General features: G+C 45.7%; 9 protein-coding genes across 18 annotated transcripts in view; 4 read left to right on the top strand and 5 right to left on the bottom strand.

Moving 5' to 3' along the window:
* f2rl1.1 (coagulation factor II (thrombin) receptor-like 1, tandem duplicate 1) overlaps positions 1–3320 on the top strand; it is a 4650-nt gene extending 1330 nt beyond the window's left edge. Inside the window, exon 2 of the mRNA XM_086186628.1 lies at positions 859–3320. Coding sequence (XP_086042754.1) covers positions 859–1925 — 1067 coding nt within the window. The 3' untranslated portion in view covers positions 1926–3320. The remainder of the gene's footprint in view (positions 1–858) is intronic.
* A 1456-nt stretch (positions 3321–4776) lies between these two features.
* Positions 4777–8309, top strand: f2rl1.2 (coagulation factor II (thrombin) receptor-like 1, tandem duplicate 2). Its single transcript, XM_086186627.1, has 2 exons — positions 4777–4973; positions 6127–8309. The coding sequence occupies exons 1-2, from the start codon at positions 4907–4909 to the stop codon at positions 7218–7220; spliced, it is 1161 nt and encodes a 386-aa protein (XP_086042753.1). The 5' UTR covers positions 4777–4906; the 3' UTR covers positions 7221–8309.
* s100z (S100 calcium binding protein Z) lies at positions 4837–24601 on the top strand. 2 transcript variants are annotated; one of them, XM_086186629.1, is made up of 4 exons: positions 4837–4973; positions 8993–9064; positions 20191–20356; positions 22765–24601. In XM_086186629.1, exons 2-4 carry the CDS (start codon positions 9027–9029, stop codon positions 22918–22920), a joined length of 360 nt encoding a protein of 119 aa, XP_086042755.1. In that variant the 5' UTR covers positions 4837–4973; positions 8993–9026; the 3' UTR covers positions 22921–24601. The 2 variants fall into 2 exon arrangements, with proteins under 2 accessions (XP_086042755.1, XP_086042756.1); XM_086186630.1 differs by lacking the exon at positions 4837–4973 and adding an exon at positions 6342–6455.
* ch25hl2 (cholesterol 25-hydroxylase like 2) lies at positions 12308–13895 on the bottom strand. The gene has a single exon (XM_086187316.1). The coding sequence runs from the start codon at positions 13780–13782 to the stop codon at positions 12883–12885; it is 900 nt and encodes a 299-aa protein (XP_086043442.1). The 5' UTR covers positions 13783–13895; the 3' UTR covers positions 12308–12882.
* Positions 24602–29459: 4858 nt separating the features above from the next.
* On the bottom strand, positions 29460–34926 carry crhbp (corticotropin releasing hormone binding protein). 2 transcript variants are annotated; one of them, XM_086186803.1, is made up of 7 exons: positions 34774–34926; positions 34555–34648; positions 33929–34086; positions 32436–32646; positions 31771–31922; positions 30185–30317; positions 29460–30101 (listed from the first exon to the last, which is right to left on the bottom strand). In XM_086186803.1, the coding sequence occupies exons 1-7, from the start codon at positions 34861–34863 to the stop codon at positions 29947–29949; spliced, it is 993 nt and encodes a 330-aa protein (XP_086042929.1). In that variant the 5' UTR covers positions 34864–34926; the 3' UTR covers positions 29460–29946. The 2 variants fall into 2 exon arrangements, with proteins under 2 accessions (XP_086042929.1, XP_086042930.1); XM_086186804.1 differs by having other exon boundaries at positions 29462–30101; positions 30185–30302.
* A 10233-nt stretch (positions 34927–45159) lies between these two features.
* Positions 45160–86439, top strand: pde8b (phosphodiesterase 8B). Of its 4 annotated transcripts, XM_086188544.1 has the most exons (23): positions 45160–45363; positions 48616–49020; positions 57815–57871; positions 63904–64094; positions 66428–66487; positions 67294–67351; positions 67650–67738; positions 68165–68243; positions 68413–68553; positions 68631–68719; positions 68799–68853; positions 71252–71303; positions 71453–71530; positions 72508–72584; positions 73349–73513; positions 73910–73955; positions 75018–75147; positions 78809–79007; positions 80009–80226; positions 80297–80435; positions 80657–80824; positions 80923–81052; positions 83350–86439. In XM_086188544.1, exons 2-23 carry the CDS (start codon positions 48739–48741, stop codon positions 83457–83459), a joined length of 2613 nt encoding a protein of 870 aa, XP_086044670.1. In that variant the 5' UTR covers positions 45160–45363; positions 48616–48738; the 3' UTR covers positions 83460–86439. The 4 variants fall into 4 exon arrangements, with proteins under 4 accessions (XP_086044670.1, XP_086044672.1, XP_086044671.1 ...); XM_086188546.1 differs by lacking the exon at positions 48616–49020 and having other exon boundaries at positions 45163–45363; XM_086188545.1 differs by lacking the exon at positions 45160–45363 and having other exon boundaries at positions 48559–49020.
* wdr41 (WD repeat domain 41) lies at positions 86338–94911 on the bottom strand. 4 transcript variants are annotated; one of them, XM_086188549.1, is made up of 15 exons: positions 94825–94901; positions 94681–94751; positions 94485–94560; positions 93055–93170; positions 91547–91595; positions 91343–91471; positions 91213–91275; positions 90514–90625; positions 90340–90402; positions 89526–89630; positions 89160–89440; positions 88932–89053; positions 88113–88198; positions 87896–88029; positions 86338–87815 (listed from the first exon to the last, which is right to left on the bottom strand). In XM_086188549.1, the coding sequence occupies exons 3-15, from the start codon at positions 94530–94532 to the stop codon at positions 87675–87677; spliced, it is 1449 nt and encodes a 482-aa protein (XP_086044675.1). In that variant the 5' UTR covers positions 94533–94560; positions 94681–94751; positions 94825–94901; the 3' UTR covers positions 86338–87674. The 4 variants fall into 4 exon arrangements, with proteins under 4 accessions (XP_086044675.1, XP_086044676.1, XP_086044674.1 ...); XM_086188550.1 differs by having other exon boundaries at positions 94851–94885; XM_086188548.1 differs by having other exon boundaries at positions 94681–94911.
* Positions 94912–102842: 7931 nt separating this feature from the next.
* Positions 102843–111410, bottom strand: otpa (orthopedia homeobox a). 2 transcript variants are annotated; one of them, XM_086187168.1, is made up of 3 exons: positions 110010–111410; positions 106644–107062; positions 102843–104160 (listed from the first exon to the last, which is right to left on the bottom strand). In XM_086187168.1, exons 1-3 carry the CDS (start codon positions 110026–110028, stop codon positions 103639–103641), a joined length of 960 nt encoding a protein of 319 aa, XP_086043294.1. In that variant the 5' UTR covers positions 110029–111410; the 3' UTR covers positions 102843–103638. The 2 variants fall into 2 exon arrangements, with proteins under 2 accessions (XP_086043294.1, XP_086043293.1); XM_086187167.1 differs by lacking the exon at positions 110010–111410 and adding an exon at positions 107593–107761.
* Positions 111411–113287: 1877 nt separating this feature from the next.
* Positions 113288–126560, bottom strand: tbca (tubulin cofactor a). Its single transcript, XM_086187972.1, has 4 exons — positions 126365–126560; positions 119653–119758; positions 116096–116182; positions 113288–114138 (listed from the first exon to the last, which is right to left on the bottom strand). Exons 1-4 carry the CDS (start codon positions 126415–126417, stop codon positions 114058–114060), a joined length of 327 nt encoding a protein of 108 aa, XP_086044098.1. The 5' UTR covers positions 126418–126560; the 3' UTR covers positions 113288–114057.
* Between the last annotated feature and the right edge of the window lie 3245 nt (positions 126561–129805).

Genomic DNA, 129805 nt, shown 5'->3' with positions numbered 1-129805 from the left:
ATGCCTTCACGCGCTGCTCTTACCTTCATCTTTGGAACCGGTCTTTCATAACTGAATGAGTCGGCATTGTACGCCTCCTTGTTTACTGACCCCTTGTTTTTCTGAGAGTTGCTACATGCAGGACAACGATGTCGTGCCTCCGCGCCGTCCGACAGATTCGCAGCGATGTAACTCATTTGAAATGGAAGCAATGACTTTTTGGAAATACGCCTGTCCTTCGTCCCAAGAGCCAGTCGAGACAACAGGTGCCCGTCTCTCCTTTGGGCTGCATTAGAGACTCCAGACCCACAGAAACTAGCTGACCGCTACTTAGCATAGCAAAATGAATGGTATTGGGTGGGAAGTGTTAGCATCAGATTCTAAAGCCTGGAGTTTCTCTTCCGTGTGTTCGGGGGCACCTGGATCAAGTTCAGGATGTTGGTGTGTGTGTGTGTGTGTGTGTGTGTGTGTGTGTGTGTGTGTGTGAGTGCGTTTGCATGCGTGTGTGTGTATGCGTGTGTGTGTGCATGCGTGTGTGTGTGTGTGTGTGTTGGTAGCACATCAGGTGGTTTTGTTGAGATGTAGGTATGCTAACACTTCCCATGCATTGTGCTAAACTAACTAGCAGTCAGCCAGTTAATGTGCATCTTAGCTCCCTGCTGCAGCACAGGGGAGAGAAGGGTATCCATCTTCAAGCTCCGCGCAGGACAGACAATAAACACATCATCCAAATAAAAATGGCGAGTTTATTTTTAAGATTTACGGATGTTGGCAGGTATACGCACGTTCTTACGTTCTCAATTGTCTTCAGAGTCTGAAACAGATGAAAGCACTGGAATCAAGAAGGAGAATCTAATCAATAATCCTGTGATTCCACAGAGGAAACGAGAGGCTTCACGGGTACGGAGACCAGCGATGGCGCCGTACGGGTCGGCTCCCAAGCCCAGCAAGTCCTCAGCAGCCGTCTAACAACGGTCTTCCTTCCCGTCATCTACATCATCGTGTTCGCTGTGGGCCTGCCAACCAACGCCATGGCGATATGGGTTTTCCTCTTCAGGACCAAGAAAAAGCACCCATCTTCCATCTACATGGCAAACTTGGCTCTGGCTGACCTGCTCTTTGTCGTCTGGGTCCCGCTGAAAATAGCCTACCACCTCAACAACAACAACTGGATCTACGGCGAGGGGCTGTGCAAAGTGCTGGTGGCGTTTTTCTATGGCAACATGTACTGCTCCATCTCCTTCATCGCTTGCATCAGTGTTCAGCGCTACTGGGCGGTGGTTCACCCTCTGTCCCAGCAGCGGAAGGACACCTGGGTAACCGTTGCCATCTCCGTGACGGTGTGGGTGGCGGTCTGGCTCATCACCATCCCGCTCTACCTGTACGACCAAGAGGTTAAAATAATTAACCTCAACATTGTCACCTGCCATGACGTCACCAGGCCCAGTCAGAGGGAAACTGCTGCGGGCTACTTCCTGACGATGGGAACTGTGGGATTTGTAGTCCCTACTGTTGTGTGTGTCGTATCCTATGTGCTCATGCTCAAAGCGCTCAGGACCAGCATGACAGACGCCACCATCGCCAAGAAGCGGCGGAAGGCGGTGGTCTTGGTTGTCACCATTCTGGTTATGTTCCTGGTGTGTTTCACGCCCAGTAACCTCATGCTGCTGGTGCACTACATCCTCCTGCTCCGCGAGGCCGAAAACAACCTGTACGGCTTCTACATCACCACCTTGTGCTTGGCGAGCCTCAACAGCTGCTTCGACCCCTTTATTTACTACTTCATCTCGGAGGACTTCAGGGATCACGTGAAGAACACGTTCCTCTGCAGGAGCGAGAGAACGGTGGAGAGGATGAGGGTCTCCTTCAGCGCGTTGAAATACTCGAAGAAGAGCAGCTCGTACGTCTCGGACTCGGGGAACACGAGTAGCAGCCAGTGCCAGTGAGGGAGCCCTCGTTCAGTCCAGATGTGAACATTGATTTAATGGCATCATGGCGACCTCCCACCTCATGTTGACTTGAGCACAAGGAAATTAAGACACTGGCTCAGCCTCAGGCACTGCTTATTTTGTTTCAGTGGATGTTTCCTCTTGTTATTCCTTTCATTATGCAACTGTTTGTTTGTTTGTTTGTTTTTACAATTAAGAGTAAGTGAGGCTATTTTTGGTCCATGCTGTAATTTAAGACCGTATCCAGGCAGTGGCCACGTCCCTCCGGCTCAGGATGGGAAGCTAGAATCCTCAATGACGTCACACTGCTGTGCTTCAGGCCACCGGCTCCTATGAATGTGGGGAAACTGGCAAATTACAGGAAATAGATTACTTCCCTGGCCGACAGGCAACTGTTGAAAAACAAAACAAACAAAAAAAACCACACTGTGCAACGCTCTAGCTCCCCACCTCCGCGTGAATGTGGTCTTTAGCGGATTTAGATTTAGATTTAGCATTTTGTTACAGTACTGGTGTGTGTGTGTGTGTGTGTGTGTGTGTTTAGTTTTGAACTGCATTTTACATAATCAATAAAAGTAACTGTCCTACTAGGTGTTCCCTCCTGACTGTATATCGACTCTCCCACGCTGTAATATTTTCCTTCACCTCACCCAGGAATTTGTAGCCAAAACTGAACCAAGAATAGCAGAGCTGGCTGATGAAGATGTATTCATTTCCTTTTTCTTTTCTTTTCTTTTTTTTTTTTTAAATTTCATATCAAACAACAGAAATCTGCAACTTTAGCCGAAAGCTACAAAGGAACTGAATGCTCGCGTCCTGGTGGACACCAGCGATCCACCAATCGGGATCGACTTTAATGTTTACATCGATTTCTGTTTTCTGCCAGAAGGGCTTTGGTTTCCTTCGCCATCGAAACACCACGACTCGCTAGATTAGATACGTTTAGGGTAGATTAGGTTAGGTTAGGTTGGATTAGGTTAGGTTGGATTAGGTTAGGTTGGATTAGGTTAGATTAGGTAAAGTTATATTAGGTAAAGTTAGGTTAGGTTAGGTTAGATTAGGTAAAGTTAGGTTAGGTTGGATTAGGTTAGATTAGGTAAAGTTAGATTAGGTTAGGTTGGATTAGGTTCGGTTGGATTAGGTTTGGTTGGATTAGATTAGGGAAGGTTAGAACTTTTTTTTATTATCATCACATTTTATTCACACATTGTACATATATTTGCAGTCTACTGTGTTTAAAAATTTACAAGTTTATTTTGTTGACATAATGTGATTACCACCCTGTGATATGTTGGACCAATCAATACAAAAAAAAACAAGACCTAGATAACTACTAGGAATGCTAACATTTCATTTCCATGTACTACAAATCAATCTATAACAGTAAGAATAAAAAAACAGAAAACAACTACAGCGTTGATTCTTTTCCCACCAAAGGAAATCTAATTAAAGGCTCTCATCCGTCTCAATATTAACAAAAAACAAACACACAAGAAAGAGAAAGAAGAAGAGACAAAAACGAAGCCCTGCACAAGGCGAGGCACGTACGGAGCTCCCCGTCAGCCCCAATAAGAACCAGGACCAGGACTCGTTACTGCAGTACTCGACCGTATTGTAATACAGCAACCACTTAGACCATCTTTTTATCAAGTAATTTCCAGCTACCCCTCAGTTAAATACTCCATATTGTATGTTTGCTGAACCGCATCTCTCCATTCATCAGTCACAGGTTCTTTTTGAAGCCATTTTTTTTTTTTTGTCTGTTTCAGTGCAGTTACAAGCAGAACCCTGAAGAAATGGCTGCCATTTTCTTTTTGGGTTTTAGCAACTGTCTCACCCAGCAGCACCAAGCCTGTGTTCAGATGAGTGCCAACCCTCGGAAATTATATTGATGTCATTCTGTATATCGCTCCAAAAGATACGACTTAACGATAGAACCCGACTGATGCAGAGCCCTCGGGAAACTCAGGTTCCAGTAAGCGGCAGACAAGGACCCCCCCCACCCCCGGGAAATACAAAAAAAGTAGTGCAACAGCACAACTGCCAGAAAAACTATATATAACTATCAAATAAAGAACAAAGTTAACACAGTTGTGAACAAAAAAACAAAAATGCACTTGTAAAATGTGTATTTGTACAGGTTGCTATGTTGCAGCGAAGTGATGAGGTGATGAGGTGACGCCACTTCTGTCAGCCGGCCCCTGAGCGCTGCCACGCAGAGGAAGGTTAAAAACTTCCTCTTCTTGCGACGGTGAATTCAGATTTGCGACACGATTGTTCTGCTCTTTTTTCCCCCCCAGGTTAGGGTCCACTTTCACAGGTCAGAGGTCACAACGTCCAGAGACGGTTGCGTCACTCGGTTGCATATTTTCTGCCGAGGTCATTTACTCGTTTCCAGAGGTTTATGATTGCTACTTTTGGCCTCAGGTGTCCCTGATTACTGGCTAACATGGGTTCTTACCAGGATGTGAGGAGCCTCCACGACCACCTCGCAGATGCTAAATATTTGCCTGTGGAGGTGGAGAGAAGCCCCTTGGGGCCGAAACCCTCTGGGATAACTCCTCCTCCGGCTCAGTTCTGGCTGACCTCCCCCAGCGTCGGCTGACAGCCGGCCGGGTCGTCTCTGTATGTGCAGCTGTTCGTGGACCAACAGCGGCTCCTTCAATTTTGATCAAATTATCCCAAGTGTTTCCTGGGTTAATTTTGCTATCTGGTTAGAGTTTACACGTCGTTGACTGATTTTCATGAAACTAGAGGCGGAGCATGGGCGTAACACCTCCATGGAAACCTCTTGTCAGTTACCGAATTTAGAGAGCAGGCGGGAATGGGCGGGGCTTTTTTGGTGACGTAGAGCAGTCTCTGGGTGCGTCTGCGAGGGCGAGGGGGTTCATTCGACGATTAACAAATTGTTGGGTGCAGGCTTTTTAAAATTTTTGTTTTGATCAAGTGAAGCAGGGAAACCTGAGAAGCGCTCCAACATGGATTTAGCTCTTTTTCTGTCGCTGCTGTTGGTTTCCGGCTGCCTTCCTCTCCCAGGTGGAGCAGGTAAGTTCCCACATTCCTGAGTGTGGCTCCAGGAGAGACGATCGTCTTTAGATCCCGCAGCGAGATAAGCAGCGGCCTCCCCCCGGGGAGACGGTTCGCTCTGGCCTGGATCGGGATTTACACACAAATAAACGACTAAATAAAACATTTCAAACCTTTTTTTTTTTTTTTTTTGACGATATTAACCTTCAACTTCCTGCCTGGCAGGCGCGTCGTGAAATGTAAGCGCATTTGTTAATAGCAGAGGCTCCAAACGGAGAGGGAAAAACCGGGTGACTTAATTTGCTGCTGCAGTAATTAATAAATTAATTGATTGATTGATTGATGAAATGACAGAGAGCGGATCGATGAACGTTTACACGTAAATACTGTATTTCCACCTGCAGTCCCCCTGCAGGTCGAAGTTCTCAAAGTGTCAGGTTTGACTGATTTTTCCCAAAAATATGTTCGTGAATTTTTCTTCGCTGAGATGGAACAAACCATTCGACAGCACAGCCGTGAGATCTTGGAGGCAAGCAGTTTTTATGTCATATTTTATTGGCTCAAGAATTAAAAGTCCGAAAGTGAATAAACTCCTGCTCCATGTTGGGAAAGCAGCTGTTGAAGATCTTGGGTTTCAAATTTCAGAGTAACACATTAAATATTGTTTTTGGGATTTATAAGAATTTTTTAAAAAAATATTTTAAACACAAAGTGCAAAGCAGCTGCATTTTTTTTAAATAAATCATTTGACAAATAACAGAGATGAAATTGTAAGAGAACATAAATGTTTTATCAGCGATCAGACTTTAGAGGAAAAAAAAGATGATGAAAGTCTTAAAAACTGTTGCCATTTTCGTGAAGGAAGCTATGGCAACGCAGTTAACCTGAGGAAACACCTGGTTGGATGCAACACGCGTGTGTTTATGGCAACACTTGCTTGAGGGCTCAAAGACTGGTTCCGTTTTAGGGAAGAATGGAACGATGCGTAGTGAAGAACAGCACATTTTCACATCTGGGTTTGTGCCCTCTAGTTTATCATTTTAGCAGCTGGATCGGCGGCGGTGCTGACAAATATTTTAAATTTAAATGCGATCGGCACCCAGCGCCACTTCCTCTGCATCATGGAGGTCTGCAGCCTGTCATTAAGCACTGAACTGCTTTTGTATTCCAGTTCAAGGACGTGGGTTCATCGGGGTGGCGGACCCTGAAAACTCAGGACAAGTGGTCGTGGACCAGGCCACACATGACACACTGAAGAGCGGTCTCACCACCGTCTTCCTCCCCATCATCTACATCGTTGTCTTCGCCGTGGGTTTGCCCGCCAACGGCATGGCCATCTGGGTATTTCTCTTCCGGACAAAGAAGAAGCACCCCTCCTCCATCTACATGGCGAACTTGGCTCTGGCTGACCTGCTCTTCGTCATTTGGATACCGCTAAAGATTGAGTACCACATCAGTGGCAACAACTGGAGCTACGGCGAGCCGCTGTGCAAAGTCCTGGTGAGCTTCTTCTACGGTAACATGTACTGTTCCATTCTGTTCATCGCCTGCCTCAGCGTCCAGCGGTACTGGGTCGTGGCCTACCCTCTGTCCCAGCTGAGGAAGAACAACAAAGTGGCTGTTGGTGTGTGCGTGGCCATCTGGGCGTTCATCTGGCTCACCACCACGCCTCTGTACCTGTACGACCACACCGCCAAGCTCAAAGACCCCAACATCACCACCTGCCACGATGTCAGCATCATTGCTGACGCCCAAAATCCGTTCCCCTCCGTCCAGCTCCCCTACTACTACTTCATCTTCATGGGGATGGTGGTGTTCCTGGTGCCGTGTGTGGTCATCATCGTGGCTTATATCCTGCTGCTCAGGGTGCTGGGGGAAAACATGGAGGACAGTACAGCGTCCAAGAACCGCCAGAAAGCGGTGGTGTTGATCGTGACCGTCCTGGTCACGTTCCTGGTGTGTTTCATCCCCAGTAACATCATGCTGGTGGTGCATTACTCCCTGCTCAAAGATGGAGAGACCAATAACGGCTACAGCTTCTACGTCACCACGCTGTGCCTGGCCAGCCTCAACAGCATCCTGGACCCGTTCATCTATTACTTCGTGTCAGAGGACTTTAGGAACCACGTCAAGAACACGCTGCTGTGCCGCAGCAGCCGGACTGTGGAGAGGATGAGGGTTTCATTCAGCTCTATGAAATACTCCAGGAAGAGCAAGTCGTATGTGTCCGACTCGGGGAACACGCAGAGCAGCACATGCGAGTAGCGCGAGGACGCGACAAACTTTCAACCTGGTTACCTCAAAGCATCAGATAACAAAAGAACCGTCCTGAGGAGCGTTTCATGTGGAGGCAACTCTCCCGGGATGAGTTCGTTTTGACGGGACTGCATAGCCATGTAGAGGAGACCTTTGGCCTCTTTGGTGCACACGAGTGACACTGCAAAACACAAAGTCGCAGCAGGTTCATTTGTTTAATTTCATGACAAAAAACAAACCTTACACTTAACAAATATCACAGTGAGATAAAGGCCAAAGGTTGCACAATAAAAAAAATGTTTAGAGACTGGTATGAAACAGGATCCATCAGCTGCTCCGTCTTTCAGTGGCAAAGTCTTCCATTTGTCTTACTGCAGTGCCCACTGTTTGCCCTCCGCCTCATCCTCAGGCATCCCGACTGTCATCCCAGGCATCCCGACTGTCATCCCAGGCATCCCGACTGTCATCCCAGGCATCCCGACTGTCATCTCAGTCATCCTTTCACCACCAAACTGTCACCTGTCTCTCCTCGCCGGCTCTGGTGGTCGCCCTACCTGACCAGCTTCTCCAGACTTCAGATGGTCGGGTGGTTTGTCGCTCCTCCCCTCAGCTACATCGCGCCGAGCCAGCGGTTGTCTGAGGATGGGTTGGTCACATGGATGTGGAAACAAACCATTTTACCGTCTTTAAGATTTTATGAGATTTTTGGGGGGGTGGGGGGGTGTTTGAGTAATCACACACTTTATCTCCCCCCCTGTAATTTACCCCTGCAAGACTTTGTATTTTGTACTGCATTGTTACAGCCTGATTAATGTGTGTTTCCCCACAAACCGCCATAATAAAACAAGCTGAACATGGAACAATGTCCTCAGGGAAGTGGAAGAAGAGTTTATATGTTTTGTTAGTTTGATGTCATCTGATCAACCGAGTCCTGGATTATTCTCTTTCAGGTTTTATCTTGCCTGCTCAGTGCATCCCTGATGCTGAAAAGTTTTATTTTATTTTATTTTTTATTCTTGCTGTAGTCTTGTGTTGAATTTGACGTGACGAGACGACGTGTTATCGTTGCATAGTTTCTTAAATAAATGCTAAAACTGCCGCAGTAGTTTGTGTTTCTGTCAAACTCTTGACTGCTGCGCAGCGGGTTCGTTGGTGTTTGTGACGCTTTGACAGGGTTGATGGTTCTGATACCGGGATGTTCCACTTGTTTCTATCATGTTGAAATCGAAAATTAAATGAAAGGGCAAACGATTACATATACATTTTCAGTAAAGGTACACTGTATCTAAACACTAAGATGTGTTTTAATGTGATCGGTACTTTCCTAACATAATTTGGTGCCTGGTTATGTTGGCGTTTTGTTAGCAGGATGTCACGTGAAGATGTTTGTTTCATAAACCGATGACGGTGTAAGAAGGCAGTTTCAGTGAAACTATTCTGCGATTGCGCAACCGCTTAAATTTAACTTGAGTGAGTCACGGGAACCATTTTTGTGTTGCTGGTAGTCCCTCATCCTGGAGTCGTTCTCCTCACCCTCATGGAAACGTCAGGAATTCATGGAATGCGTTGTGCTGGTTTGTGTCAGCGGACCAGCTGACGTCATATTCGCTCAGCCACGAAGACGGTTTGACACCAAGATTTGACCCCAGCTTTTAAACAATACATATTCACCTTGACGAGACAATAAACAGAGGACAATGGGTCCCAGAGAACTCTTACCTGGAGATAAGAAGTGTTTCAGGCCATAACCCCACCCATAGTATCTCCCTCTCCTCCCCCAGGTGCATAAACAGACAGCGAATAGCTTCCTGTTTGATGACTGGTCCAGGCGGAGCTGTGGGTGTTTTCGACAGGTAAATGATTGTTGTGGAGTGTCAAGTTACCTGTTGTTCGCACTTTTTCGCCTTGTTGTTGAGCCACTCCCCGCTAGCCCTGTTACACTTAGCCAGCTTCATACAGACAGGACACTGTGAGACCTGAGCAAAGAAAACGTGTCTGTATCGTTCACTTCTCCTCAATAAAATAATAGCTGCCGTCACGAGACTGCAGGGACGTTTCCACAGTTGTTTGAAGCGGATGGAATAATTGACATGACACAAAATCGAAAAGGGAACGACGACTGAATACACTTAAAGTAGTTCCTCAAAAGAAACAAGATATTTACTGTGATATGTGAGAATGGGAAATCACCTCTAGCTTAGAGTTTGATCAAATAGGTGCTGGTTTAGGACATGAAGGATTTATGTTGTGCTTCCAACTTATAGAAGTTTAAGTGTTGACAAGTTTCTGCCCCAAATATGTCTCAAAATGTCTCTGCACAGGTACAAAGGAGAAGAAGTGCTGCATGCTATCCTTGTTTTTCAAACTTTGTCCTACATCATATACTTCTTTTAGTATACTTAAAGTATTATCCCAAATCACAAGCTTCCATCTTGCGCTTAACAGATGTAGTCATTTTTTTTTAATCATCCAAAATATATCCCATACATATCAAACTCATACCACAATTTTAATGTTTGCTAAAAATGTTCAGTGGTAGCTAGTAGCACGTTAGCTCGCTACCAGATGCTAAGGTTACTTGGCACGCTAATGGCACGGAATTATAACAGAGCCAATGGACATTACTGATGGTGGCTGCCTGAAAATAGTTTATACGCAGTGGTAATTAAAGCAAAAAAATTCATAACTTACACAAGTTCAACACAAAGACATTTAGCCACGTCGTCACCTTACGACTCCTAAATACTTAAAAAAACAACAACAACAACAACAACAACAACAAATGCTAAATTCACTGTTGTAACGCAGCATGTCAAAAGCTCCATTTTAACTTCGGACAACAAAACCAATGACCAGAAGCGCGACTGCTTGTCCCAAACCGTATATACTAGAGGACTTTTGACAGCAGTACGTTAGCTTGTCCAAGCTAAGTTGGCTGCTGTATAGCTTCATCTCTTAAGTAAAAACAAAAGTGGTAATTATTGTCCTCTAACTTGCTCATATTTCTAAACATGAAATGGTTCTTTTTTTAAATCTTTGAATCTAATTTAGCCTGAGTATTGTCATTTAATGCTCTTTTTTTTTTTAAATGTTACATTTACTTTAAAAAGGTTAAAAAGAGAGAGAGAGAGAGAGAGAGAGAGAGAGAGAGAGAGAGAACACTGTGGTTACCTTTGCAGTTGCACATACATGTGCCAGTTTGGGTATGTTTCCGTACTGTAACATTACTGTTACGTTTAAGGTTCTCGTAAACTGCAACAATCCTTTAACCACAGGATGAACATGTGACATTCACGCGGGGTTACATATAAGGAAAAATAACAGATAATCTATGCGGGTGTTGCATCGATAGGGCCTGATGTGAGTTGTATTTATCAGTTTGACAAGTTTAACTAAATAAAATCCCACTACTTCCATATGGGGCTGGTAGATTTATGCAACCTACCCACTCTGTAATCTAATCCCTCAGCGTCTCATGTATAGGTTTAAAGACGGTTACTATGAGACCATCCAGATTGGATATCAGCGCTGCAACCAGATGTTACGATGAAACTCCAGCACCAGACCAATTGTGGTGAAGACAGATACGCCTGAGGGGTCTGAAGGCAGGAGACTTCTAAAATAAGCTCAACCTGTTGCAAAAGCCAACAACCCTCATGAAGCAGAAACAAGCCAAACCAGTTCTGACTGTTTATCTTTTCCTCTGGGCGAATACCAACAAAGACAGGAGAACACGGGGTCGGCGGCGGCGATCAGGACCCAGCACGACTGTGCCTTCATACGCTACATTTCCTCCGTCTTGTTATCAAACATGATTCTATGCAACTAAATTTTTATCTTAAATGTTTTAGGTGCTGCAGTTGCTCACAAGGTTTGAAGCTCTGCTGCTTTCTGGTCCTTTCCGTGTCTAAAAGTGACCTCTGCTGGTCAGTGGGCGGAAGTGTGAGTGACCTACGTAGCCAGTGATGGGCCCCATTTGCTCTTTGTGTTCGTTTGCGAGACAGGACTTTTATCAGCAATCGCTCTGATTATATAGCACCAGTCAAACCAGCAAAATGCAGTGAAAAGTGTTTTATAAATGAAAGGTAGGGTGTTAAAAATTCACTATTGCACACTCAGTCGTAAAATGCAAAAACAAGAGTATGTTATATTGTAATGAAAGAGTAATAATCTTAAAACAAATAACTACGATCTGCAGAAAATGTCGCGAAAAATCGAGGACTAAAAAGATCTGAATTCTTATGAATAGAAATAGTGAGAAAACAACAAAATGAAAGAACACTGATAAAAAGATGTTGTTTTTATAAAGATTTATCAGTGATTTCTGCTTCTTAGGTCACGGCACCATGTTAAGTAAAGCCCGGTGGGTGTTTGTATCTCCTTGCTACTGACTCCGATTGTGTAGTAACAAAGTATCTACAACGCTGGGGGACTGGCAGTAAGTAAGAGGCACAGGATACAAGAGCAGGACTCACAAAAAGCCTCCAGGCTTAGTTTCTTGTCTGTAAGACTAAACTGAGGGTTGCAAAATCCCATTGTGTGTAAGACAACTAATTAGTTTGTAAGGAGAAAAAAAAAAACACACAATGAATGAGGCCAATTGGCGAAGCGCTGAATCAGAGTTTTATCGGAATGATCCAAGATGTTTGAACCTTAATGTCACTCAACGTGATCCTGAGTCGACATACTTTTTTTTTTTTTTTTTTTTTAAAAGATCAGTGGAGTCTCGCTAAAATTGGAAGACATGATTAAAACATTTGATTTGTATTTTGTGTTAAAGCTGAATATTTATTCTCCTCTTTTTTTTAAATGAGGAATTCCTCCAGGAAGAGCGTCCATTCTCCGGCAGAGTTTGATTCGAGGGATTAGTATTGCGCCCACGCGTCATACTGGGATGCAGCTAAAAGACTGCTATTCATGCATGGGAGGGAGAGGGTCTGCGCTGGGGAGGGAGGGAGGATGTGGATGCTAAGGTGTTCAAAAATCACACAGCTCCGTCGTCTTTACCCCAGTAGGATCCGTTTTTAACGTAATAAAGCGAGCTTTCAAGTGGGAGGATTTGTTATTTTTCCTTTATTTTTTCAAGGCACCTCAGGTCACGTGTGGAACCTGGAGACGAGATATCAATACATCAATGAATTAACATGCGTGAGGAACCTCTATGAATGTAAATGACCAGTCTAACGGTGGGGGACCTACTGGAATAACGTATCCAATTCCTCTCAGCAACTAACCGGAGTCAACAAAGAGTTAGAATCAGCTCCAAAACTGTAAAGAACACACACGTTCTGTTAGAGAGCGATGGAAGCAGGACTACCATGTCAGCAAACTGACCGGAGAAGAAGAAGAGAGATTAGAGCTGCGACAATTAATTGATTACAACAAAATTAATCAGCAACCTTTTTGATAAGCGATTCATGGTTAAACATTTGCTGCTTCCAGACTCTAAAATCTCAGGATGTGCTGCTCTTGTGTCATTCATCATAGCAACCAGGAGTCTTTGAGTTTTGGAGTGTTTGATGGACAAGAGAAACAATTAGAACTCGTCGTTTTGGACTTTTTTTTCTGGATTTGAAGAATAATCAGCAGATGATGAAAATTATAGTTAGTTGCGGTTCTATTTGAGATGAAAGGAGGAAATTTGAGTTAATAAGAGGCGGATTTCAGTGATTTAGTCTCTTCTCCGCTTCATCTCGTCTGGTTCCCCCATGGTGGCGTGGCTGGAGGGGGGTGGTACAGTGTGGGTGCCTCCTAGCCAGTCCCAGTGAGAGAAGAAGGGAGCATAGTTGGTGGCGGGCCGTTGATGGTGGGCATCATGCTTGGGAGCACCCCCCCAGAGGCCAAAGGGCACCAGGTTGTGCATGGACCAGGGGAAGTCGTAGCCGCAGTGGTCCTCTGTGGAAACATAGACATTGAAGACCATGAAGCCCCAGGTGGTGAGGCAGTGGCACTGGAGGAGGATGGGGTCCACCGTGGCCCAGAATCCCACGCTGAATAACTCCCAGCCAGACAGGTACTGGGTGACCAGGCTGAAAGGCTGGTTGTACTGGTGGTGCACGGCGTGGAAGGTGCGATACAACCAGGGAACTCGGTGATGTAGCAGGTGCCAGAGGTAATACTGGAAGTCAAAAACCACCATGCAGCCCAGGATACCCAGGAAAAAGGCCCAGAGGGTGGGTGCTTCACGGGGCAGAGGGGTGGGCGGCCTCCACAGCCACTGGGCGACTGCAGCGGGGAAGATGTAGAGCAGGTGGTTGTAGATGGTGACGCTCAAGGTGGTCCAGATGTTGGGCCAGGTGATGGGTCTGTCAGGGTGGAGCCTGTAGCGGTTGATGCGGGGCCAGGTGGGGGCCAGCAGGTCCAGCAAGGTGTAAAGACCAACCAGGAAGAAGTAGGTGGAAATGGAGAGGACCACGGGGAACAGGGGGCTCCTCAGGAGGTCATGGTGGCTGTGGCGGAGGTAGTCCCAGGCAGGCTGCAGGACCAAGCACTGAGACAGGCCCCCGGTTATGTTGCTGACATCCGACATCCAGGATAAAGCCTCAGTTCTGAGCAACCTGCCTGAGCTCATCCCTGCCGCGGCGTCTCTCTGTGAGCCGAGGACGATGACTCTCCGGCAGACCTGGGAGAAGATGAAGTGGACGTAACGATCCAATCAGCTTCCTCATCGAAGCAAATTGTCCGGTGATGTTGTGCCAAATTAGACTGCCGGACTGTCTTAGCCTCTTATGTATGTTCAAGCCCCACCTCCCCACCCCCACCCCCTGCGCTTTAAAAGAAGGCGCTCTCTAAAGACCCTTTTTCATGGGCACAAGGACGCCAGCCAGGACTCAGGAGCCGGGCCACAACAGCGCTCATTTTTGACCCAAATCATGGAGAGAAGGCTTCCGTTTACCAGGGAATTTACCACAAAAAAAACCAAGAATCTTTTAAAAGAATGAAAACATGAATTGCGTTGCGGCGAAACTTTGCATTCACTGGTCCTTCTTCCATCCTATTTTATCAATATTTTAAAGTAACTCCCATGACGTAACACACACACACACACACACACACACACACACACACACACACAAACACACGCCGCATGGATCCAAGAGGGTAATTAATCACAGAAAAGCTGTCAAATGAGACTTGAATTCAGAAGCACTTCCCGTCTGATGATGGATAACAGTCTTACAGTTTCCTTTACTGTTTCTATGGTGACGGTTCTTGTAATTCTGTAGATGGCGCAGACTTCTACGTGTCATGTGACGGTCATTCTGAAAATATCTGAAGAGATCATTGCAAAAAACTGATCAAAAACATGAATGTAAAATAAGAATTGCTGAACCAATTTTTCTAAACCTAACCCGATGATAATGATGGTTTTATTAACCCGATGAACTAGAAAAGGTAAATATGTGGAATCAAGTCAGTTTTTTTTATTCAAATTCATAAATTGAGAATTAAAAAAAAAAGAGCAGGAATGATCAAATAAGAACAAACAATTAAGGTTGAATGGAAAAAAATGTAAGACGGAGCATTCATTTTAAAAGAAGCACATGATGAATGAAATGTGTGTGGATGTGTACGGCTGCAGTCGGTGTGTCGTCCCTGCATGACAGCAGGATGTGAGACGCTCTTGGAGGACAGACAGCAAGCGGCATCCTGTCTCCGCTAGGACAGCATGACCTCACTCGTCTCCTGACTCTGTGGTGAGCAGGTCATGTGATGTAACTCCTCATACGGTCTTGCCACTTGATTCAGGACGCTGGCGAGTGGCGAGCCCATCTTCCAATACCTCTAATCAGCCAACAGAGGGCAGTAGAGGTCAAGTTTTTCCTCTTAAAAAAAAAAAGCCGGTGTTAGAATCCCTGCTGTTCTCTGAGAAAGGGGCGGTTGGGCGTGATGTGTGAGGTGTTCTGGAGAGGTGAAGGGTTCAGTAGAAGACAGTTCCCACTACGTGAGTGAGCAGGAAGTCTCGCGTCAACAATGCAGCTGGTGGAACCTTTCCTGAGTGTTCTGTGCCACTCCTGCAATACATCAATAAAAGGGATGGGTCAATCTGCAGCCTGCATCCTTCCAGAAGCCAGTCATTCCTGAACAGAGTGAAATCTGCAGGAGATTCTTTTTGCAACAGTTTTCAGGACCAGTGTGAAGGGCCTAGCAACCTTTCACCTCAGCAAACTCCTGACAACGTGTAATAATTCAGTGCACTCTTGTACTGGCGTTTGTAAGTTTTGTCCTACAACTGAACAGCAAGACAAACCTCAGTCAACATCCCGGAATATTCCCTCTTACTCTCAGAAAACTGGGATTCTTAAGGTTAGTTGTGACCAGGCTGTGTTTAAGGTCCGGTTAGGTTTAGACACAAAAACACTTCCACGACACTCCCAGGAAAGAAAGCAGTTTTGGTTGGTTAAAAACAACAACAACAACAAAAAAAAACCTAAAGATTTCAAGACTTCTCCTCCAATTAAATGATTTGTGTGCAAATTTAGCTTTTTTCATAGGTATAATTATGAAGAGTTAATTGGAACAGCCTATAGGTGAAAGGCCCAGTGTGTGGGATGTAGGGACATCTAGTGGTGAAGCTCTAGATTGCAACCTTTCGCCTCACCACCCCCCAGGAGGACCTACAGTAACCTGCAGAGTGACTGCATGTTAAAAATTTGTCTTTTCGTGCTTTTCAAAACCCGCAATTATTAGCAAGCTCCTTTTGCGCAAGATCCCTGGTGTCGGTTGCCTTGAAACTCGTGAACACACACAGTTGTAAACTTGTAGTCACTCACATACGACAGATCCAAACTAAATCCTACATTCTGGACCCTCAGTGGTTTGTGTGGCACCAAAAATGTGTCAGACACTCAAATATAACGATTAGCTCCAGGGGAACGGCGATATTAATCTAGTCTGTTTGCCGCCATGTTGCCAAACACAGCGATGAAACGTTGCCTCGGTGCCACGACGATCAGCTTTTTTCAGAGGAGAAACACAATCACAAACCGTCTTTTGCTTCCGTGTGACGTTTATTTTACCGCCCATCAGACAAGTTGAATGAAATAAGTGGAAATCCACCCTCACACGTGCGCATCTGTAGGTGTGTGAGGAAACGATGACGCAGTGCGAGACTCCCTTCACACACACACACACACACACACACACACACACACACACACACACACACAGATCAGTGACTTTTATGAGGGTGGTTTCGTCCCGCGGGCGCTGGTTACAACACGGAAATGATTCAACGATGAACGTCCGTCGACATAAACGTTGTTGTTTTTCTTAAACCGGAGTGAAACAACGAGTCCTGCTGAGCTGGTGGCGAGGCCCCCGATGGAGAAAAAACTCTGGAGTGGACCAGTGGGCATTTAGCTGTAGAACAAGAAACCGTAGTAAATAAATCAGATCTTTTTAAACAGAATCATATTGCTTTTCTATTTGTTGCTTATTTGTTTTAAGAATGCCTTTCAACTATTTTTTTTTGACGAATGAGCTTATCACCACCTTCATAAATGTTTAAAATCCGATTTTTTTTTCAACCAAGTGTCAAATACACACAACCAGCAGATGCAGAAGAAGCAGATATGTCATCGTTTACCCCCCCCCCATCAGTTTTTCTTCGTCTCCGTGGTGTTGTCGTAGCGGGTTATGCTAAGCTAATGTAGTCTGCTAGAGGGGTGCAGGGGGTGTAGCGGAGGTCAGATCGTTTCCAAACTTCGCGTTCGACGAGTGAATGACTGCTCTAGTAGCTGGATTTGAGTCATAGTGACACCTAGTGGTGACAGGACGGAAGCCTGCTGCAACGCATCATTTGATTCACATCAAAATGGCCCTGAGTTGCCCTCACTTTATATATAGCAATATCACTTATAGCAAGTGTTTGTTGTCTTGCGCCGCCCAGTGGTTTTAAACATGACGATGGTCAAAAACAAGCCGAGATCCGACAGTCAGACAAAGGCGCGAAAACAGCATTTACCCTCCTCAGCCTCTTCCTCCTGACAGCATCTCCTCCCCCGCTTGTTTGAGGATTTGTGACAAGGTGCGACAGTTATGAAGGTATGAAAGTAACACTCCCTCGGGGTGAGAGTCAAGTCAGGGCTCATCCTCAACAGGTGGTCTGCACCAGAGTGCGCGGATCCTCCAGTCAGCCCTGAGCAGAGGGCAAAGCTACCATATCAAGTCCAGGAGAAGAGCATGTTTGCGAATGCAGGAATTATTTATTTTGGCTTTGCTGGCTTTGGAAGCAGAGTGGGCATGTAGTTCCTCCTCTGGTTCAGCTGGATATGGTTCAGGATCTCGGTTTGTTCGAAAATAACCCACCCCATCCTCTCTTACAAGGTTGTCAACGTTATGCTTTTTGTTGGCTGAAGCTGTCACATGGAGCGTCTGATGGGCTGCGTGAAATCACCACGCCCATGGGTTCGGTCAGGAAGGTCGCTCCAGCTGTGGAGCCAAGATGAAAAAGTCTCATAAATTCAGAACACATGTGATGCAGGGAAGGACAGCGTAGGAGAAAAGTGTATTTGATGGCTTTTAGAGAGGTACGCTAACACTTCCCTTCCACTACCATTCATTGTGCTAAGCTAGTTAACCCCGAATGCAGCACAGGGGAGAGAAGGGTCTCTATCTTTGTGTCTTGGACAACAAGAGTATTTCCCAAATATGCGGTGGGTTCCTTTAAACAACAATGCAAGTGTTTCCAGTGGGCTCTTCAATGTGGGGAACCCCGCGAATGTTCTTCCAGACGGCGTACATGCTGACATTCGCCCACCACATTTGTTCGTAGCAGCGATTAGATCGATGGGAGAGGCTGAAAATGACGCGTTCAAGGACATCAACGTATCTAACCTCCTCTTAATGTTTACAGAGCGCCCCGCCAGCCTATAGGTGCCAGCCTGGGGGGGGGGGGGGGGGGGGGGATGCATCACCTCTGCTGCGACCTTGAAGACGCTTGCGAGAAGCTCAGGAGGTGACATCAAAATGACTCATTGTCTGTCGGGAGGCGAAGTAGCAGAGGAACCTTTAAAGGCTTGAGCGCCGGGCTGAGGATGTCAGACACAAGCAGCATCAGGAACACATCCTGGATTTTACCGTAGGAATATTCAGCTTCTTCTATATGGAAGGACTGACGACTGTCTTTCCTTGAAAATTGATCTTAGACACAATAATGACTGTATTTTTTTTTTAAATTTGAGAATTTGACCACACTTGGTTGTCATGCGGTTCCTTTAGCAGGGATTCACATTTATTTTGGAAGTGAAGACACTGCTCCTTGCGCTGCAGCTGTTTTTGACGACATCGAGATGTGATGTCAGGTTGCCTGAAAGGTTTCGTGGGTCAACCTCTCGCACAGCCGCGGGGTTTCATCACCCTAATAAACGGAAACTTATTTTCGCAGCAGAGTGGAAGAAAAGTTGGCACACCTGACAATTAACCTCCCTCAGGTGTTGTCTTTGGGGGCCGAGGGCCAAATAGACTGTTATTCTCCTCCGTCAGTTATGACACCGTGACGGAGGAGCGACTGACGTGTTTGAGGGCGATGCTCGGACAGAAAAATGACAAAAGATGAAACGGGCCATCGCTGAAAATAAATCCCACGGCGAAAGCACGATAGCTGTGAATCACGCCAAGACACATTCATCAGGTGTGTGCGTTTAAGTGCTGTCCTTGGCCTTTTCTCCTACGTGACAATCGATGATGGATTTTAAATGTGAAGAATATGGAACAGTTTGTCCCAAATTCCTAGTTGGGTACGAACGTCTGAGTCTCTGGGTCACATGATAGAGAAGGCGATGGAAAAAAAGACGAAAGTGCTGAATCTGAAAAAGAATGAATTTCGCAGCAAGATATTCCTATAAAATGTTGCAGAGCATTAAAAAAAAGAGGCGTGTTCCACATTTCCAATCCAGGACGAAGACCTGGTGCTCATTTGGAGTTGCAAGGTCATGTGACATGGAAGGTATCGAAAAAACTTCAGCTGGTCGTTCTGCAGTGTATGAAAGAAAGCAATGAACTTGGCACTAAAATATTATGATGAAATTTGAATTAAATATGGGCGTGTCCAATGCTTGACCCTGGTGCTGGATACCTGGTCCTGATGTGGAGTCCACGGGTCACATGACAAGATAGCGTTTGGAAACAGAGGTAGCTGGCTACAGCAGTACATGAATGGAAAGAATTTTGCACTATAATATTTTTTGAAAAATTACAAAATGTGTGTTTTGTATAATCTTACATCTCACGTACTTTGTTGTGCATATTTTGTAAAAAATATACGCCAAACTGAATTATACAGAGAAATTAAAATATTTACGGAACATTTTCAAACCTGGGGAAGCTGGATGTTCTGAGATAGTTTTGTTTTCTGGACACGGAGGCTGTGACTGAAAAAGGCCAGGAGGAGGACAGGAGTGGACACCCGTGGGGCGATGAAAACAAAGATCGTGACCCCCGAATCGAATGATGTCATCAGTGTGATGAAGTAAGATTGGCGTCGTGTTTCCACGCAAAGATATGAGAGGTGGCATGAGGGATTATAAAAGACAGGAGTATGAGACAGGGTTTTTGGGAGAGAATTCAGTTTCCTTGCTTCATTCAGAAGAACACGAGTCAGACGTGTGTGACAGCTCTTCACCCCCCCACCCCCCGATGAGGGACGCGAATGTGTGGACGCCCCTGCACAGCTCAGGGTTGGCTGAGTCCCTGCGGGGCCGCAGGGTTACACCGGTACATGTTTTGTTTTTCAATTAACAGCCCTGATTAAAACCTGGAAAGGAAGACAGTTACCATGGGGCGTCTCACCTTTGGAATTAATTATCTCCACAAAGATGGAGGATCGCCCACTTAGCATCTCCTCGCCTGCCTAATAAACAAGCTGCGCTGCAGCGCCCGTCATCACATTCGTGCAGGACTCGAAGCAGGTAGGAGCCAAACGACCCTCCTCTAATTAACGGCTGTGTTCATTTAAACGTGCCAATCCTCTCCTCAGGAAGCTGCACCACCCTTCCAGCAGGATGCCGAGCCAACTCGAGGGAGCGATGGACGCGCTGATAACGGTCTTCTACAACTACTCCGGACACGACGGAGACAAATACAAGCTCAACAAGGGCGAGCTGAAGCAGCTCTTGAACAGCGAGCTCACCGACTTCCTCACGGTAACGTTGACATTTCAGCCTGGTTTTCTTTACCGGATCGATGCGCTCTTCCCACGCATGGGAGCAGGTTCAGCTTAATTATTTCGCTTGTTAATCCTGCGCGACCTTTACGTCTCCTCAGCTGATCTGTAGCAACAGTTTCCGAGTGATGTTGACTCCCGCGTTCTCACATCGTTTAAGGAAGAGTCTTTTGACCTTGTGTGACCTTTCCTCATTGATTGCTCTGACATCATAGTTATGAGGGATATAAAGGACCCAGAGAAGGCCATCCACTGATCTGAGATAAGCCCCCGTGCAGCCTCTGACTCACTGCGATAACAGTGTGTGCATGCCTCCACCGAGTCCATACATCAACCGAACGGCCCGGAGTCAAACCTGCGACGCCGTCAGAGAGATGGATAGATAGATAGATTTTTCTTTTCACCTCTCGTCCTCAGTCTCTTGTGGATGGGAAGCCTCAGGTGCTCACACACATCATCATCGTCATCATCATCAGTGGCCCATATCGCCTCCAAATATAGACACCCCCCCCCCCCATGATGTCATCACATCCCCGTGGGCTGCAGACACGTCTGACAATAGACGACCCAAGCGAGACTCCAGCAGGAAACTTTGACGCCCGACAACAGAGACGGGACGCGTGAGAGTAGCAGAGGAGTTCAGGAGTCGTTGCTGATGAAGGTTCGTCTGCATTGAGACAGATTTGGTTTAATTTGGGCTGCGTTCACGTCTCTCCCTTCAGACCCGACGTGATATCATTTTATTGGGTTTTTTTTTTTGTCTCAAAGGAACAGCAGGACTAAGACAAGTCTTTCTGCACTGAAGGAAAAGGCCCACGTTTCTATCTCTAACAAAAGTGGAGAAAATAAGGTGTGAGTGGGTTTTAATGATTGTTTTTCAGGAAAAAACTCAGGTTTGGAAGGTTGTTAAACATCAAAAATGGGCTTTACAGGTGTCTACATGTTTATATCTATCTATCTATCTATCTATCTATCTATCTATATCTATATATATCTATATATATCTATCTATCTATATATATATATATATATATATATATATATATATATATCCTCTATACTGTTTTTTATCTGTTCCTTTTCCTATTTTGCATTTCTTTTACTGTCTTTTCTTTATCTATCTGTTTCCCCCCTGACAGACAGAAGATAGTTTAATGGAAAATTCTATAAAGTTTCAAATTTTGGTTGACTTACATACAAAAGTTTCAAACCCACTGAGCGAGTGATTGAGTCCTCGTATGATAAAAATTCTGCAACAGACCGATTTTACTGGCGTTCCGCATGTGGCGTTGCATGCGTGTGACAAGAATTCCGCCCTGACCGTCATTTTAGGAACAGCTGGACAAAAGAAGATGAACTGTAAAGACTCTAAACCAGCAATGCTTCGTCACGTCTCCACGCTGCAGTCCCCTGGAAACGGGACTAAAGAGCGATGTCGTGAAATGTCTGACGTTTTTGTCCGACGTCACAGCTGCACAGGGGTTTTCTCATTCCTAATTCCCCCCATGAACTTCCTGCGTTTTCTCTTGTCAGAATTCCTCCTCCACTGTCGATTTAATCAATCGAGATCAAATGAATCGCCGGCTATCCTGTTAATCGATTCCTCACCTCAGACTTACACCCCCCCCCCCCCCCCAAGCAAAAACATGTAGAGGTTTTAGTTTGTATGTTTTGGACCGTTGGACAGGCAGAAGAAGCTTTTGAACTTTTGGCTTTCAATCGCGCAAAACTGAGTTGTTTTTCCTGGCGATGAATCAGAATGAACGATCAGCCTGAGCCGCTAGAAACTGAAAACCCAGACGTGTCCTGATGTGCTAAATGACCGGAGAGTGAGCCTGGTGTTCGTGCAGAAATATTTACTCACGAGGCTGAAAACCAGGCTGCATTTCTTCATTTCTAAGTTGTAAAACGTTCGGTTTCTGCGGTTCATTGAGGGACAAAACACCGTGAATGCGTTCGCTTTAGCTCTGGAAATCAAAGTTAAAAAGAAAAAAACGGACAACATGGGAAACATGACAAACTTATCTCGCTGCCAACTTGTTCATGATCTTCAGCCACATCCTTACTTCCGTCTCAGTTGGAGGGGGTTCAGAATTTTAACCTTTGCTAAAATGTTGACATCACGGAGTGCCGCTACGTAAAGATCAGCGCGTCCTCCGAGGATGGAGGGCGGAAGAGGAAAGCCATGTTTTCTGTCTCGATCTTGGAGGAAACAAGCAAAGCGGCGAATGTGATCGCCTGCAGCTCGCGGGTCATTTGGCAGCAACATCCCTCTGCTCCCCGCTGGACGGGAGGCAACGGCAGCTTTGCGTAGCTGTCAGAGGACGGCGGGAGGATGCTGGTCGCCAGGTGTGTTTGGCGGATGACAATGTTCCTCTTCTGTTTCAGTCTCAGAAGGATCCGATGCTGGTGGAGAAGATCATGAACGACCTGGACTCAAACAAAGACAACGAGGTGGACTTCAACGAGTTCGTTGTGTTGGTGGCCGCCCTCACTGTCGCCTGCAACGACTTCTTCCAGGAACAGAAGAAGAAAACCAAGTAGACGTCTGTAGAAATGCACCCCGGAAAAAAACAAAAACAAAACTCAACTGTTTTTAAAAGTCTGAAACTGTAATTGTCCTTAAAACAATCCTACGGGAGCTGAGACAGTCCAAACTTGTAATTAAGTTTCTCATGTTGTGAGGAGACAGCAAATCTCTTCACCTCATCATCCCGGGTAGATTTATCTTGTTACCCCAAGTTAATGGCATTAAAAGTGAATCACGGACACGGCCAATAGAAATTAGCTCATTTCTGACAAGTTGAATAAATTGTATCAGCGTCCCCGAGCTGTGAATTTCTATCGCCAGAGATATGAAATAGATCAAATTTGAAAATTCGGATTTGCAAATTTGAGTTCGGAGCTGTCAATCAGCAACTGTGATGAGAGAATCTAGTAGTTTTTGTTCGATAGTGATGTTAAAAAAACGGAAAGAACGACATGCGTGACGTCAGTGTTCCTACGTTGCCACTGTCACCTCTTTACTTGGAACCTTTTCAATGTCTAATTTCCAAGCAGGAACACAAATTCTCTCTCCCAGCGATCTGTACGGGGGATGTAGTGGCTGTCAGTGGCATTTCCCCTTCGCCAGTCTCTTTGTCATCACTACTTATTTTTGTCGAGGAGACGTCCCAGCAGAGATTCCCGCTCCCGCTTGAAAGGTCGGCTGTTAGATATTTTCCTGCCTGCCGAGGCTTTAAGTAGGAAACCTATTTGTCGCTGGTCCCAGAGGACAAATGTCTTTTTCCGGACGCGGCTGCAAACCTCCAGTCATGGAAACATGCACAGCTTCACACTCCGCAAGCCGGCGTCTCACTTCACGTGGCACCGATGACGAGTTCTACTGTAAAATTCAATGCTTTTATTGTGTGTTGCATTAGAAAATCTGGATGGGGGCGGGGTTAAAATGTTTTAAATTTGGTACGTTTTTGACAATTATTTGACTTGGAGCCTAATCTAATGTCATGGATGACAACTTGTGCAGTCAAATGAACTGCAAATTGGGTCCAGCGAATAAAAAGTACCACATTTTCAGGAAACTAGGCTGAGGTTTAGGCAGCCGTGGGTAAGAAGCCTTGAGTATATTCATTTAGAAACACCGGCGACAGGAAGAAGAGCGCACAGCCGAGCCCCTCTGGAGCCTAATGGATGAATCACTGGTATTTCAGCTGGTGGGGTCCTCAGAGGAGACCCCGCTCCGGATGCTGCACATCACCTTTTCAGGCCTTGAAAACGCCGTTAGATGGACGACTTTGAAAAGTTTGAACGGGAAGAAGCTGCTTTTGTAGAACTGATAATGATAACAAAGACATCTCTGGTTTCTCAAGGAGCCTGAAAAGCTTGTCGTGTTTACTGCATCAAAGGTTCCCGGCTCTCAGGTACATTCAGCAGACTAAAGAAAGTCCCGAGCTCTAACGTGCTTTGCAGTATTTGAGTGGGCCGTGTGAGAGAAGGACACAGCGCGCGTCTGAGCCTGCAGCCGTCTTGCAAGTCTTCATCCAGATTTCACACGCCGGGCGACTCACCAGGCGCTTTTGGGAAATGACTCTGTGTACGTTGCCTCGGTGACGCACGGCGATCCCACCACATGCGGAACACCTGGGTCCAGCAGCATCAACCAATCACGCAGTCGTGTTCTCCCCTCGAGCAGAAACGCTGATCGTCTCACCTCAGGGGGGAGGGGTGGAGTGTGTGTGTGTGTGTGTGGGGGGGGGGGGGGGGGCAAACACGGAGCTGTATTCGGGTTTTCCTCTGTTGGTCGCTGCTCCCAAAATACCAGAGCAGGCATGTTAATTTGAAATGACATTTTCAGCCGTGGCGTGGAGGAAAATTACTGAAAAAAACAAACAAAACCAAAACAGAGCGGGGCTTTTATTCCTGCAGATGGTGTTTGCACAAACCTGCCTCGCTACAAAGCGAACTGTCTGTGATTGGATGTAATCAAGCAAGGTGATCAGCATGTCTCCTCTGGGAAGATGACTAATTAGGTTTGTTCAAAATAAAAACCCAACAACAAACAATAAAAAGGTTGCAATCAATCAGCATCATTTGATAATCCTTTTAATGTGGACGTTTTGATTCCTCCCGACTGCCCGCCGGGTCCACGTTTCCTGGTTTCTTAACTGCGGTGAAGTTTGAGTCACCCCCCGCCCTCTGACGGTCTCGGTGTTGCTCATGCCTTCCGGTAATCATGAGAGAAAATTACTGGTCATTAAAAAAATAAATAAAAATGCTAAAGACGAAGCCGGAGGGAGGAGGGGGGCGGAGCTGTTGTCACTCGTCAGGTGGAAATAAAACTCAAAAGTCGGACAGAAATGAATATTTGTATTTATTAAATAACATCAAATGATGTTTGCTATTGTGTTGTAAAGATGCATAATCAAGAGAAGGATTTACAACACTGCATGACGGCTGAGAGCCTATCAGCGACCTTTGACCTCTGAAAATTGTGCCAAGTTTGAAAAGAGTCAGCGACCTGCCTCCCAACTACAGAGGATGAAGTACACGCTCCCTTTACTTGAGTAAAAGTAGAAATACTTAAATTAAGTAGTAAAAGTCTGAATAAGGAATTTTACTGAACTTGAGTTTAAGTACACGCTCTACTTTGTGCATGTGTACTCCAGTGAGTTCGAAAGGTCACACTAAGGTCACGTGTGCTGCTCTCGAAGTTGTCAGCCTTCAGATGTGAAAGTACTTCATCTTCATCAGGCTTTGCCTCGCCAGTCTTTTTCTTCACAGTAACTAGCAAGTACAGTAAAGTACAACGCTGCCTTCTGAATGCAGTGAAGTAAAAGTACAAAGACTACTACTGTTCAGGTACTCAGGTAGAGCACAGGTACTTCAGCGCTGTATCTACTTGAGCAGACAAACATTCCACCACTAGGAACAGGAGAGAGGTTACACTGAACTGGTGTGCAGAAACACACAGCTAGAGAGTCGCGGGTTCGATTCCCAGGACCGGCATGAGTGTGAGGTGACTGACAGCATTCATTGTATTGTAACAAACATGTGCATCGCGCGTGTGTGTTTGTGTTTGTGTTTGGTCCCCGAGTGTGTTTGTTTTTTCAGGTTTACGGGACAGTTTGTCTTCCCTCATGTCACTCGTCCAAATGGAGCTGCGACCCGCTGAGACCAATGTCTCTCAAATCCGCCCCGAGCGCTTATCTCCTGCTGCCCACTCGCCCGTTTCGTCACTTTGTACGTCACCGTTTGTGTCACAACTCCTCATAAGTTGTGTGTGTGTGTGTGTGTGTGTGTGTGTGTGTCTCTGCACTTTCTTACTGCTTGCTCACAGCTTCAGCTGATGAAAAGGTAGAAAGGACCGTAACATGAAGTAAAAACAAGTCACGCAGAACATAATGACACAACTGCAAGTCTCTAAAGAACTTAACGTGGTTGTGTGTGTGTACCTCGGTGGGTTGAGGGTTTTGTGACTGTCCCCTGTACTGCGTTTGGTACTTGTATTTCACCTCTCCGATGCGGTACTAAAACGCCTCATTAACAACACCATTATGACCGAAATGCAATTTCAAATTGAGGAAATCTTAAATGCCAAAGACACAAATTGGAAGTATTTCACCAAATAGAAGTCTGGGCCGAAGGGTTCCAATGTTCTCCTCCTCCCTGCAGGGTTTCACTGAGAACCACACATTCATTTCATGTGTTCAAATACACCACTAAATATGTTGCCAGCGAATAAAATTTTAAAAAAAAAAGTTTATTCAGACGGTTCAATTTCCACTGGAAAATCTAAGGCCGGTTCGGCACGACGAGGATCCCAAATGAGGCCAATACAGCAACAAATTGTGTTCAAAGTGCGTTCTGCTCAGTTATTGAGTGTCTGAATCCATTTCAGGCTCCCGCTGAGAAACCGACGCGTTATTGATGATGTTCTTTCTCTAAAAGGCCAGGTTTAAATGTCAGGTTTGATTCCCTCGATCGAAGCTTCATCGACGTCATCGCAATCAACCCGCCAGACTGAAACACGCCCAGAGTCCCAGAGCAAGAGCGCGACCGCACAACTGCCGGCTGATGTAGTTACTGTAGCTGGTATCCAACCCTGTAGGCGACGTAGATGGTGGGGCTCATGGAGGGAGGCGTCGTCGGGCTCATTCATTAACCTCATCAGTGAGCACAGATGGGAGACATGGAGGCTGCCTGAATATAAAAAAGCTTCTTTTGGCTGGTGACACTGAGAAGTCCCAAAGGTCAGTTCAGCCGAAACTGCTAAATGTTTGCTGACTCGCTTCTTGTTTGAATCAGGGAGTCGTGCCGGTGTACGCAGTTTTAAGTTTAATTTGAGAAATTTTTTGGGGAAAAATTCAAGACTTTTTAAGGTGAAAATATACTTAAAACACCCGCCCTTACCTCTTAAAAGAAGAATCTATGTAGGCCTGCAGCTCATCCATGCCATCATTCAGCCACTCCTCCTGCATACCAGTGAAGGAATAAAACCTCAAGGAACGTAAGAGATATTTAATCAACACCGTAGAAACAAACACAGGCTGCAGAGGCAAAAAGTAGGTCCGGTAAAAATGTCAAAAGGACGTGATGTGATTGATGCTCATGTAAAAAAAAAAAAAAAAGTGTCTCGATATGAAAAGGAAAACCATCCAGAATATTTGAATGGGATAAAAGAGAGATATGAAACATTTCTGCCTCTGTAATATTTTAATTAGTGCAAGACCACTGGAGGCCCTTATCTACAATAACTGGGCACACACACACGCGCGCACACACACACACACACACACACACACACACACACACACACACACACACACACACACCGGCCATTTATGACGGACTGAGGCTGCAGGTGTCCATCGATGATAATGCACCTGCAGACCTTCAATCACCTCTCGCGTCATTGGGTCGCTCCGCTCTCCTGCTGACATACAGCCTGCTGCCTCCTGCGTGAGCGACGGCGGGACTCCAGGGACGGTCCTCAAAGACAGCGACGGCATCCCGTCGTCTGCCCTCCTGCGTGGCGCCGGCGCCGTGTTGTCAACACAAATCCTGCATTTGTCTTCTAAACATGTCAGAGACGCCGGAAATGAACACAAGACGAGGATGTGCTGTTGAATGCGTCTTGCTGAGCTCGATTACGAAGCGTGATGTCACTCTGGGAACTGCTGAATGTGAAGCCATGCGCTTACTGTTAGCTTAGCTTAGCAATGAAACATAGGGAAGCTGATAAACAGTAAAACTATTGACCTAACTTGTTATTTCTTAGTCAACAGGTGCCTTCTGGTGTCTTGTTCTGCAGTGAGACTCTCCATCATTTACTGGGGATACGTTTTGATCACTGATTTGATTTTAGTGATCATTCAGAAAGTTTTGTGTTAGCTCAGCTAATTAGCATTCACTCGTAGGAGAAAAATAAACACAAGGCTTGGATTCATGAAGCAGATTCATATGTTATCTATCCAAATAGCTAAAAACCCTTGTGTTATTATCGGCCAACTGTGGCCGCGGAGGCTAACACAGAAATGATTGAAAAACGTCCATGAACATAAACTTTCACAGCAACTGGAAAAAGAAACACAAGGCCGAAACAAATGTGTGCAAAATATGTCGTAGTCTCCAAAACACAAAATATGCATTGACAGCCATGATGCCTGCTACCATTCTGAATGTTTCCCTTGCGACTGATAGAAGAGATGGAGACATGAGACAAACAGCTGCTCATTTGTCAAACCGTCAACCATATCGCAGAGGGCATTTCCAGTTGAAGCGCTGGCGGTCAGGCCTCTATTTTGGTGCACTGAGAACAAACTGAAAGAGCGATGTCTGGTGAGGTGGAGCAGCAAACACCTCCCATATGTGCCCCTCCGCTGAAGCTAATGGATCGGAAGTAATTTAATGGAGGAGTGAACAGAACAGACAGAAAGAGTCGCAGTCATTCCATTCGAACGCGTGAGGCTGCAGTGAAACGGGAGTGGAAGTCCGTTGGTCGCACTGACGTGTCGGCTCACGCCGGCCGGTTAGGACGTGTACTAGGTGCACTAAACTACATGTTTAAAGAATGAGATCAATTTAATTTTATTGTCATTTGCAAGAAGAAGCTTTGCTGTCATTGGTAACTGTGTCATTGTGAGACTTGGACACATATTAACCTCCATCCAGGGCGCACACCAAATGGCATCTTGGCCTGTTTTCATTGGTATTTTGAGGGTTGATGGGCATTTTTTTTTTTTAAGTTTTTCATAAGACAAACGACTTGAACGTGAGAACTTTAATGTCCACCTGACATTCGTTTGGAACTGGAGAAGCTGAGGCCAAGTCCAACATCTGTCTGGTCAGCAGTTCCACCGGGTGGTCTTGTTCAGGGACCCCACAGTGAGTGGAGTCCCACCCAGATTCAAGCTGCCCATCACGGGGACAGAGCCAGCAAACCTCCAGTCAGTTCTTGCACCTTTAGACCATCAATTTTAAAAAAGCAAAACAAAACAAAAAACCAGGAAAAACGCTTTTGCATCGCTGAAATAAGAATCAAGCCTGTTGAGTGCTTTGTCATGCAGTATAATTTTATTACAAAATGTTTTTTTAATACAAATTCAAATGCATAACGGCGATGAACTATTCATTCTTATTGTAACGAACACTTTGCCCCTCGTGTCACACCGTTTGTGGCAGGGGTGACACCGTGACATCATTCAGCAAAAATAAAGAAAGAAAGACAGGAAGAAACCGGAGAAAACATTCCTATTAGCACCATTCCTTTTCAAGAATGTTGACCGTGAACTCATACAGTAAAAACAAGGACTGAACCAACCAAGACAGGAAAAAACAAACTGAATCGAGTGATTGTTGGACTTTGGATGTCATAATATTGCAGAAGCTTTATGTACATCTTATTTTTCAATGAATTCTATGTCTTTGGATTGAAGACATTTTGCCTCTCAGAGGGACTGGTCAAGTCAGGGTTTTTTTTTTTTCCGTTCCTTTTTTTTTTCTTATAAAATAATTTTTAAAAATGTTTGCAGCCTTCTGATTTATTTGTCCCGTTTCTGACCCTCGACAGGATCAGTTGTTGAAACAAAAGTCTTCCACGTTGTTGAGTTTGAGCGTCTGGAGATCCTGGCTGTCCAGCAGCCTGTAGCTGAAGGAGACTCGGCTCACAAACCTCCCGCTGGAGACCATCCTCACCACCGTGTTGTCACAGCCGACCTTCATGTGGGCTGCGGGGGTGAAGGAGGGGGAGAAACGTCAGTTCAACAGGGGGGTTTAATGAGGGTGAAGGTGGATGTGGGCGAGGACTCACTGGGCCCCGTGAAGGACACGCAGAGGTCGGAGATGGGCAGCAGCTTGGACGTGTCGATGCCGTTCCCTCCCAGCAGCTGAACGAAATCTCCTGACTCTGCACATCCGGGCGCGGACCTCTGCGGGAGTCCATGCTAGGTTTTACACATTTCAAGGGAAAGATGTCTATTTTTTTTTTAAATAAATAAATAAAAATCTGGCAACCAGTTTTGAGTTCATTTACCACCCGACGTTTCAAATTCATGGCTACTCATGCACCTGCAGGCCCTCGCCGGGACGTCACTGCACCTCGCCCTTTGTGTTTCGGCTCCTTTTTCTTAATTTCACCGCTCTTCTTGAACGCTTGTCCTGTGTGTGATTTAACAGCTGGGTTTGCTCAAGACAAACAGGAAGGAAGTTGATCTTGATCAAACCTGATGATCACCTCTAAAAAAATAATTAAAATGTTTTGCTGAAACACATTAAAAAAAAATGCCTGAGGTGTCATAGTGTGCTGATAGATGACGAAGAGCGGATGCGTAAAAGAAGAAAACCCGGAAGTAGAACATGCCGCCCGCTGTTTCGGTCTACAGCCGTGAACCAGCAGCGGCGTGCGGCTTCACGCCACTACCGTGATGGGGCAGCTGGACAAGTTGGAGTTATTATGTGAGGGCAGCGGGTGTTGGACGAGCCGCTGCTTCTGGACGGAGGAAAGTTTGGGAACAACCGGGAAAACGACGGCGGCGGAAACAGCTGATCAGTCACGTGAGTAGAAGATTCGCAGCGTGTATTCGAGTCTCTATCTACCGCGCAGCGCGTTTACTCTGTCTAGAATAGCGGCAGAAAGCAGGACATGGAGTTTTTGCACACTGTGCTGTTTCCAATGAAAAGCAAAACGCGCATCAGACCCCCCCAGGATGGAAACCTGCAGCGCGTGGACTCTGGTTTTAGCCGTTTTTCCTGGGTTTCCTCCAACTGCTCAAGGAAATCTGTATCTCGCCAGAGCAGCTAAAGGCTGTTCAACACCTACACAAGCAACCGAGCGGTCACAATAACCATGGCAGCAAACACGCAGAAGCCAAAATGGCTTTTAAACAAACAAATAAATAAGTGTTATTCCAAGACCGATGCTAACATGTACGTCAAAACACATGGAATGGCTTCTGTAGGTCAAGCGTTTGGGTTAATGGGTCGGTTGTCAGTGCTACAGTCAGGTAGAAAAAGAAGGGAGTGTTGTTGAGAGTCTTTGTGACACTCATGCTCCCGATGTAACTTTGGAATGTCTGGAGCGATTTCTGATTCTCCCAAATTCATCTCCGCTTCACTGAGACTACGGTGGAGCAGTGGTCCTCACCGTGGCCCCCCAGCTAGAAGGTTCTGGGTTGGAGCCCCGGCTGCAGCACGGGGTCTTTCTGGGTGAGTCTCCATGTTCTCCCTGTTCCTGCTGGGTTCTCTCTGGTACTCCAGCTTCCCCCACAGTCCAAAGACATCAAGAGGGACCAGGTTAATCCAGACTCTAAATTGACCGTAGGCGTGGCTGGGAGATGTATTGAGGCTGCGTGTCGAGGCCTTACCTAAGGTCAGAGCAGCGTCTGGATGTGTGCTCACCTTGGGGAAGTTGTTGTAGTCGTGGTGTCCCAGGCTGAACTCGGAAATGTCGATCTCTACCGGGTAGATGATGGAGAAGCTGCAGTTTCTGTGCTGCTGCGGGTTCACCATTGTGTAACTGCCCTCCGGCGCCTGGGAGATGACGTTACAGGCTGCGGGCAGGCGACAAACGCGGCTTAGCGGTTTTTGGGACGTACACACGCAATTCTAAGGTCAAAGGTCAGAATGTGAACTACTGTCAGCATCTGTTATGCTGCGGCTGCTTGAATTAAAAACAACGGTGCTTCTTTTATTCCTTCATATTCAGACATTTTGGAGAGATTTGAATCATTTGTTTACTGCACTGTGAGGGAGAGGGAAGTTCCATGGTGTCGTATCTTTCAATTCTCCATGGAAGCACCCTGCTGCTCCTCTCCTATCAGTACTGCTACTTAATTAATGCATCTTTGTTATTTACTCTGTTCATTTTGGGAAGTTGAGAATATTTGTGAAAATCTGATGAGGTTAGGAGAGAAGGAGGTCATTATAAGGTCAGTAACCGTAAGGTCGAGCGCCGTGATGTCAGGCTGTCGGACAGCCAGGCTGCTGCTTCACACACTCGTCGACTCGTGAGTCCGACCCCCTCATCCACGCACACGGAACCCCTGTTTAGACTCCTTACTTACGGAAAGGGTTGACGAGCTTCCTGACTGTCAGGGTGAAGCTGCTTCCAGCGTTGTGGATCCGGAAGAAGACCATGGCCACGTTCTGAGAGGAACGGACGGTCCTCCTCAGGGACCCGGAGTCGCAGTAGTCCACGTAGCGCTCGTACAGGGCCAGCGGGTGATCTTGGGAGCTGGGGAACTTCTCTCCCTTCATCACCCAGCCGTCAAACACCTTCACGGGACGAGAAAACACTCTTAGAGAGCCGAGTCTGGGTCACAGAATTCGTGTCTCATTCAGGCCCTGGGGGGAATCTTAGCGTGAGGAGGATGTGCAAGTGTCATGTGTTGAATAAGACGTTTCTCTAACGAGGAAGTGTTTCTGCCTCTTTTTTTTTTCTTTTTTTTTCTCTCGTTTTTGTCGAGCAAATAAACTGACCCTGGAGTTTTGGGTGAGAAAGCAAAGCCACGTGTCAGCACCAGTTACTTCTGAGTACACTAAGAATCACCCAAGGAACCTGGGCGAGTCTGTCTCAGAGCAAAAGAGACCGAAGAATTTTTTACTGTCTTGTTGGGTTTTTTTATGTCCTTTGTGGTGACATTTGCATCATTTGGTGTATTTTTCAAATCAACTGAACATTCCGACCCATCCAGTCTCTGTATTCCAAGTTGACCTCGACTCCAGCTGCTGAGACGCAACGGGAGAGGATAAAGATGGCTTAAATTTGCACTTTGAGAGCGCGACATCCTGACACCCCCGGCACGCACACACTTACACGCACGCACACACACACACACACACACACACACACACACACACACACACACACACACACACCTCTCATGTCATGTCGCATTACCATTACGAGCTTCTGATGTGGTTTGTGCAGAAATCCAGCTGTAATTACCACATGAATATCATTAAGACGTGTTTTCCTCCCCCGTGAAAGCCTCCAGACCTCACGGACAAAAGGCGTTCCTCACGTGGAACTGCTGCCTCTCCATAAAGTCCACGCTCACTGTTGTAGCACAAGTGCTCGCCGAGACTTTTATCAAGCACAAATCAGCTGAAGTTGGAAGGAAACTGACGTTTTGCCAAGTGGTTGTTGTTTTTTTGTCAGATATGTCGTTAAAGAAAACCTCACGCCTCTCAATACAAGACCGCGTCGCTCCACGAGCAGCGTCTCAGTGAGTTTACAAGGCTGGAATTTAAAACTCACGTTTTATGTCAGTGGTTCATTTTCGCCTGTTACAAAGCATTCTGTCTGACGAGAAGCTTCGGGAGATGTTTTCTGGACTGGAAATGAAACACAAATTCTTCTCGGGAGACTTCGAACTCGTGGCTGCTCATTTCTCAACCAGGATCAGCTTCCAAAACAGGTGTGATGTCACAAGTCCTGAACATCTTCAGATCAGGTGTTCAACAGGAGACAAAGTGTGTGAGTCTGTAACCGGGGGGGGGGGGGGGGGGGGGGGCGCGTTTCGGTCTAAGACAGAAGACTTTTGGGCGTGTTTACCGTGATGAAGTCTCCTCCCTCGCAGTCGATGTCGACGTTGTCATATTCCACACTGATGACCTCGTTGGGCTCGGCCGTGAAGAAAGCTGCACAGCTGAGCTGAGGACGCTCGGCGGTGAAGGTGAAGCGACCCTCCACCGCAACCATGTCCAGACACCCTGGATGTGGATCATCACGGACGCATGCAGGGAACACGTCTTGTTTTAAACCTGTCTGTGTCTGATCGTCACAATTTTCCTCATGTCATTCTTTTTCCTCTTCTAATTTTTCCTTGTTAAGGAGTGGTTGGGTTATCGGCTCATGTATCGGTGTCGCCCTGGGGTGCCGACACTTCTACTGGCCGGTTTGCTCAGGAAGCCATGAGCTCAACATCAACTGGCTTTTACAGCAGTTTTGGAAAATTAATGAAAATGTGACAAATTCACAGTGATTGTTTTTTGTAAATCGTTATTACTTACATAAAAATGAACACACAAACATACAGTGTATATATAATATATATATATATAATTTATACTATATGTTTAATTTCAACATCAGTAATTATCAGCTATCAGCTCAATCACTTGCAGAAATGTAAATGTTGTGCTGTTGAGCGACCTTCCAAGCTGGAAGGTTTGACTCACGTAAAGGTCGCCGGTACATGAACTCCTCGGGTGTCTCCCTCTTCAACTCCGAGTTAAAAAAGGAATATAACTCATCTTTTAAGATCTCGTTATTCTGCGGGGAAACAAAAGCGTGCGTGGAAAAACGGGGGGGGGGGGGAGAAGAAGAGAGAAAGAAAGAAACTGAGTTTTGAGTTCTAATCACTGAGTCAGAGAGCGACGACGCGGCGGTGGACTTACCTCGATGTATCTGGAGTCTCCCTTGAGGACCGACAGACACATCAGCAGGAAGAAGAGCTGCTCCCGGAAAGTGCGCTCCATGATGCGCATCTCTGTCTGCACGGCGCAGCGCAGCGGAGGAGATCTGAGCTGCTCTGCGGCCACCAGCCCGGCTTTTATAGGACCAAGTTCAGTGATGACAAGCTGACAGGGTCGCTATCATCATCATCATCACCATCACCCACCACAGCGGACCCCCACCCCCCTTCATCCCCCCCCCCCGCTGATTGCGTGTTTGTGACGAGAGCGAGGAAGGACAGGAGGAGGAGGAGGGAAGCAGCTGATCCACACACACGCGCACGCACACACACGCGCACGCACGCACGCACACCATCACCACCACCACATCCATCAAAGTTCCTCCAGACGGTCTCAGCCCTGCTGATTCTGAACTGATCCATGATGTCAGCTCATCTTAATGTCACTGCACAGCGTCAGGAGTTCCGGCTATGCATGCAGATGCTGGGTGCAACCAGGCTCCACGGCTCTCTCCCTCCGGACATGAAGAAACACGCTCCAAGACAACCTGGAAAAAAAGGCTTTTATTTACCTTTGGCGGCGCTTCTCCTTACTTTTATAACAGGGCTTTTCTCAGTGGAACCGGATAAGTGAATCATTCCGTTATCACAAGAAAACAGAGCTGTGTTATCTCGAGGTAACGCAGCAGTTAACTTGTGGCCTCAAGATAACGGCATTTTAAAATAAAGACGAGGATTCTCAGCCTCCATAGGAAAAACTACCAGGAAAACTACAGGCTTCCTGGAGGGAGGCTGTTGTTGTAGTTAATTAGGATAGTTGGGACTTTACTTCCGTTTATTTCCATGTGTGGAAATTTGGGATTGATATTAGAATCAATGTGACACGGCTCTACTTCCTGTATTTACTAATTTTGTGCCAAAAAAAGATGTAGTCCGGTTACTTCAAATGAACATTTCCCTTTAATAAATTGTTTTATCAGAAGTCCAAGAGAGTTGCAGGGAACCACTCTGAACCTCATCGGTCACAGAACGGTTCTGCAGATGACGAAGCTTCTTCTTCTTCTTCTTCTTCTTTTTAATGCTTCACCTCATTTGTGTTTAGATTAAAGGACAAAAGCGTCCACTAAGTGGGGCCTTTCATTTAAAGGGGGTCAAAGGTCAATGTCGAAATGCACAGTGTACGACTGAATGCGACTGCCTGCCGTCAAGCGGAGGCAGCACTCTGAATCTTACAGGGTGAAATGATGCAGAGGACAAAAGGCTCAGGTGAAACGAATTCAAGGTTTTACTTTTGTCAGTTTCAAGGTCGTGCCAGTCGTGTTTGTGCGGCTTCATCAAACATAAACCCTCAGGATCGAGGGTTTGGTCGCGATGTTGCAGGATCAGACGCCGCGTCGCCCCGCCGGTACCTTGCCAGATCTTCCCTGCACTATAATCTTATTTTATTGTTCATCAATCTATCGGTTTATCAGATAGTAAAAACTGCATGCTGGGAAATTTCTATTCACACAATAGTAACGTGTAACTCATGAGAGATCCTGCTGGGATTTAGACAGCATTCCCTTCACACCCGGAGTACATTCGCTAAGCAGTTTTCACGCCTGCCGCATGTGACGCCATCCCGATAAACCCTGGAGCCTTCAGCGCCGTCGTCTGGCTCATCTCTGGGAGGTGACAGGACTCCAGTGAAACCTCCGCCACATGAAGAGAGGGCTTATTCTTTTGGAAGAGGTTTATTCAAGATACAAAAGTAAACAAGAGGAGGACTCTTTAGAAATGTTGACATCCGCCACGGCCCGGCTGGTGTCCTCCAAGAACGTCTTGAAGAACAACATCTCAGTCCGCGTCTGCAAAGGAAAGCGGCAGCAGTGAGTTGAGGGTCCCGTCACCGATTCCATCTCATCACACAGAATTATACATCATTAAATAAAGTGTAAGTAATAACAGGAGTTATGACAGAAATTCCATCGGGCGTGGCAGCGAGGTGGCTGGTAAACGCCGCAGCTTAATCAGCTGATCTGAATCAGCTGGGGCGTTCTACTGTAGTTCGTTGTTGCCATGGGGATAATAACTGCTTAGTCAAGACTGAGAAGTCAAGCTTTTGGTTGAGAAACGCCTCTGGAGATCTGGCTGTATCTTCAACTTCACTTCATGAGAGCTCCTGTTTCGTAGCTGGGATCAGAATCCGTGTCGCATTCTTAATCGTCAGCTGATCTGACGTAAAGCCGACTGGAGTCCAGGTGTGGCCCGTCCCCCAGGGCCCAGTCTTCCGAGGAAGGATTGCAGCCTCCCGAGGCTCCAGAGCAGGGCTGGACAACAGTTTTGCCTGATTGCCAGGGGCAGGTAGAACCCTTTCCTGATTGGGTAAGTTGTTAAATTTTGCCCTGATCCCTCAAATCAAACTACAGTAGCTGGAGGGGTCAGTCGCCTGCTGCCAAAGTCTTCTGTCTTCTTCATCACTGCATTTTTAGTTCACGGTGTAAACGAATGGAGGAGAAGTTGCCGAAGCCTCGCCGTGACAGTGCTGCTCCCCTGTCAGCATGACGTCTCAAGCTGAGTCGCAGCCACTCCGGCAAAAGAGCTCAAGATGTAAAACTAACAAGAAAAACAAAAAAACCAGAACATCAATCAAGCTAGGAGTCCCAGTTGGTGTCAGGACGCTGAGTTTCCTTTGGTTCTTGTTCTCAGCAGAAAATCTTTGAGTAGTCCTGGACAGAACGACTCCACGCTGGGTGCCTGCCGCAGCGACCTTGACCTTTGACCACCAACATTTTCTTTTCTTTCTCATCCTTGAGTCCCAGCAGATGTTTGTAGGATATGAAGAAAAAAAAAATCCCCTAAAGATGTTCCTGAGAATTCACGTGAACACGAATGGGACAGATGTGAGGTCACGGTGACTTTGCCCATTGACCAACAAAATCTTTCCAGTTCATCCACTGGTCCCAGTGTCCACCGGGACCAGTTTAGAGGGAGTTCCAGAGAAAACGTGTGAACAAGAGGGATGAAAGTGGACAACCTGAATTTATAATTCCTCCAACAACCTCCACCTGCAAAGAGGAATTTAACCTTCTTCGTGAAAAGGACAAAACAGGCTGTTAAAATTTCAGTTAAAAAAAAACGCATTGCAAAAGTGTTTTTAAAACTGACAAAGCAAAATAAATTCGAAGAATAAATGTCAGCAAAAAAATAGAATGATTTTCAAATAAAACCGTGACCCTATAAAACACCTGATACAGGTTTTTCATCATCTTTACTCACATTCCGTTTCTAGCCATGAATACTGTTCCATGTTCAACAGCGTTCGTCGTTTCGGATCATTGTACGTGTTTCTGGTGGACGCCTCGCAGGTTCTGAAACTCAGCCAAGGTAAATCCTCATACCTTCGCTGGCCGCGTCAGCCACTGGTGACTGGATATGAATTTGTTCTCATCGCGCTGAACACCGGAGGTCGGAAGAACCACTCTGCAGGTTAGAGGAGAAATCGGTCCTGCATAGAAAAAAAGCGGGATGCGTTCGGTGGAGACCTAATTGCTCACAAGGACAAATGGTTTTCCATTATAGCACATACATGCTCTTTGTTACTCAAATAGGAGCAATAAATCACTGCCGAACCTTTCACCAAATGCAACAATCTGAGCTCTTGACTTTGACGGACGGGAGAACGTTCTGAGCAGCCATTAGAACGACTCCCTGTCTGTTTGATGCGGCTTGCTGGGCGAATTTGCGCTGATAAGCAGAGATGCAGGCCACTCGAGGGATCCTGTAGCTTTTCATTTAGCGCTGAGAGCTCGGGTGGAATCGCGGAGGCCATTAAGTGCTGGTGATGATGCTTCGTTAGGCTCCATCAAATCACATGCTACCCATCGTGTCCTCTCTGGAAGTTATGTACATCATCTTGCGGATGAGAGGACTCCGGCATAATTAACGCTCACTTTAGCAAATGGGGTTCCTCCGATATGCCTCTGGCTCTGCAGGAGAAACAAGTTGATTCTCAATGAGTCGCAGCTCTTTGGACAAAGTGCCCCTTATGTATTCTCAATTAGGCACCTTTGAATATTTGCTCAAATATAGACACATCTTTTTAAACTTTTTTTTTTTTTTCAAAGAAAATTGTGGCCCTTCCCATCTCAGACTTGCACTATGACCTGTAAGTGACCCTGACTGGCCTCTGATAATAAAAGGTCAGAGAGACGCCTGCAGCTTTTAGCTACTGACATTTCACTAACGTTCTCTGTTTGACGTATCCTCCACCCTCCGTCCGCCATCCCCCACCCTCCATTCCTTCACGCCAGCCACAGCTGAAGGCCGGGGTGCTATTTTACGGATTTTCCGTACAAATGCGCCCAACCGCCCCCTTCAACACAGCATCAAAGGAACAACTTGAGGAACTTTTATCAGATTTTGCACAAACGTCCTCTGGGGCTTGAGGACGAGCTGAAATGTCACGGTTGGTCAAACGCCAAGGTCGCCTTAGATCATCATTAGAGAGAATTCCTTCAAAGCAAAGGTCAAGGTCACCGCCACCTCACAGTAGCGGGATATCTGAGGAACGTCTGGACAGAATTTCTTTCAAATTTGGCACAAACATTCACTGAGACTCAGTGAATTAACCCCCCCAAAAAAGGTTGTTTATGTTAAAAGGCTCAAGGTCAAAAACACTGTGTGACCTCACAACTATGGAACATCTCAGCACTGTCATTTCTTCATAGTCACATACGTCCACTGGGACTCGTGGATGAACTGAAAAGATGGTGGTAAGCAGTCAGTGTCACTGTCACCTCACCCCAGGAAGAACTTGAAGGAAGCTCTTAAAATTTCGCACACACACCCACACAGTGCTGGAGAGTGAACCGAAAAGATTTTGGCGGTCAAAGGTCAAGGTCACTGGGACAGGAAGCCATCGCAGTGTCTAAGATTCCGAATAAACCTAAAAAATTAATGAAAAAATAATTAAAAGGCCCCCCCCCCAAAAAAAAACATCTTCCACAAGAACAGTGACTCTGAATTCTTTCTGAATCTTTCCAAACTGTTTCATGTCCAAAAAATGCGTTCAGGATTAAAACAGTTACAGATAGGAAACCGCTCCGCACACGCCGATATGAATGCTGCACATGGCGCCTGGCAGGCTGGCGAGCCAAACGCTGTGACTGTGATGCTGTGACTCGACTGTGAGCTTGCCGCCTATCTGCTCCCGCTGACACTGATCAACAGCCCTCAATTTCAGCTGAAATTACATGCGAGTGAAAACTTCCTTCCTGTGTAAAAGTTCCAATCATTCAGGTGTTTTCATATTTTCAAAATTGCATTTCTTATCATGCCGTGAAACGTCACGCCTCCCCGTCGGTACGGGTTTGATGCTCAGGCTCGCATAAAGGCAGCAGAAACGTCCAGGTTTGATGGTATCGTTGCTGAGTTTTGCTGTTGGCCGTCAGTCATCCCGGTCGTGCTGGACGTGCCGAAGCTGCCGGCAATAGCAATCTCGACATCCAGCTGTTGTGCAGGTGATGGGTTCTTTGTTCAGGGTGTGAGAGAAATGATCTTTCATCTCCAACTCTTGGGCACATGTCATACATCAAGCGCCGCAGCAGACAGTAAAACGAGACAAAATGAAAACCAAATTCAATTTTCCAGAGGCGTTTGAGAGCTGAGACAAGAGGGAACCGTCTCCATCGTCTCCTCCTCTGCGTCAGGGAGCTGAGACCCACAGAGACCAACTGACTCGTAGTTAGCTTAGCACAGTGCATGGTGGTGGATGGGAAGTGTTAGCGTACCTTAGTCGAAGGTCGTCAACTAGATTGTGGGTCGCAGCGTGGAGGAGAGCAGAGAATCTATTTGTTTGTCCTGCTGTGGCGGCGACACACAAGACCAAACAGTCGGCGTGTTCCTTCATCATCGCCAAGATGTGAATTACTGTCAACTGAAATATCGGCTTCATACCATCTTTAAACTGCGGGACCCCAAACACCGCCACCACAAGTCATGTGAGAAATTACTTCAACCCCTTATTAGGGGCAATGTTCCAAACAAAAAAACAAAAAACCCCAAAAAACTGCTTTTAGGATAAAATACACATGCAAATTCTAACATAAGCAGTTTGTGGTGTGAGTGTAGGGCACGTACATCATCTGTTTGTGCATCGTAAGGCCAAAAAAAAAGCAATTCCTATCAAGTACATTTTAGGGTAAAGACTTTGGGAAATGTGATGAAACAGAAGGTGTGTGTGTGTGTGTGTGTGTGTGTGTGTGTGTGTGTGTGTGTGTGTGTGTGTGTGTGTGTGTGTGTGTGAATGTGTGTAAGACGGATTCAGTTCAGCCATGCATAATTCAGATTTGGGGAAACAAAGGCCGGCTTATGTCATAACAGGGTAAGCTACACATTCTTGCAAAATGAGCAGAAGAGGCGTAAAGCTGGTAAACAGGATGAGAGTGAATTCAGCATCTTTAGCTTTCATGTCTCCTGCTGGAGGAACCTCCACCTGTTCTATATTCATGGATCATAAAGACGAAAAAGACCGCATTTGATGCTCAGCATTGAAACAACTGTTGCACTACAATGATGCATCGCACCTTTTTCCACTCAACCCCTGAGCAGCCTGAACTACAGACTCCCTGAAAAGCAAAGCTGGCTGCGACGCTGCTGTGCTTCTCACGCCCTCTGCTGGCCGGCCGAGGAACCTGCACACATGTTTCATTATTAGTTTCTTTTACAGTACATTCATACAGCATGAGGCGCTCCGGATTGCGTAGGAAAAATCATTGACCAGCTCTGCTTAAGTCAAGCTTAGCTGCATCTCTGCGACATCGCCTGATGGTCAGCTGACGATGAGAAGTTCCCAGCCGGCCGACTTCAGCTGGACACCCTCTTAGCTCCGGGTTTGGGAATCCCCTGATCTTCTTCCATGCTCTCCGTCAGCAGACGTCATTCAAGGTGCCTAATTGAGGTGGTTTCAGTCGGTCTGCTCTCCTGCTTCCTCTGCATGCTGTCGGTCTAACCGCCTCCACCCCTTCTCCTCCTTCACTGTATCAGCTCACTGTCACTTCATCGCCATCGTGTCTCTGTCCTATACCAGTCGTTGTCCATCACTTACTTTGGAAAAAAAGAAAAAGCTTTTGCATAGAAAACACGGTAAAACCAGGTAGGACTAGCATGATCTTTACAGGTCAGTGGTTCGAGGATTGAACTCTCAAGCAGCAGAAAACACAAATATGCCATATAATGTGTACTTGTACTTTCGGCACTTAGGAAACATCAATATCAAACAATTAGTATTTTAAAGGAGACTTTCACCAGAATACTGTTTTATCTGGGTATTTCCACTTGTAATTAAGTAAAAAAAAAAAAAAAGTGTTCATCTTCCGCCGCCGATCCTGACTGAAACGTAATTTAGTTACCTTGATAACTGACCCTCAGAACCAGAACCAGGTCTCAGTACCGCCTCTAAGCACCAGTCAGGCCTCACCGGTCCGATCCATCTGTCGACTAAACTAACAATCATCCAACAGACTAAAACGTGACTGGCTACGGGTTTTAGTCAGAAAACTGAACAACAATCTGCAGCTCGCAAAAGCGGAAGAGACATATTTAGTCTCAGCGCCACGATGAAGTTTTAGTTAACCTAAAAACTGCATGAGGATGAAGAGGATGGGTGAGAGTATCAGAGAAGTGACGGGTAGGAAAACAAATACTGCTAGCTGGGCCTGACAGGATGGGTCACATGACCCAACTGCATTCAGCCTGAGGCTCTCATTAGGCTAATGGGGCACTGTTTATTTTTTTGTTTTTTTATTTCCTCCAGTTTAAACCTGGAGATTAAACCGTATCATTTATGCTTTTTTCACAAACGACATCTTATTTCTTTTCTGTCAAAAGATGAAATTCTCACACACACACACACACACACACACACACACACACACACACACACACACACAAAACATCAAACAAACCTTGAAATAATCAACTAAACCTGTCGGAGTGGTTCTCTCGAAACAGACTTCCTGTATCTCACCCAGTGACCACAAGGGGGCGTCCACTCACCTACTCTCAGTCAGTGACCCTTTTCGTCCTCCTCATGATGCTTCCCCCCTCAAGTCAGCAGCAAATGTTGATGCTGCAGGACTCAAATAGTTCAGACGGCCCTGTCTAGTTTGAAATGCCGTACTTGTGAAACACCGAGAGGTCGAGAACAACATTCCGTGTCGTTGTCCTCTCACATCCGGTGTCAATAAAACCCGCGTCCTGCACCTTCAGGACGCTTGATTTAAGGAGGTTGGAGCAACACTAAAGGAAGTGACTGACTTCTCCAAACGCTGCCCGTGTCTTCTCAAACTGATAAAAGGCTCTCTTCCTTTGATTTAAGTTTTCTGAGTCCTCCGGGCCGCCGTACACGGGTATGTCTGATGAGGGCGGAGGAATATTTCAATGTGGCTCCAAAAAAAAAAAGAAAAGAGAGAGAGAGAAAAGTTGCATGTCACTCTTTATGATGTCACGGTGTCGTTCACTCTGCCCCCTGAGGGAAGCACGCTGATTAGCTATCTAGAGCAGAACAGCTCACAGGCTGGGGAGTGTGGGGCATGAACTTGCTGTGTTGACGGTGACTTAAACAAATAATAACAATCACCGTCTTTTATCCTCATCTCTTGTGGGCGGTTGGTTCAGTGACATCCACGCCTGATAGATCATGACGCGCCGCAGACAGACGTCTTATAAGAGTCTGTCACTCGTGAGTCGGGATTCTCACCTTCGCAGAAAAACACTGAATGTTCCCAAGTTTGGAAAGCAGCTTCTCATGCGTGTGTTTGTGTGTGTGTGTGTGTGTGTGTGTGTGGGGGGGGGGGGGGGGGGGTATTTACAGGAATCATCCCCTCGGTTCTGAGAGCGGAATCCCTCGACCAGGCCTCGCTGTCGGTTAACCTCAACAACTCGACGCCGCTGCAAGTCCAACTGATGCACTGCAGAAAAACTACTCAAAACATCACGAGTTACATAACAACTGTCGCCTCGAATGAAAGTTCAGATCGCTGTTGTACAAATTGAAGCTTTTATCCAAAGTACAATCAAAATTACCGAGAAGGTTCTTTCCTATCCTTTAATTATAGTACGCGCAAAACATGATTTGTGTACTTCGTGTCCATGGATACCACTCAAGCATTGTGACATTTGTACTTTCCCCCCACAAACCCACACTGTGTCCTCATCTGACACGTGTCATATCGACAGCAGACTATTCTTACTGTCTTATCTTGTATGAAAGCCCCTAAACTTTTAATTTCACGCCTATAAAACTTTTAATTATGCAATTATGCCCTCTAGCGTCATCCTACCTGAGGAGGATCAACAGATAGCATGAACACATGTCTACTTTTTAAAGAAAATGTCGATATTTTGGGAAATGCACTTAATGTCTGTCAGACAAGCAGGGAGAGCTCTGCTCCTCTCTACCACCGAGCGCCAGAAACCCGCCAGACAGCTGACTGCTAGTTAGCTTAGCCGCAGTGAAGGCTAACATTGGGGCACGCTAGCCGTCAAAAGTCGTCAAACGCACCTTTATCCGAAACAAGTCTTTGCCTGCATTAATAGAACTAGGAATGTTTGAATTTCACAGTGAAAAGACGTTATTTTAGCGTCGGGTACATTGCTGGCACTACTTTCCTGACCAGGCGCAGTGATCTGACGCAGCACCTAAAAAGGCCCCGTTGTAACCTGAAAGACGGCCTCTGGCGATCGCGCTGGCTTTGTGAGAGGGAGAATGAGGAGGATTAAGTCTGGATAAACCAAGACCCTGATCCTGAACTAGCTGAACTCGTAGAGGAGGAAGTGAAGGCTTCGGGGGCTGAGGCAGGTAAAGTAGTACCGGGTATGTATCCAAAAGTTCAAGTCAAGTCAGGAAAAAAAGTCAAACGAGTTGGTGGGGTGGTGATTATGTTCAGGGGGGGGGGGGGGCAACTCAGACAAAAAGCCCCGCATCCCACTTTTATTCGTAGTCCGGCCCTGGTCTCTCTGCCCCCTCTGTCAGGAGGATCCCAGTGATTGACAGGGGTCACTGGAGTGTTTCAGCATCCGCATCAGCCACCACCGCAAGTAAGCAAGAATCAAAAGGGACTGATTTTAAAAGTGATTTCCTGAGGAAATCACACGATTTCTTTGTGTGCAGGATCTTCCTCTGAGGTGGAAGAAAGAAAACCAAAAAAACCACAAGCTTTGACAAAAAGGAGAAATCATCCAGCGGTCAAGATTTGGATTTTTGAATTCCACTGCAGTTCTGACGTGGGTACTTCAGGTGCGTGGTCACCTCGGCGTTGGTTGCGGCTGCGCTGCGAGGACACTAGGGCCTCACGGACACCGCATGAAGGAGGACTGCAAAGTTCATAGGCCCGCAGCCAACAACCAACCACCGGGTACCTGCGGGGCGGCCGGCAGATACTTTCCACTGCCAACAGACGCGCGGAGGCCCGCTGTCTGCCGCGTATTCGCCATGTTTTAATTCCATTTTTGGAGGTTTTAAACGCGGTGGTTGTCAGACATGAGCGGACTGTCAACAGAGGAGGGAACTTTTCCTAATGGACCCCGACAGGTAGGAGCTTCACGCTTCCAGTGGAAAAATACACCAAAAAAAGGAAGAGGAAGAAGAAGAAGAAGATTAATTAGGTTAATTAATGCTAAGAATAGTGACACAAGCAGCAGCCAATAAATCACTAATAACGGCAGCATGGGATGAGTATTTGAAATAGTAGAGATGACGTGAAAAACGAACGTCTTCGCCCTCAGTCGTAACTTTTTAGTCTGCGGCGTTGTTTTGAAGGACATTTACCTGGAACCGAAGAAGAAAAGGTTAAAAAAAAAACAGCGTGAGGAATTGGAGGGGGGGGGGGGCTTGCGCAAACAGCGTCAAAACTAAAGTATTATGTTGTGATGACGTTTGTTGACAAGACTGGTCGTCCAAGTGCAGGCGCCAGGCTGTCAGCTGGGAATGGGGGGGGGGGGGGTAATTTATAAGCTATGTGGGCCCATAAAGAAAGGCTGATGATTCCACAGTGGTGATAGAGAGCCGCGTCATCAGGTACGATGATATTTTATGTCGTTTACGTCACTCTGAACGCGGTGAGGCAGGTTTGGAGGTACTACAGTTTGAAACAGTGCGAGCCTGGCCACTAGGGGGCGGCCTGCCGTCCTGGAGGGTGATGTATTAGAACAGCTTTGTAAGGTGCACCGTCCTGAGAGCCCTCAAAAACCCAACTGAGATTTAGTCGTTCCCCTCTTGCGGTATCCTAGCTTTTACATCAGGATTTCAGGGGATTTTAACTGAAATGTGCTGCCAATGTGCTCGAACCTCAGCTGGGGGCGCTGCGCTTCGGGGTTGTCCTTAATAACCCATCCCTTCTTCACATTTGGCACACGCGTCCACTGGGACTCAGGAGTGAGTTGAAAATATTTTGATGGTCAAATGTCCATCTGCAAATGTGTACGGAGACTCTGAGATGAAACGATTATTGAGTAAACGAGTATTTCTGGTTTTCATGTCCATTTTGTGACCTTTCTTCTTCTTCTTCTTCTTCTTCTTCTTCTCCTTCTTCGTCTTCCTTTTCCTCCGCTGCAATTGCTTTTAGCAAACAAAAAGAACAACACCATGTTTGAGGCAGTACAATTCCTGGACTTTATTCTTCAAAGCAGCAAACTACCAAATGTGTACAGGCACGCCCCACTGTGAGGCAGTGTGTGTGTGTGTGTGTGTGTGTGTGTGTGTGTGTATGTGTGTGTGTGTGTGTGTGTGTGTGTGAGACGGTGGGTTGCTGGCCAGCTCAACCACTAAAACCAGGTCCTGCTCTTCCAGCACCCTGAGGGACCCCAGGAGAGTGACTGAACCTGGCCTCGCTGGTTCTGTTGCAGGATCTTGTCAATGATGCTTGTGTTTCGACACCTGTTTCAGTTCCCTGACGGATGATGAACTGAGTCTTGGTTGATTTCGCGCTGCCGGGGATGTCGACGGTTGTAAAGTTAGCTCTTTCAGGCTCTACGATCCAGTATCTAAATGAGTCACGCCTTATTATTATTTTTACTGATTTTAACTGCTGTTTTAACGCCATTCTTTCCGAAAGTTCACCCGGTTTCTCAGCACTCTTCTGAAGATATTTGGCTGCACCGTGGTTCCCACTGACTTGTGGGACCCTCAGGTATTTGTGTCTGTCCTGAGTAGCTCCTCCCACTCGCTGACACCTGCTAGCATCCAGCTTTTGCCTGCCACGTGGATGAGTTTGATCAGCGTTAAATGACGCTGCGCTGTTCCGCTGCTTGGACCAATAGGCTAACAATTCGTCATCCCTGCTGTCCGTCGGTGTCCAGGTACGCTTCAGGTGGCGCTCTAACATGCTTCAGTCAGCGCTGAGTTTGAAATACTGACTTGAAACAAAGACGCACTGTAAAACAGAAACCACCGTCTCTGCCCTCCTGGCTGGTTTGTATTAAACTATTTCTCCTGTTACCCGGTGTGTTTACCGACACACACACAGAGACGGCTAGTTAGCTCAGCGCAATGAATGGTAGTAGGTGGTAGTGCTAGCATACCTCCGTCTTCGATTCTAAAGCCTGCAGCCTTGTGGTGGTCTGGTTCAACTTGCTCAGGTTCAGGATGTTGGTGTGTCCAGCAGTAACCCTCCTCACCATCCCTCGCAAAGTCAACCATGATGAGGAGCAGCAGTCGCTCTGCTAGTCCTCAATAAATGTTAAGTTTTGTCGGCTGAAGGTCTGGGGTGCAACTGCGCCCTGTCAGGAAACGTGTCTGAGTATGAAACTACAATGTTTCACAATTTTAAATTGTTTATTTCATGGCAAAGTAGTGCAGTGCCCAGGACAAACACACACACACACACACACACCCTTGTTCTACGGCCCTCCTGCACACATAACCAACTCTGTCCGGCGAAGCTGGAGGCGACACGTTGAGCAGAACCAGCACGCTGCCCTCCGTCTTTTACAGGCAACACAACAGACGGTTGTGTGTTTGATTACTTTTGATGGGACCTCATCGGCTAACAGTCATGACGCTAACCGACTGTCATTTGCAGCGTCTTTACTAGTTCATTATTTGTGCCTTTTTTTTCTTCTTCGTTTACATGATCAGATGTCAAAAGCCATGGAGACACACACACACACACACACACACAGGCATCACACAGCTGCACAGGAACAAATGAGATTATCTCTGACTCTGGTCATGTGCTTAAAATAAAGTAAAATATAAACTGAAAGAGAAGATGTTCTTTAAATGTTCTTTACTGTATTATGTTAATTCGACATAACAATGATTGAAATGACCCCTGGAGTCAGGGTGGGAGGGAGAGTGTGTGTGCGTGTGTGTGTGTGTGTGTGTGTGTGGGGGGGGGGTCCTAGTGGGGGGAGAGAGAGAGAGAGAGAGGGAGAGAGAGAGACAGAGAGGTGGTGGTGGGGGGTGGGTCGTGGCCAATCATCTGCAAGCAGAATAACTAAAGTAGAGACGCAGAAGAGAATTCAGTTTCTCCCAGCAGGCCTCAAATGTGAGCATGTGCAGAGGATGAAGCCGGATGTTGAGGCAGAAGGTGATCGAGAGCAGCCAGGTGATCCAGCCGTGCGTTCATTACTCTAATTCATCAGTCATTTCATAGATGACGTCGCGGCGCGGGGCCATCAGCAAGGTGCAGATTATTATCCTAAATATGACATCCAAGATCCTGCAATAGCGGCGCCAGAGGAGGACGCGGATTGCCGGGGTTGGGGGGGAGGTGGGGGGGTGGACGCGTGTGTTAAATCCTCCACACCTCATGTTTCCCTCCCTTCATGTGCTCTAACGGAGGTGTGTGGAGGAGAGAGCGATCTGATCCCGCGGCCGATGCCCGGAGACAACAGGCGGCTGCGGACCCGAGAGGAAGGTGGTACCCGAGTGTTTATTGCCAGGGAGCTGCTGGGTCGCTGAGGTATGGGCTGCGCTCCCAGTATCCACGTCTCTCAGAGCGGCGTGATCTACTGCCGGGATTCGGACGAGTCCAACTCCCCACATCAGACCACCACGATCTCTCAGGGTACCGCGGCCACGCTCCACGGGCTCTTCATCAAGACCGACGCAGCCGAGACCATCCCCTCCGTCATCACCTACCAGAGCCGGCACTCGCGCAACAACTCGTACCGGGATCGTAAGGAGAACAGCGGCGGGCACATCCGCATCGAGGCCGAGACGCAGACCAGCCACACCAGCGTCAAGGTAGATAAATAAGCCCGCTGTCACGACATCATCACGGGGTGGACGACACACACACGTGAGGAGCCGATTGTGTTTGTGTATGTGTGCGTGCGCGTGTGCGTCCCCAGCTGAGGCCCCCCCAACCCCCCCCCCTCCAAAAAAAACCCCTACTTCTAATGACCTAAGTTCATCCAGGCCCGTGCGGACCACATCACCACCATCATCATCATCACCATCATCATCAGTCCCTCTCTGCAGCCATTCAGGTGCCATGATTGAGGGATGTGATGATTGTTGATTTTCTTCTTCATGAATGGCAACTTAGCATTAGCTTACTTTAGACAGCACCATGAACACTATGGCAGCTGTCTTGCAGTAACTAATTTCTATGTAAAGATTTTTTTTTTAAATTGGCGACCCCTGGCTGATGCCCATAACGTCTTATTTTATCGTTTTATTTATCTTAATTTATCACTTTTAAGCCCAGTAAACTAAACAAAATCTTTTTTTTTTAAATTCTCCTTCCATTGCAACAGCCAAAAGGAGCATTTTGTCATTCAAGTTCTCATCTTATATCTTTGTGATTCAAGCACGCGGAAATAGCCAGCCATGTATAGTTAGCCTCATGCTAACGGTGAGTGACGGCTAAGAAGAGCAAAATTGTCCCAGGATGTTTCTTTACAAACTCTCGAGTGCCTTTTTTAACCCGCATGTATGCTCAGTAACCCTCAAACACTTCGATTTGAGTTAAAAAAAAACAAACTAGCTTTTGCCGCTCGCGAATGTTCATTCGCAGCAGCGCCGAAACAGAAGTTCTACCTTGTTTTGCTCCTCAAAGGTCTTTGAGCCCTTTATCACACTGACATTGTCGATAAATCCAATCCTAGACATTTCTGAAACAACATTTCGTGTAATATTTCACATCAACCACCTCCACCATGGGTGAAAGCCTTCCTGTCTGCCAGTGGATGTCAGTAAGGCAAATATCGGCCAACTGATGGGCGCAGCTTGAGTAATATCAGCTGATATTTACCCGTCACAGACATGTTGTAGGGCTACAACGAGGGATTATTGTCATTGAGCTACTCATTATTTTCAAAGTTGTGAATAATTCATTCTATAAGACGTCCAAAAAAAAAAAAAAAAAAATGCCCGCAATTCCCCAGAACCCAACGTGACGTAAAATTGGCTGCATTGGCTCTAAATATCCTGTATCTGTCGCACACCGGTCCTTTATATCCTTCGTTTAAATTCCCGCAGCCTAACTTCTTAACAGACAACAACCTCAGGCGACGGCGACCAGAATCCGAAATGTATTTTAAATTGAGCGAAGATGTGAATCCGAATTTGTCTTGAACGCGGCGTGCGGATCGAAGTGGCCGAAATCAACGGTCAGGCGGTGGGCGACACGCACATGAACTCATCTAACGGCTGTGTCGCTGCACCGCGTACCAAAACACACAACTGAGTCAGTAGGCCATGAGGTGAACATGGAGGCGCGCGCTCAAGGACTTTTCAGAACTTTCAGACTGCCCTGAAATCTTGACGAGTAGATGAATTAACGAAACCTCAGGATAAAGAAAACCGGCTGAAGCAGTCGAGTCAAACCTGAGTTGGATGTGACGTCAAGTGACCAAAATTCAATTACAGGACGGCGTCCAATGCCAGCGTCGGTTTGATGTAGAATGTGGATGTTAGTTTACAAAAATCTTAACTCCTTCCAAACGTCATCAACGTTAACATTTTAACGTCTTGTGACCTCGAGTGAGGTTGTTTTTTTGTTTTTGTTTTTGTTTTTGGTTTTAAATAAAATCAATCAGATCTTCATTTTCAATTAACATCCGTCTGGTGTTGAGTTCAGCAACTTTCTTGCGTTGGACATACGCTTTCTGACGTGGTACCTGCGAGGCCTCGCTCAGGAAACACCCTCAGGCACAAATTTATTCTTGCACACGATTGGACTTTTTTTTTTTTTTTTAAACTCTCAATTTAGTCTCACAGATGGGAAGCAAAGCCTGAAGACTGTGTGTAACTCCTTAATTCTGATGTCAATTGTGTAGCTCTTTTAGAGTTTAAGCTTTTCACACCTGAATGTATGACAGTTATTAGCGTCGTACTAAAAAAAAAAAAAAAAATGCATAGAGTTAATCAGGTTTTGCTTCCAGTTAGACTAATTTAAGGGTTAAAACCCTGCAGCGTGTAAGGATATTTTATGAATGAGGTTTTTTGTCCAACCTATTTGCAGAACATCAAGAATCATGTTTAAAATTCAACGTACTAGCTCATTGGAAGTTTTAATAAATCAAATGAGAAGTATTTCTAAGTTTAGTTAGTAACTTAAATAAAAGTTTTTGAAAAATGAGCGTACAGAACAGTGCTGCAGTTCTCATCCCAGCGTTTTCTAAATTGAACTTCACCACAAGATCCTAAACTCGTCCGGTTGGTTGTGTACACGTCGTGTCGTATTATTTGTGTACTTTATACTTGTTGATGGATCCCTCTCATGAGGGAGCATGTGAACAGATACTTTTTCATATTTATGATCAAACCCTGGAGGATATAGCTGTGTTTTGTTAAGAAGTAGTGTAGCAGATGATCATGTCATCAGACCCGCAGTCAGAGTGGATTAACCCATTCAGGCGTGAGCCAGATATGGACAGGACAGCATAAAAAGACACATTGTAAGATTATAACAAGCATGTTGTTTGACTTGCAAAGGTGGTATTTATTTACAGCTATTTGCTGAGTACAACTGGTTGTGTGTTTGTGCTTAAAGAAATCTTCATATTGTACTACTTTATATTGATGTTTTAACCTTTACAGAGTGCTGTAGGGCTGAGGTATTTTTGTAGTCCCACAGGAAGCTCGCTATGCAGGTTCCCTTGACACACACAAAAAAAAAAAAATTGTACATTGGAGTTTGGATTTTTGCCACACAAACAAACAAAAACAGTTACAAAGAAAAGTTTGTGAAATTAACAGATTATGTTCAGTAAGATAGTTTTCCATATGCACTATTTTGATAATTTGAAATGTGCATGCACTTGTTTCAAGACAAAGCAAACCTTATGCTATAAATAAACTACACTAAATATTTATTACTTCAACATCACCACATCTAGCTAAGTGTTTAATATGATATTTTTAACTAAGGCATAACACTTTAATGATTTTTGTCAAGAGTAAATGCAACATGTAGAAGTACAAAGCTAACGTTAGGCTTTGAAGGCGCTATACCACAGATATATCACTTCAACAACACCACAACTGGCTTAGTACTTCTTGTGTAATACGGTATTTTTACTAATGAATACCACTTTTATAATTTTTAAGTGTAAAATCAATGTGCAGAAGTACAAACCTAACGTTTCACTTTGAAGGACCTACACCTCAGATACATCATTTCAACAACACCACAACTAGCTTAGTACCTCTTGTGTAATATTGGTATTTTTACTAATGAATGCCACTTTTATGATTTTGTAAGTGTAAAATCAATGAGTAGAAGTACAAAGCTCACGTTATGCTTTGATGGAGCTACAGATATATCACTTCAACAACATAACTAGCGTAGCACTTCTTGTGTAATACGGTATTTTTACTGATGAATACCACTTTTATAATTTTTAAGTGTAAAATCAATGTGTAGAAGTACAAACCTAATGTTTCACTTTGAAGGATCTACACTTCAGATACATCATTTCAACAACACTACAACTAGCTTAGCACTTCTTGTGTAATATTGGTATTTTTACTAATGAATGCCACTTTTATGATTTTGTAAGTGTAAAATCAATGAGTAGAAGTACAAAGCTCACGTTATGCTTTGATGGAGCTACAGATATATCACTTCAACAACATAACTAGCGTAGCACTTCTTGTGTAATACAGTATTTTTTTACTAATGAATACCACTTTTATAATTTTTAAGTGTAAAATCAATGTGTAGAAGTACAAACCTAACATTTCACTTTGAAGGATCTACACTTCAGATACATCATTTCAACAACACTACAACTAGCTTAGCACTTCTTGTGTAACACGGTATTTTTACTAATGAATACCACTGTTATGATTTTTGAAGTGTAAAATCAAGTAGCTAACGTTATGCTATGAAGGAGCAACACCACGGGCACATTGTCACAGCAAGTAGATTGGCGCTTCCATGTGAAAAACCCATAAAAGCTTATAAATTCATGATTGTGAGATTTACTGCTGCGTTTTATTGCGCAGAGTAAAACTTGAAAATATTTCAAGTCACCACTGACCTGATTTTACCCCCAAAAATCCCACAGACATTCAGGTGAGCACCCCGTAACAATGCTAACGTGCTCCTGGGTGTCACGACTCGTTCCTACACCGCTCCACAGAAACTTTGTAAAAATCTTTTACTCTTTAGTTTTCACTTTTTACTTTTGTGTAAGAATGACACAGAAAGTGTGTGTATCCAGAGTGCGTGTTGGTTTTTCAGCTGTTCCTTCAGCTCCCCTTCAGCTCCCCTCTATCTCCGAGGTCTGAGAGAGGATCAATGATACCATTTATTATTAAAACCATCTGCCTTTCCCTGCAGGATCTTGATAATCTGCCATGGTGTTGATCACGCTCCCATGTGTGTTGCTGTGTGTGTGTGTTTGTGTGTGTTTGTGTGTGTGTGTGTGTGTGTGTGTGTGTGTGTGTGTGTGTGTGTGTGTGTGTGTGTGTGTGTGCGCGCGTGCATATATGTGTGTGCATGTTTGTATACACGAGTGGTTTGTTTACCCCTCTGGTCAGTGCTTCAGGAGTGTTAACAGTCACATGTGAAGGAGCTGATGCTGGTGGCTGGTACAGACATGCCTCCAGGTCCTTTCACACAGCCGCTCACTCATAAGAGTATGGCCAGAGTGTGAATTAGCACTTTTAAAAGCATTGTAGCCCAACTTTGTTGGGATGCTCAAAAATTCACCACCAGTAATTCAGGTTCCGTGTTCAGAAAATGAACAAAACCAGCAAAACTGAAGCTTTATCAAACCCAGATGAATTTACAGAAGATGGGTGACTCTAGAAAGTGGTGCAGGATTGACTCCTAAACCTGGAAATAACTGAGCGTTGTTGGACGTCCGGTTCCTTTCTTTTCTTCACGGATGCATGACGTTTAATTTTTTTGCCGATATCCAATATGCTAATGATATATATATTTTTAAACTGATTCGGCTGATAGCCAGTTGTTACAGATGTCAGTATTATCAGTACAAGAACAAGATTTCTTTATTTTCACTTTTTTTTTTTTTTACATACAGAATAAACAACACAGTTGAAGTTCTGAAGAGAGCATTAATTCTAAATGTGGGTTAGTCAATCTCTAAAAGCACTGTATCCTACATCTCCCATGATGCAACTTTTAAGGGCCTCTCCACCTGGTAAAAGGAGCGTACCATCTTCTGGAGATCTAAACTGCCTCTAATAAATCAGGAAATTTCGTAATTTCAGTTTGAAAGCTTGAAGTGATCTTTGTTTCCGCAGGAGTGATCAGAGGACTAAAACAAACTGGGAGAGGGGGGAAAAAAATCTGTCCATCCCGGGGAAGGGTTTCAGAAATGGTACGCTCCTCTTCATCATCCAAACAACTTCAACTAACTGCCAACCTGTGTTTCTCATAATGGAGCTGCCTTCTTCTTGATGCAATTTAAATTAATTTTATTGTCTTAGAGTTCTTGTGACGCACTTGGTAATGTTGGCTGTATAAATAAACTGTCACATGAGGCCCAGGTACGTCATGTCATCTCTCTGTCTCACACACACACACACACACACACACACACACACACTGTAATAATAAAGACTAAACAGCCCTCTTATGGTATATCCCAGAGCTTCAGAATGTAATCAGGCTAACAAAGTTACAGCATGTTTAATGTGGCCTTTTGAAGGTGTTTTACACCGATGCAGGATTATTAAGATGACGAGTCAGTTTACATCATGGCGGGAGAACAAAACGTGCCGTTTACACTTCCCCGCACAATGATGTCTCATCGGTTTGAGTAAGTGACTGCGTGTGTGGCTCCGACTTTGAAACTGTTTAGAATAAGAGGTGTATCATTTGATTTCTTTCGCATAGTTGCAGATGAACGTATCACATCGTAATCCTCTACTAAGAGGCAACGTCGTTGTTTATGTGAACGAGGCTTGCAACAAGGCCTTCAAGAATTGTGAATACAAACAGAGACCCGTGATAGTACCAGCATGTCATCAGTATCAGCAGCAATCGTCCTTTCTTCAACGTGCCCGTTGCGGCCTGATGGCTGGTGGTTATCTGGGCCCCGTTTGGCTCAAGACTCGTGATCTGTTATTTACGATCAGGAAACAACGGCCCTAAATATATCATTTCAGGCCAAATCAGTTGTAAATATCAACAGAATTCCCAGTTCATCCCTAAATACAAGGAACAGTCCATCGAGGGACTCAATTAAATATTTGATAATCAGTTCATAGCATCAGTCTCATTTCAAACATTTGCTCATTGCATTTAAGGATGAGATGCTTCTTTTTTTCTATATAAAAAATATAAAAAAAAGATCCTGACAGGAAATAAAGAGGTTTTGTTTTTTAGTTTTTTAATGGTTTGACAAAAAATTGTTAATTTGAACTTTTCACTTTGGGCTCTGGGAAATTGAGACAAACTGTACAAGTATTTTTTTTTTAACATTTCAGAGTTCAACAAATAGTCGGGAAATTAATCGCTGATGTAAATAATCATCAGTTGGAGCTCTGAACACCACCGTGCCGTGTTTAACCTGCCACCGTGTTGTGTTTTCCTCCAGCCGGGCGTTGTTCTCAATGCATGCTGGGAAACTCCTCTTCTGATAAATATCCTCAGCTTCAGGCGCGGAAGTTGATGATACCCACCATCCTTTGCACCGACCACATTTCCCAGCACCCCCAAAAGGAGCTTCCAGGCAACACGACGGTGCTCAGTAAACATGAGGACCAAGCAGCGTTGCAGTCACGTGCATGTAAACACACTTACCTACGGGAACTTCCTTGCATGTAAATAAATTCCACTCCAACATGAAAACTGTTTTCACAGCTGAGGCAACATTCGCCCGGTCTTGGTATCCAAGCCGAACCAAAGTCAAGTCTCAGGTCATGAATTCGAAGTCAAGTCCAGCTTTTAACACGAGTCACATGACTCGGGTCGGCGAGGTTGCGTCCGGTATGAATCTCCGCAGTTCTTTCTTGTACAGTACAATTTCTTAAATACCGGGTTAACTGCCAAGGTTTTTCTTTACGTTAGACAAGTTCTGTTGTTGTTGTTGTTGTTGTTGTTGTTGTTTACTTTTGTTTGTTCAGGGTCAGTTTCAGGTTTGGCAACTGGAAGTGGCCCAGTACAACCAGTTGGGGTTTCAGGCTCAGTCAGACTCAGTAAACAACCAGATCTTTCTAGCTGCTGCGTTCGACTCCCAGTGACTGGTTGAGTTGCTTTAATGCGCGAAGCTCACCTCCCTCCATGTATCCTGGAAGACCTCGCATCAGTGAAGGGAGGGATTTCCTGTTCTCACAACACCGGTTGCCGTAGATCTCGGGGATCCTTCGCCAGCTCAAATCTCGTGGCTTCTGGGAGTGCATGTGATCACAGGATCCCAGAGAAAGAAAAGAATCCGTTCATCCCAGGGTGCAGGTTCAGCTCTTTTGTACTGCACTGTACCATCCTGACTAGCTGCCCCCCATGGCTAACGTTGTTCTGCGGCTCGGTTTGCATGCACATTCTGCAGTCAGTTTGTGGCAAAACAGCAAAGAAGCGTGTTGTTGTTTGGTCAGGACTGTAGTCTGGGGGAACTTTCACACCTGAAACTCTGGTTTCAGATGTAAAGGTAGAGTCTGAGGACCAGAGGAGGCCCCTCAGACTCGACGCCCCTCAGTGGTGGTCGCTACATATAAAGTCACAAGTTAGCCTTTGAATGCAGCTGTTGGTGACTTGAATGTGGGTCAGGTGTGCCCTCCATGCACCTAACTACCCTGGAACACAGTAGCTGATGGGTGGTTGAGTCACTGCTTCTTTAGTCATAACCCTCCACACCACAAGAAGTTACACTTAACTAAACCCCCCCACCCTTGCTTCACCTTTGTGGCTCGCGTATACCTGATCCTAAATACCTGGGTATCCCACTGGGGGTTATGAGTGTTTGTTGGTTAGCACAAAACATTTTCAGTGTAGAAAAATACCTGGATGGTTAATGACACACACACACACACACGCTCTCCACAGTCCTCTGCTGACTCATATTGTGTTTGAAGTGTGGAGTAAGCATGTGTGTGTGAGTGTGTGCGCGTACATCCATGCACATTTAGCTGAGTTTGCACCAGAATGACGCATGTGGTTAAGCAGACAGGCGACACGTATAAAGAGTCCCGCGTGTGATTCTTCTGCAGCGGGATTACGCAAGTAAACCTGCGTGTCGCTAATGCTGTCTAAAGAGGTTTGCTGCTAATACTGCATCTAAGTGTCAGTGTAGGAGAGGCGCTGGAGGAAGAGCTCGATATTTGCTGTTCTAAGGGTGATTTCTATCCTGGTTACTCCACACGTCTGCCTTGTGAGGGGAAGTACTTTTCTTTTTTTGCTCAGTGGGATGAAAGCGGGCAGTAAGAAAGAAGATTAAAGGTGTTGAAGTGCAACAGGAAAAGCAATATGTCAATATGCTCCTGGACATCAATGGTAAAATGGTAAGGAGCGCTCACAGGTGTGTGTGTGTGTGCGTGTCGTGTGTGTGTGTGTGTGTGTGTTCTACGATGTGTCTGGGGTGTGTGCGACTGACGCGTCCTCTCCTTCTTTCCTCTGCAGGTTTCCTCTACAGAAGAATGTGTGGGACCGATGAGATTGACTCAGGAGCCGATTCAGGTGAGAGTGAAGTCGATTTACAACATCTGGAGTCCAGTTGCATGACGAGCAGAGGATGTTCTTATTCTGCTGGCCAGCAATGGATTTAGTTGACAATGTGTTCACAATAATAATAATAATAATAATAATAATAATAATCATCATCATCAACATCATCGCCCAGACCTCCACCAAGGCCGGTCAATGATCTGCCCCTTTACATGCAAAATCCACAGCGGAGACTTATTTATTTCGTCTGTCTCCACAATGTACTGTTCATCTCTTTGTACTGGTAGTTAATCTTACTTGCCCGTATATATTTGTTATTTAATTTTTTTTTATTGAATTTTGTTAAATCGAATTGTTCTATTTCTTTCTCCGGTAGCTATTGCTCTCGCATGCAACTGTATTTTCACAATGTGCTTGTTAAAAAAAAAAAAGAAAAAAAAGAAAAAAGGCTTTGTTATAAAAATGCAAATCCTCATTTTAAACGGTCATGTAGGTGCGGGAATATTTTCAAAAATACTTGAAATACGTCTTGTTTTTTTCATGTAGTTTCATGTAATATTTCCTGAGATATTCATGACTTTTTCTTTTTTTTTAAATCTTGTCTCACCACTGTGAATAATCCTTCAGAAATGAAAAGTCTCCTGGGTCCAGTGACCTTGTGAAAGTCCGTCCAGAAGCTGTTTTTTGTTGTTGTTGTTGTTGTTTTTTTTGTTTTGTTTTTTGTTTTTGCATAATCCTGCAGAGAGACGCGCAGGCAAAGTCGTATTATACAATATGTCCAAATTAAGCTGATTAGAAAATAGGCCCGAGTCTCACAAACCTCTTCAGCCAGATTGAGTTTCCTAATTAATTACATGTTCAGATTAAATGTTCAGTTTAAATCAACACTTCCTTTATTCTAAATCTTGCTGTTGAAAAAAGAATCTTTTTTTTTTTTTTATATATACATTTGCTCGAAATTTTCTTGCGTATCACAGTAAATGTGATGAAGTGGATGAAAGCATTTGCACCTGCTGAGTGACGATGGAAGCGAGCGAGGATGATATTCGCTGAATTGGTTATAATTTGGTTTTCTGTTGACAGGTGGATCGTATAGACCTGTTTCAAAAGGGTTTCATGATACTTCATTATATTCTTTTGTGGTAGTGACACTTGCTGTTGTGAAAACAGAGCCGCACAAACAAGTTTTGATTTCTCATGGAACCATCGTCAAATACTGAGCAACGCCGGTCAGGCTGACGAAAAAAAAATACATGCATCTTGAATAAGAATGTGACCCACGAATTAAAACCGGCAGTGGAAACATGCTGGACTGACAATGAACCTCCAGAATTAACTCATGGAAAAGATTAAAAAAAAACAACAACAACAACAACAAAAAAAACACCTTTCTGCCATGAAAGTGTCTCACATGTTGAAATGGTGTAACTGTACGTGTGCCGGCACGATATGTGGAGGGTTTGTGAGGTCATGGGCCGGTCCGTACGCCGTCCGTGAAGAGTTTGGTAATAGTACTAATAGTACAAGGTTAGGCAGGGCTGAGTCGGGGATTGCCTGTGCTCATCCTCTGGTTGAGGATTAGGCCATGTGCTTGTCAGATTTGTTGCCCTTATGTAACAGAGAATGTCCTGGAGGTTCCCAGGAATCAGCTCCTCCATCAGGTACTTGTTTACTACTTTGTTTTAATTCACTTCGCTTTGGGTCTACACGGCTCTGCGGACCCTCCAGTGCGGGGATGTGAGAGATCTGTTGGTACTGTGCCTGATCCAGCTCCTATGTAGTCTCTTGCAAACCCGCCAGGACTCTCCGGCAGGGTGAAGGGACGCGACTTCTGCGGACCCATGACCCAAACTCCGCTCCACAACCTCAGCCATGCGCTTCTTACTGGAGAGACCAAAGATTAAAGACAAATGCTGTGATTTAAGCTAAAACAAACTCGATAAATCGCTCGTGCTCCTCCGTCCCTGACTTGCTTGTGGAATCTGAGTCTGATTGTTCCCTCGGTCACGTGATCTATCTTATATATGACTCTTAAACATCCCAGTCAGCAAATGTGCTCTGCTGGCCGATCCGCTGTAGTCATCCCCACCGTTCCCTCAGGAACACGAGCCACTCAAGCGCCTTCCAGTCCAGCAGCGGACCTCGCCTCACAGTCTCGTGGATCTTTTCCCCCTCGATCCAAAATGGAGTCTGATCGGCACGATTGGGATGGTGATTGCAGAGCACCTGCACGGAAGCGTCTGCGCCTCGTTTGTACCCGGCATTTGGATGATCGGATCATGCGATGTGGCCACAAACGTTCAGCAGTGTGAACGCAAATGTGTTCCAGGCTACAGTGAAGAACTCTGTGTGTGTGTGTGTGTGTGTGTGTGTGTGTGTGTGTGTGTGTGTGTGTGTGTGTGTGTGTGTGTGTGTGTGTGTGTATAAACACTCAGTGATGAGCATGCAACATCTGATCAGGTGAAAAGCCTGCCAGGCAATAACTGATCAGCCACAACAATGAAATCAGTTGAAGTGAGAATGATATTGATTGCGTGGTTACCATGGCACCTGTCAAGGTGCGTGTGTGAAATGAATGGATCTGAGTCACTTTGACGAGATGAGCGGGTCAATGCCAAAGTCTTGCGGCGTCCTATTGGTGCGCGGTGGTCACTGAATGAGGTCCAAGGACAGAGACCTGGTGAACCGGGTCCTGGGTACTCAGGGTTCGGTGGTGCAGCGAAGGACAGCCGGTCCGGTCCAGTCCCACTGAAGAGACCCTGATTTACTTCTTACTGAAGAAACTTCTCGCTGTGGACTTCTGTGTCGCACACCACAGGAAACGTTTAGAGGTCTTTTAAAATGTCCAGGCCAGCAGTTCTGACAGCAGAAGGGGGACCTACGCAATATTCGGCAGGTGGTTTTAATGTTTTGGCTGATGGTGTGTACTAGGGGTGCGTCAAAGATCTTGAGCGCCAGTCTGAATCCACGGTCTGTTTTGCTCTCTGTACTTTCTCTGTCAGACATGAGGAAACCCGGGATGGTTGAGCGCCACAGTTAGCAAGGAAAACTGAGCATTTTTTGGTTCAGGATGTGAACCTGATTTGGGGGGGGGTTTGGAATGTGGAATTGTCAGAGAAAGCTTGGAGGAATGGGCACAGAACCGGACCTCTGTTGGATGCAAATGGCTAAAAGCAAAGTTAGCCCTGGGGAAACCAACCCCAAAAAACCCAGCAGCAACTCCCTTTGATTTTATATTGTTTTATAATTCTCTCAGAGGTTTTGGAGTGAACCAAAGCATGAAAGCAGAGCCCCGACGGCCGTTGTTTACTGTCCTACGCTGTCCCTGAGCCAGGCTGTCACGCTATCACATGGATAAAGTGGTCATGGCCAGTTAGCCCAGTGACCTCTCTCTGGGTTTGTGAAGCTCCCAACTTTAGATGGCTTCTAGCCAGCCGTGTGCAAACATGGCGGATTAACCTCTGAACTCTGACAACCTCACAGCAGCCGTCAGGGATAAGCCTGGCACCAGCTGAGGACTAGCCGGACTATGGTCTCATCCAGACCGCCGGACCGCCACTTTACTGCGTATTTCAAGTATGTATTTAGTTGGAGGACTCCGCCACCAGGGAGCTGCTTAAACATGTGTTCATTAGCGTAGCATTGACACTGAAGGAAGAATGATGGAGGGTGGCCATGTGTACGTCTGATGGGGTATTAAAGGCTGGTGACATATCTGGGCGGCAGGTCTGTGCGGTCGGCCTGGTCCCGGGATGGACTGGGCACTGTGTGTGTGGAATTTCGCATGCTAGCACCATGGTTACACAAACCAGCGCCATGGTTACACAAGGCAGCGCCGGATCAAAGAGTGTGGACCTTTCACAGGCACCCACCAACGCCACCTCACCCCCCCTCCTTTACATCTACGTCTGTGTGCTGTGTTTCCAGGTGAAGTCCTCCACAGGTAGATATCCTCTTCCTCGCCTTCTGACATTGGGTAGGAAGTGCGAAGTCATGACTTTAGCGCTCATCTCTCCTCCCCGTCACTCTATCCTTTTGTTGTCCTTCGAGGGAGTCAGGAGGTGATGCTGCTGAGAGGCCCAGCTGAGTGCTGTTGGTTCTGGCTGCCACCCAGTTGTGTGTGTGTGTGTGTGTGTGAGAGAGAGAGCGAGAGAACGATAGAGAGAGAGAGAGAGAGAGAGACAGCGTTTTATTCCTTCTATAAAGGTGGCCGGTGTGTTCAGGGTCTAAACACAGTGTGGGATCAAAAACGTGTGCTGCAGGATTCAGGTTTATTGGTGTGAAACAGAATTCATTTGTGCGTTTGTGTTGTCGAGTTTCTCCTGAATAAAAAAATTCACCAGAAGAAGATCTAACTTGAAAGAACACGTCCACTTTTTGGGAAATACAGTTCTTGCTCATTTGTAGTGTCGGACACAGATAGATCCCTACTCTCCTCTCTGTGTGATCTGGGAAACCAAGGACTAGGATATGTTACCCAGTACTACTTTACCTGTCTCAGCCTCCTGCACTGTCTCTCTCTTTCCCAGCTTTCAAAGCCTTCAGTTCCTCTTCTGTTTATGTTCCGTTTCAACCAGTTCAGGTTCAGAGTTTGTCTTGGTTTGTCCAGACGTGATCCTCCTCATCCTCTCTTAAAAAGTCTGCCGTGGTAAACAGGCAGCAGTCTTTGTTTTGTTGACTGAAGTCACGATGGGCCTTCAAGGTGTTGCATCAAATCACTGCGCCTGGTCAGGAAAGTAGTCCCGTGATGCGTCCAACTCTAAAATAACATCCTACTCATGCAGACGAAGACAATTTTGGATTAAAGGGTGTTTGAAGGGTGTGTACACTCGCCTGCCCCGTGCGATATCAAGGGAAACACCTTGAGGGAATTTCTTGAAACGTCCACTGGGACTTTTTAAAGTTTTTTTTTTTCTCTGTCATCATACAATAGTTAATTAAATTAACTGAATGACATCTATGAATAATGTCTGTGACCATCCTGGACTTTCCATCCATCCATCCATTTTCTTCCGCTTATTCATGTTAGGGGGGGGGGGGGGGGTGGAGCCTATCCCAGCGGTTTTCGGGCGAGAGGTGGGGTTCCCCCTGGACAGGTCGCCAGTCCATGGCAGGGCCAACACATAGAGACAGACAACCATTGGCTCTCCCAGCCACGCCTACGGTCAATTTAGAGTCTGGATTAACCTGGTCCCTCTTGATGTCTTTGGACTGTGGAGGAAGCTGGAGTACCAGAGAGAACCCAGCAGGAACAGGGAGAACATGGAGACTCCACACAGAAAGATCCCGTGCTCCAGCCGGGGCTCGAACCGCCTATCCTGAACTTTGACGCTCTAAATTCCATTAAAATAGAGCGTGAGTTCACATTCCCATCCGCTGCCAGTGAGGGATTCTGCTTTGGTTTTTTACGCCTTTTTTTTTTTTTTTTTTTTTAATCTACATCTACAATTCAATTACAGATAATTTTGAACCTTGGCAACGCTCATCTGTGGTGGTGACGTCTGTAAGAGATTCATCAGCCCTTCTTTATTGCCGACAATTCAACCAAGCATGCAATATTATCCCTTTTTATCAAATATGCATCTTTACTGTAAATATTGCGTCTGCATCATTGAATGCACATGTTTCTAATGTAAGTGAAGAAAGCTGCATGGCGTTGAGCTTTATTGCTGTGTGGCGACGAGGCTAACCAGTCACTCACCGTGTCTCATGATAGCCGTATACCTCAGGGACAGTCCTTTTGTCTGTTTCATGTTCTCAAACATTATTTCTACTTATTTCTCTGTCATTTTGTGGTTTCGCAGAATTCCGACTGTTTCCATGACAGATTTAGAGTTTGAATCGCTGCTGTTGCCTCTGAAGGTTTGAGCTCAGTGCAGTCACAAATGTTCCTTTTCTGGGTTTGAAGAAAGACATTCAGCACTCAAATGGATGTTGCTCAGGTCCATATGTGTCAGCTGCTGTGGACAAATGTCCTGAGACACCAGGGCAGTGTTGAAGCAGCCATGTCTCACCCAGACGTCCACTCTGTCTTGTCCCGTCAGGTCCTGCTGGTGTTCGCCAAGGAGGATAGCCAAAGCGACGCCTTCTGGTGGGCCTGCGACCGTGCTGGGTTCAGGTGCAACATCACGCGGACGCCTGAGTCCGCGGTTGAGTGTTTTCTGGACAAACACCATGAGATTATAGTCATCGATGGACGCCACTCACGCCAGTTTGAGCCCGAAGTCGTCTGCCGGTGAGCCTGAATATCATCTTGATGTTTAGAGGCCGGAATGTGTCAACAGTTATGGAAGTAGACGTCTTGCCAAGCTGCGAAAATCAAGCAGTCCTGTGTTGTTGCAGTAGGTACTGGATCTAGACTAGATCTGGAAGTCCCAGCAGCAGCCAGACGCAAAGAAGACACAAATCACAAATACTTTGAGTCTACTGTTAGGGCGGTAATTGTACATATTAATGCTAGTATCTCCGCTTTCAACTCTAAAGTTTTCAAAACAGGCTCATCACCATAGCTTTGATTACTCTGAGCAGAGCTGACCTACCCAAAACCCCGCCCTCTTTTTGGGATCCTCCAATCACAATCGTTGCCTGGCTTGGAAAGACTTTGATGGAGGCGACTGCTTTGAATCAAGGGAAAGAGGGTGGAGCTATCAGTGTTGTTTTTTTTTACATCATCATACACCCTTTAATTATCAATGGATCAGAAGGAAGAACTCAATTCTTTTCTCTAATTTAGAACCCTTTGCCTTCTTCCTGCTGTCCAGGGTTGATGCTAAGCTAAGCTAAGCTAAAAGATTGCATGCAGACTTGAGAGCAGTAGAAAGCTTCTCTTTGCCAGAAAGTGGGTCAGGGCGTGCGGCCTGAGCGTCACTGTACTCCAAAACACTTCAAATTCACCAGCTGTACTGCTTTTCTTTTGCTGTATGTTATGATTCATTTTATCTAAAATACTACTTTGATAAGGACTCACAGAAGAACGTGCAGAGTTCCACCAGAGTTGAGAGTTGAGTTGAGGGCACATTGGCACCGTTCGGTGGCCACTGGAAGCACTGCAGCTGCCTGCAACCTGATGCTGCACACACACACACACACACACACACACACACACACACTCACACACACACACACACACACACACACACACACTCACACACACACACACACACCAGTGACTGTTGTTCAAAGGGAGCACAGTCCGGTGTTTCGCTGGAAGAAGAAGAGTCGGTGGATGATGGTGTACTAAATTGGCTCTTAATTACAAAGCAACTCGCCGTCGGTGCATTTGTGGTCATGAAGGCCGTGTGAGAGCCAGGAGGCGTTCAGGGGCTCGTTGATGAGCACGCTGTTTTTTTTTTAAAGTCTTGTCAGTGTTTCCTCACGGAGAAATCTGCTGGCCTCATTCCAGAAAAGTCTCAATGACCCACTGAACTCCTCAGCTGGTGGTTCTATTCACACTGGTTATACTGGTCTGCACAGGGAGCTCTGGAGTGGCCAAAGAGGGAGAGCCAGGAAAAATAGGTTGTAGCCAGAGAGAAAAACTCAACAATCTAATCAAGTGTGTCTCCACGAGATCTAAACTTGTTCCCCCAGTTTAGTTATTTTGGTGCCACAACATATAACTGAAAATAATCTAAACATGGGACCAAGTTACTGTATTATCTTGTTACCTCAAATAACTAAACTGAGGGAACAAATCATACCCTGTGGCCACTAAATAGCTAACTTGAACCAACAAGTCATATCTCAGGTCCTCATATTTTCTCCGTCTCTCTGGCCTCTCCTGGGCGGGCAGACACGCGTCTGTGCTCTTCCAGCCAGTTAGTTCTACTTTCTCGTTGGCTTCAGGAAACTCAAGATGTAACCGGGAAATACTTCAAGTCTTGTATTGTCTACTCGCTAGACGGAAGAATGTTTCAGACACGCTGAAATGTAACGTGAACAAAAACGGACGTCTCATTTAAATGCCGAAGACTTAATATTGCAAAAAAATAAATGCGTTTTGAGGTCTGTAACAAAGGCCTTGTGTTGAGGAGCTACTGCTGGGGATTCCCAGGGATCAGAGGGTATAATATGTGTCCCATGCCTGTGCGGATGCCTCCCAGGCGTCATTACAGGGACCTTTTCTGAATGTCTTTTGTCATTAACCCTGCAGGAGTTGGGCAAGAGTATCGTCCTGGGCTCTTCCCCACACTGAAGGACTCACGCTGTGTGGTGATTTATTATTAGCGATTCATTGTTTCCCTGAGCACAGGAACAGATCCATTTGTCCCTCATGTCTTCTGATCACCAGTTTGGCAGCTGCTCCTTGTTTTCTCTCTCTCTCTCTCTCTCTCTCTCACCATCTCTCCATCTTCATGAGAATCTCTCGTCCTCTACCATTTCCTTCCTGCCTCCACCTCACAGCCGCAAGTTCTACCAGAGAACAAGGGTGGCTGAACATCTGCAGCTGCAGATGTTTGATTGTGTGAGGTGTTTCTGCGGGAAGTGCAGAAATGTTCACCCTTTCGTTGGTGTCGATGACATCAGCGCCACTCCAGTACCGGTCTGACGTTTCATCTGTTCTCTCTCCAGGATGATCCGCGCCACAAAGCCGTCTGAAAACACAGTTATTCTTGCCGTTGTGCCACAAAAGTAAGTTTTTGTAGTTATTATAAAGAGTTCTGCCTCCACGTGTTTTTAGACGCATGAAAATTCTCTGCTTTTAATTATTTGCTTCTGATATTTGACCCCCCCCCCCCAAAAAAAAACAAAAACAAAATGTCTCCGATGAAAACTCAGCGACCAACAGCTTCCAAACCTGTCATGTCACCAATCATAAATTTGTACGTCCATGACTTCACAACGGCAATCGTCGGACATCCGTGTGGAGCAACAGTGCAAAACGTGTTTTTAAGTGCCTCTCCATGACATTTTACCTCTGGCTCCTGGAAGTGACGTTCACAGACACAGCAAATTCATTTGGAAGGAAGTTTAATGTGTCCTGAGCGTTCTCTGTTGATTTGATGAGTGTAACGATGAACCCGAGATTGGGAATTCACCGCTGCCGCGCCTCTAGAGAACATTTAAAGACATGATTAACCGAATGCTTAAATCACTGTTTTTGGTAAAGTGTGTGTCGAGTGTGGTGAATCTTTCCAAAAACTTGAAGCAAATGATGTCCGTAGCAGTATTGCTAGAGCTCCCGCCACATCTCACCTGAGGAAACGCAAAATGTCCTTCGTTTTTTTTTTGTGTGTGTTTTTTTTTAACAGATGTTGGATTTTTGTTGTAAATCAGAAGAACTGAACACTGCCTGCCAATGTGGTTCGTTTCAGACAAGACACAGAAGCTGATAAAGAAAATGTGTTTCCGGGCTTGTAAACTAGATATTTTAGCCCCCGAGGTGTTGATAAGCATGTTTCTCAGATGGTGATAACTCCTCTCCTGTCATTGTATAGAGCGCCTGACCAGGACGAGCCATCTGTTCTTCCTCTCCTGTGTGCTGGATTTAGCAGAGTAGGTCCACCAGCTCGCCTCGTCTTGTGACAGTGTGTATATAACAAGAGTGGTTGTGTTATCCTGCTTTCTCATCAGTGCTTTTTATTGCCCCACCCCCATCCTGAGGGCTTCAGACACTAAAATAGCTGCGTGTTTTGAAAGAAGCTCTTATTGTCAGCCGTCTTTGTGGTGTGAAAATGACGTAAGAGAATACAAAACAAGATGCTACTTTGTAAATGCTGACTCTCTCTCTCTCTCTCTCTCTCTCTCTCTCTCTCACTCACTCTCCTCCTCCTCCTCCCTCCCTCGTTCTCAGAGGTTTGTGGAGAACAGCAGTGTGTCGGCCTGTTACAATGAACTCATCCAGATTGAACACGGAGAGGTGCGCTGCCAGTTCAAACTCAGGTACAGCCCAACGAAAACATCATGCAAGTGCCATGCCGTCATATATACATACACTGGGAATATATACACAGTTAATCTGGCCAGCTGAAGCTATCAAGTTTCCTGATCCTGAGTTAAAGGAATGTGTCCAATTTTTGGGAGCCCAACAAGAATATGGATACCCCTCCCTCCCCTGCGCTGCATTAGACAGCTGAGACCCGCAAACAGCAGCTAGTTAGCTTAGCACAATGAATAGTTGGGACTACTGTCTTGACTGGGCACAGTGATTTGCACAGCTCCCAAATCCTAATGCAGCACGGAGGAGAGGAGTGCCGATCTTCTTGCCTGGTTGGGGGGGGGGGTGATAGGCAATAAGAGCGCTCCCCAAAAAGGTGGTGCGTTTTTGTTTTTTTTGTTTTTTTTAAGAGCCCCTTCATTCATCCACAGGGCCTGTAACTCCGTCTTCACGGCATTGGAACACTGTCAGGAGGCTGTGGAGATCACAAGTGAAGACCACATCATACAGGTAGGACCACTGAGCGAAACCTCCAGAAAAGAACTTTAAATAGGATAAGTCGGGTTACACGAGTTGGAGCTCAGCAGTCTCCGGACCAGAGCGATGTTTGCATTTTGCAGTATCAGATTCCAAACAAGCGAAAGAAACCTTCCTGTTCATCTTCTTGGTTCTGTCCCAGTACGTGAACCCGGCATTTGAGCGGATGATGGGCTATCACAAGGGGGAGCTGATTGGGAAGGAACTGACCGAACTGCCCAAGAGTGACAAGAACAGAGCCGACCTGCTGGACACCATCAACACCTGCATCAAGAAAGGAAAGGTGAACAAACATCCCACAATCCCTCCACCTCCCATGTTCTGTTAGAGCTGTGTTTGATGGTTCTCTTCTCTCTGGAGGAGTGGCAGGGTATTTACTACGCCAGGAAGAAGACCGGCGACAGTATACAGCAGAATGTGAAGATAACGCCCGTCATCGGCCAGGGAGGGTGAGTCAGCTCCCCCCGGACCGTCGCTTGGTTCAGGCCCAACAGCACCACTCACAGGTTTCTCTATTGATCCCAACAGGAAAATCCGACACTTCGTATCCATCAAGAGACCTCACATCGACAACAATAATCAAGTGAGTGCAGCGGTAATCTAGTACCCAGCATCATCTATGATGTCACGAAGGATTAGATGCACCCACTCGCACTTGTGTCTGCGTTCTCCATTCATATATTTAATTTTACCCACATTTCTTGAACCTTCAACCTATCGAAGTGAAGCAAAAGGCTTGTATTTGGATCTTTAAAAAGTTAAGAAGTCCTGTATCAGTATAAAGTGCGTGAAACCTTTATGAAAATGATATGGTTGCGTCAGCAAAACTTCAACCTCGGTTCCAAGCTCAGATGAATCTCACCTGCACAGTCGCAGCAGTTTGAGGTCTGAAACCTCTGTCTCCAACCTGCCCCGAATGTGATCTGAATTATAGATTCTGCAGCTATTTGGAGAGAAAATGCTGCAAAGTTTAATTCACAAAAACTTGAATAAAGCCCACATTAGAAGAGGTCTGCTATCCTAATGCCACAGCAAAGCCAGGCCCAATCAAGAAATTATTGATTCAGTCCAAACTGGATGTGGATCTCAATCTGTGCCGGCTATTTCATGTAAAAACAACAAACTACCTGCAGGCTCAAGTGTCAGATTCAAACACATGTAGCCTGCTTGGCTTCAGCTCCGTGGAGCAGTTATTTACTCTGAAGCAGGTGTGTCGCTGCTCTCAGCGAGGTTCCGGGCCAATAACGTCATACTACGCTAAGCTACGGCTAAGCACCGGGATCCCCTGCTAAGGCCTGTGAGGGCTAGCAGCCAGGCGCCAGGGCTATTTATACCCCAGCCAAAGCTGCACAGGGACTAGCTTTAGCTCACCGCGCTCTCTCATCATGTGTACATGAGGTGAGTCACTCGCTGGCATCTGCCTGCCAAAGCCACATGGCATCCATTCCTGCTTGTTGGGATTGGGAATCCTTCGACATGGTTAGCGACTGATCCGTTTCCTGAAATCGTGGAGGTAAAAAAAGTCATCCCCCGCAAACTGAGCTGTTCAGCTGTGCCCTTGTTTCTAATTCGTTTTCACCACACATTTTTGGTACCAAACTGATGCAGAGGAGGAACAGAAGTTTAGTATGTGGTGACATTTGCAACCAAATGGAGGCGTGTAATGCATCTTCACTGAGATGCCTTCATCCATCTGCTGACCCGAGGGGACAAAGGTGCTTTCAGGACAAAACTGATCTGATATTACGCTTTGGTCACTTCCCTCAGAACATTTAGAACCACACATTGTTCCTCAACTCTCCCCACCCAAGCCTTTGGCTGCGTACCACAGTTTCCATTTTATGGTGTTGTTTAGTTAGCAGTATTGGGCTAACCACTCCAGACTTGCAGCAGGTTTAGGGTCACTTTTGTTTGGCTTCCTTCTCAATTAAGGGACATCATAATCTCAACTGTTCTCCAGTTCAAGTTAATGCAAAATATTTTTTTTTTCAGATGTCTGTTTGTGTTTTGCAGCCCAAGAAGCCCATTAAGAGGCCGCCAGTGAAATCTGGCAGCCGCATATGTCATTAGAAGTGTTTATACTGTCTTAATCCTATTTACTCTGTCAGGGGTGCGCTGGAGACCCGAGAGCAAGCGGAGAGATAGAGAGAGAGAGAGAGCGCGAGAGAGAGAGAGAGAGAGAGAGAGCGGCTGCAAAGAAGAAGACATGGGTTCTAAAACTTAAATGCCATTGAGGAACATTTCATTGATTTTCTCGATAGATTGATTGTGCACATAGAAATGGACCTGAACGCTGCAGGTTTGGACGTCCACATTCATCATTACATAATTACATATCTGTCAGCAAGGTGCCGTGAGCCACTGAGGGGAGGGAAATCTTCAGTAACCGGATTAGAGGCTGGACATGTCTCCATGGACGTGACCTCGGTGTGACTAACTGGATGTACTGCACAAAGACTTACCTGCATGAAAATATAATCGCTATGGCTGGAAAATTTGCGCTAACTTGTAAATGTGTTGCTCACTGTACACTTGAATCCATGGAAGTCTGCGCTGCTCCCAGGGTGGCAGAGGGGCAGAGCCTTGTAGGGTGACGTGGCAGTTGTGAAATTGTGAGGGGGGGGGGGGGGGGGGGGCGATGAAATATGAAAACCTCACCGTCTTCACCCTTTACCAAGTTCTTGAGGTGATTTTGACCAAAGCTGAAATGGATCCGGTTGACACGCCAGGAGGAATAATAAAACTTAAGACTTCCTGTTGCCGCCAGGTGGCGCTATGAGTGATCTTCACCAAAATCCAGGGGATTTTTCCTCGCCCCACTCTACACCCCTCCACCAAGTTTGGTGAAAATGGGCTTCGTAGCTTTTGTGTAATCCTGCTGAGCGACACACGCGCCGGTCAACAGCGGTCTTGATTGTATTCCTCACGACTAACTATTAACTATTAACTACCACCACCATCTCTCACTCTCTGTCTATCAGGTCCACAAGTTCAACAAGGAAGAGAGGTGCAGCGGAGAAATTTCCCAGTCAGGTAAAAGAGCATTCTGGTGTATTTTTGATCTAAAGAAATCTTCCAGATGATTGTGTGATTTCAGTCCGCCTGTGTTAAACGTAACAGCGGGGAAGCACACAGAGGCCGCGTTCACTTCTGCATAGTTAACGTCCTCTATGTCTGCACAGAGTGCCACTCCCTACGTCACCGGGACAGAAGGAAAGATTCCATGGATGCGAGATCCCTCAGCTCCCGTGGTAGTGACGGTAAGATTATTCCTAACTTTCCATGAATGAAAGATGAACGTCGCTAGACAGTTAGATGATAAAGGCAGGGAGACAAAAGCTGAGTCGGGGGAAGGTGAAAAATGAGGGAATGAGTCAGATGCGCGATTGGACGGCACTCGAGCTAAAGAGATGGTGAAGAGATGTGGTGGGCTGATGACATGACGTCGCTCCCTCCTCGACGACTTTGACGCAGCCGCTGCTATTTTCAGGTGTCTCGGTTGAGTGCTGCTGCTCCTCCTCCTCTGCTGCTTCACCTGATTCTCTGCTCTTCAAACCACTTTCCTTCCGCTAAACTCTACTCGTCCTCCATCAACCCTTCACTAGCATTTACTCCACACCCGCCACACCATTTCCATGCAGCTCTTTTATTTAGAACTTGTTCTTGGGTTCTAATAAGGGAGGAAGTGCAGGCTCCCAAACCCTGAGAATGATCTTGTTCTCTTCAGGTGCCTTTACTGCAGTATCCTAACATATTTCTAAGTGGAAAAGTGATAGAGAGGTGGGAGATAAGCCCGAGCCTGTGCATCTGTATCCATGGTAACGGGACAGGAAACAGGGTTTGACCAAGGATCTGGATGAAAAGGGGTTAAAAATAGGCAAGAACGATAAGATCGGCATCAGCAGATATCTGTCTTTTTTTTGATATGTTGGTGTCAATGTGATGAAGACTCAACTCTCCTCTCCACAGTGTTAAACATGTGATCGATGGGTTTCTCCACATATTTTAAAAACAGAGGAAACATTACATTTTCAGAGACCCAATTTTAACACGCATTTTTCAGTATGAACGGCCAAATCAGTAGTAGAATACCTGCATAGCGGTACCAAAGTTATCCAACGTTGTCCGTTCCTAATTAAAAATGCATCCTTCTTTTCAGTTCAGCTTAAACCGTTTCAAGTAGCCGAACAATGAGCCGTGCCGTTGTCCTCAAACACTGTTGTTGTGTAAATTTCAGCCTCCAGTTTACAGAATCGGAGATATTCCTCCGTCGCCAGGATTCACTCCATGACGATCGAGGCTCCCATCACCAAGGTAGGCCGCTTCCAGCTTTCTTGCCTTAGTTTCATCTGACCACACAGAGGTTTTATTTTTATGATGAGCTTAAGTTTTTACAGTAAAAGTGCACACATTTGTGTACTTCTCTATCAATGGGAGCAAAAGACAATTTTGTGTAAAGACCAAAAAAAGAACTGCATTAAAAGGGAGAAATAAAGCAAATTTAGAAGTCAGCACTTGGAGAGCGTTTCCCTCTGCTAAGGTGTTATGATGCTAGTAAACCTGCTATTTTTTAAATTATCAAAATGGGTCGCTTCCGTAGTTTATGACCGTGTTTGTTGGCTCCACCAACTTGTAGTTTGTGTGTAATCCTGCTGACAAACCAACAGCAGGAAGTAAACGACAATTCAAACCAGTGATTTTCACGTTCCTTCCAGGAAGCGTTGTTTGTCAGGACGGATGCTTGCCAGCAGAATGAGATGTGTTCCACTAACTGAAGCGTTCCGCTTTTGCGGGAAAGATTCAGATGTGTTATGTGAGGGAGCACGAAAGAGTCGGCCGGGTCCGGCTGCAGGCTGGGTCGTATTTAGAGACCTCACGTATACAGTATGTCATTGTTGCTGCGAGCCCTGTGGTGCTGGTGCGTGCTGGAGAAGCTTTTTTAGCTCAGACAAGATCTCTCATCATCACATGGGGTTCTTCGAGATACAGGGACGGGGGAAAAGAGCGCTGCGACACACACACACACACACACACACACACACACACACACGTTTTACTTTCTTATTCCTCTTCTCAAGGTAATAAACATCATCAACGCTGCCCAGGAGAGCAGCCCAGTGACGGTGGCTGAGGCTCTGGACCGCGTGCTGGAGATCCTGAGGACCACTGAGCTCTACTCGCCTCAGCTGGCATCCAAAGAAGACGACCCGCACACCAACGACCTGGTTGGGGGGCTCATGAATGTAAGGGGCGGGGGGGTCGGTTAGTGTACCCTCAAGTGTAGATGCAGGAAACACAGATCTAGACTTACGCTGTCAAAGCATCCGCAGCCAATCCTGCTTTAGACTGACGGAAAGACCGCCCGCCTGATCAACAAACATATACTGAAATAAATACATATATACAAACCAATAGCAGAGAAAGGTCAGATAAACTGGAAATGCACAAATAAATATATGAACAGCCCTTTTCATTTCCAAACTTTTTTAAACTTGTTTAACTATTTATTTCTGCGTTTATGAATGTATTTATGCTGTGTAACCACGTTCTCACATTATTGTTAATTGTACAAATTTGTGTTGTGAATTTGTTTGTAGTTGTAACTCACTTGACCCTGCATTTTTTTATATTCTCTCCAGGATGGACTGCGTAGGCTGTCTGGCAACGAGTATGTTTTCTCCAAAAGTAAGTTTAATAAAAGCCTGTGCTTCTATAGCGTCTGGACTCTGGCGCTGTGCAGAGTGGCGACAAGATTTCAGTTGAATTAAATTACTTGTGCGTCGTATTTTTATATGAATGAACATCACATTCACTTCCCGCTTATTGCATGCTGCCATTTTCAGAGTCTCCCAGCATACGTGAAACAATAGCGACCGCTGAGCATGCTAGCTAGTAGCAACCTCTATGCTAAAGATGACATGTTTTGATGAATATTTGGATTGTTAAATGTTAGAGTAAGGCAGGCCTTTCAGGTTATTTTTTGTGAATGGTTTTAAAGGTGTATTTAGAAAAATACTATCTAAACAGGTTTCCAGGATAGAATGTGGTTTACGTCCGTCGTTATCCTGCCAGAAGAACTGGCTGCAACATGGATGGACGTCTGGACGCGCAGGACAAATTCTTGCGCAGCACTAATAAAAGGCATTGGCTGTGTGGTGATTGTCCACCCGTCCGAGAGGCTCCTACAGTCTCGGTAGCTAACACACTGCTGTATAAGATGTCTGAGAGGAGCAGAGCAGCGTTTGCCGCTAATGAGCCTGCGAGGGGAGAACAGGTTCAGGTCCTCTGAGATGAAGGAACATGAGTTCTGTTGCCTTGAGAGAATCTCATGAATAAATATGACGTGTAAAGTGCTTATTGTTCTGATGAAAGCACTATAATGTTCTTTTAATCATCTACAGTCCACCATTATGTAACGCCGTTATAATGATTGAAGTCACAAGACTCCACTGAAGGCAGAGCTAAATAAAGAGTCTGTTTCTGAGAAATCCTCCTCTTTGTCTTCACGTTGAGAACCGCATTCCTATTCATCAGCTTTGCACTCGTGCTGGTATTCAAACATTCTGATATCACGCCGTCGCTCTACCGCCGTCTCAGCTTTACCATGTGACATGCTTGTATATAAAACTAGGGCGTCCGGCTTGGCACCACCATCCGTCATGTATTCATCCAGTCAAAGTGCTTCCTGGTGTTTTACCCCTTTACGGTGTGATTGCTGTGAACCGGGTGCGCTTTTATTTTTCGCAGACATGAGCCAGAGCCAGCTCGCCATCCCCGTCACCCTGAGTGATGTCCCTCAGGCCATCGCTGAGATGCTGAATGACGAGGAATGCTGGGAATTCAACATCCTGGAGCTGGAGGCGGCTACGCACAAGAGGTATGAAGTTGATGGAGACTGAATAGAGATGTTCAGATAACAGTGTCTCATTCAGAGCCCAAAGACTTGTGACAGTTTCACCTCTGGAGTCCAAAGGGCCCTGGAGGTCAGGCTCTAAGGTCTTAAATGACATCCCCCAAATATTCGCCTAAGGTTGAGGTTTCTCTCAGTTTCTATGTACACATTATTCACTTAACAAACAACAAAAAGTTGACATGTTGATATGTGTGTTTGGGTCCATCTATCCATTCATCCATCCAATTTCTTCCGCTTATCCTGTTCAGGGTCACGGGGGGGGGGGGGGGGGTGGAGCCTATCCCAGCAGCCTTTAGGTGGGAGGTGGGGTTCACCCTGGACAGGTCGCCAGTCCTTGGCAGGGCCAACACATAGAGACAGACAACCATTGGCTCTCCCAGCCACGCCTACGGTCAGTTTAGAGTATCAATCAGCCTCGTCCCCATTTGCACGTATTTGGACTGTGGGAGGAAGCTGGAGTACCGGAGAGAACCCACGCAGGTACAGGGAGAACATGGAGACTCACACAGAAAGACCCTGTATATGTGTGTGTGTGTGTGTGTGTGTGTGTGTGTGTGTGTGTGTGTGTGTGTGTGTGTGTGTGTGTATGTATGTGCATATACAGTATGTGTATGTATACATACACATAAATATACATATATACGTGTGAGTATATGTATGTATATGTGTACATAACTTTATATATGTGCATGTATGTATATGTACATATGCATGTATGTATATATGTGTATTATATATATAACTATATGTATGTATGCATTTGTGAACATGTACATACATAACTATATGTGTGTATATGTTAATGTACATATATACATATGTGTTTACACATGTACATGTATGTGGGTATGTATGTATATGCATATGTGTATATATGAAGGTAAATGCATGTATTCACATGTTTGTATGTATGTGTATATGATTACATAATACACATATATACATACATAATATATGTGTATATATATACATATGTATGTATATATACCTAACTATAAGTATGTATATATGCGCATGTAAGTATGTATCTATATATGGGTGTTTGTGTGTATGTATGTATATTTGAGTGTATGTATGTATATGTATGTATTGATGGGCATTTACATGTATGCATTATATATGTATATATGTGTGTGCATATGTATATGTGGGTATGCATATACACATATTTATGTGTGTGCATATGTGCATATCCAATGTGTGTATGTATACACGTATATGTGTGTGTGAATATGTGTATGCATTCGTATGTGTGTAGATATGTGAACATGTATATGTGTACCTATGTGTATATATGAATTTATGTTCATGTATCTATTGTATGTGTATCTATGTATAGATGGCATTTCTATATATCTCATATATACACGTATATATGTGTACATATGTATATGTGGGTATGCACATACATATGTGTGTATATATGTGGATATGCAATGTTTGCGAATGAATATATGTATATGTACAGACAGATGTATATACATATACATGTACATGCAAATACATATGTGAATATATGTGTGTGCACATACATATGTGTATCTGTGTGTGTGTATATGTGTATTTATTTGTATGTTGACGTGTGTAAATATGTGCATATATTTCTATGTATGAATATACATATGTGTATATATGTATGTATACATTTATATATGTATGTATGTATGTACATGTGTGTGTAATTGTGTGAATATATCTGTATATGTGTGTATATGTACTTACGTTTGTATATATATTTGTATGTGTGTATGTATGTGTATATGTTTACTACATATAAACATACTTATAAATTTGTATATATAAACATATATGCTCATGCATATATATATTTATTTATGTGTGTGTGTGTGTGTGTATATATATATTTATGTGTATATGTATACTATATGTATGTATATATGGTTGTATATATGGGTATGTATGTATGTATGTACACGTGCATGTTTGTATATGTGGGTGTTTAATTGTGTGTATGTTTGTATGTATGTATGTTTTAGTGTATGTATGCACAGACACATATGAGTCTTTTTTATTTATCTATATTTGTACATATGGACATGTATCTATACATATATACACACACATATATACAATCATATACACGAAAATATACACATACATACAAACATGTATTCACATATATACACGTACACATATATTCACACATATATATACAAACATTTACATGCAAATATATACACATACATTCACATACATATATGTTGACATATACTCGTACATATATTCACACATATACACATACATACTTACATGCACATATATACATACATATATAGTTGGGTATATATACATACACATGTAAATATACACATCAATACATGTATATTACATATGCACATATGTTTTTATGTATGTATAGATACATACAATTACATTCATATGTATATATACATACCCACATACATATACATATTTATACATGTTTATACACCTTTGCATACACATATACACACATATACAAAAATATACACACAAATATATACACATACACGTGTGCATCTATGTATATATTTGTATATGTATATGCGCATGTGTATATAAATATGTGTACATATGCATATACATGTATATAAAATGTAAATGCATGTATCTAAATGTATGTGGGTATGTTTATGTGCATACACATATATACATACATATATGTGTGTGATCAGGTATGTATGTATACATACAAACATAAGCATTTAAACATGTATTTATGTGTGTTTATATACATGTGTATGTATAGATACCCAACTGTATGTAAAAAAAATAGCAAATGTATGTATGTATATATGCACATGCAAATATGTATGCATATGTGTGTATATGCGTATGTACATATGTATGTATATGTGGGTGTTTATATGTGTGTATGATTGTATGTATGTATTTTTGAGTGTATGTATGTGTAGATCAGCACTTATATGTATCTTTGTATAGAAGTATATATTTGTACATATATGTGTATGCATATATGAATGTGTATATGTACATATACAATGTATGTATATGTAAGTACGATATATAAGAATTTGTGTATGTGCATATGTATGTATATATGTGTATGTATGAATTTTTGTGTATGTATGAATGTATATATGTGTACATATGTATATAAAAATATATATGTATGTCCACATACAGTATGTGAGTGTATGTGAATGCATGTGTGTATATATTTTTTTTGACTATATGTATGCATGTATGTGTGTTGATATGTTTGCATGTACATACATATGTACATACATGTGTATATATGTGCATATACATATGTGTATATAGATGTATATATGTGGATATATGTGTGTGTATGTATTTCTGTGTGTAGATATGTATGAATGTATACACACACACACACACTCATATGTGTGTGTGTGTGTGTGTGTATTTGTGTCATCAACCCTATGTGAAGGAGTGCTTGTATCTCAGGTCCTGTTCTTGAGTCGGGGGACTGTGGGGCCTACGATGGGCCTGGGAATCGGAGCAGTGGCTCAGTTTTACGTTACTTTGGTTAAACGATTGAAGAGAGATGGATGGACTGATGAGGTCATCGCCAGTTGGCCTCCTTTCTGTATTTTCATCTTTGCGTCATCTTCTCACGAGTTCTTTCGTGTCCCTGCAGGCCGCTGACCTACCTCGGGCTGAAGATCTTCACCAGCTTCGGAGTTTGTGAGTTCCTGAACTGCTCGGAGGCTTCGCTCCGTTCGTGGCTCCAGCTCATGGAGACCAGCTACCACTCCTCCAACTCCTACCACAACTCCACGCATGCCGCAGATGTGCTGCACGCCACTGCCTACTTCCTCCGCAAAGAGAGAGTCAAGGTCGGTGTGTGTGAAATATTGGATTTTTTTCATTGTGTCCAATGTAAATGTTTTTGTTTTTTCTCTCCAACAGCAGCACTAAAGTGTAGCTGCAAAGTCATCTAAGTCTGACTGTAATTATGAACACATTTTAAAAAAATACGCCAATATTCCAAAAATACTGCATGATTTCGTACAGTAGGTACAGTCAGTAAAGTTCTAAACTCTGACTGCATTTTATAGCTTCCACCGCTAATGTTGAGAAAAAAAGAGCCGTTTGGGATTGGCTGGGAATGTTTGTCTCATTTATATACATGCGTTGTCATTTTTTTCCTGTGAAAGGATTTTGTTCTGGGAGGGTTTTTTCTTTTTTTCTCCTTCCCAAAACCAAGAATCCAGGGCCTTCCAGGGAAATGTGTGTCCTACTTTAGGTCAGCATGACAAAGCTAACACCTCTGACTGTGTCCACAAAGCTTCGTAGCTGGTGACGGCTCCCAAATAAATTCCCAGAATCATCAAGAGGTGAAAATAAAAGAGATGAAAATGAGTGGAAACCGAGTGGAAAGGAGGACCCTAGATGAATTAAATAAGCAGGAACTGGAAAATCTCTCAATACTGAAAGGCACTTTTTTTTCTAAACAAACATGCCAACTTTTGGGGGGGGGGGGGGGGGGTAACCTGTTTGCCATCGTCTCCAGAGTCAGACTAGAAGAGAGGAGACCCTTCTCTCCTCTGCGCTGCATTCGGAAGCTGAGACCCACGCTCGTTAGCGTAGCACAATAAAGTATAGGATGAGACCCACACTAGTTGGCTTAGCACAATATATGGTAGTATGAGACCCACGCTAGTTAGCTTAGCACAATAAATGGTCGTATGAGACCCACACTAGTTAGCTTCGCACAATAAATAGTCGTATGTGACCCACGCTAGTTAGCTTAGCATAATGTTGCCGTTGCAGAGAGAGACGATCAGTCAAGTTATGGGAGCAGCACAGCAGGACTAACACCACCGTATCTTTACAGAGCAGTCTGGATCAGCTGGATGAGGTGGCGGCATTGATCGCAGCCACGGTGCACGACGTCGACCACCCCGGCAGGACCAACTCCTTCTTGTGCAACGCCGGTAGTGAACTGGCTATCTTGTACAATGACACAGCCGTGCTGGAAAGTCACCATGCCGCGCTCGCCTTCCAGCTCACCGTCCGAGACAGCAAGAGCAACATCTTCAAGAACATCGACAGGTCAGTGGCAGCAGCTGGTGGATGTTCTTCCCGTTCTGAGCAGCGCTCACCATCTCGCTCTGCCTTGCAGGAATCAGTTCCGAACGTTGCGGCAGGCCATCATCGACATGGTTTTGGCCACGGAGATGACCAGACACTTTGAACACGTCAACAAGTTTGTGAACAGCATCAACAAGCCAATGGCGGCCATCGAAGAGACCAGCACAAGTGTAAGCGCATGTGTGTTGTTTCCCACCAAGCAGGTTATGCTGATTGTGTCGGTTTGTTAGCAGGAAACAGAAAACTACAAGGCAGAATTTCACCAAACCTACACCAAATAAACACCAAAACTCGGGAAATTGTCCTCATCTCAAGAGTCCCAAGCTAGCTTGTGCAGACTGGCGTGCGTGTATATTTTTATCCAGAATGTGTCTTTATGTCTCTGCTGCAGAGCATCAACAGCGACTGTGACGGTCAGGCTAACATCAGGAACTCTCCGGAGAACCGGCTACTCATCAAAAGGATGCTGATCAAGTGTGCGGACGTAGCGAATCCCTGCAGACCGCTTGAGCTCTGCATTGAATGGGCTGGGCGCATCTCGGAGGAGTACTTCGCACAGGTGAGGGGACGAATCCGAGACGGGAATCTGTCTTTACATCGTGGACTCGGTCTTTGTTTGAGTTGTCACATCCCTGTGATCTGTTGGTTTGCCTGCAGACGGATGAGGAGAAGCGGCAGGGGCTGCCGGTGGTGATGCCGGTGTTTGACAGGAACACCTGCAGCGTTCCCAAGTCCCAGATCTCCTTCATAGACTACTTCATCACCGATATGTTCGACGCCTGGGATGGTACGAGCAACACTCCGTTGTGTGTTCAGTCATTTCCTTTTCCAATTTATTTCCACATATTAAATCTGACTGAGTTAGTAGAAGGTGAGGAAGGCCACAGGTGGCAGTTTACGTGTCACAGGTGGTAGTTTACGTGTCACAGGTGGCAGGTTACATGTCACAGGTGGCAGTTTACGTGTCACAGGTGGCAGTTTACGTGTCACAGGTGGCAGTTTACGTGTCACAGGTGGCAGGTTACATGTCACAGGTGGCAGTTTACGTGTCACAGGTGGCAGGTTACATGTCACAGGTGGCAGTTTACGTGTCACAGGTGGCAGTTTACGTGTCACAGGTGGCAGTTTATGTGTCACACGGCTTTAAATGTTTACTTTTTACTTGGTAGACTTTTCTCACCTGCATTCATGTCAAAAAAACATTCAGCATGTCTGTTCCATGTCACATCCAGTGGATCTGAGTTTGGTTTCTGTCCCACCAGTTGGCCTTGTGTACATTGGTTCCCGCCTGTTGCAAATTTAACGCCACATGTTGATCATCAGAAGCAGGAGGAAGCAACGCGTCATAGGAGTTGGATGGCCAGAGAGCTTGTTAACTTCTTTTTTTATTGCAGGGTCATAATATTTCACCACAATGTGCTACCAATCAAGCAGGATCGCTGGGTTTTTAGAAATATTGGTTAAAAAGCTGCATTTGGAGCACATGGGGGAATTTTACCTGAAGAGTTTCAGTGAGAAACTTTCTCTTTCTCACAGCATTTGTAACATGTGGTGAACGTTCATCCCAAATCAAAATCTTTTTCCGAAACCTAAACTTTTGTTAAACCAATTAGTGTTGATGACCAAACCTCACCGCGCTGCGACAAAAAACTAGGACTGATTAAAAACAGCTGAAGTTAACTACAACTCAGTGTTAGCAACCATGTCCACCTGGCAGCTACGGCGGACATTTTGAATGAATTTGGCAATAATCACCATGTTTGCATATCAATTTAACATGTTAGCATGCTACAGTTTGCTAATTAGCGGACAGAACTAAATTAAATGGAGATGCAGTTTGTTATGTAGGTTATTCTTCATAGGCATCTTCATAGTCGCACTAAAGGAAAAGTCAGGGAAGACTAAAGTGATTGCAGTTTGTGATTCAAATCGAATGAATGAGTCGAGTGCGGTGCGTCAGACTAAACATCTCATAGTCTGATCGTCACCTACTCTCCGTGACCATAAAATTCCCAGACAGATTGTTGGACAGGGAATGAGAGGAAAAGCAGTTTAGAGAGTTGAAAGAGTGGAAGGGTAGAGCGGCGCTTCGAGCTGCTCGTTCCCACTCAAGTTCCCTTTTAGTTTAGCCTCCCCAAGAGATAACTTGTTTACTGTCAACACAGCTCTGATGTCACGGAAAGATTCCACGGGGGAAGTTGGGAAAACAGACGAGGGGATGGGGGTTTACGATAAGCTGTGTTTGTGGGTTTGGTGAGGGACGAGCTGTCGAGCAGAACTTCACAACACGCGTGCACGCACACACACGCACACACGCACGCGGCAGCTCTCAATCCACCGGGGTCGATGTGAGGTCATCAAGGGGGCTAGCGGTGGTCCCAGGATGTAGCAGAGATAGGTCGCCATCAACGAGCCGGACATGAGCATGTAAACACACACGTAATCATACACACACACACACACACACACTGCAGAACTGAACTGTGTCACACTGTGTGAGCGAGAAAGGAAGAGAGACCTTTTGACCCGAGCTTTTTATGTGGGAGCAACATCGCGGAGTGTACACAACATTAGCCACTGTACATGAACTAACACACACACACACACACTGCATATCAGGACAGGAAGTGGCTGAAAGCAGGTGACGGGTGACCTTTCACCACCAGTGTTTAGTTCCTGAATAATTTCAGCATCTTGGCTGGACAGAGACGACGAGGCGCTGGAGTTTCCAAACTGACATTTTTGGACGATTTGGCTGTCGTTAGCCATCAGTCTCCGTTAGCTTCAAGCTAAATATACGCAGCCGGCTCTTTCTGCCTTCTTGGGCCACAAAGAAGGGATGCAGGATGGGGGGGGGGGGGGGGGGGGGATTACCCTTTAAGGTGCCTACAACAAAATGCCAATGCCAAAAAGGCAAAATGGACTGTGGGTGAAGTACTGGTTTGAAAAAAATCGCTTCGTCTCCTCGCTGCCGGCGTGGACAGAAAGAAATTATTACAACCAATAAACTTGGTTGTACTTTTCAAACCCAGCAGAGCAGGTCTGTTGTTCTGCAGCTCAGCTCTGTTCTCTGTCTCCTCGCAGCCTTTGCCAGCCTGCCTGGTCTCATGGAACACCTGTCGGAGAATTACAAGTACTGGAAGAGTTTGGACGAAATGAAGTGTAAGAGCCTGCGCCCTCCGCCTCCGTCTTGACTGATTCCTCATCGCCTCCTCTCATCCATCACCCCAAGCAGGGTATGACGGCAAATGCAGCCCTGCACCGAAAAAAAAACCTACTCTCTTCAGCTGTGACTCGCCGGAGCTCCACGGCCTTCCGGGGCGACCCTGGACATGGCCCAAAGCTGGAAAATCTGGGAGCCTGACCGCAGACATGGCCACAGAGACGCCGTTTCCATTTCAAGTCACAGCCTCTTTTCTTGAAGGTGGCGTTCAGCCAGCGGAGGATAGGTTGTCATTTGAGGCCCCCTGTTGCCACTTTCCGGCCCTTTTAGGTATTCTTTCTAGCACCTCGATGGACCTGCGTGGACATCGCGTCTCACCTGACAATCCACCATACAGTGTAACACACCGGAAACCTGCACTTTAGCTCATCCAGATGTTTTATTTTGCTAATGTTGTTGCTGTTGTTGATTTCCTTTAACAAAATCAGAGCCACTGACTGAAGCTGTTCGACAGGTCTGCTCCACAGTGGACGAGGGTACCAACTTCCTTTCCAAACTGCCAACTCTTGAAGGTGCTCAGCAGGGTTCTTTCTCTACATTAAATGCACTTTGACCTTCCCCGAGGTCAAGTTCTCAGCAACCAAGAATTCTGTGGTGGCACTGAGCGCGGAAACATGGAAGAATAGGGGAGCTCCAGAGACAGCCAGCCGAGTACAGCGATCCAGACCCAAACGCAGAGGTGATGGAGGGCTGGACGAGAAGATGTAGCAGGTAGCAAAGAGATGAAGTCAAACCACATGTATCTCAGAACTAACCAAGCTGAATAGTTGCACTGCATCAGCGCTTTCGAATGCTAAAATATCCCTTTCACGTATTCAGAACAATAGCGGGAGGTCTTTGTAGGCCTACCAGAAGTTAGCATTTCCTCCAGGTTCCTCCGCCCATGCAGTTTTATATCGGATTTTGAATTCCTGCTGAAAACCAGTTCCAAGGTGAACAAGTTAGGAGAACTTTTATGATTTTTGAAGCATTTCTTGACTTGCTATTAATACAGAGCTAACGTTACGCTCAACAGACGACACAACGCAGGTACAACGTCGTCACCGCCACCCCTGCAGTGTCATTTAGCTACTTATTTTAAAAAAAACCTGTATAACTATGAATGGATTTCTCCATAATTTGTTGGTAAATGCTTCTGTAAGCTGGTTTAACACAAAATATAAAAAAAAGACGAGTGTACTGTACTGTATTTGCTAATGCTAGCATTAGCACAACTGGAAATCAAAAAGTATGAAGTTATTTTTGAACTGAAATGTTACAATTTTGTTATTATAGATAAAGTGAAGTCCAAAAAAAAAGGGGGGGGGGAGGCACTGTTGGTTCCTGGTACCAGTGTAGGTTCAACCATGAAGGCTTCCCACCTGCGGTTGTCTTATGAGCTGGAGGGATCAGCAGCAGCCGCTCGCTGGTTTTCTCTGTTGAATTCCCTTCACGGCATCTCAAATCCGTCTTCCACGGTTCACCTCGCAGACGTCCGGCTCTTTTGGCGGTCCTGCATTAAATTAAAGGTATCAGGAGAGGCAGACGTTGTATTATGAGACGTGAATGATGAGGCTGCCCTCTGGTGGCCGCATGGGGTGATGCAGAAGAGAGAGATGGGTCGGCTCGGAACCACAGGAAACATCCATCCGTCCACTTTCTACCGCTTATCCCGTTAGGGGTCGCAAGGGGTGGAGCCTATCCCGGCAGCCTTGGTGCGAGAGGCTCACCCTGCACCGCCAGGAAACACATAATTTATTACGACTTTATCCACCACAGCACTTTAGTTTGATTCCTAAAGGTAGCGTGAAGCATTTCTGAAGAGCGCTTTCAGCAACACACTGCTCACAAACCCATTCAGAAACGAAGAAACCTGCGTTCGCTGACGGTCGGACTCCACCTGAGCTGCGTGGGCGACGTGTTGTCGTCCCGCTTGATTGACGGCCGTGAGCGTGTCGGTGTTTGAATCCAGGAAATGCACATTTCAGTGTTGCCCAAAGGCACAGAGAGCTCTGACCAGGTGCCTTATCCTTTGGTCATCTTGACGATTTTTTTTTATTTGTTTTTGTTTTGTTTTGTTGTTTTTGGAAGGAATGAAAGAAGAAAAAATGACAATGCAGAAAAGCCATAAATGTTTCCTTTGAAAGTTTGAAGTTGGTAAATCGGCGTTGCGTTGACGGTTCTTTTGTACACCAGTGAGGCGTTTAAAGACAGAAACGGAGTCAGTTTGTCCGCGAGTTGTCGGCTCGTCAGTTCACACGATGCAGTCTTCATCAGCGCCTTAATCTCGCCATGCCTCGCCACCCGCCGTCACTGTAAATACGCCAACTTTGCTTTTGCGTTTTTTGTTTTGTTTTTTTTTTGGTTCATTTTTATTTTTTGTTCATTGTTTGCTCGTGTGAGCTCGCGCTAAATTGCAGGGACGATTTCCAGCATCTTTCCACTCACGGTTCCTTTCCTCTGAATGTTTGCGTCCCGAGAGGATATTTTTGCTAGTTGACCCTCAAGATTTCTCCTCGCCGGGACGATTTGAATATTTCTGATTCGCACGTCGGGGGGGGGGAGCTTCTTCCGTGAGCAGCGCTGACCCGAATGTGAAGTGACGATTGTGGGTCTGGGAGCAGATTGTGTAACTGCTGGTTACGCAACGATAAGCCTCCATCACTTCCTCCCTCACTCATCAGCACTCACCGATGACGCTGTTTTGTAGAGTTTATAAACAGAACAAGAATTAGAAAGCGCCTAATTAATTGCGGTACAAATTATTTAAAAAAAAAAAAAAAAGGAAAAACAAATGATTATTGGTGTGTTTTAAAAGCTTTTACAGCCTCTTGAGTCGTAGTGAAAAGACGCTTCCCATCACTTTAATCATGTTTGTTTCAAAAGTTTTAATGTAATTTATCTGGATGTCTTATTTTGACGGTCTCTGTCCACCGCAGACATGTATTGTGAGAGACAAAATAAAGCATTTAAAGTTGAGAGTTGCTGCATGAGTGGCAGGTTGGGTGGGGGGGGGGGGCGAGCATCTGTGGGCCATGTTTGGTTTTGGTGAGTGACTGCAGCTTTAAGCTGAAATATCGATACAAAGAGCCGTGAAACAGGCTCAGACGGGGGGCGGCGCTGAAGGTGCTGAAGGTGCTTCGGCAGCAGCAGCAGCTGACGGTAAACCTGCTGGGCCTCCTGGATGTGGATGGAGCCACGGGCCAGCCTCCACTAACGCCCGGGAGACATGCACTCAGTTTGAAATGAAGTATTTATACACAGAATCCAGAAGGCAGTCATCACAGTCCTACGAGCAGGAATCACACGTCGCCGACCACAGAGGATAATCCTGCTACCTCCAACCGGGGGACCTTCAACGACCACCACGGATTTTAGGATACTGAAAAGTTCAGTTTGTAGGATCGTAAAGAAACAGAGCAGCTGCTTGTCTGCCACGAGTCCCTGGGGTCATGTGATCCTCATCGCTGACTCGGACTTCCTGCTTCATTCGTTGGACGGTTTTCCGACTTCCCGTCCCTCTGATTGACTGTTGTTTCTTTTGGTCAGAGACAGTTTTCATGAAGTGAATGTGAGTAGTAGTAGTAGTAAAAGTAGTAGTAGTAGTAGTAATAGAAGTAGAAGCAGTAGTAGTAGTAGTAGATTTGACAATATTTTGAAAAAAAGCTCTCCAAAGTCTGGTGGTAAAGTTTGGAAACAAGTCAGCAACATGAACCAGTTTGGGGGAGAATCTTCAGACAAAAGAGCCCTTCCCTCCGTCCTGCATGAGATCGGTTCATTTTATTTTTGAATCTTTTCGATGAAACTGGATGATGGTGTTGATCATCTCTCCAGAAACGCCTCCTCCTGGCAACGTGGCAGCGAGATTCAAGGCCACAGAATGAAATGGAAACACAAAGTATCACAGACACAAGCAGGCAATCAGCATCTGGACGGTCTTCAGGTTGGATTTCAAGTCCGGACTCTAAGCTTGGTGTCCTCTCCTCTCCTCAACCCCCCCCCCCCCCCCCCCCCCCACGCTCTCTCCAACTCACGTTTGTCTTCCTGCAACAACTCAACTCACGCAAGACTTTGAGGGAGGCGGGGCTCTGCAGGTTTCGTTTCCAAACTTGTCAGAATCGTCTTCCTATCAATCACGTGGGCCTGAAACTATCAGTGTCATGCAACGGTGGCGGCTGGTCAAAATGGGGGGGGGGGGGGTTAAAGGTCAAAGTCCTCCATTCTCCTCCAGTTTTTGGAAAAGTGCCAGGCTGCGGAGGTGCGACTGTCTGTCCCCGTTCTTCCACAGGATCAGCTGGTGGTCTGTGGAGCACGTCAGCAAGCCGTTCTCCTTCAGGTCCACGAACATCTGATGACAGCAAATGAGAGCCAGTCATTAAAGCCCCATCATGACATCATCGAGGTCACAGAGCAGACATGGTGTCGTACCTGGACAGCCCCCGAGTGACCAATCAGATCGCCCGTCAGCTCCAGCGTCCTGATGTTGGGAATGTCCGTCATCTTCTTCGACGGAGGACCGGCCTGCTTGTTGGAGCGGCTGAAGTTCCACATCCCAAAGAAACCTGGACCAGAACAAACACTCCCTGAGAACTCGGTTGTACTGTTTCCACCCCGACCACCAGTACCGCCGCCGCCGTGATGTTACCTGGGGAGGCCGGCTCAGCAGGTAGAGGCAGGTCTTGTAACTCCCACATCCTCACGCTGCCGTCCTCGGAGCAGGACATCAGCTCGCTGAAACAGAGACGCCCGCGAGACTGAGACCTCATCTGGTTGTCAACAACCATTTTGCTCTCCGGGTTTCAGTGTCAGATCACCGCGCCCCTTCGGCAAAGCCCCCGCTGGCACGTGAGCAACTCTGAGAGAGCATGCGATCATTTCCAACTCTCCTCCATCGTGAAAGTTCAGCACGGCTCCAGTGCTTCTGGAGAAACGCAAGTTTGACGGCTTCAGAAACGGTTTGCTGCTGCGTCGCTCCTGCTGGGGTTTCTTCCACGCTCCCAGACATTGCGACCAGTTAAATGAACGGTTTTACCACATCGCCAGCGTTGCCAATACAGTCCAATAAAAAGAAACAGAACGTTCAACATGTGTGGCTATGAACGAGGGCTGTTCTTCCCCACTGCTGGGGGGTTTGTTGTTTTGTAACAAACCAAACCGGGACATTTTTACGAGGGAGCATCTCTCCCTGTTAGCCTGCTCACGCTTTACTGTTTGCTTATTTTACCTTCCTCCTTTATTTCCCTGATGTCGCCATGTTAAGACAAGAGTTGCGAGCCCACTGTCACCTGATGGACGCCTGTGTGTCAGTGGAGGAATGCAGGGTTGTGGTGCAGTGGCGCTCCCGTGTGGTGAAATGGTAGAATGCATGTTTGTCATACCCCTCCACCGTTCCATTTAACCTTTTTGAATCAATGCTAATTTCCTGTCTCTAGTTAGAGGTTGAACGTGAAAGGACGTGTTTCACCTGTCGGACAGCATGGAGGTGTGCAGGATGCTGGAGTCATGCGCCACCTTCCTGTAGGCCACAACCGTCTTGGTCAGGATGCTGTAGACGTACAGGCCGCTGCCCACCGCCGCCAGGATGAGCTGAAAACCCCCAAACAACAACAGAGACTGTAACATTTACAGTAAAATAAATAAATTGGAACATTCAAGACCGTTCCAGTTCCAATGGTTTCAGCCGGTATCACACCAGTGTCGTGACGGTAAAATTGGAACCGTGTGTATTCATTTTTGATCCCTCAATCAGAACAACACGAGGGAGCGGCGTGTGTGAAAGCGTCTTCACTGTTCCGTTGCTGGTCAGATGCTGGATGGACATCTCGCTGGGTTTGGGAGCCCCCATCCGGATTTCCGCCTGGGTGCTGGGCTGAGGCTCCTCCCACAGGATGTGCTCATAGGCCACCACGTTCCAGTCGACGGCGTCCCAGAGGACCAACTCACCCGCGTGAGAGCCGCTGGCAAAGAGCCCGTCTGAGGAAGGCGCACACATTCACTGACATCACACAAAACGCAACACGGTGGGGTGATTTCAGCTGAGGACTGGGAGTTTGCTGACCGTTGACGCTGATGAGAGCTCGGACCTGGTCCTGGTGGTCCGACAGGCAGCGGACCTCAGCCACCGACACCGAGCCGTCGCTAGAGACCGTCAGCTTGTAGACGACTGCCAGAGGATAAAACTGGGATTAAATCTGGCAGCGAGATGAGAGAGAACTTAACAAAACCCCAAAGATTCGGGCGAAAAAAAATCAGGTGAACTGACAAGGACGAGACAGAACACCAAAATAATGAAAACGATTGAGATTCTAACAGAAGTCCTACTGAGCAGAAGAACATGAAATCCATTCACCACTGCCAGGGATGTTTCCAGTCAATCTGTATTTTCACTGTTATACAGTAGAGGGCGCTACTGAGGACGCGCACTGGACCACCGGGGCCAGGACCAGTGCAGCAGCAGCAGCTGGATGAGCGCTGCGGTTCTCCAGGGGAGAGTGGAAAAAAAATCCCAAAACAAAGAAAAAACGTCCACCAATTTGCGGCTTGACGATTGTTTCTTTTACCAAAAAAATGCCTTTTTTCTCAGGTTCCAGTCCAAAAATGACCATTCAAGGGCTGAATTTTTCTAAATGAGAGTAAAAACAAAGACTGACATGCTTTTGTTTTTTTGTTTCGATGAAAATAAAAGTATGTTCTTCCTGTTGATGTAGAAAGTTTATCAGCTCAATGACAGAACGAATTATCTTTTGGCGCCTTGGAAAGCTCGTGAAAGTACGGAGGGACGCGAACTGATGGAGACACGTGCGATGCTGTTGAACCACCTGGACCGGACCGGATCGGATCGGCCCGGACCGGCCCGGCAGTGATGGTCTCACCGATCTCTTTGTCCATGGCAGCTGCCAAGCAGTTCTTGGGGAGCTCTATCAACGCAGTGATTCCTGTAAAAAACAAAACAAAACACTAACAACTGTAATAAGTGTGTGTGTGTGTGTGTGTGTGTGTGTGTACGTTAAGTGCCGGGTCAAAGGTGAACACAGTCGCTGCCTCACCGGTGTCGCTGTGGTTCGGTCGGTGGCTCTGCAGCTGGAAGTCTTTGTTCCACACACACAGTTCCTCGCCGCCGGAGACCCACACACTCAGCCGCTCCAGCACCAGCAAACACTGACACACACACACACACACACACACACACACACACACACACACACACAGGCATGTGGCGGTCACACAAAATTAAAAGAAATCGAATATATTTAGCCTCTAGATGCTGTAATTACGATAATCTAGGATCAAGTGGAGGCAATTATGGTTTTTATCTTCGATCACAAGTGGCATGATAACCCTGAGTGTGGCGTTTGATCCGGTGTGTTACAGTAAACAAAGTGATGGCCCCGAGTGAGACGACACGGCCGGCATAACCACAGAAATCTGGGATGTCCAGTAGATCTGCTCCGATGAATTAAGACCCCGTGGAGTCAATGAACTGTAATCTTTTTAGAGGAATGAACATCGCGCCGGTCGGACGAGCGTCAGACGGCTTGGCTGACGACAGCAGCTCACCAACTACATTCAGCCGAATCTCATATTTAACCCAAACAAGCGTCAGGATGCACGTCGGCTCCTGGGAGTGACGTCTCAAGGAAGAACCGAGCCGTCCTGTTCTGGGTCCGTCAACATTAAGAGTCTGGAAGCTATCCTGCGGAAGCCTCCTTAGCCGGTCTGTAGCTCGAAAGCCGCTAATCAGTTACCTTCACTGAGGACTGAAGATCTGAAACGGTCTGCACCCTGTTGCCTGTATCAGGATCCCACAACTGGGACAGAAGGTTAAGGACGAACAGACGCAACCATCACACACGATTGACTCCAGTGTGAGGATACGCTGAGACTTCGGTCCGACGAGGCGGTGATGAGCGACGTGTGTGGCGTGAGTCCGTTGTAGGAGGGGAAGGTGGTCATGGCCGTTATCTGCTGGGAGTGACCCCTCAGCTCCCGCAGCCTCTCGCCCGTCTAAGGGTCAGAGCAAAAACAGCCATCAGCGTCGGACGAAGCCTCGCCAGAAATCATCAGCCTGCATCACGTTACCTCGACGTTCCAGACCAGAACGAGGCCGTCGTCACCGGCTGAGGCACATCTGGAAAACACGACATGAGACATGAGCTGTCCCGTTATCTACAAAAGTTGGTGGGACATCCGTCACCAGTCACCCCGCCCTCCTCCGTCTCATCCGGTGTACAAACGAAGCGGCTTTTTTCCTCAACAACTGAAGGAACCAACAATTTCGAGGGCTGAGGCTTCACTCAGACGCTGGTTTGTTGTAGCGACTTTGTAGAAAATACTGAAGGGTTCGGGCGGGACGGACCAAACAATAAAACCTCTTAAGCTGTGAAAGACAGCAGCTACCCAGACTTCAACTCTACATGCAGGGACACTACTGGCACGTCCTGGAAGTGTCGGTGACATCACTCTACTGGAGCACTTCCTATACGGGATGCTACTGTTACTGTATACTGGTTCAGCTCCGCTGGTTGTGGGCATCAAACCAGTTAAATTCACCTTTTTTTTTGTTTGCAGTCATTAAAGAAGCTTCCACCGTGTGTGTGTGTGTGTGTGTGAGGAAAGATTCTTAGAGTTACAGAGTTCATGTTATAAAACAAAAAGAAGAATTTGGAGCCAATCGTCTATTCGTTCATCTTTTTGCAGCTTCTTCAAGCATTTTATGCAAAATCCAGCACTTTTCAAACCTTGAAAACACAACACTCGATTTCAAGCACTGAGGTTTCAGGCCCCTCTTTCTCATGCGCTCATTTCTTGAGAGCAGGATGATCCTTGGCACGGAGGCCTGAGTGGAGATGTGCACTTGGCTGGCTTCATCTTTGGCGGCTCGACTACACCGAGACAATCTATCTGTGTGAGGAGTCATTTCCCGTAGGTCCATCTCCACCCGAGGAGTCTTAAAGAATATCTGTCCTGGGGCTCAGCACCTTGACCTGAACTCTGACCCGCCAACCGTCGAGCTGTTCCCAAAATCAACAGACAGGATGAGAGGATAAAAAGAGAGATAAAATGAGAAGAAAGGAACTGTCCAGGATACATTTTCAGACTTCAAAAGCAATCTGGAGGGAATTTTCTGGCCTTTGCCCCCGACTGCGGACCTGTGTGCAGAGAGGACAAGACCCAGAGGAGGGGGTTATTACTGGAGGAGACCAGGCGTGACGCAGCCCCCACCTCCTGACACACGCACGCACACACACACACACTTAGTTCTATTATAAATCCCAATCTGGCCACTTATGCAGAGGCACTCTAGCGTGCCGCTGTGCAGCGCCGGCCAGCCAGGAGAGCAGGTGCCAAACCCTCATACGTGTGCGTGCACGGACGCCGTTAAAAGGCTTCGCTTCTACTGTACCGCGCACACGCAATCACACGGCGGCGGCAATGATGATCAGGCTGTTGTCATGCTCTGTAAGTTCTCTGTAGGTGAGGATCTCCTGTCAATCACAGGGAGATGGAGGCCAGCCAAGGGTAGAGAGGAGAGAGGTTGGGGGGTGTGAGGAGGGGAGGGGAGGGGGGGCGTTTTGTGGTCTGCTTACCTGAAGTCATCAATCTGCACCAGAAATCGAACAATGTCAAAATGTCCTTTCAGCACCTGCAGCTCAGTGAACCAGTTTTTGGGCTGTTCCTCTCCGATGCACAACACAGGGCTTTTCTGCAAACATCAGAGAGAAAGTAGAGAGCACTTCAGAGACGTTGCATCAGCGGCGGCGGCGTTTCACAGGCCTTCTGCTGCACCACAGGGTGCAACTATCAGGGCTGCAACTAACTGTCATTGTCACCAATTAACCTGCCCACTCTTTTCTGGATTAACTGCCTGGTCTCCATTAAACAGGTTTTCAAAGAGGAGGAACAGTGAAAGCGGATGAGAGACTATGGGCTATCGGACTGACAGCCGATGGAAAAGCCTACATGTACGAGGTTTGGTTAAAGAGAATCGTTTTTGAGGAATTCTAAACATTTTCCTGCTTTTCTAGAGTCAGAAGCTAATAAACGACTCGGGACGGAGTGCTTTCATGTATTTGGTGCCGTCTGAATCTCAGTCACACAGCAATGTTAAACTAGCTTGGCTAAATATTCTACAGGCTAGAACACCATGACAACTAGCGGTGGGCTGTTGGGAATCGGGTCCCCGTGCCGCCGTTATTCTGCCGGGTGGGATGTAGGACGATGTTGCCGATCCAGAATCCATTTCATAGCTTTTGCTGGATCGTGAACTCACCTTAACAACCTGAAACACATCAACACTTCCTACACCCACTGTTCAAACAAACTCACTTGCATTACACATTTAAATGTACTGCATTAGTGCATATTTTTGCTCTTTTAATGAGAAGTACAGTGTGATTTACAGCAGGCAACTGATGTAACAATCAAAATAACCCCAACAATGATAATCTAAATATTAAAGAAGTATTGTATCAGCGTAGCTCACCAGAAGCCAGAAAATGTGCACTGGAGCATCTCTAATATTCAGGCAAGCCAGAAACTGCTGGGTGTGGCAAGGATCTCATGTGTAGTTGAATAAGCAGTGTGTTACATGTGAACATGCTTGCTACATGTACAAGGTCTCAGCCAATCACGTCGTAGTCTATCTCATCTGGGACGGGAGGCCACTGAGCTAAACCGAACGTGAACTATTTAAATTGGTTAAAAATGACTTCCCCTGGGCAAGAAGAAGAAGAGTCAGCGAATTATTAATGATAGTTTAATACAGCAGTGCAACAGTGTAATATTTCGGGCCTATAATAACTCGTGTTGTCAGCGTCTCTTGCTTGAAATAAGACCTTTAATTAGGGCTTTAATTAAAAAGAATACGCCCTAATTGACGTTTTCAGCTTGTACATCGTTGGGTCTCCCGGGTTGTTTCTTTATTTTAGCAGTATTTCTCGTCCCATCAGCACTCAGTTAACCACCGGCTACAAACATTAGCTTGGCTGCACCAGAGAGGCGTTCACGAACATCTCACCTCCACGGAGCTTTGAGCCTCCCGACCTCCAAGAATCCACCGGAGCATGGCTTCGTGTTTCAGCCGCTACCGTTAGCTGAAAAAAAAAAAAACAGTCGTAAGAACAGTTTTATTTGACGAAGCGTGACCCCAAATCACGTGGCTTCGATAATATGTTTGCAAAACCGGGCAGCTAGCATTCAATGTGTCATCGTACCAGCCACTGAAGAAACGCAGAATAACGCTGTTGTTTTATTTTTATGTCGCGTCTTCGACGTATCTGTCAAGCTGCGGATAGAAAATACAATCTAACTCTTCATTCTGACACATTTGCCGTAAATACCCTCAACTGAAATCTTACTAATAAGGTGAAAAGGGAACTCGCACCGCAGTCGCAACAAAAACAAACCACTCATGTGACGGTGACTCAAACTAAGGAAGCCTGTTGAGGACAGAATTTGTCAGCACGATTATCATTGATAGGGCGACTACTGCTCCGTTAATGGAGGCTTTTTGCGAATTTCAATAATATATTTCTTTCTAATTATCGCATTTGAATAAATGAACGAGATTTGATTTTATTCAAAATGTTCATAATAATCTTTTTTTTTTAAATACAAGCTTTGACAACTCGTCTTGTTCCCGTCAGACGCGCCATATTTTTTTTTTAAATTTTCGTATTCACTATATAACAGCTTAACTAGAAACTTCACGTGTTCAAATTAAACATCATCATCGAATTGTCAATTAAAACAACTCTTGAATGAATAGAAACAAACACGTTTTGTTCTTGAACAAATGCTTTATTATGATTAAATCTTAAGACCCAATTATTCCTTTAGAATTTTTTTCATAAAATGTCTCTTCATTTACAATTAGGGTTGATTCTCTGTTTTTTCGGTGGTTTTGTGGATATTTTGGAGACAGTTACCCGTAAAAGATGTGATGGTCGTCAGTGCTGATGCAACAGTCGGACTAGATAACATCTGTAATACCTCTACTCTAACGAGACCTTATTACTCCGCATAGGAACATAAATGTTTGAAGCAGGTACAGGATGAATTGGAATGAACGATTGCTTAAGACACATGCTGATGTCCTTATTGAGGCAGCTGCTTGGCAGGAGAGTCTGTCCCACTTGGTTTTTCAGCTCATTTTTCGGTGGCTCCTGAATGCGGCGTGAAGGAACCTTAAACGCCTGAGAGCGGAGAAGCTTCATCTGGTTGACGTGGAAAGCAAAGGGAGAGTGAAAGTTAAACATTCAAGAGGAGTAGCAGCAAGATTTTTGAGGGGAGGGAGACCGACTGCTCAGCCGCCTGCATTGAAATTGTTGTCGTTCTCCATTTGACCACTAGATGGCAGTGTGTAACAATCCCATGAGATCAGAGCGCCACACTGTACCAGGAGCTACAAATTGCCTCTCTTGAACTAAAATGTGTGGTAAATAAGTAAAATGCTCTATTGGATAATCTTGTATGATCCCAACTCTCTACATGCATTTGTCTTCACTCTCCTCTGCCTTCGCCTCCCTTCTCCCCTCTTTCCCAAGACCACCAGCAGCCTCCCCCCTCCATGTTCCCTTCCTCTTCTATACATGCTCCACACCTCCACGGGAACACACACAGTCCTATACCCCGTCACACATCAGCCAAGCTGTGTCTACTGCTGCTCCCCCGATTGAGATGACACGCAGTGTCGGGCCTGTGACCTTCATGGTGGCTCAGATCTGCGGCTGGCACTGATTTCTGATTTAGTGTCGATCCGCCGCGCTTGTCAGGGGCTGCGAGGTGCTTTCCACGCGGTAATAGAAAAGCTCAAGGGCAGCTAGGGAAAAAAAAAAAAGGGGGAGGAGGGTTTGGATGAGGTGGAGTGGATAGGTTTGAGGTGCCAGGGAGAGGATGAGTCTGTTTGTTTAAGGTATCTGGAAGATATCTGGAAGAGAGTGTTTGGAGTCAATAAATCATAAATTCTAAAGATGTGAGGGAAAGTGAATCAGGTGGAGATGAGCTGAGAGGAGGGACCTGCAGCACAGTCACGCCAGCGCCGAGCCAAGACGAATGGAAGCCAGCTCGCAGAGATTCGGCCATAAACTACTTTGTACTCCCACGAAGCAGTGGCTACGTTCTCTAAAGGTGAAGAACATCCCAAGCCAGTCGTGCGGAACATTGGGGACGTTCTTAAAGCATCCTCTTAAGAGCTATGCAGTTCAACGTTCCTCGTGGGAGTTTTGGAAAATGTTGGAGCTCTTTTTTACATCCACAGAAAATGTTCCCTCCGTCAGAAAGTTTAAGAGGAGAAAGCTCCGCGGTGACAAAATGAAAGTTCCCGGTGCTGGTGGAGAGAATGTTTCCTTGTGATGTCCCAACAGTTCTTTAAAATGCAGGGGAACATTGTTATGTGGAATAACCACAGAATCCAGGAATGTTTAGGGATCGTAACATTCCCTGACTGTCTTCCCACTATATTCCCAAAACATTTCCAAGCAGTCAAGACTGTGGAACTCTCTATGGATATTCAGGATGTCCTGGGAACATCTTTGCAAACATTCTGGGAACATTTAGGATCTTCTGGGAACATGCTGAGGAATGTTCCCGGAATGTTTGCAGAGCTGACGTCACAGTCACCTTCTAGCGTTCTCTTATGGCGCTAATGGCGTCCAGCATCGTCCTCCCTGAGCTTCTGCAGAACGTTAACTTTCCACAAGAGACCTACAGGAACGTTTAAACCTGACATGTTCCCTACGCTGGCCACCTGAGAGAGGAACCTTTACACCAGCAGAGACGTTCTTCATTACGTCCCTCGTATGTGCAGCGCATGTAGCACAGAACGTGAGTTTCATCAAAGCGGGAAAAAAAGATAAGAGATTTATTGAAATGCGAGAACGTTATCGAGGCGCGGCGACTCTCCCCGCAACAACAACAACAACAACAACAAAAAAAAAAAGGTTCAAGTTGGAGACCAGGTTCTGAGCGTGGGTCCCTCTCAGGAGAACGTGTGAGCAGGCAGACTGGCCAGACCAGCGCTGCGTTGTGGGCTCACAATTCAAGAGGTCTTGGAGTGATGGCGGTTCCCTGGTAGGATGGTTCCAGGTGTAGCTGCCACCGCTGAGGTCAGGGGCCACGAGCGGTCTCACCAGGCGGGGCGAATATTTAGATGTAGGCCCCCCCCCCAAAATGGTGTCAATGGGGCTTCAAAGCGGTGGACCAGCGAGGCTAAAATGACACGGTGGAAACCATAAGGAGGCTGGGAAAGTATCCAATAAAACAGTACAGGGATGAGAACAAGTTAATACGGACAGGGGAAATAACACAGAGATTCAGGAGTTTAAGCGGAAGTAGGAGGAGGAAACCGTTGCCTGGTGCGGCGGCGGCGGCGGCGGCGGCCTGCAGTAGACGAGGTGTCAAACATGACCAATGGTAGGAATCAGCCAGGAGGAGAAGTCATGATGGCCACGAAACACTCGCAGCTCTGAGAGGCCGATCCCACCTCCAGCCTGTGAGGGAAACAAACGGTTACGATGAGGGAAAAGGAATTAAGATGCCGTTCAACACCGGGCGGTGAATTTAAAAAAAAAACAGAAGCGGATAACGAGTTCCCTCCAACGGCGCCGTACAGAGAGAGAAGCTCATTTCTGACCAACACGCCTCACTGTCCCTCCTCATCAGGTTCCCGCTGTGCTCAGGTTTGTGGCTGCTCCTCCTCACGGAGGCGTCCACAAATCCCCTCAGGAACATTTAGAAAATACCCTTTTTCTTTTTTTGTCTTTTTTTTTTCTTTCATTTTTATCGACATTTCAGGCTGCAAACATCAACCTGTCCTGTTTTTCTACGGTGTTAAAAGAAAAACAACAACAACAACAACGGCCTGCAACAGATGCCATCGAGTGGCTGCAGCAGATACGACCGCACAACAGTAAGAAGTCACATGACATCAGTAAAACAGGGAGAAAAGTCCGAATGCGGAGGTGGAGGGAGCGGCGGAGACTCGCGTTCCCAACCCTAAATGTTTTTGTAGGGGGTATAAAGGATGCCCACATTTAAATATGAAGTTTGTAGCTTCATCACAATGTTTTCATCCCAAAACAAAAAAAAAAAGTGGATCAAACATTCGTGAAAACGCCCCCAAGTTTGCGCGATGAGCAAAACACGACTTCTGGTGTTTCTTGATTTGAGTTTAACGAATCTGACCTTTAAATACGTAACTTTCTAGATTTCAATCATCATCAATTGTCTGCTGGTCATTTTTATAAAAAACATTTGCTTCTAATTTTCTATTGAGTTGTGAGATATACAGTATATATATATAGTATATTATATATATATAGTATGTATAATATATATAGTATATATAGTATATATATATATATATATATATATATATATATATATATAGTATATATATATATATATATATATATATATATATATATATATATATAAACAGTGTGTCAAATTTCTGGTTGTTTTCCTCCCATAACTTTTTTTCAAAAAAATAAATGTATTGTTATTTTTCTGGCCGTTTTTTTTTGTTTTGTTTTTTGTTACCGACTTTCCCTTTGTCATCGTGTTTTTTGTTTGTTTTTTTGGAAGGAATCAAGCAAATTTACATCAGCGTGATAAGAAATTTTTTAAGGAAAAAAAGATGTTCAAGAATTGTCAAAAAAAAAAAAAAAAAAACGACAACAATTCTAAAACAGGGAGAGAGAGAGAGAGAGAGAGAGAGAGAGAGAGAGAGCGAGAGAGCATCAAAGTGACATCAGATCAGTAACTCTCTGTCAGGTTCAGCTCCTCAGCCTTTTTGGACTCTGGTCTGTGCGCCATGGTAACGGTGCGAGGCGAGGAGCGAGTGAGCGCATGATGTGATGCGGGTCTGATTAGAATAATTAGAACCTATACGGGACGTCTAATAACGAGGAGGGAGGTATGGAGCCCGGCGCCGGCGCACGGGCGTCTGTCAGTCTGATTTCTCACACGAGTGTGACTGTAATCGCTGTGTTTCAGCCGTCGGAGGTTAATTACCAGCTTTGACCCGCGGTTTCATGCACACTGGAGATGCGGCCGCCGAACCGCCGTTTTTGTGCGTTGGCAGAAGTTCCGAGTGCGCCAGAACGGAAAGACGCTTATTCCGTTTTCTCACTCACCTCCCTCCCTCGTTTGGTGACCCACTAATGTTCTCTTCATTTTCTCTTATGAACGGATTAATAGGCAAAAATCAAATCTCTTCATTTGCATGTAATACAATTAAGACCTTTTCAAACAGTGACAAATGGGGGAGCAGCGAGATGTCAGTCAGCCTCGTCTGCCGGGGACGCGGCGCCGCCGACCTCCACCATTTAACCAAAAATTAATAAAAACCCTTCAGATGGAATTTTCTCACCGCCATCTGGGATAGCGTAGACCAGGACGCTCCTGGACCCTGGATGTCAAATGAAATTAAAGTTCACGCGTGGATTTGGACTCGCAACCAGGACGTGAAGCGCTACCAGACCCCCCCCCCCCCCCCCCAATAATTGGATTCAGGACTCAAACGGATCTCATGGGTCCGGCTGGCTCCTTCAAGTCCATCCTATAATTACATCAAAACTTTCGGATTGCTCAGTTGGTTTTTTTATGTCTTTTCTTTCTTAAAAAAATGGCGCCAGTTTCCTCAACACAACATCTGCTAGCTTGCAGCCACGCCGCAAAACCCAAAAGTGCATGAAAGCCAAACTGCCAGGATTTGTCTTTTTCGTGGGACATCCAAGTTTAAAAGGAGACGACTTCAAGGCAAAACCATTTCCAGCCGAGATGAATCCAGGGTTACCAACCGCCGTACACATCTGGATTTTACGCATCTGTTTAATTTTTCTCAGCCGACATGAAGGAGCCTCCGTACAGAGCGCCGCCTCACAGATTCGCAGGTTTTTCCTCACCCCTGGGCTGCTCCGAGTCTTAACGCTAAACTAAGCCAAGCCAGCAGGTCACATGACTAATCCAACGCAGTGCGGGGGGGGGGGGGGGGGTTGGGGGAACACGTGTACTTCTCTAAATTTAAATTTCCTGATTGTTATTTTACTGAGATGATTGCGCGTGCCTGGGAGAAGCTCAGCGATAAACTGGATGTCTACAATGACGCCTTCCTCATAAACGTGGAGTCGAGAAAATTCAGTCAGGCCTGTCGTTGAGAGAGAGAGAGAGAGAGAGAGAGAGAGAGAGAGAGAGAGAGAGAGAGAGAGAGAGAGAGAGAGGGGAAAATTAATGAGCTCTCATTCATAACCCGGGATGGAGAGAGAGAGCCATATTCACCCTTGGATGGTTTATTGACTGATTTCATTTATTTGTGTGGAATAAATAGGAGGTAAACATTGGCTCGCCCTCACAGTTTCTGCGACACACTCGCTGCACAGCATTCTGGGAGAAATGATCCCACCAACTGCGGGGTCACTGATTGGCTACCTCGTCAGCGTGTGACAAATTACCCAATAAGAAATAGGTTACCCATTTCCACAAACTAATTAACCCGGCTGATAGTGAAACAAATTATTACATTTATGTAATATTATTTCACATCTGTTGCTAGACTGCAAAAATCTTTATTCCCACGCTCGCGCGCCCCCTGATTGCTTCTCCATGATTGGAAGAAGACGTCTGAAATGAGCTGAGAGCTGACAGGCAGGAGCAGGTAGCTATGGCAATGGTTTCCCAACGCGAGGCGCGGGACACCTTCGTGGGGTCACCAAGGTGCACAGAAGGGGTCATGTAAGTTGGTTGGCAAGTGGGGGGGGGGGGGGGGGAGGGGCGGGGGAGGAATAAGACCCGTAACAGAAAAACCATCTTCACGGCCTCAAACTTCTTTATTTTCCTTTTTTATGGAATAAAGTTTAAAATTTGAACGTTCGAGTGAAAGAATTAAGGTTTCGATTTGTCATCGTCAACCGGAGGGAAATAAATAAAATAGCAGTTGTGACTGGAAAAGTGCTGAGCGTGCAACATTTATGCGGATGAAAAATACGATAGAGAAGAAAAAACAACACCACGCAGGGGATCCATTTTGTAGTCATGGCGAGGGTACAAGGACAGGCAGAGATCCAGGGTCTAGTCTGATCCAGGGTCTAGTCTGATCTGTCCGTTAGGTTTTTAGTTATCCTGCTAACGAACTCACAACAGTCGGTTGACTAAATCATCTAAACCCCTCCAGCGGAGGTTTATTTCTGCTCAATAAGAGGCGGGCGGATCGTTTTCAGGTGGAATGTTTCGATTCCACGCAGAACCGCCGCCACGGCTCCGCGTGTGCGGGCAGATGAGCACCAAAGAGCCAGACATGTCTCTTTGACGGACATCAAAGCAGCCTAACGCTCTGATCTGCTCTCACATCCACCAGATCAAAGCAGGGGAGGAGCGTCGACGTGTCCCGTCTCGACTCCGAGGTGGAAAATTGAGAGCGTGAACTTCACGCTGAAGACGCCGCTGTGCTCAAACGGTACATTCAAGGTGTGAAATAAAATCGTGATTCACAGACGCCGTATTTGTCAGAAATGGAGAATGTCACTTTACAAGTCCCTCCCCTGTCACTACAGTGTTTTTAAGTGGTTTTGGTGTTTTTTACATGCAGGGGCTAAAGTGTCAATCATCCGCGGAAATCTGACGAAGGAGAGGCAGGATTTGTGACGTCACAAATACCCCACAAGCCGATCCAAGGATGAGGCGGAACTGCAGGTCACTCATGGACTCTACGGGGGGGAGAGCGACATTTTGTGCCCACGATTTAAAAATAATTGTAAATTCAGGAATTTGCAATGGGGGGGGGGGCAGGTGGGGTTTTAAGGGTATTCATTTTTCCCCGTTAATCACCTTAATACACGCGTGGAAGGGATCTGTTTGTTAACTCCTGCTGGGAACAACTCAAATGATCCGACAGTTTTTGCCCTCCGTACATGGACGAGTACCGAGGGAGGATCAGCACCTCTGGAGGACAGGAGGGACGGAGCTGAGAGCAGAAAACTGACTTTAATATTTTACGTCACTCCGTCAGTGACGTGTCTGCTGTCTGTTTCCGTTCAGCTTTGACAGAAGTCTTACTCTCATTACCTTGATTTAAAATTGAGATCCCGCCGTTGGCAAGGAAACATAAAAAGAGTCATGGGACGGAATAAGCGGTTTTTAAATAAATCTCAAGGTTCACAACCGCAGTTTAATGAATCTGAAGCTTCTTTTTTTTTTAGAGAGAGAGAGAGAGAGAGAAAGAAAATAACATGGACTTGGTGTTAAGTGACGGCTAATAAAGACGAATAAACGCCTCTGAGGACGCTGGAAGGCGGGGAGGCTGCAGCGGCGTGAAGGAAAACCAGGTTTGATTCATGGTGTGTGACGTAATTCAAAATGACTTTTATTTGATCAATTTACACTGAATCGATAGAAACATGTCCATGAAAACAGAAACGGCTCCAACATTCAAGAAAGTCATCTTTGATCATCAGCACAGACAGAATTTCGTGAAACGTAAATTTACCACAAACCGACCAAATGGGAACAAGAGTTTGCTTCCGCTACACAAAAACATCCTATTAACAGATTATAGTTCAGTCTTCATTTATAGGGTTTCCTTATTTTATTTTATTTCTTCTTTTCTTCTTCTTCTTCTTTTTTTTCTCTTTTTTGTCTTGGACAGCACATGCAAGTCCTTCCTCATGTTGTCCCCGCGTCTCTCCATCCGGGTCAACCTTTGCCTGCAACCCTTGCGGCCCTTCATGGTTTCATGCTGTGCAGCAAAAAACAAACAAACAAACAAACAAACAAACAAACCTGACATAAATAAATAAATAAAATAATAAATAAATAAATAAAACAACGGACCTCAAAGTATCCAGAGTCTTTAAAAACCCAGCCAAGCAAACACCACCGAGCTGTCAGATAAATAAACAAACAAACACTGAACCAATAAATAAATAAGTGCCATGCGAGCTGCTGACTGGGGGCTGGACCCGGGACCGTCCGGTGCCTGACGCGGGCCTGCAGGCCTGAGCGATCACCTCCCTCTTGTTGTGGTTGGTCGTTCATGGGAGGGGGGAAAAAGTAAAAAAAAAAAAACAACAACAACAAAAAAAGAGCCTGATGATGACGTGAGCAGGAATCCTTGGTTGTATTTTCCCGGGTTTCTGAGCGGAATGAGTGCGTAAATGCCGGCGGTGCGGAGCCCTTTAGGTGAAGCTCATGGAAACTGTGTGCTCCAGCGCTTTGCGGCGCAGCGACGCGATGCTTGTCCCTCTCCAGACGTCACTGTCCGGGGAGCTACACAACTGAGGCGAGCCGGTCACGTTGGTGGGGCCGGACAGGGACGCGGGTACCATACCGGGGAAAGTGGGCTGGTAGAGGTGGGACTGCAGCCCGGAGCCGTTAGACGACATGTTGGATAGACCCATGGAGTTGGGCGGCGGGCCGGCGCCGAGGCTGCACTGAGACAGGGACTGAGCCATGGCCTGCTGGCGGCCCAGCGCCGGCGGCAGCTGCAGCTGAGACACGCCGGGCATCCCCGCCGTGGCCCAGCGGGTGTCGTTAGCGTGGAAGGAGCAGAGGCTGTCACCCATGGCCGCTGCTGCCGCCGCCGCGGACGGGAACTGCGGCAGGCCGTGGTGCGTAGGCAGGAGGGTCCCCGGAGCCCGGAACACGTTGGTGGTCTTCTTGCGCTTCTTCCACTTGGCGCGCCGGTTCTGAAACCAGACCTGCGGGCGGAGAGGTGACGGGTTTAGGGAGGCTGCTGCTGCTGCTGCTGCTGCTGCCGCGGCACTGACAGCCTCGTAAAAGGTTACAGCAGGCGGCCATCATCGCCGTAATAGAGCCGCCGACAATAAATCAGCAGAAGAAGAAAAACTCTGATTTATGATTTTATCCTGGACCCCATCAGCTCGCGTGCCCACAACCCGCCGTGAAAACATCACCATTAATTAAAGATAAAGTCAAACCGAGATCATAATTAAGACTAATAACAGCAGAGGTCAAACATTTCTCGCATTATTATTATTATTATTTTTTTTTAAAAAAGAGAATGATTTAATACTTTGGGCTAAGAAGGCGCGACTCGTGCGGCTATGATGACGCTGCAGGGTCCTGGGAGAAAGTCACGCCTGGAGGGTTTTTAAAAAAATGAAAATAAAAATAACTAAATAAATGAAGAGAGCCATAAAAATGATATTAACAACACCTGAACATTTTTTTAAATGAAAATCTCTTTGGATCCACACTGGTTTGCTTATGTTGTTCTCATTCATCTTTGATAGTCACCGTTTATCTCTGCACGCGTTTTCTGTTTATTTGTTCATGTGATTCACAACGTTTGAAGAAGAAGAAATTCGTGTAAATTTAAGATTAAAAAATGTGATTTAAAAAAAATTAACCTGATTTTTTAAAGAGATTTTTTTTTAAACCTGCAATGTAAAAAAAATGTTATTCTTTTTTTTTTACTGCCTATTAAACAACATTTTACATGATCATTTGTCTCTGGAAGCGTCCCAGCTGCTGTGATAAATATCATGTTGGCGCGTCCTTGAGCCTCCGTGATGAATGTGGAGATTTGCTGGTGGTGAAAGTGAGCCGCAGTAATGAGACCGCGTGTGTATGTGTGTGTGTGTGTGTGTGTGTGTGTGTGTGTGTGTGTGTGTGTGTGTGTGTACACCTGCTTTTTGTTACCAATTGGAGACCCCTTCTTTTTCCTAATTCTACCAGGACCCTCCGTCTCTGCGGGGACCAAAGCCCGGTCCTACCGTGGCAGATCCTAATTTCTGAGTTCCTGGATAGAGTTCGAGTTTAAGTCTGAACTGAGGCTGGTTTAGAGTTAAGGTTAGGTTTAAGTTAGGCATCACCTGGTTAGGGTTTGGGTTAGGCAGTCCACTTAAAAGGAAATCAATAGAATGTCCTAATAAGGATAGCTGTGCAAACATGTGTGTGTGTGTGTGTGTGTGTGTGTGTGTGTGTGTGTGTGTGTAGCCAGCTGTAAAATCCGGCCTGAAATGCATTACAATTCACACAAAGAAAAGAAAAAGACAGAAAATGCAGTTTGTAGGAGGGAGAGAGACGGAGCTGCTGGGAGAGGAGCAGCCCGGCACAGAGACGTGGAGGCCGCTGCCAGCGCTCCCTCCACCCCGCTCACAGGGCCACGCTGCACTAATTCACCTTTTATGTTAACAGCAAACAACAACAGCAATGACAGTAATGATAATAATAATGATAATAACCAGGATCACGATGGCATCGGGCGCCATTTTGGGGCGCTTGGCGTGGACGAAGCGTCACCGGTGAGTTCAGCTAAAAGCTCCAGAAAACCGCCGCGGTTCGATTCCACATCTGACACAAGAACCACGAGACAAACACGTCCAGATGAATCGAGCGTTTGGAGCCTGGGAGGGAGGACGTTTGGCTGCAGCGACGGAGCGGAAACGTCGAGATACCGAGGAGGAGGAGGAGGAGGAAGAGGAGGAGGTGGTGTTTCTCCCTGTGCGTCTACTCGACTAACAAGTTGTGGGTGTTTTTGTTTTTTTACTTTAATTCTCACTCTGTAATGAAGAATTTTGTGTGTGTGTGTGTGTGTGTGTGTGTGTGTGTGTGTGTGTGTTTGTTTTCACTCTCCACGCATCTAATAATTAAGACGTCTTTTCTATGAGGGGAATTATTTCACGACTGAATAAAGAATGTAAATAAATCGTCTCGACAATTATTGGTGTTAATAGTTACATTTGTTGGGCATCTCACACACACACACACACACACACACACACACACACACACACTTTCCTGAAATCTGTTTTCAAAACAAACGCCACCCTTTCATTTTCTATCATTAGAAGAATAAATATTTGGTAAAGATTTTTCTGATACTGAGCGATTTAAACGTTAGTGACGTAAACAGATGAAATCAAAGCCCCTGGAGGGAAGTTTAATTTCATTTCACGCACCTTTGTTTTGTTTTTTTTGTTAAATCTTAATGTCATTAACATCAATAATTTATTACTTATTTTTGCAGTTAGTTGAGATTTGGAGCTTCTTGTTTTTGTTTGACCTTGACTGTTCTATCGTATCTAACTTGAACTTTCAGGGTTTTTTTCTTGTGTTTTCAGATTTGTACTTATATTTATTTTTTTTATTCCTGCTCGCTCGTGCATGTATCAGCTGTAGCATGGGGGGGGGGGGGTGCACAGCCACCGCGTCCTACCTGCACTCGGGACTCGGTCAGGCCGATCCTCAGCGCCAGCTCCTCCCGCATGAAGATGTCCGGGTAGTGCGTCTTGGCGAAGCTCCTCTCCAGCTCGTTGAGCTGCGCCGGTGTGAAGCGGGTCCGGTGCCGCTTCTGCTTCTGGGACTGCTGCCCCCCGGACTGGCTGGAGTTGCTGCTGTTCTGCTGCTGCTGCTGCTGCTGCTGCTGCTTCTCCTGCTCTTTGCTGTTCACCTGCACAGGGTTCGACCCCCCGCCGCTGCTGATATCATCACCCGGGAGCATCGTGGCCCCTTCCACGCCATCCGGGCCCGGGACGAGCTCCCCGGGGTGTCCCGGGTCCGGTCCACCTCCTCCGCCGAGCCTACACTTGAGAGCCTCCCTGTGGCCCAGAAGCTCCGCCGCGGCATCCTTCATCCCTACACACACACACACCCACACACACACACACACACACACACACACACAAACATCTGCATGGTGACATTTGTATTGGAAAAGAGTTTGTCTGCAAAAGGGGAAGAAGACAACGTTAGAAAATACAAGAAGCAGGCAAAAGTTTCACTTGAACAGAAAATGCTGCACATGCAATAAAACTAACAATAAAAATAATAATAACAAAAACAATAATTAGCCCCCCAAAAAAGAGAGAGGAAGCTGCAGCCGGGGAGCGTGCACGTTCCAATCTGCTCCTTAAACGCTCTTAATTCAATTCGATCCCACCGATATCTCAGAAAACGGCTTAAATCAAATTACGCGGTAATATAATAATAATAATAATTGCTTTTCCAATGAATTAAACCAGTTCCGGCTCACTCGAGTCGTATTAAGATGATATAAGAAGCAAATTGACAATTTTCTGAGCTTTGATTTTTCCCCCCTTTCCCTCCCCTCCCCCACATTTAAAAAAAATAAAAAAGTAAAAGATTAGAAGTGCCTTCCAGCTTACAGTAGAGTTGAAGACCGGAGTTTGGTGACGATAACTCACCGAGGCGAGCATCCAGGAGGTCGGCGTGAGATAGCATAGCGCACCGCTCCAGGGCGGGAATGCTATTTCCCTCCCTCCACACACACGCACACACACACACGCACACACACACACGCACACAACAAACTACCAGGACTTTAACCTATTTAAGAAATATATATAGCCTAAATGAAAGCAAATTCGGTTTGTGGTTAAAAAGGGGAGGTTGGTTGCATTATAATGTAGTTTAGAGGAATGGGGGAGGCGCTTAACGGAGAGATGAACCCGTGAGCTCCGGAGGAGGAGGACCAATCAGAGCCGGAGCCGGAGGGTCTGTCAGCTCCCCTCCATCCACAAGTTCATTCCTCCTCATTCCTCTAATTGGCTTTGATTTCTCTCCCTCCCTCCCTCCCTCCCCCCCCTCTCCCTCCCTCCCTCCCCTCCCCAACACACCAAAAAATTACACCCAATAAAATAACCTGATGTCACGTCGGTGTGAAAGCTTCGACCCGTTTAAGATGAAATGTTGGATGGTGTTTGTTTAATTGCGCGTGTTTATGCAAAGAATTAGGAGTTTTTTTTCTGAAAGGAGGGTTCACATTCTACCATTTATCTTTATTATCATCATCATCATCATTATTATCATTATTATTATTATTATTATTGCAATTCGTGATTAAAACCAGAACCGGCCTCGTTTTTTTTTCTTCCCCAAGGCCGTTACTTTTTACGCAATTAGCCTCAAATCTATAAGCTTTTTTATTTATTTTTTTTGAAGAGCAAATATGAGAGTAAACTCGGGTCTAAATTGGTGGTGATTTACTAGGATTTAAACCCGTGAAGGGAGGAGCAAATGAGGTGTGAGCGAATTAGTTGAAGAGTCTGCGAGGAGGCTTTTATGGGTTTTTTTTTTTAATAAGTCTTTCTTTCTTTAAATTAAGTTTCAGTAAAAAAAGAAAAAAGAAAAAAAAGTTCCAAATCAGCTGTCGGTTAATAAAGCAGCATTAGAGTCAATTAGCAGGGCGGATCTGCGTTAGTGGGCGAAATATTTAAGAGGAGCAGGCGGCGGGCGAGGCAGAGCTTCGCCGAGCGCCTTTATTTATCATGTGATGCAAAAAGAAAAAAGAAAAAGGAAGAAAGAAAGAAAGGAAAAAAAGGCACACAAAGGAGGCGCGTCCGAGTGTGGAGGCTGCGGGTTCCCTTCCTCCTCCGTCCAGGCATCAATCGCCTCAGCTCGGCTTTGATTTGCCCGCAGATGGAGGCACCAGCCCCGGATGGAGGGAGGGAGGGAGGGACGCGCCGGAGCCCGTTCCAGGCGCACCGGGATGTGCGGGAGACTTGGCGCGGAAGGAAATAAAGAAGGAGGAGATAATTTTCTTGCCCTAATTTTTTGTTTTGTTTTGAGCTTTTGTTTTTAAGGGGCTGACCTGAAGACGCGCGGATCCCATCAGAATCTCAACTCTCGTTTCAGTTGATCTCGTTCTGAAGGCGGACGAGGCTCCGCGTCAGCTGGCCGGCGCCTGATTTAACGAACCCGCCTCGCCAACTGAAGTTATTGCACATTTCCAGCATATTTTTCTCTCTCTCTCTCGTCCTTAAAAACCGGTGAGAATAAACGGGCATCATCACACTGCCGGATGATGGATTGAGTTTCGTTTTTTTTAGGACTTTTTCCCCCTCTCTCTCTCTCCAGCGGCTCGGTACTTCTTCTGTCTTTTTTTTTTGCAGCAGTGCAAACAAATGATTGGTCTTCTTTAGAGCCGAGACAGAAGGTGATGTCACGACACTTATTTGACATCGTATGAAAGTTGCTTTCCTGCTCATAGAAACAATTAAATCTAACGAGCTAAACAAAGATAGCAAAGATCACATATTTTAATAAATTCCAGGTTTTTATATATCTATCTATCTATATATATAGATATATATATCTATATATCTATATAGATATATGAAAAAACAAACGTGTATATATGTATATATTTAATACACACACATACATATACGTATAATCTTTTTCCCTTTAAATCGCTTTTTTTCTCATTGTGGAACTTTGCTGTTTGGTAAATTTATCTCTAGAGCTTCTTAATCTTTCATCTAATTTACATGCATCTTGTGTGTGTGTGTGTGTGTGTGTGTGTGTGTGTGTGTGTGTGTGTGTGTGTGTTAAGGTCCTGCTTTGGCTGATTGGATAATGAGCCCAAACAAGTTCCAGAGCACAGCTGTGGATGACACCAACATGCTCACATCAATCTGATATTAATAATAATTATATTAATAATAATAATTTAAAACAAAGACGTCAGCTGGGTTGGTGCACGGCGGTGGATTTAATTCACCGGGGGCTTTTGACTAAACCGCAGGGAAAACAAACAAACAAACAAACAGCAGAAACGTACTTTGGTGTTTCAGGAGCATCTGAAGTCTGTGCTGGGATCCAGGAGGGGAGACGATGGCGCTGAGCCAGGTGGAGGGACACTTGACGGCTGGCGGGATTTGAACCTGTGACCTCCTGGTTACAGGCCTTTTCCACGGTGCAGCACAAGTCAGAGATGGACAGCTGATTGCTTTTGCTGTTGTTGTTGCTGACAGCCTGGGGGATTCCGAGCGACGAGGCCATGCAGCAGCATGACGTGCAGACAGGAGTGAGTGAAATCCTCACTTCAACAAACAGCAGTTGTTTTTGTTTTCTTCCCATGAATCAAACACAAACTTCAGGTAAGTACGTGATGAAATCAGAGGGTGGAGGCGGTGCCGCATCGGCCTCAGCGCTGGCACTCATGACTCAAACACACCACCAGCACCACAAGGAAGGGCTCAGTTGCCCCACTTGGTCTCATCATCAATGATGAGAAATGAAGATTTATGAACTCTCCTGAAGTGTTTTTAATTTTCTTTTTCAAATTCACCACATTTAACTGTGTTTTCAGATGATGATTAAATTAAAAAAAAAACAAAAAAGAAACAAAAAGAAGAAGAAAAGAAACACACCCTCATGTATCCGGATCTACGTCACAGCCTCCATCAGTGATGCAGACCCCCGTCAGAGGTAAATCTGTCAATCAAAAATCCTGCAATCAGATTTTTACTCAGAAACCACATTGGAACAGTGGCCCGACACCTTAAAAACACTTTTATGTGCTCCGTCACTGATATCAACATTATTAATACTATGAGCCATGAAGGGGACGACATCCAAATTTCCTTCACGATGCAACCACACACTCTCCCAACCAATAATATTTCAGAAAAAGCCGCATCGTGATTGGTTCCCTCCTGAGCTCCGCAGATGAAATCAGACTTGAATTTGTGACATAATCCGTCATAACTCTATGAACTCAATTCAAGCAAAATATGATTTTAACATTCAGCAAATGTCAAACCTGCGCGTCGTGAGCTGCCAGGAACTTCTCAGACGCCTCCTGCAGGTGCACAAGTTGTTAGCCTGATTCGGCGTCTTCTACCGATGAACGCGAATAAACCAGGTGTGCCCCGCCCACCACCACCTACAGAAGACCAGCAGGTGACCGTGAATACACCCGGACGTTCACGCTTCACATCCAGAAACTGGGATCGTTTGGATAGAGATTCAATCATCGTGACATCCTCAGAAGAGCACCATGTTAGCATCACCTGAGGGCTGCTAACTGTGGAGCAGCTAACTGTGGAGCCGCTAACTGTGGAGCCGCTAACTGTGGAGCCGCTAACTGTGTAGCAGCTTACTGTGGAGCCGCTAACTGTGTAGCCACTAACTGTGGAGCAGCTAACTGTGGAGCAGCTTACTGTGTAGCAGCTTACTGTGTAGCAGCTTACTGTGGAGCAGCTAACTGTGGAGCAGCTAACTGTGGAGCAGCTAACTGTAGAGCAGCTAACTGTGTAGCAGCTAACTGTGTAGCAGCTTACTGTGTAGCAGCTAACTGTGGAGCCGCTAACTGTGGAGCCACTAACTGTAGAGCAGCTAACTGTGGAGCGGCTAACTGTGGAGCCGCTAACTGTGTAGCCGCTAACTGTGTAGCCGCTAACTGTGTAGCAGCTAACTGTAGAGCAGCTTACTGTGGAGCCGCTAACTGTGGAGCCACTAACTGTGGAGCAGCTAACTGTGGAGCAGCTTACTGTGGAGCAGCTAACTGTGGAGCAGCTTACTGTGGAGCAGCTAACAGTGGAGCAGCTAACTGTAGAGCAGCTAACTGTGGAGCAGCTTACTGTGGAGCAGCTTACTGTAGAGCAGCTAACTGTGTAGCAGCTTACTGTGGAGCAGCTAACTGTGGAGCAGCTAACTGTGGAGCAGCTAACATCAGTGGAGCTTAATTCTCTTTATAAGAATGCGTTCCCCAGTTACAGGACCCAAAACTTCAGCAAAACACAGTATTTGCCTTGAAGTTGTTCTGGGGTCCAATTACCTTAAAGTCTAAATACTCAAGTCAATTTCTAATAGCAAAGAATTAAACATTTGACTTATAATTTCTCAAAATATTAAAAAAACAAAACTGCAAAACAGTCTTTAGCTCAGCTTTTTTTCCCCCCCAAGATGACCTGAAGATTTTTACTTTTAACTGTCGCTATAATCTGTAAGACCAAACAAACGCAGACCAAGCTGGTCTACCGATCTCGCGCCGAATTAGCAGTTCCAGATGGAAGACATGAAATTGACAACATGGTATCCATGCTGAAAGAGAGTGAGAAAAAAGAAGCTGCAAATTAATGATTTCAACTATTGAGATGAAGGCAGCAGTGAGACAGAATGGAACGCGTTCACTTGCACGCTGCGTTCGTTTTTCTTTGCTTATTCTGCAGCTTTTCGGGAGCACAAATCTCAAACATGCGATCCTCCCAAAAACTCAAAACACTTCAGGTTTTTTTCAAAACGCTTCCGAAAATTTTTTTTTAATCCAGCAAAAAGCAAAATATGCTGAGGTCGCCTGATTTCTCCCACCAGAAAACAAATACTTCAACTTGACGACACGAACGTCAAAGTAAAAAATAAGTAAAGTGCTTAACACACATTGTTGACTTCTCAAGATTCACCATGAAAGAGTTCAATGTGCTGCTTTCATCGACCTGCTGCTCCAGCGCTTCGGTTTTACTCTGAAATCCCTTTCTGCTAATTTAGAAAACAAAAAACCTTCATATATTTCAGTAAAAAATTGGAGTTCTTCTTCTTTTTAAAAAAAAACCAAAAAAAAAAAAAAACCCTGTACTTTTACTTTGAAAGGGACGAGAGGAGTTCCTCCTCCTGCCTGTTTTAAGGAGTCAGCAGCTTGCTCGGGTCCTCCGGTCACATAAACCCAGGTGTCGCACCCCGCCGCTGCATCTCATGCCTCAATTAGCGCCACTGCCCTCTGTATGGACTCGATTAGGCCGTGATTTATCCGAAAAAAATATAATTATACCTCCAAATAAAATAATCAGCATTGAAAAGCGATTTCCTTAACGAGATGGAGCAGGGTAGATGTCACGCAGTAGCAGCGCCTCATTAGGGCGGTAATGAGACTTTGGGGTGATCCCGATAATTATCGAAATGTGTAAAATAAGGATCAAGTCAAATGTAACCTTAATTTGTCTGGCAATTGAGTTCATTATGACTGTTTAGGAGGGACTCTCAGCCCTGATACCCGCTGCGGTGGTTCCAGACCGTCTGGTAACGTCACAGCCCCACAAACATTTGACTGACAGCTTCGACCACAGTGGTTTTTATCCTTTATTGTGGGTATTAATACACACTCTACTGCAGTGCTGTAGGAGGAATACCTGCAGCTGAACACGCTGCCGTTACATCCACATCAGTGCTGATCGCTGAACAATTTCAATAAATCAGTCTTTAATTTTTCAAAGCCCCCCCCCCCCCAAAAAGTAAAAAAGAAAAATCTCTGATTTATTTTTTTGCTGCTTTTTTCATTATTTTGTTTTGAGCTGCTTGAGTCTTCAAGCAGCCGTCTGACAAAAAAAGCTTACACAAATCTCCCAGGGGCTCAGGAGACTTTTGTCATTTTTATTAACTAATTTTTTTTGTTTTTGTTTACTAATTTCTGACTGAATCATCAATTGAGGGAGTTTCCATCAGACATAATTGGCCAGAGGCCGCGCGTGAATGGGAAATAAAAGGAATGCAAAATTACTGTAAAGGCAATAACTGTAGCTTCAAAAATCATCTTCTCTTACAAAAACAAACAAAAAAGGATTGTTGCAGCGAGTGTGGATTCAACCGTGTCACGAATCCCATTGCATGAGGAATAAAACGGTCATAAAAACTGCGGTAACTGCCGTCATATTCGCCTTGGCTTGAACACCCTGGAGAGGCAGGTTTGAATGTGGTGGCGCGAGCTGTCAACAGTGGAAATAATTATATCAAGGAGTGAGCCTGCCTCCGCCGCTCCAGACAAGGCCCGATGAGAGGAATGGACATTTAAGCAAGTGTGTCTCACAGGGAGGACAGAAACAGAGCAGAAATCATCCTTCAAGCTTCACCGCGTCCAACACGTTTCTCGCCTCTTTGTATTCCTCCGATTCAGCCAAGTCTTCTTCTGTTTCCTGCAACGACACAAACGCAGTTCGGGTTTTGGTAGGAACTCTGGTGAGAAGCAACAACAAACAAAAAAAGCCACGTAAATTTTGGCGTGACTGAATCCAAACGTGTTCGTCTGTCACTGCGTTGAACCTGAGGCTGCCGTCACTGGAATCTAAATTTAGCCGGCACCGAGGGACGGCTGTGACTGTTCAGCGTCCCCGTGCTTTGCTAGTTCCAGGCGGCATGAGTTCCTGTGGTGGTCGCCGTGGTGACAGCGCCGCTAATGAGCCGTGATGAGCGCGTGCGTCGGTTGGTTCCTTTTTTTTTTTTTGTTGAAGGAAGAAGCAGCGGGCGTGAGTGATAGGGAAGGGGATGTGTTGCTAATTTCAGGTTAGCTTCCTCTGCCTACCCGCTCGCTCTCGTGTGTGTGACTCACACCGCCAGCTGCCTGACTGTTGCTCTGCGTTAATTGAGACGACCCTGAGACACGCATGCTGATGTTTGCTTCTCGCCATATCAGCCGAGCCTGCTGGGAGTCCAGCTCTCTGCGGTCGCACAAAATACGGCACAACAACACACAGCAGCACAGCAACACATTCAGGTCTTAGAAATCAATAAAAAAAAGACTATGTGGCATGTAATTAACAACATTTCCCACAATTCTTCATCTTAATTCTTACTTTTTCACGTGGACATTTACGTTATACTACTACTACTACTGTCTGTCGTATTTGAAGTGTATTTAGTGTCCACCCTAACCTTGAAACTAGGTATGTCCACTGGTTTGCTTTCCACTGACCCATGAAGGCATTTTTACACTCCAAACGTGTAACTGGCCTTTCAGTGCCTCACCCTTTGGTGTCCTGAACTCACAACAACACAAGAGTTCCAGTTTCAATCTCAAAAAAAGTGTTTGTGGATTAATGAACAAGCCACTGGATTCAGACGACGTGGATCACACTGGACGACGTGTTGGGAGAGTCTGTTAACCGACTGACAGGGGAAAGGAAAAACGAGTTTGAGAAACCCAACAGTGAGAATTTTAAAGGCACATTACACATTTTGGCTCAAGTTTCGCTCTAACCAGCGACTCACTGATTCATTTTCAGCGACATGTCATTCCAGAGGGACTCCACCAGTTGACCTTGTTGTAAGTAGGGTTTTAGCTTAGCATCCTCACTGTAGCTAGCAGGCTAACTTACCTGAGCTAACCTCGAAACAAAGGAAACAAAGCCCCATTTAAACCTGGCACGGAGACGTGTGTGGGGCAGCTGCAACTTCAGAGGTGAGCGAGTTGGTTTCTCTGTTATAGGACAGCTACCCCCCCCCCCCCCCCAACACCACTGTCCATCAGCCACGTCTCACTCGGCCATGTCATCTGCTCCAATTTGCCCGCCGAGCAGTTTGTCCACGGGGTTTTTCAACTCCAACATACGCAAAAACATACATCTCTCGTACCGAAGCCGTCGCCAATCGAGATCTCCCAGCACTCACTGAACTCATCACCAGCAGGTACGTCTCCCTGTAGTTCACAGCAGGTGTGTGTGAGTGTGATGACATCCCAACAGTCCTGTGAGGATACAAACTGTGCACCAGACGCTCAGGCCAGCTACTTCCTGTTAGCGCTTCGCTAACGTGAACATGGGTAGGTAATTTAATCCCGCGGCTCTTCGTGACTTTCCAAATGTTTTTTTTTTAAGTAAGCGGAACGGATTCTGATTGTGTAACGAGACGTTTCGGGGGATTGCGTGACGCTCAAACCCCCCCATTACACAGCCAGGACAGTGAACACATGCGGAGGTTTAAAACTGGATCCATGAGAACCTGTTTCTGTTCCGATTACATCGGGTGTGTGATTCATTCCAACAAGGCCACAAATTGGCAACAAATAAAAAGGAATCAAGAATTGTATTAATACACCTTTGGCCCTGTTGTGAGACAAAAAGGGTTTTTGTTTGTTTTCGTTCCACTGTAACTTACTAGCAACTGCAGCAGGTCTGCGTGAGCAACGGTGAGTCGGCGGTGGCAGTCTGGGATCATCATCCTGGACTCCTGCAGCACCTCCATCTGAAACCACACACAGACCCCATCAGCACCCTCATCGTTAGTTCCTGCCTTCGCTGCTCATTACTCCTCTTCACTCAAAACAAGGCACACATGATTATTCACACCTCGCCGTTCGCTGCATCCAGACAAAAACACACACTCTGCTGACGGCGAACACCTCCCGACAGGCCCGCCGAATGAAAAATGTTATTGAGTTATCGATCAGGCGGGGGAGTTGGGCAGAAGGGGACCGCGTTGATCTGACAGCACACCTGGATGGACGAAGAAACCCTGAGCCGAGGACACGGCGATCAGGCGTGAAGAGATTTTAGAGCACCTGGAGTGTTACAGGCTGGGCAACTTTCACAGCCTCGGATTAGGTGGAATTCCCACAGCTGGCACCCCGAGGAGCAGAGAAAAGTTGGCTAATGTTGTCAGACACACTCCCTGACGACAGATGCTTCCTCGCCTTCCCCGCTGGCCGGCTGGAAAACTCCGAAGGGGAGGCAGTCGCACACATGTACATTTCACGGCAAAGATGAACTCAATCACAGGCTGAGATTTGGGGGGGGGGACCCTTGTGAATTTCACCTACGCTACACGTGGAGCAGCGTATGAGTGACTCTGGAAGTAAGTTGGCATCACTGAATGTCCGGTTCTGTCGTCTCAAAGTCCTCGGTTCTTTGTCCTGCGGCTTTTAAGGCAGCGAACAAATCGCTGAGAGCTCTGCACATCCGGGTTGATGAATAACGTCCCCACCTAATTCTGCTGACAGACATCAGCTGCTAGCACGCCGCAGCTACACACAGTGGAGTGTGCGTGGTTTGCATCAGCTCCGTTTACATTGGTTGTAGGTATTTTCCCAATTATCCCTCCATTCGTCCCTCCGCCTGTACTTGGATTTGCTCTTTTCAATACGACAGCTGGACTTTCCTGTCAGAGCAGAGTTTTTATCCGTCTTCTCCGTTTTCATGATCAAAGTTTGTATGACATCATTTAAGTCAGACGCGAGCAAAACCTCTGGATAGTTTATTCTAGGGACGTCACGCTGAAGGGTTAAAAAAAAAACCCCAAACCTAACAGTAGAACACACAACTCAAGGTTCTACATGCGTGTGAAACTCTTTTTTTTGGTTCCACAGGGAAACTACGATGAGCATGGATGGCTTGTTTGCTCCGCTCTCGTTAGCTTAGCTCTCGCTGAGAAAGTGCAAAGACAGAGAGAGAGACAGAGGGGGGGGGGGGGGGGGGCGCTAAGCAACTGTGTTAATGTCATCTATTCACTTCAGCTAATGCTTCTCTAATGTACGAGTCAAAACGATGCACACCTGAAACTGGGAGCCTAAAACCTTGACACACACCGACCGAAGTTCTTCAGACGCGGTGGAACTCTCTTCAGTTCCTGGGTGTGGTCTTGTCCAGGTGATTCTATTGTTGCTGTCTGGTGTCTCCTGCCTCCTCTTGGCGAACTCGTCATTGTAAATCAGAGGTGGTTCTCAACTGACTTATCTGGTTACATAAAGGTCAAATATGTGTCTCCCCCCTGCCCATTTAACAAACAAACTATTTGACTGTGAGGAGGGATGTAGTGAATGATGAATTCATATTTCAGTGTCACAAAAGTGAAGCAGAGCGTTCTTTTTAAACAGATATAAATGTTAGGCGACACTGCCGAGCCCCAGCTAGTAAACTAGCAAAGAGACCGAACGCTAACTAGTGGGGCTGGTTGCCATCTCCATGTGACAAGTTCAGCCCGACTAAGCAGTGAAGTGCTGGAACAGAGAAAAGTCATGGTGCCCTCCCAGTGCAGTGGAATGATCCCATCAGCGCTGGATAAGGATGACACTTACAGCGTATTGATTCCATTAAAATAAAAACCTCTAATCCATCCTGCCTCAGACCTATCATCTCCAACCATAATCCATCTGGCCTCCCAATCTCCCCGTTTAACACCAGCCAAGCCCACCACTCAGCCTGAGCCGCTGCCGAATGAATGAACAAACAAAACACACACGCACACACACACACACAGAATTTTAATGCTCACAGCTAACATAATGGAATGCTTGCTAGTTCCTCTCTGAGGCCTGGGACCAGTACGGGTGACCTCTGCTCACAAATTTGAACATTAACTGTCGGGAAGTTAATGTCGAGGATTCTGGGTTTTAGGACCGTTATCCAGGAATGTTTTCTGTAACCCTTTGGACTCCTTAAAGAAGACTTTTCTGGGTGCAAGGAGAAAAAAACAAACAAAGAACAGCTGGCTTAAGACACTCAGCCTCTGATCCTCTTCATAAATACTGTTTGCCCAAAGAGAGAGACGATAACAGATGGATAACCAAGCAAGATCGAGTGACTACAGATGTGCTAGGAACACCAGGAGGCTACTCTCAGCAGCTGGCAGCTAACATCAGCGTGCTAACGTCAGCGTGCTAACATCAGCGTGCTAACAAGTCCTACAGGCTAACACGACAGCACTTCGCATGTATTGATACATTCGGTATCCTGTTTCTAAAAAGCCATATTTTAAAACAACCAACCCACTGAGCTACGCCATACAGGGATTTTTTAAAATCACAGTGACGCAGGAAATCAGTTCTTCTTCTCTGCTCTAAAACAGTAGCGCAAAGCCTGATCTTCCACTGCGTGCTGCGTCGACACTGCCGCCAAGACGTAGATTTATGCCACAGATTCCTACATCCGGTGGTCTGGCTGTGTTAAGCGTTTAAGCTAAGTGCCTACTCTGACGTTGGAGCTAAGAAAGTTCCTCAAAACAGAGTTCTAAAAGCTATGATTGTTCGAGGTCCCCACAGCGCGACAACAACAAAACGGGGTCCTTGGAACTATGAAAGGGTTTTTCCTGCCCAAAAATGCAGTTCTATGGCTTTACTCTCATGTTCTACAACAACATCAATGCAGGTAGCAGTGTAACTCACCCCAAACCTCGGGAAACAAAGTATGCTGTTCATACGAGGAACCTTTCAATTATTAACTGAGGTGCACCGCACATGAAAAGCAACGAAACGTGTGGAAGTATAAAAAGTTTCCTCAACGTGCCAATAGAAGATGCAATCAACATGTGGAGGAAGTTTTAGAGTCACGCAAGTTTCCTCCAGAGAAGAGGCGAATGACGGAGGGCTGCAGGGATGGAGAGCGAGCGACGAGAGAGCGGGACATGGGCCAGCGGTCTGGAAGGGGCACTAAATTACCAGCATGTGTCAGTAATTATCAAACTCCACTAAAGTAACATGATATAATTACATCTGCATCAAGCACATTACAAAATCACTAATGATTCTCCTCTCAAAAGCTAATTCTTCATTATCACTGTGGACTGACCTCATTACATGAATGAATGTGAGGCGACTCAAATCATCAAGATGGAGCTCACTTCCTGCCTGGCGGAGAGCAAACGCTCCCCACTGACAGGCTGGACTTAAAGAAAAAGGGTTTAATCCTCCTAATTAAGGGTCTAATGGTATCCAACAATACCTGTTTCTTGATGACGTACTGGTCTGCTGCGTCTGCTTTCATGAGTTCGATCTTCTCCTGCTGCTGTACGGCCTCAGTCTTGTAGGCAGACTCTTCTTTCGCCAGCCTGCAGACAACCAGAGCAGGAAAAGACAGCTGAAAGCAGGACGGTTCCATCAAACAGAGGCACACAAGCCAAGCGTGAAAAGGCGACGACGGTCATCTTTTACGGGCGAGCCAATCTATCCCCATCTTCCCCTACATTTCTCCGACCAAGAGGACACGCGAGATCATCTCCCGGAGGATGGCGGGACACCTCGATGACGCCTCAACCCATCACTCCTCCTCACTGCTGCGCCACCACAAATCAGGCTGGTCTCCAAATGAAGATCTGCCTCAAGTTGAGTTCATCGGGCAAAACCTGGAGGGCGATGACACACGACGCAAATTGCTGTCTGCGATCTTTAAAGTTGTTGCGGTTTGCGCCTTTTCTCACGGACGCTGCAAGTCGCCCCTCACACCTGCTCTTCTAGTTTCATTGACTGGCGCCGCAATTGGAAATATAAAGTTAACAAAATCAAGAAAGTACATTTTTTCAGTCAAAATGCCTGAAATAAGGTCAGTGGTTAACACACCAGGAAAATATTCCAACATTTCCTTCTATGACATCACGCGTCAGTCGACGTCACCCTCGCGAAGTTTGGTGCTGTGTCCTAAATTTGGTCACGTTCCTGCCTGGTAAAAGGAAGGTTTTGGTGGCCGCTGTTGCAGGATGTGCTTGCTGATGGAGAATTGTTGGGTGGAGGTTCATTGAGGGAGTGAGGTGCTGGACCTGCTCCACTAGTAGAGAGTCATGAGAGATGTTGGGATTTGGCACGAGACAAATAAAATCGACTTGACTTGACTAAAGCTGGTGGCTTGCAGAGGCTAACAGAGACTACAACGGCTGCCAAGGACATCAAACGCCATCGCACCATAAACAGAAGCTGAGCGTGAAGTCCCGCGTCTGCCACATAGCTCCTTCGTAGCCCGACGTTGCTTTTGTACGTCTTAACGTTGCATTTGTGAATCAAAACGTTCAGGCCTCGGAGTTCTGCTGCCTCAGATCTGGTTTACTGCACCGATCCAAAATTCAACATAATAAGGGAACTTATGGCAAGATCAACTTCCAGGTTGTCGTCCCGGTGACAAAGCAAACCAACACTTGATGCCGACCAAATGTGGTTAAAGTCATCAAGATCTCAGAAGAATCATAACGCAGAATTTTACAGAAAAATTAAACCGATGTTTGTCAAGCTCAACATGTCACGTCAAAATTTAGAAAGAACATGAAAATCCAACTGTTAACTGAACATCCCAGTTACAATCATTGTTATACCCCCCCCCCCCACACACACACACACACACCAACCCAGAATGACCACACACTGTCTCAACTTGGCGTAGTCATTTTTCCTTAGCGAAGTTGGACCTCCACCAGGCAAACAGTTTTCCTCATCTGAAAAGCTGCTCGGCGGCGAAACGTTCCAAGTAAAAGTACGACTGCGAGTTTAGATGGCGTGTGGGAATTTCTCTGCGACCTGTCCTTCCCGACGCGCCGGCCTCATACGGATGTGTTTGTAGACAAATGAACCATAAAATATAACACAGCCTCAACAACGGAGACGCTGAGTATGTTCAGATACACAAACCCCTCACACGGAGCTGAACGTAAACTACATGAGAGGCGTTTCTCCACCTTAAATGCTTTTTCATATCGAGAATATTTCCGCATCAATGCGTTTTCGAGGAGATCGATCAAAGTACAGCAAATCATGTGACGCTCGTGAGAGAGGAAGTGAATGTAGAACATCGCAGGCGCCGTTTGACAGCTTGGCTTCATCTCCGCTTGAAAGAAAAAAAAAAAATGTAAGGCAAATGCAAAACATTCATCAGCGCTGTACCGGGCCTCGCAGCTCGCACTTTATCAACCTCCATCGCCTTCAACACACACACACACACACACGCGTGCACACACACACACACACCTTTTTAGAGATTAATTGATCATCAATTTAGTCCCTAATTTGGACCAAGTCAGGTGGTAAATGGGCCTCTTTTCCTTGATTGTTAGTGAAAATGGGCTTGAGTACATTGATAAATTTTGATTATTTATCAATTACGGGCCAAATGGAACTAAATCTATTAAACAGATTCCGAGCCTGATTGGCATAATGGAGTTTGAAAATATCGCTATTGATAATGATTCCCAACTAATAGTCTTTTTCCGGCTGTGCATGCTTGTCGGAGTGACAACACAAATTTCATTTTTCATAAAATCAGCTGCGTGCGCGTAAGTGAGTGATCCTTCATTAATCAGGCACATTACTGGAGACCCTTCCCTCCGCGTTGCGCTGCTTCTTGCTTAGCCAAGGAAGCCAACAGCACTCTGTCATATTTTACATCAATTACCACTCATTCTAATACGCTTCCATCAAACGCTTTGAAACGGGGTCCGTATGCAACAGCGGCTCCAGCCTTTCGCCGTGCTGCTGCTCGACGCGGAATGAGTGATGTCACATGTTTAGAGGTGGCAAAGAGAGCGAAAAGATGGAGGAAAGAAAGCTGGAATCATTTGAATAAAACTGAAGGACAGTCTAATAACAAAATGTCCATTCCTCCCCTTCCAGTCCTGATGTTAATTTCTTCTTTCTCCCAGACTTGGAGTGCTGCTGTGAATGAGGGGTGGGGTCGCGGTTGGTTTTAAATAGACCTGCCACCTCAGGCTTAATGGAAAAAGCAGCTCTCTGGAAAATAGAAAAAAAAGGGAATTAGAGCCAGCCGACACACACGTATTCGGCCGCCTTCTCCAGCACTGTATTTTTGAGCCACGATGTAGTCTGTGCTGGGACTGGAATGACAAAGGCAAATTACTGTTGTCATTTTATTAAGGGCATCCGCCGCGCTAGGCCAGAAAGGCGCTGACTGGAATGTGCAAAAGCCACCAGAAATGGGGGCCGGCTAAGCGAGCGGGCAGGTTTCCTCGAAACCCGTATTCATGAGGAGGGAGGAGGGAGGAGGGGAAAAAGCAGAGGCACGCCAGATTGAATGGGAGCAACACAAGATTATGAAGCGACAAAGCAGGGACAGTACATTCATTTACCCCCAGCTACATGATGAGAGGTCTTTGTCAAGGTAACGCTACTGGCGCAGGGGGCGGGGCTGCCGGAAAGGTCCCATGGAACAGAAGTGAGAGTGCTTTCTGCTTCAGAAATGAAATGTTTCCGGTAAAACGTGACGCAAAGGAGGGACTTGTCAGGGTCGCTGAGGGTGTGTGCTTTGTCCAATCACACTGCACATGCATAACAGCCCCGCCAATTGCTGAAGCGGCAACCTCCCGTTAGCGCTCCGCTAACGAGCGCGGAATAAAAACATAATCACCCTAACCTTTACACTATAAGTTCTGACAGTGAACTCGGCCGTGGGAGCGGCGGGATGCTGAAGCAAACTAGCCACCATTTTGACGGCACACACGTGGTTACCGAGCAACAACGTCAACAAAAACACACCGATTCTGTCATCGCGATGGCTTCCAGAGCAGTTTTTGAGGGCTACAAGTATTTTTGATTTGCGAAGGGTTTTGTGTTCATTTATGATTTTGCTTCATGATTCTTCTACTTTACTGAATGCAACTTTTTTTATTGTTATTTTGTTTCTGCTTTTGTACGTGAGACAGGTGTTGACAGGTAGCTTCATTTGTAAGCCTGTGCCTTTCCAGTCAGTTACAATGCAACGATCGCACTGAACACATTTGATGTTTGTTGTGTGACTGAAGAAGAAACGAACTACATTTGAATGTATTTGTCAAATGAACACAGGAATTAAAATGAGAACAGGTTTTTTTGTTTTTTCCTCTTTTCATGGGGCTTTTAAGTTGAAAGGGTCAACTCAGGAACACCAGGTAGAGCAGGCAGGGAGCTGATGAAGTCTGCTAGTGCGCCGCCACTGTTTTTCCCCACTCTGGACGTCGTGTGACATTATCGTCTACGGGAAATCCAGCCTCCATCATCACCACCTCGGGGAGTCTGGTGGTAATCTGACCCTCATCAAAACACAATCGATACTGCATTACAGAGACACCATTGACAGGAGGGAATTAGAGCTCTGCCTGCTCGAAGAGACATACACAGATCATCTCTCTCTCTCTCTCTCTCTCTCTCTCTCTCTCTCACACACACTCACACACACACGCACTCTTCTACACTCAGCTTATTATCTCACCGCACCTAAAAATATCTACAATATTTTCCATTCCAGCATTTTGGCCATGGTACAAATATGGAGGTGAGCTCATCACGGACGCCAACCCTCCGTCTTGAACTGGATGAGCTACATGGGGAGGCCTGCTACTGCCCGGACGGAGCGTCCAAGCCAAACCTCGATAAACGGGAAACTGCCTCAAAATGAGAGAATTCGTCTGGTTGGTTTTCTGTAATCTTGTTTTGTGGTGACTCACGTTTTGACCAAGGAGGGGAAAAAAACAAAACTACTTTCACGAGGTGTAAATGTTATTCTACCACCAGAAGATGTGGCTAGGAACTGTAGCGCATACAAATCAAACACTTAGATGTTCCATTCAGTCTGCACTGCTATTAAATGACTTGGAACGGTCTGGGAAGTATGTGAGGACAACACCAGAGCCCAGATCGGAGTGGCCAAGTGATCCGGAAGCGCAGCGATACACGAGACGGCATGGAAGAATTCATGTTTGTTCACTGAAAGGTGGTCCTTCCGCTGCATCAACAGTGAAAGAGTCTCGCATCGACGGGAGCCAACTGGACAAACACGAGGCCTGACAGAACCTCTGCACCTTTTCTTCAGCTTGGGCCTGGGCGATATGGACTCAAAATAAAATCTCAGACCTTTTCACATTTTTCCCCGTGCTCCAGCCGGGGCTCAAACCTGGAACCTTCTTGCTGTGAGGCCTCAGTTCTGACCACTGCACCACTGTGCCGTCCTTGAATATGATGAATATTATAATACTAGGGGTGTGACGAGATGTCGTGCTACGAGATCTCGCGAGACTAAACTCGGCGATATTTCTAGTCACGTTAAATATCTGTCTCGCAAGATTTGTGAACTAATATTTGTGACCTGTGGGGGCGGTAATGCGCCTTTGCCACGTTGAGTCTGCCAGAGCCTAAAGAAAGAGAAGGAGGAGCTGAAGCCGAGGAGAAGGAGGGAAGGATCGCTTCAACAATGACGTCCAAAAAGACCGCTAGTATTCCCATTGAAGAAGCCCTGCCCCTTTCAAATCCTTTGTTTGGCAGCATTTTGGTTTCCCAGCGGAAATTATAAACGGCAGTAGAGTGACTGATGAGACACGGAAAATATGTAAGCATTGTATGAAAATACTGCCGTACACCGCGGCTAACACGAGCACAAAGCAGAGACAGATACAGCACCACCACAGATGGGAACTCAAATCAACTGCACCTGTGAAGAAGACACTAACAGGCCAGACGACGCTGACCAACGCATTCGGACCTCAACTTCCACAGTCGAGCGCCAGAGCCGCAACAACAACACGAGACACAGGTGTTTTCATCGCAACATGGATGTGTAGTGCAGCAAGTTGTCAGTGCCATACATGTTCAGGCTCTGTTTGCATGATATGTTTTATACATTGTAGTTTTCGGTTCAATATGTGGAAGAAGAAGTTAATGAAAAGCTCACGCTTACATCATGCACGCAAAGAGTTACATTTCAAAATGCATGTGCAACTCGGTTACATAAGTCTATTGGTCAAGTCATATACTCTGTCATTGTCGTTTTCTTAAAATCTCGTCTCGTTCGTGAACCCAATATCGTTTCTCATCTTGTGAGCTGAGTGTATCATCACATCCCTATATAATACGAATAGGTCACCACAGAGGAGGGAGGACTACATCTTTTTAACAGTTAAGCCTTAAAGATGGCGGTGGGCGACACATGATGTCACCTACAGCCCAGACAAGGGGGCGTGCTTGCTGTTTTACACGCCACGGGGGTGGGTCGTACCTCTGATGTTGATGCAGACCCAAACTAGGACGTTGATCTCAAGTTGTAGTTCCCAATGTTTGTGAGAAGTGAGCTAATTAGCATGAGGTTACTCTGTGACCAATGACTCCCGTGACTGTAACGTCGCTGACACCTCCTCCAACCCCGTGAGCGCCCACATGAGTTCAGTCTGCTACATTGAGATTTTTTTAATAAATCCCTTTGCTACCAACAGTTTCCACAGACCCTCAATCTAGAAGTCAACTTCCAAAAATGAATATTGTTTAACGATAAACAGATGCTAACGATATTGTCTTTAAAAGTTAGCTTAGCCACTAGCTTTGATCATAATGCAGCTTTTGTTGTTGTTTTAAATCAACCACGCGCCAGCTAACGAACAGCTAGCATCTGTGACCGCCTCCAATGACGAGGCATTTACGCCTGACATGTTCGCTCGGTTAGTTAAAACAAAAACAATTAAAAAAAAACGTGTACAAAGAAAACTGCTGAGCCATCTTTTTGTTGGCTGTAGGCCTCTTTAAAGCCCCGGAGCTACATAAAACCATCGTTGTAAACACTCCCTCATTTCCGGCATGGAGTGATGCAGAGCGAGGCATAGATGCTTAGCTCTTTAGCATTAGCTTTGCTAATGGTAAAGCTAGTGTCTTGTTTGACATGTTTAGACATATTTAAGCGGAGCAAAAGCCAGACTCACCGCTTAACAATGCCAGTCTTTATCTTGATCTGCCGTATTCTTGCGTCTGCCATGGCCGTAGCTGCTAAACCACGTCTTTATCTCAGTTGTAGCGCCGAGTAGCAGAGATGCTCACTGCCTGTGTGTGCAGGTGGGAGCCAGGGGTGACTAGCTGCGCGCAGATCCATCGATTGTTGGAAGGGTCTGGCACACAGCGCTTGTACAAATATACTGGATGGATTAAGTTATGCACTCACTCTGCTGTTGCCATCATGAGCAGATGATCACCAGATACTGTTACTGAAAGTATTTACAGCTGGATTTGCATCTGTTTTGTTTTCTTTTTGACAGCTGGTTTGGGATTACAGCAGAAAAGTAGAAAAACTACCAGACCGACGCACATGGAGCAGATCTGGCTTCAAATCAGATCCGGGCTCTGCTTTTATGATTATTTTTTCCCCCCATCCAGTGACCACACACACACACACACACACACACACACACACACACTAGTATGTTGCTGATACTTTGGGAAATATTTCCAGATTTAAATCATGGCCTCATTTGCATACTGGATTCCTTTAAAGGGACCATTTGTAAGCCTCTGGATGAGCCAGCTGGGCTCTGTTAGGGTTACGATACACTGGTGAGTCACTGTTTTGCAAAGAGCCCCTGACCGTAGCCTAAAGTCTCCCCTGAGCTTTTCACCTGGGGACACATCGTCGTTTGCGGCTGCACCACGGAGCTCATACAACCTGAGTGACTCAAGAGTTTCTAGAGGTAACTACTGGTCCCTCCGGTGCTCTTCCCCCAGCAATGGTGAGACACTAATAACGCGAGGGTGCAGGAGTCTACGCTAGCCACCCTATGGAGGAAACCTTGGAATCCCTACAAGGGGGCTCACGCAGGAAGTTAGCATTTCTTTGTTTCTCACAGGGAATAGCACCAGGCATTAATGCCGATTTTACGCAACAGTGAAACGTTAGAGCAACACGTTAGAGCAACATGTAGCATTAGCGTCCGTCACAAGAGGCTCTGTGGCTCAGAACAACCGCCCCTCCCCCCATAACTTAACTATGAAAATAAAAACAAAACATCTAGAAGGTCACAACCTCTGCAGATGATTCTTCTAACTTCCGGATGTCATGAGGAGTCACCAGATCATCTCCTTCTATCCTTTTTTCTCCTCCATCATTCTCTGTCCCTCATGCTTGGTGCAAGCTGTTCCTATGGTTCCCCAATTCAGCATCTTTTGATATTCATTTATTTATCTATTCATTTATTCAACATTATCATCTCAGCAATCATTTCATGGACCTTCATTTAAAAAAAACAACAACAACAACAAAAAAACTGCAATATTAAGAGTGATAACATCTATTTGAGTTCTGGATTATAATCCTTCCAGAAAGCTATGTCAGCCTGCACTGTGGCCCCGGGGAAGATCTGCATTCTCCAAACAAATTTCATTTTTCTATATTGCTTTTATTTTTCGATTCTCTTTTGACACACACACACACACACACACACACACACACACACACACACACACACACACACACACACACACACACACACAAACAAATTAAAACATTTCCGTACCGACAGAAAATTTCACATTGATGTTTTGTCTTTGTTACCTTTTCTAGTTTAGAAAAAAAAAAACTGGCAGGAGAAAAATGAGATAAGACACCGACGCGTAGGTGCGACGCACTCAGGTTTCCACTGGTGTTGTCCTTTTCTACTCGGCTTTCTCTTATTTCGAGGTCATTATTATTATAATTCATCTGAAATTAAACCTCCTTTTGGTTGCAGTTACACTCGGATGTATGATACGACCGCACCTCAGGGGTGAGCGTCCATGGACGTCTTCCTCCTCGCTGTATTTAATAGAGATATATTTACGGGCCGATGAGCATTAAACTCTGTCTACAGAAGAAGAAGTTAAGGTGCCGTAAGCTCCGGAGGAGTGTTTCTTTTTATCCACTCAGTCCATTGTTGAAGCTAAACAATTGACACGGTGTACACTGCATGTGTTTAAAAGACAGCACATCCAATATCATTTGAATCTTTGCACATCTGATATCGATCGGCGAGATCCACGGAAAAAAAAAAATCAATTTCATACTATTCTATCAAGCTGCTTGAGCAAAAAAAAAAAAAAAAGGAAAAAAGAAGATATATTCTTATAACAATCAAGCATTCAGGCTGCCAGTAACATTAAAAGTTTATGCTCTTCAACTAATCCGCATGTTGTCAACAGTTTTAACACAGTTTTCCACAACAATGCAACACTAATTATGCATGTATGATCCAGCTTGAAGAGCTTAAGTGCTCATCACGGCTGATCAAAACAACAAAGTCTGCAAATGGAGGAGGGCGCAGTGGTGGAATCAGGGGTGAAGGGACAGCGAGTGAGGAAACGCGCCGCACCTCTCCGGGCACAACCACGCCGTCTGGTCTCTCTCATGTAAAAAAAAAAAGAAAAAGAAAAAAAAAAAGACGTTGTATTGTCACTCAAGTTGCAGGATTCTTCACATTCGTTGATTTGTGTTTGTGGTTTTTTCCCCACATCAAACAGAGGGAAAAACAATTACTGCTGTCACTGTCAGATTCAAGCGCGGAAACAAAGTGAGAGTTAAAATTTTAAAAAAAAAGGGAGAGATTAGAAATTACCAAGAGAGGAAACAGTATGGATTGGAATGAGTCACAAAACACCGTAACACGTTAGCAGTTAGTTGGTGTGAAGCTCTGTTAAAAGGTGGATGCTAACAAGTGGCTAATGAAGGCTACAGAGGCTCTGGAGGACATGGAGGCCGCAAGGCTGAACACGAGGCGGAAGCAGGAAGTGACACGTTAGCTTTGAGGCGCTCACCCGAGGAAATTACCTCACAAAACCAAACGCAGAACTTTCCTAAAAAAAACAAAACGGAACGTCCCATTCCCTTTAACCTACGGTGACACTAACTTCCTGTTGGAATGTTAGCGTCTGTTGGCTAATCAGGTGCGCCAAACTCCGCTTTTCAGCAGTTCAGCTAGCGTCGGAACCGGCACGTTTATTGAATCCTACGAGAACAGCTGTTGTCTGTGAGCCAGAGATAAACAAAGACTGACAGTGAGTCGCAATATCGCAGAACCCCAATTTAAATCAAGTCGGTTCAGAAGAATCGTGTGATAGCACTGAACATCACATGTCATGTTCTGGTAATAATGGTACATTTACAACTTGTCACGATGTTGTTCTCCCTGGGAAAAAAAACAATAAACAAAAACGACATCCTCAACACGTTGGTGGAGGACCAGGTGATGGACGCCTTGTTCAGCAGAACGCTACAGGAGAACCGTTTTGTCTCAGCAAACATTTAACTCGACTGAAATGTCGTTCAGAGTGATTGAGCGTCGTTAAACATGACTTACGTTTCTGCCTAAAAACGCTTTTCTTTCTTTGACGCCATGACAGAG

This window comes from Aulostomus chinensis, chromosome 19 (assembly GCF_037954235.1).
Source record: "Aulostomus chinensis isolate RoL2024-O1b breed Wild chromosome 19, RoL_Achi_v1.0, whole genome shotgun sequence".
Lineage (NCBI taxonomy): Eukaryota > Metazoa > Chordata > Actinopteri > Syngnathiformes > Aulostomidae > Aulostomus > Aulostomus chinensis.
This window is presented reverse-complemented; position numbering and strand designations above follow the sequence as displayed.

What these genes read in the sequence shown, in the direction of transcription:
- f2rl1.2 (XM_086186627.1), top strand. Translation starts at nt 4,907, where the DNA reads ATGGATTTAGCTCTTTTTCTGTCGCTGCTGTTGGTTTCCGGCTGCCTT. An exon ending in TCCTCTCCCAGGTGGAGCAG is followed by an intron (nt 4,974 to 6,126) that starts GTAAGTTCCCAC and finishes TTTGTATTCCAG; the next exon opens with TTCAAGGACGTGGGTTCATC.
- s100z (XM_086186629.1), top strand. Translation starts at nt 9,027, where the DNA reads ATGACTGGTCCAGGCGGAGCTGTGGGTGTTTTCGACAG. An exon ending in GCTGTGGGTGTTTTCGACAG is followed by an intron (nt 9,065 to 20,190) that starts GTAAATGATTGT and finishes TCCTCTCCTCAG; the next exon opens with GAAGCTGCACCACCCTTCCA. An exon ending in AGCTCACCGACTTCCTCACG is followed by an intron (nt 20,357 to 22,764) that starts GTAACGTTGACA and finishes CTTCTGTTTCAG; the next exon opens with TCTCAGAAGGATCCGATGCT.
- ch25hl2 (XM_086187316.1), bottom strand. Translation starts at nt 13,782, where the DNA reads ATGAGCTCAGGCAGGTTGCTCAGAACTGAGGCTTTATCCTGGATGTCG.
- crhbp (XM_086186803.1), bottom strand. Translation starts at nt 34,863, where the DNA reads ATGCGCATCATGGAGCGCACTTTCCGGGAGCAGCTCTTCTTCCTGCTG. An exon ending in AGGGAGGAGACTTCATCACG is followed by an intron (nt 32,647 to 33,928) that starts GTAAACACGCCC and finishes CGTCCCGTGAAG; the next exon opens with GTGTTTGACGGCTGGGTGAT. An exon ending in ACTACAACAACTTCCCCAAG is followed by an intron (nt 30,318 to 31,770) that starts GTGAGCACACAT and finishes TGTAAAACCTAG; the next exon opens with CATGGACTCCCGCAGAGGTC.
- pde8b (XM_086188544.1), top strand. Translation starts at nt 48,739, where the DNA reads ATGGGCTGCGCTCCCAGTATCCACGTCTCTCAGAGCGGCGTGATCTAC. An exon ending in CCCGTCATCGGCCAGGGAGG is followed by an intron (nt 68,720 to 68,798) that starts GTGAGTCAGCTC and finishes TGATCCCAACAG; the next exon opens with GAAAATCCGACACTTCGTAT. An exon ending in GAGGCGGCTACGCACAAGAG is followed by an intron (nt 75,148 to 78,808) that starts GTATGAAGTTGA and finishes GTGTCCCTGCAG; the next exon opens with GCCGCTGACCTACCTCGGGC.
- wdr41 (XM_086188548.1), bottom strand. Translation starts at nt 94,532, where the DNA reads ATGCTCCGGTGGATTCTTGGAGGTCGGGAGGCTCAAAGCTCCGTGGAG. An exon ending in ATTTTACCGTCACGACACTG is followed by an intron (nt 89,054 to 89,159) that starts GTGTGATACCGG and finishes GGGGGTTTTCAG; the next exon opens with CTCATCCTGGCGGCGGTGGG. An exon ending in ACCTCCATGCTGTCCGACAG is followed by an intron (nt 88,199 to 88,931) that starts GTGAAACACGTC and finishes TCTCTGTTTCAG; the next exon opens with CGAGCTGATGTCCTGCTCCG.
- otpa (XM_086187167.1), bottom strand. Translation starts at nt 107,668, where the DNA reads ATGCTATCTCACGCCGACCTCCTGGATGCTCGCCTCGGTGAGTTATCG. An exon ending in CTCCGGTCTTCAACTCTACT is followed by an intron (nt 107,063 to 107,592) that starts GTAAGCTGGAAG and finishes GTGTGTGTGTAG; the next exon opens with GGATGAAGGATGCCGCGGCG. An exon ending in TGACCGAGTCCCGAGTGCAG is followed by an intron (nt 104,161 to 106,643) that starts GTAGGACGCGGT and finishes CTCCGCCCGCAG; the next exon opens with GTCTGGTTTCAGAACCGGCG.
- tbca (XM_086187972.1), bottom strand. Translation starts at nt 126,417, where the DNA reads ATGGCAGACGCAAGAATACGGCAGATCAAGATAAAGACTGGCATTGTT. An exon ending in AAGACTGGCATTGTTAAGCG is followed by an intron (nt 119,759 to 126,364) that starts GTGAGTCTGGCT and finishes GGTTGTCTGCAG; the next exon opens with GCTGGCGAAAGAAGAGTCTG. An exon ending in CAGACCTGCTGCAGTTGCTA is followed by an intron (nt 114,139 to 116,095) that starts GTAAGTTACAGT and finishes GTGTCGTTGCAG; the next exon opens with GAAACAGAAGAAGACTTGGC.